Source organism: Magnolia sinica, chromosome 12, assembly GCF_029962835.1.
Source record: "Magnolia sinica isolate HGM2019 chromosome 12, MsV1, whole genome shotgun sequence".
In the NCBI taxonomy this organism is placed as follows: Eukaryota; Viridiplantae; Streptophyta; class Magnoliopsida; order Magnoliales; family Magnoliaceae; genus Magnolia; species Magnolia sinica.
In genome coordinates, this window is record NC_080584.1 from 65,803,353 (window position 1) to 65,947,531 (window position 144,179).

At 40.0% G+C, this 144,179-nt stretch overlaps 2 protein-coding genes and 1 pseudogene across 5 annotated transcripts; 1 reads left to right on the top strand and 2 right to left on the bottom strand.

Moving 5' to 3' along the window:
• Positions 1–334: 334 nt before the first annotated feature.
• On the bottom strand, positions 335–1,005 carry LOC131220180 (probable protein phosphatase 2C 27). The gene is made up of 2 exons (XM_058215144.1): positions 805–1,005; positions 335–634 (listed from the first exon to the last, which is right to left on the bottom strand). The coding sequence occupies exons 1-2, from the start codon at positions 1,003–1,005 to the stop codon at positions 335–337; spliced, it is 501 nt and encodes a 166-aa protein (XP_058071127.1).
• A 24,770-nt stretch (positions 1,006–25,775) lies between these two features.
• On the bottom strand, positions 25,776–26,664 carry LOC131220181 (GLABRA2 expression modulator-like; annotated as a pseudogene).
• A 30,447-nt stretch (positions 26,665–57,111) lies between these two features.
• On the top strand, positions 57,112–105,155 carry LOC131221548 (cysteine-rich receptor-like protein kinase 10). Of its 4 annotated transcripts, none has more exons than XM_058216828.1 (8): positions 57,112–57,995; positions 100,990–101,109; positions 102,644–102,774; positions 103,068–103,278; positions 103,413–103,650; positions 103,800–103,950; positions 104,393–104,800; positions 104,946–105,155. In XM_058216828.1, the coding sequence occupies exons 1-7, from the start codon at positions 57,149–57,151 to the stop codon at positions 104,774–104,776; spliced, it is 2,082 nt and encodes a 693-aa protein (XP_058072811.1). In that variant the 5' UTR covers positions 57,112–57,148; the 3' UTR covers positions 104,777–104,800; positions 104,946–105,155. The 4 variants fall into 4 exon arrangements, with proteins under 4 accessions (XP_058072811.1, XP_058072813.1, XP_058072810.1 ...); XM_058216830.1 differs by having other exon boundaries at positions 104,393–104,542; XM_058216827.1 differs by lacking the exon at positions 104,946–105,155 and having other exon boundaries at positions 104,393–104,843.
• The last annotated feature ends 39,024 nt before the right edge of the window (positions 105,156–144,179 follow it).

A 144,179-nucleotide genomic window follows, 5' to 3' on the forward strand; every position in this document is an offset into this window, starting at 1 on the left:
ACAGGCAGGAGGGTTATCACCATGTCTCTTTGTTTTAAACTAACCCAACTGATATGCAACATGTGGAACTATCGATAAAAGAACTTGAAACTTTCCCATCCTTAAATGTACTAAAACTCAAACAAAATCTCCAACATAATCTATCATTATAATCATCTTCATAATCAATGAACGGGTGCTAATCCACCAAATGGTTTGTTCCCCAATTATCTCTTAAATTTCAAATGATGGAAAATGAGAGGTTCCATGATCATGATTGAATGAAATTAGTAAAGAAACTAAAAATATAAAATAAATTACACCATTTATCTTCATTAGCCATAAAAGCAAGCATCTAGCCATACCATGATTTTATTGTACTAGATGAGGATGAATGGTATGGAAAATTAACAACCAATGACAAATCGGAAGATGCATCAGCAGTATTTATGTTACTCACCCCATTGAAAGCCCCTAGTGATGGGAAATTTGCAACTTCTCCAAGATGTTCAAGTAGATTATCTATACATAAGTGCTCATCTTCCATGTACTGTTTGGGTCCTTTATCTGAACAACTCCCAGAGCGAAAAATGGGTAAAAACATAGACTTCTCGTTTGCTGGTGATTTGGGGCCAATATTCTCAATATTCAACTCCTACATGTAGAGAGAGAGAGAGAGATTGGTAGCAATTACATTAGATTTAGCTCGATTCCCAAGGCAGCAAGATGTCCATGGTTATAATTTTTCAGGCATATCCGTAATTTTCAAACATAAAATGTCCAATTAAAAAAAATCCATAACAAAGGGGAAATTCAAAAACTCACCAATTCGTCTTCAGCCACCAGCTGAGCACTGCTGATGCAATGCCGAATGACCGAAAGGTGCCGAGGAGGTTTCCCGATATTCATCTGTTTCAAGCTCTCCAGGGCCTCGGAGTTCTCATCGCCAATGGGTGCCCTATTATCATTACAGAATCGACCATTTAATACAGTAAAAGGACACGATAAATCAGTCCCTGCAGCCATTACCCTTTCCACACATAAAACCCTCCAAAATAACCCAAAATTCAAATGACCCAAAATTTCGTTACACCAGTTACAAAGTTGAAACCCTTCAAAATTGGATCAGATACCCAACCATCCGTTATTTGCAAGAGATAAAAAACCAAAAAACTAAAACCTGATCCACCCCAATTCCGAATTCAGTGAATGCTCATCAGTTATAACTTGAAACTTTCCCATCCTTAAAATTATATACATCTAAGCCATTTGGTCTTTCATACAATGCTCAGCCATTTTTGTTTTTCAGTTTGTACAGATGGGGCTAGTCTGACAAATAGTCGCTGGAGAAAGAAAACTCAGCAATGGTTTACATTCAACCTGGAAAAGGCCAAATATTCTATAGCTGGGATCTTCCAATCTCAGGATCCTTCCATATGTGGTCCATCTATGAAAAGTTCGGATTACTGAACCATGGACCCGACTTGTATAAACTGACTCACCTGAACATACTGTACAAACTCAGCTTGAGCATTGTATAATGAGGCCTCAAACATTCAGGAACTTAGCTTGAGCATTCTATAATACCTCAAACATTCAGGAACCATTTGTTAATCAAATAAAAGAAGATACCGTGATCTCACTGCCTTACACCATCTTTGCACCTTACAATTCGAATCTCACAGCCCACCATTCAAAATGTCGCCTTCATCAACAAACAAACAAGCAGAGAGAGAAAAAAAAAACATTGATGATGTTGAAAACTCTCCTAGCTTGACTTTAAAAAGATTTTAAAAAAGCAGAATCTGATCTGAGCAAAACCAAGACTCCAAAACAAAATCAAAGCCTAATAGTAATAGCTTATGACAAGTTTAATAACCAACAACACCACCATAGCAGGGAGAGAGAGAGAGAGAGAGCGTGCCAAACAGACCAGATATAACAATCCCATAGACCTTTCACTAATCCACTAACGCAGCTAGCATTACCTTGAAATCCATGCAATTTACTCTAATACCATCCAATCCCATCCATTCTGCTCGGCCAAACAGGCCCTTATTGTACTGAGTAAACTCAGTAAGGCCCACCTTAAACCCTAAATCCCTAAATCCCCAAATCCCCAAATTCCTAAATCCCTAAATCCACAAATCCCTAAATCCCCAAATCCCTAAATCGATATTGAGATTGAGAGAGATTGAGAGAGAGAGAGAGAGATACCTCACTGTCATGAATGACCTTCAACCGAGCTTCAGAGAGAGAGAGGGCATGTGTGGGTAGGGCGTTCAACAACAGACCGCAAGAGACGGAGAGGGAGGGACGAATTGGGGAACAGAGAGAGAGAGAGAGAGAGAGAGAGAGAGAGAGAGATTGGGGAATGAATAGAGAGGGAGGAAGATGAGAGAGTTGGAGCAAGATCGGGAGAGAGGGTTAGGGAACGGCGAGAGAGAGAGAGAGAGAGAGAGAGAGAGAGAGAGAGAGAGAGAGAAATGGAGTCATTTTTGGGCGCGGCTCTGTTTTGAGCGCGCGCCCAAATTTGGGAAACGTACGGTGTGCTCTGTGGGACCCAACATGATGTATGTGTTGCATCCATGCCGTCCATCTCTTTTTACAGATCATTTTATGGTATGAGACCAAAAATGGGGTATATCCCAATCTCAAGTGGACCACATTATAGGAAACAATGTTGAATGAGCGTCGACCACTAAAAATATTTTAGGGGCCATAAAAGTTTTGGATCAAGCTGATTTTTGTTTTTTCCCATCATCTGGGCCTGTATGACCTAATCAACATGTTGGATGTCAAATAAACAGTACAGTGGGCCTTAGGAGGATTTTAATGGTGGATATCCAATCACTATTGTTTTCATATGGTGTGGTCCACCTTAGATTTATATCCCTCTCATTTTTAGGATCAAGCGATAAAATGATCTTTAAAAATGGATGAACAGAATGGATGAAACACATACATCATGGTGGGGCCCACAGAGCACCGACCACCAGCCACGGGGCTGGTGGTTGGGAGAGTAGCCAATCGGTGGATGGGGTAAGACGAACATGGATGTCCTGTCTAGAGTTTTGTGGGACCCACCATGATGTATTTTGTTTATCCATTCTATCCATTAATTTTAATAAATAATTTTAGTACATGATACCAAACATAAAGTAGATTGAAGGCCCATGAGGACCACACCATAGGAAGCACATGTGATTTAATCTCCATGTTTCCTACCGTGTGGTCCACTTTAGCCTTCAATATACCTGATTTTTAGTTTCATGACCTATAATAATATTTCAAAATAGATGGACGGCTTAGATATAAAACATATATTTTTGTAGGCCCTATAGAGCCCCTATAGAGCCCTATAATAACATTTCAAAATAGATGGACGGCTTCGATATAAAACATATATTTTTGTAGGCCCTATAGAGTAATATAACCTAATCTTTTTTCTCAGATCATTATAAGGTATCATGCAAAACATTAGGCAGGAACAAGGCTTGAGTGGACTACAAATTGGGCATTGCACTTCCACCATTAAAAACTTCTTGGGAGCTGGAGAAGTTTCGGATCAAGCTCATTATGTGTGTCCCACTTGGATGAGGGGTCAGACCCAGTTTCAGCTGCATTCAAAACTCATGTGGGCCCCACCAAGTGCTTTTATATTTTTTTTAGATGTCTTTACATAGTTTTAGATGGTATAGCCCACCTGAGTTTCGTATACGGATGATTTTTGAGATATCTCATAAGCTAAAGGGGACACATCAAAACTGTGTATGTCCCACCTTATTCCATGTCTGTATTAACTTATAAACAGGTTGGATCTCAAATAAACATCGCGGCGGGCCCTAAGAAGGTTTCAATAGTGGGTGTCACTATCCCACTCTTTTTTATGGTGGGTCCACTTGAACTTTGGATTTGCCCCGTCAGTTAGATGCACCATTCTATGGTGGGCCACAACCTTAAAAATATCATTTTTATTATAAAATATTTCAAAAAAAAAAATAAAACACAAATTTTGAATTTTTATTTTCAAAATCTCAAAAAATTTCTCATATTTTAATTTTTTCTCAAAAATTTCAAATTTTTGATTTTTTTCTTCAAAAGCATCATTTTGTTCTACAAATTTTTCTCAAACATAGTTAAAATTTCTAAACTTTTCAATATTCTTTTTCATATAATATTTTAAATCATTTAAATATTACCTTTTAATTATATATATATATATATATATATATATATATATATATATATAAATTTAGATATTTTAAATCATTTAAATATTACCTTTTAATTATATATAAAATATTACCTTTTTAATGCTAATTTTAGGGGTTGATCCCAAAATTGAAGTAGATCCAAAGCTCAATTGGACCATTACATAGGAAACAGTGTGGAATAGTGATTTCCACTGTTGAAACCTTCTTAGGGTCTAAAGTAATTTTTATTTGTCATCCAACCTGTTAATATGATCACAAAGACATGGATGAAGAGAAAACACAAACATCAGCTTGATCCAAAACTTCTTTGGCCTCCAAAAAATTTTCAATGATAGATGTTCAATTAAACTGTTTCCTGTGTTGTGGTCCACTTGAGATTTTAATTTTCTTCATTTTTTAGATCACGCCCTAAAATTATCCATTAACATAGATTAACGGAGTGGATAAAATAAATTAAATAACAGGTTCTCACGAGGTCAATAAGTTGGGTCACAATTTTGACCAGAATATTTGGTCCATTTTACATTTCTGGTCCATTCACTCTATTTTATTGATCATTACCCTCAAATTGACTAGTTACTCGCCCCGATCATGCTACATATGAGAGAGATATTAGGTAAACAAGATTGATTAACAATTTGAGTGAATTTTGATTTAAACATATGAAGTTATTTACTTTTCAATCTGGACTGATCAGATTGTCCAAAAACGGTTAAAGGTTGTTCATAATATCAAAAATATATGAATGAATAGAAAACACAAACATCAGCTTGATCCAAAACTTCTATGGCCTCCAAGAAATTTTAAATTGTAGAGGTTCAATCACACTAGCTATTTCCTGTGGTGTGGTCCACTTGAGCTTTGGATATGCTTCCTTTTTGTTCTTTAGACCTCAAATTATCTGTTAACATGGATGAATGGAGTGGATAAAATAAATAAATAATAGTGGACCCCACAGAGTTAACGTTGGTAAAAGTAACAAGTAACTACCTAAATGTAGTAGAGAAGGGTTTCCTTAAAACATTCATAATCATATATTGGGCCTGCCTAAATGTGATTCACATATCCAACCCACTCATTATGTGTGTCCCACTTGGATGAGGGATATCATACCAAGTTTCAACCACATTCATGTCTGTATTAACTTATAAACAGATTGGAGCTCTAATAAACATCGCGGCGGGCCCTAAGAAGGTTTCAATAGTGGTTGTCACTATCCCATTCTTTTCTATGGTGAGTCCACTTGAACTTTGGATCTACCCCGTCAATCAGATGCACCATTCCATGGTGGGCCACGAGCTTAAAAATAAAGTCAATCCATGACTTGGGTGGGCCACACCACATACTATAGTTGAAAGGGTTACCCTCCCATTAAAACATTCATAATCATTTATTGGGCCTACCTAGATGTGGTTCATAGATCCAACCCATTCATTATGTGTGTCTCACTTGGATGAGGAGTCAAACCAAGTTTCATACATATCCAAAACTCATGTGGGCCCCACCAAATGCTTTTATATGTTTTAGGGATGTCTTCACATAGTTTTAGATGCTATGGCCCACCTGAGTTTCGTATATGACTGATTTTTGGACTTAAAGGGGACACATTAAATGCATGGTGTTGATGTTCTACATACTTCATGGTGGGGCGCACATAGATTAACCTCATGGGAAGTTCCCATGAGGTGACTTTATAGTACCATTTCACTATTTTAAGTCTTTCATGGGTGTTACTCTAACCATGTAGGGCCCACCTTGATATATTTTATGTATATCAACACTGTCCATATATTTTTCCATCATATTTTAGGATGTGATTTTAAATCATAAGAACTAAATAATCTTAAGTGGGCCATACCAATCAAAATAATATGATGAATAACCATTAAAAACCTTTTGAAGGCCACAAAAGTTTTGGATCAATTTGATCTTTGTAGTTTACCTTCATCTAGATCTTCTTTACATTATCAACAAGTTGGATTGCAAATAAACATTACTAAAACCATACGATGGGCTCTTTATAATTTTTAATGGTGAGGTACTATATTATCATTCTTTTTAGTGGTGTGGTCCACTTAAGATTTAAATCTACACAATTTTTTATACTCGGCCAAAAAATGGGTTGGGGAAACATATGGGCGGCAAGGATATACAACACACATCAAAATCTCATTTTTGTTATATAACTTTTCAATTTTTCTTGTCAAAATACAAAATCTAGTTTTCTTTTTTTAAAAATATATTTTTTTACAATTTGACAATTTTTTCACAATTTTGTTTATTTTTTAAAATTTTATTTTTCAAAATATCATTTTTTTTTATCGAAATCTCACTTTTGTTATCCAACTTTTCAATTTTTCTTGTCAAAATATAAAATTTAGTTTTCTTTTTTAAAAAATATATATTTTTTTACAATTTGTCAATTTTTTCACAATTTTGTTTAATTTCTTAAATTTTCTTTTTTAAAATATCATTTTTTTAATCTCACTTTTGTTATATATAACTTTTCAATTTTTCCTGTCAAAATACAAAATCTAGTTTTCTTTTTTTAAAAATATAGTTTTTTTTCAATTTGTCAAAATTTTCACAATTTTGTTTAATTTTTAAAATTTTCTTTTTCAAAATATCATTTTTTTATCGAAATCTCTTTTTTTTTTTAAAATTATCAGTAGTTTTTTTTTTTTCAAAATTTAAATTTTTCTTAAGCATTGTTAATTATTTTTCTAAGTTTCTTAACTATTTTTGTTTTTTTGAAATTCATAATTTTTTCGAATAGCTTAATTAAGCATTAGAGATGGTCTTTGATAAGGCTATAAGACGGTTTAGGATCGTCTCTAATAGCGACGGTCTAGGGCTGTCTCTAGTCTTTAATAGAGATGGTTTTGAACAGGGTTGTGAGACGGCTAAGGACCGTCTCTAATAGAGACGGTCTTTGACAGTCTCAGATTGCAAGTAAAAGACGGCCAATGATTGTCTCAAATGCCCGCATATAAGACGATCAAGGACCGTCTCTAATGCGGACGGTCAATGACCGTCTCAGATAACCCATATAAGACGGTCAACGACCGTTTTAAATGATTTGTAGACGTTCAAATTTTTAAGACAATATTAAAGACAGTCAGGGGCCATCTAAAATTTTAGAGACGGTTTACGACCGTCTCTAAAGCGTCCTTAAACCAAGCATTTTTAGAGACGGTCCAGAACCGTCTCTAAATTCGTCCTTTTTTTCCATTTTTTCAGGTAGTGACAGCCCCTGCGTAGACCCATTCCGTCAAGGAGGGGGCAGGACGCAGTCCACTACCAGAAAAGTCCAAACTCTCGTCTCAGATGCCGCGTGCGTTGAAAGAGTGGCTACCTTTTAGAGAAAAGGCTTCAAGTCCAGCTCTGGACCAAGAAGTTTGGTCTTTCCAAATGGTAGCTTCCAACTTATTAGGTGTAAGTAAAATCCGACCCTTCCAATAGACTGGATCCACTGTGTTTATTATCCGTAGAAATATTCATCCCTACATACTCATCAGGTTAACCACATTGTGAAAAAAACAAGGTTTATACATTTATTAATATAAAAATACAAGTGGTGCTCCGCTCAGAGAGTATATGTAGCTGATTTTTTCATTATGTGACCAGGGATGACATATTGGACGGTTTGGATTTTGTACACACGTGAAATGTTCCAAGTTATCGGCCAAACAAACTCTACAAAAATAGCTGTGAGTACACGTACACATAGTTTTGTTTTTTCTCGTTGGTAATTGTTTCTGCCCATGCAGATGTGTAAGATTCGATCCGTAAGGTCCATTGCTTTCAGAGGTTGAAATATGCAATAACCATAAGGATCGGGCTGATTTGATTATCTGGTGGTACGTACTAAACCACGATGATGGATGACAAATCAGGTTTTATTATCATGTTAAAGCCACTTAGGCATATGTGATCCAATCTATACCGTTCATTGGATTGCCAAGGTGAAAGTATGTTGGGACCTCAAATATTAGGTTGATCTGACCATCATGTGTGGACCACATTGGTCCGATGCTAATTTTTAACAAATCATGTAATTGATAAACTATGTGGACCGCTGAAGATTTGAATCAAACTGTTTGTTTAGCCTTTCTTTTGTTGGACTTAGGCCAGTGGGGCCCATTGGTGAGCAATCACCAGTGGGTGGGTCCCATGAGTTTAGCCCTCTTCCGGCCTATAGTGGTTGGTACATAGTAATTTGTCCATTTAGCTTGTCCTTGGGATGATCTAAACCATAAATCGTGATCCGGTGCCATCTATACCATTGAATTAGAGGGGTGAATATACACATCTGCTTCAGTAGTAAATAGGCGGGCCGCTAGATCTGGAGCGTTTTCGGCTTCATGAAGGTTCCATATCGTATAAGCCGTCAGATCTTGAGGGCTCACACTTTTGCACAACCCTTCAATGGTATCAGAGCGTTCAATGGCGAATCTTATTCCTGCTCATGGCTTTTGAATGGTATCAGATAACTGTGAGTACAATGACTCTCGATGTGCACATATGCACCAAATTTAGGCCAATGTGGATGCATGTACATGTGTGAAATTTGGACTCTTGGATGTGCATGCCGTGGACAGTACCCACTAACACAGCCTGACAAATTGAATGATATGGATTCCAATCACTATTTATCATGCATCAAATAGAATTATTATTATTATTATTATTATTATTTTTGCATGCTTGGGCCAATAGTGGACTGTTTCACTCTTCATGTGTGCATACTTGAGGGAAATGGATTATTACTATAATAAAGGTCAATGGTTCATATTTGATGTGTGTGTGCAATCACTGGTAGATGGACGAGCCTAATTTTAGGTTTATTAAAGCTTAGAATTTGGAAAGTGCTAAAAAACCGCATATCCATAGAGAGTTGGTCATGTTTCAATTCATGGGATTGAGGTGTAGGATTAATTAATAAGATGCAAAGGCACCTTTTCCACATTGATTTCAGACTGTATTCAAGGTCAAGAGTATACAATTTATTAGGAGGCTGGCCAGAATTCACATTTAACGAATTATTGGTCCAGAATTCCTAAGATCTGGAAGATTGAGGCATCCCCATCAGATCAAAGTTTGGATCACTGAGCCATGAGCCCCATGTGCATGGGGAAACCATGCAGTTTTCTATTGTACTGGATTTGGTACATATGGGGCATATTTTTTAATTTTTAATAATCCAGACCATTTATCTGATGGGGATCCACATTGGACGAGCTAGGGCCAACGATGATCATGATCTCGAACCATTCATGAGGATGCATGCATAATGTATATGCCATACATGCTCCCATCCTCTCCGTTCACTACTTCTTTTTACCTCCGTCGCGATTCAGAATGTGGCGTGTATTGCCTAATGTTATGAAGTTTTAACCGTCCATTTGCTCGTTACTAACATAAATAAGTTAATTGGATGATGGAGGGCAGACTTTGCCTTGTGGAGTCGGACCCACAGGCTGCAGAGCTGGCCTGCCCGTTCCAAGTTGGGGCCACAGCTGAATCGTGTGGGCCAGCATGAGGCTGGTTTCACAGAGCAGCTAAAACTTCTCGTTTTCAACAGTGGGAAGAAAACGGACGGTTCTGATAATCCTAGCCTATGATTTTTTATTTTACATGAATGCAAGCAATTAAAATATTTCATTGTTCTAAATACATGGTGATGATCATCACCACTTTTCAGTATAAGTTTCTTATATAAGTCATTATATAATAGATTCCACTGTGCGGACAGTTCTAATCATTGAAATACTAGGAAAGTGGGTCCCACTAAGCGGAGATGCACGCTTTATCCTACGTCTCAATGGAGGCAAAACGATCTCTCGCTTCCCTGATCTCGAAAAAGACGAACTTGCCTTTTTGATCCTCATCCTATTTACAGCACATGTAAAGAATGACATAATGACATACATGTTTTTTTTGGATCCTAAGTGACGCAAGGGAGGACGTGAGGTCGAGCACCGTCTTCCTCAAGAGGATAACTATTCCGAATCCACGGAACTTCTCTGGACTCCTCACAGAGACTTCTCGAATTCACGAGGAAAGAAAGCATGAAATAGAAATAAATTCTAATAAACTCGAATTTGATTAATGACTGCATAAAAACGAGTTCACAACCCTTTAAGTAGGGGTACCAAGCAATGGGAAAGAAATCAGAATCAAACTACAACTAAAACTCCTAGAATTCACGACTTACTATAAATAGTAAACTTACTATTTATAGACGGTCGTGATGTCTACTAGTGCGCAAGGTTTTCGACCAAAAATACTAAGTGTCCTATTTGGCTACACCAAACTGTTCTCCTAATTATTCTAAGCTCTTTTCACGTTGGGCGCAACTCCTAAAGCCCAACGGATGAAGAGTTATAATCAAACTAAAACTTACTATTTATAGTAAAAACGAAATTAAAACAGGGACACGACTGTCGATCCAAGGGTTTTTCGCTATTCCGGGTTGTGCAACCCGACGTAGCGGGGTTGGTTGGCTAAAGTAGCTCGTTCTACCCCAAAATCATATATTTTGGGTCAGATAACTCATCTCGAATTGCGAGACATGCCCGATCTAAGGTCCGACGGCTCGGATCACTTCTGTCGTCGATTGGGCCTTTTCTGATCCATCTTAGCCATGAAACTATCTGCGACCCGCTCTACATCAGTCCCCTCCACTTCAAAAGAACTCTTACTCGAGTTCTCATCCTGCGCTAGTTCATGATACTCGGTCAGGTCCGCGACGTTGAAAGTCCGTGAGATCGCCATGTCATCTAGAAGATCAACAACACAAGTGTTATCATTGATCTTTTGGATGATTGGTACCGGTCCAATCTTTTTATTCTTCAACTTGTTGTACGTTCCGGTTGAAAATCATTCTTTGCGCAGATGAACCATTACTTGGTCGCCCACCTCGAACACTTTTTGTTGCCGATGTTTGTCCGCTTGTTCCTTGTACTTGTCGTTCGAGGTATGCAGCTTGGTTTGTACCTCCGCATGAATGCCCATGATCTTGTCAGCCATATGTTCTGCTGCAATGCTCATGCCTGGGAGCTTAGGCAGAGGGACCAAGTCTAGTGTGTGGTGAGGTACTCGTTCGTAAATAACCTGGAACGGGGATTTTCTTATCGAGCGGTTTACCATGTTATTGAATGCAAAATCAGCTTGAGACAAAGCCAAATCCCACTGCTTCGATTTTTCTCCTGAAATACATCGAAGGAGGTTTCCCAACCTGCGATTCACAACCTTAGTTTGACCGTCAGTCTTTGGGTGGTAGGCATTACTGAACTGAAGTCGTGTATCAAATCGAGTCCACAAAGTCCGCCAAAAGTGGCTCATGAACTTCGTGTCACGGTCAGAAGTAATAGTCTTGGGAACCCCGTGTAGCCGCACAATTTCTCTGAAAAATAGATTCGCTACGTGTGTTGCATCGAGAGTCTTCTTGCATGGAATAAAGTGCACCATCTTAGAGAAATGATCTACTACCACGAACACTAAATCCATGCCACGTTGTGTTCGTGGGAGACCAAGCACGAAGTCCATAGATAAATCCTCCCAAGGGCCGTCAGGCACCGGTAATGGGGTGTAGAGGCCCGTATTATGAGATTTCCCCTTGGAGGTCTGACAAATATAACAATATTGGACTGCCTTTCCCACATCACATACCAATTGCGGCCTGTAATACCGTTCTTCCACAAGAGCCCGTGTCTTGTCTCGCCCAAGGTGTCCACTGAGGCCACCTCCATGTAGCTCTTGGATTATCTATTCCCTTAGCGAACTGTTCGAGATGCACAATCGATTTTCTTTGAAAAAGAACCCGTCTTGCATATGTAAGTTACCGGGGTGGCCTTCTTGGCATCTAACCCATGCGTCCTTGAAGTCGTTGTCATCGGCATATATGTCTTTAAGGTGCTCGAACCCGACAACCTCATTACTCATAGTGACTAACAAAGTTGCATGGCGACTCAGTGCATCAGCTACTTTGTTCTGTTGCCTTGACTTTTGTTTTAGTACGAACGTGAATTCCTGCAAAAACAAGATCCATCTAGCATGCACACGGTTAATGTTAGTTTGACTATTAATGAATTTGAGAGCTTGATGGTCCATGTAAAATATGAATTCCCTTTGAATCAAATAATGTCGTCAGTGTCGCAGTGCCTAGACCATCGCGTATAACTCGATCTCATATGTAGACCACTTCTTGCGTGCAACGCTAAGTTTCTCATTATAGAAGGCTACCGGCCTGCCTTCTTGAGACAAAACTCCCCCAATTCCAACATATGAGGCATCACATTCAACTTCAAACAGTTTGTCGAAGTTGGGAAGTACAAGAACCGGGGTTGTGGATAATTTGGCATGATTTTGGCAAAGCTCCTGTCGGCTTCGTCAGTCCATTGAAATTGTCATGCAATCTGTGATTAGTGACACAATGGTACTGAAATTTTTCACGAACCGACAATAGAATGTCGTCAGTCCATGAAAACTTCGCACTTCGTGAATATTTGTGGGAACCGGCCATTCTCTGATTGCCTTTACCTTTTCCTCATCCACCCGAATGCCCGTGGATGTTACGACAAAACCCAAGAACAATAGGCTATCAGTTATGAAGCTGCACTTTTTAAATTGAGATACAGTTTATTTTTAGTGAGCACTTGAAGGACCTTCTTGAGGTGTTCCATATGGGTGGTTTTGTCTTGACTGTATATCAAAATATCATTGAAATAACTACAACGAACCGCCTAATGAAAGGTTTTAGAACTTGGTTCATCAATCTCATAAATGTGCTAGGCACATTCGAAAGACTGAAGGGCATGACCATCCATTCTTATAATCCTTCCTTAGTCTTAAAAGCTGTTTTCCACTCATCACCCAGCCGTATTCGAATCTGATGATAACCGCTCCTTAGGTCCAATTTAGAGAATATTTTTGTGCCCTCTAGTATCTCCAGCATATCGTCCAACCGTGGTACAGAAAACCTCTATTTTATGGTGATTTTGTTGATGGCTCAGCTGTCGACTCACATACGCCAACTTTCATCTTTCTTTGGAGTTAATAGAGCTGGTACAGCACATAGACTCATGCTTTCTCGAATAAGACCCTTATGGATCAACTCCTCTACTTATCCCTGCAGAATCTCGCACTCATTCGGACTCATTTGATAATGAAGACAATTAGGTAAACTTGACCCAGGGACAAAGTCGATATGATGTTGGATATTCCACATGGAGGGTAACCCATCAGGAAGGTCATCGAGCTAGATTTCTTTGAATTCATGTAGCAGGGGCCTTAGTCTTTCAGGGATGATGGTAGGCTCGGGTTCTTTCCCTTTTATAATTAATGCATAAGTCTGTCATGTTTCTTTGGATTCTTCCACGAAGTCTCGTATGGTTAAGAGAAAACGACCCTCCACTTTAGAAGTTTCAGGTGGTCCCTCTGGATTCATAGGGGCCAATATGGTCTTCCAGCCGTCCTTGACGAAGATATATATGTTATCTCGCCCTTTATGAGTGGCATCACGATCAGATTGGCAGGGCCAACCGAGTAGTATGTGACATGCTTCCATGTCAACCACATCGCATACTACTTCATCCTTATAATGTTTGTCAATTGAAAAGGATATGGTGCACCATTCAGTTACCTTTGTTTCGCTGACCTTCTTAATTCAACTGATTATATATGGGGAGGGATGACGCTCTATTTTTAATTGTAATTTTTCAACATGACCTTGGAGACGATGTTTTCGCTGCTTCCACTATCAATGATCACGTCACAAACCTTTCGATTCACCGTACACTTAGTGTGGAAGATGTTATGCCGCTGTGGATGTACTTTTTTTCTCGGCGCATATAATAGTCGCCTCACGACGGCGACTCGCAGTGATCTTGCTGAACCCAACCTGAATTATCTGCCTCGTCCTCGGTGGTATGCTCCTGTTCTTCAATATCTGGATCTTCATAAGCGTTATCAGCACTACCATCATTGATGGCGAGGTTTGTCACTTTTCACTGAGGACAAGTATTTGATAGGTGGCCCGGTTGGCCACAACGATAGCAGTTATCGGGCCTTGGCCGAGTATAGGGGTTCTGGATTCTACTTGCACCAGCAACAGTCGATACGCCCCTTTGAGGTCTAGCTTGCCCGCTTCCCTGATTTTGGTTCTCAAACGTAGGAGGTTGAGTGCGTGTTCCTACGGGCTCCTTTTCCTTGGGCTGTGCAGTTCCCTGGGGTGGACTTGCCACAGAGATCCTTGCAGTAGGATAAGTCTGTGTGTTAGGACGTTCAAGTTGCGTTTCTGTCCGAGTAGCCAACTTGATCACATCATTCATCGTCCAGACGGACTGCATTTGGACCCGATCCTGGATAGCCATACGCAATCCATCGTTGAATCGGGCGACTTGCTGCGATTCAGTCTCGACCAAATCGTTATGCGCCGCCAGGTGGTAAAATTCTTCTCCGTATTCTCTCACCGACCGACTATCCTGTCAACAATTTTGGTATTCTTGGAATAATACCTGACGTAATCGCTAGGGAGGATCGGGCACGTAGTAGTTGCTTCATCCGAGGCAGGTGCGGATTGGTGCTTTCCTCTGCTTGGTTCGCACGAGTTGCAGTTGCTTCCATCAAGCTGAAGCTCCTCCTTTCAACTTGTAAGCCACAAGCTTGACCTTCTTTGCTTTAGGATTGTCCATATAGTCGAAAAATCGCACAACTTTAGAAAACCAATCGAGGAAATCCTCAATGTGTAGTTGGCCATTGAAGCTAGGAATATCAACCCGCATCTTGAATTCTTGATCCGTTCGATCGACTTGATCGCCGCCATGTCTGGGGTGTTGGAAGATTCTATCGTTGATTTCCTCCTCACTGGAGCCCCCTTCCTTAGGAATGACCCTTGGATGCACTACCGGTACTATCCTGCGATCAGGGTGATTACAAGTTTCAGCAATTGGCAGTGGAGGATTACCACTAGGAACATGGAGTTGCCTTAGGTTTTCCGCCAAGAGGTCCGCTATGCAGTCGATGGAAGCCTGCAGCCCTTGCATGGCTTGTTGATTCCCTCGTTGCGCTACTTCGAAAGCTGCCGCCGTTAAAGGTAAATTCTCTGGAGCACCGCCAATGGGATTGTTGCCCTACCTGTCGTTAGAAGCCATCGATCTGAGGAAAAACCTCTCTCTGATACCAAACAGACGCAAGAGAGGACGTGAGGTCGAGCACCGTCTTCCTCAAGAGGATAACTATTCCGAATCTATGGAACTTCTCTGGACTCCTCACAGAGACTTCTCGAATCCACGAGGAAAGAAAGCAGGAAATAGAAATAAATTCTAACAAACTCTAATTTGATTAATGACTGCATAAAAACAAGTTCACAACCCTTTAAATAGGGGTACCAAGCAATGGGAAAGAAATCAGAATCAAACTACAACTAAAACTCCTAGAATTCGCGACTTACTATAAATAATAAACTTACTATTTATAGACGGTCGTGATGTCTACTAGTGCGAAAGGTTTTCGACCAAAAATAGTAAGTGTCCTATTTGGCTTCACTAAACTGTTCTCCTAATTATTCTAAGCTCTTTTCACGTTGGGCGCAACTCCTAAAGCCCAGCGGATGAAGAGTTATAATCAAACTAAAACTTACTATTTATAGTAAAAACGAAATTAAAATATGGAAACGACCGTCAATCCAAGGTTTTTTCGCAATTCCGGGCTGTGCAACCTGACGTAGCGGGTTGGTTGGCTAAAGTAGCTCGTTCTACCCCAAAATCATATATTTTGGGTCAGATAACTCATCCCGAATTACGAGATACGCCCGATCTAAGGTCCGACGGCTCGGATCACTTCTGTCGTCGACTGGGCCTTTTTTGATCCATCTTGGCCATGAAACTGTCTACGACCCACTCTACATCACTAAGCCCATGTGTGCCACGTGTATAATTTCTGAGTGGCTGCGTATTGATAATCATACTCCACCATGGCATCAAAGCATTCCTTTCTTTTCTTGTTTTAATGTTTCCACACTGTCTTAATCCACTGCCAGAGTGGTTCACACATGCAAGAGAATTGAAACTATAGGTTAAATTCAAGATTAGATGAATTGCCCAATGACTATAATTTCATACTCATGGCATCTAATATGTATAAATTCAGAACTGGCCAGTGTAAAATGAGTTGAGCCCAAGCCCAACCCATACATTGATTAGGCCATGCGTGGTCATTGGGTAGGGCAGGCAACCCAGCCCATTGCAACCAATAATGGGCCCATGTTGAAGACTAACTAGTTGGACGACAAATATATATCATGTTGGGCCCCTGGAAGGTTTCAACGGTGAATGCCCTTTTCCCACTATTTTCTATTATGTGGTCCACTCAAGCTTATAATATACTTCAATCTTGGGTTAATGCCTATAATGAGCTAGCAAAATGGATGGACGATGTAGATAAAATCTTCTTTGAGAACTGTTGATCTAGAGATCATTAATTATTGAAACGATCATCAATCATGATGATCAATGTTGATGAAAGGATCCATCATTAACAATGATCATTAACGGTAATGATCGGATCCATCACTAATGGTCATGATCAATGATGATGAGAGAACTGTCTTTATGCCTAAGCACTTCATTTTTTCTTTCTTTGATGATAATATTTATATGTGTGACATAATTAGGCTTCATATGACTAGATTTAAGCCTATTTTTCATTGAAAAATAGAAAACTTAGTGCTAGAATACTCCCTAAATATAAAGGTTTTGCATAACCTAAGTGAGAGTTTATTCTCATTACCCAAATGATGCATACAACTTATAATGAAATGTTGTACGTTATACAAATATATTCTTATAAAAGTACCAATTTCATCTTAAAAAAGAGAACTTGATTGTGCTACACTGCCCATTCGGGTATGTGGACTTTCAGATCTCATTAAGATGTGTTGACTACTTTTATACTTTAAAATTTTGAATAATATGTAGAAATGCTGATGATTTGTTTCAATACCTTAGATCATAGCTAAGTAGTGATACTTGATGCAATGTAGAGATGGCCACCAAAGCGTTAATCGTTGAACAGCTCAAAGGATAACAATTCGACGGTAATAACTACGAAGACTGATCCGGCATGGTGCAAAGCCTTTTATATAAGGACGACATATCACATACACTCGATGAGGTTCAAGAGGAGCTCATATTGGCTGAAAATGGAAATTTAGGAGAACATAGGGCTGTAATGACCTACTACAATAAGTGGCGTAAACAGAATTGTTCAACCTGTAATGTCCTTATTAGAACTATGTACAAAGAACTCATACTAACGTATGAAGTGCATGACATCGTTAAAGGTATCTGGGAAACACTAACAAATGCTTATGCATGGAAGTCATATGCGAAAGTTCGGGCAATGGAATTAGAATTCCAGGAGTATAGGATGTCAGTCATCTGCCCCATTAAAGATCATATCCATAACATGGAGCAGATGATTGGTACCCTTAAGAATGCTGGGTGTAAATTGGCTGAAAATTTAAAAATAATAGCAATACACCATTCCTTGCCTGAATTTTGAGCCCTAATAAAAAGAATTCTGAACCATACTGATTTTATCACTACGTTAAGAGACTTTTGTGGTCATTTGGTACGAGAGGTTGAAATGAATACAAATCAGTCAGGTTCAGCTAAGGCCTTTGCAACAGAGACTTATAAGTGAAAAGCTAATAAGAAATGCGTCAAAGTACGTAAGAAGGTGAAAAAGAATAACCAAGAATAAAAGTCCACAACACCTACTCCAAATCTCAAGAAGGGGAATGAAAAGAAGAAGCAGAAAAGACTAACATTATCTGCTTTGTTTGTAAAAATTCCGGCCATTATGCCCAATAGCATGCCCAGCGTTTGTTCTAAAATCCTTTCCATTGATACTATATCTAACGAGTGGTTTTTGATTCAAGCGCAATAAAGTACATGACACGAAATCATCGAGAACTCGAGGAATTTCGACCTGTAGCCAAAGGAATTTTACAAGGTATATATGGAAAATGATGTTGTCAAAGACATACTAGGGATTGACAGTTACCATCTCCGTAAGCATATAGGGCGAACAATAATCCTCGGTGATACTCTTTATGCACCGGGCATGCGTCGAAATTTAATTTCTGTTTTTAGGTTATTATTTGATGGTTTTGATATTCGTTTTTCTAATATACGAGTTTCTTTGAGACTAAATAACCTCATATTTGTATGGAAAAATTTAATTTTAGATTTATTTATTCTGGACATATATAGTGATAATGCACCTCTTGTTTTATCTGCTATATCGAATGAAACTGTAGTATTTGAATCTCAAAAATGGCACGCGAGGTTAGGTCACATCAGAAAAGACCGTATGACAAGACTAGTACATTCTGATCTGTTAGATTCCTTATCCAAACTTGATTTACCATTTTGTGAACATTTTGTGTTCGCGAAAACTTCAAAGAAACCATTTCTTAAAGTGGCTAGGTCCAAGGGCCTACTAGAGATAATCCATTCAGATATTTATGTACCTTTTAATGTACAATGCAAAAATGGATGTCGATACTTTGTCACTTTCATTGACGATTACTCGTGCTATGGGTATGTATATCTCATCTCACAAATCTAAGGCTTTTGATTATTTTATTAAATATAAAACTGGGGTGGAAAATCAAATTGAGAAAAAGATTAAAATCCTTCGATATGATAGAGGTGGCGAGTATATATTTGAAATGTTCAAATCATATTGTGAAAACGTTGGCATTGTTCGGCAGTACACAATGGCTTACACTCCACAACAAAATGGTGTTGCAGAGAGAAGGAATATGACATTATTGAACATAGTTAGATCGATGATGGTACAAGCCAATCTCTCTGCCATATTCTGGGGAGACGTACTGTTAACAACTGTTTACATCCTTAAAAGAGTCCTATCTAAATCCATTCCTAAGACCCCATATGAGATGTGGTTTGGGAGGATTCCTTCTCTAGCCAACCTATGCCCTTGTGGATCTTTGGGATATGTTTTACTACGTACTCCGTATAGAGGTAAACTTGATACTAAAACTATTGAATGCGTGTTCATAAGGTATCCTATGCATTCAAAGGGATACGTTCTAGTTTATGAGGACCATGGATGATGGATTGAGATAGAATCCCGGGACGTGACATTCAATGAAGATAGACACCCTAGCCGAATGAAGTAAAAGATTCCCATACAATTTTTTGAAATACCCGATGTATCTCAAGAGAGTGGGAGATCTACTTCTAAAAATCATGATGCTCCTATAGTTCATTAGGACAGTGGGACGGCATCTCAGCAGGCTTTTAAGTTACGCCGAAGCGAAAGAGGATGGATTCCCTAAAGATACTTCGATATTGAGGGGTAAATATTCTCTTGCATTGCGGTTGATGATGATGAACCTAATTCATATCAGGATGCATTATTATCTTCTAACTTGCCCGATTGGGTGACTGTTATGGATGAAAAGATTGCTTTCATGGAGAAGAATAAACTCTGAAAACTTGTTGATCTGTCTTTTAACCGCAAAATGATAGGTAATAAGTGGGTATTAAAGATCAAAAGAAAGACAGATGGTACAGTGGACAAGTATAAAATACGATTAGTTGCTAAAGGTTTTACACAAAAAGAAGGCATTGATTACGGGGAAACTTTTTCACCTGTTGTAAAGTTCTCCTCAATTCGCATGATTTTGTCCATTGTCGCAAGTTTGAACTTAGAGTTATAATAGATGGATGTAAAGATCGCATTCTTAAATGGTGACTTAGATGAAGAGATATACATGCAACAGCCCATGGGTTATGTGGACAAAAAGCATCCAAAGGAAGTCTGCAAATTGTTAAAATTTATCTATAGGCTGAAGCAATCTTCAAGACATTGGTACATGAGGTTCCACTTAGCTATCACTAATTTTGGATTCACAATGAGTGAAAAAGATCATTACGTATACATAAAATGATTTAGAAGATCTTTTCTGATACTATCTCTATATATAGACGATATCCTGATAGCTGGTAATGAAATGCAATTGCTGATATTGACTAAAGATTGACTATTCTTGAACTTTGAGATGAAAGACCTCAGTGAAACCAACTTTATTCTTTGGGTAAAAATCATCATGGATCGCCTAAAGAAAATTTTCAGCTTGTCTCAAGCCACCTATATATAAAAGATCTTAAAGTGGTTCAAGATGAAAAATTCAAAAGCTATTGAAACCCCTATGGATAAAACTACCAAGTTAGATATGAAATCGTGTCCCCATACTGAAGCCGAGAAATTGGATATGTCCTCAGTACCTTACGCAAGCGCAGTAGGGAGCTTAATGTATGCTATGCTTTGCACCAGACCGAATATTAGCTATGCAGTTGGCATAGTTAGCCGTTATCAGAGTAACTTAGGACTGTATCATTGGCAAGCCGTCAAACATATATTCCGCTATCTCAGAGGAATAAAAGACCTAATGTTGTGTTATGAAGGCACAAGCCTTAAGATCAAAGGATATTCTAATGCTACTTGGGGGTAATGACATTGACAAGAGAAAGTCTACTTCAAGATATGTATTCCTACTCGGAGGAGGAGCTATCTCATGGTCGAGTAAGAAACAGATATCTACTGCTCTTTCATTTATGGAGGCCAAGTACATTGCATGTTGTGTTGCATTTCAGGAGTGTATATGGGTTCGTAGATTTTTACTAGGTCTGGGTGTTGTACCGAGCGTTCATCAGCCCATATCCCTGAAGATAGACAATACTTCTTCCATTGACTTGGCGAAGGACCCTAAACACCACCACTAGTCTAAATACATTGAAATCAAGTATCATTACGTTTACGATCAAGTGAGAGATAAGAAGGTTGCCCTCAGTTACATTCCTACTAAAGAGATAATGGCTAATCCCATGACGAAACCTATAGTCAGAGATCTATTTCAGGTTCACGTCAGGTAGATGAGATTGAGGAAAGCTTGAGTCATATACTTGTTTTTAATACCTTTGATATTTCATTAATAAATAACACATACCATTTATTTAGTATTGAACACTAATATAAACTAGGTACGTAGATCATCAACATTTACCATGTAGGATTTCTATTTTTGTCGGCAGGCCGGTCACCCACTCGCATGGGTTAACCAACCTTAAATGTACAAGAGAAGTACATTTGGGTTCATGTTCATACACCGAGGCATAGACTTTTCTTTATTGTGAATAATAAAGGATAAGGATATGAGTGAGTCGTATTCGCCTACAATCTTTTAAGATTAAAGATGAGATTGATCAAGTTGAATAACATAATCGCACCATTCCTTTTTCATGCAATCAATGTTATGGCCTGAATTTAAAGCCAGGTTATGAGGTTATGAGATGAGTCGTACCTCATGTAGAATGACCTGCGTATTGTAAACCGACATACACCTAGTATTGTCATTTTACAGCGTGAATTGTAGCCATGTGCTGGGACCTTTTACCTATAGATTGCTTTGATTCGATCTAATCATTGTAACATGCGAGTAGCCAGTCCCATAGGTGACTCTTTGTGTCTTTAGCTACCCTCCTCTTGTGTATAGGAGGATGAGATTGAGTGTCGCTACTTTAGTATACTATGACGAAAGGTCCTTGATTGGCCAGACTCAGTTACACTAGGAAAGCAGCTTGATTGATTTCAAATTACACATCTACGTAGGGAAGATCCTGTGACAGATACACCAAGTTTCTAAAACTATAAATACGCACTTGAAGACTTATCCACTGGCAGTATCGAGTTGTTTTTATTAGACTTTTGCAAACAATATTTTTTTTCTTAAAAGCATATACATAAGTATTGCTTTAAATTGTTTTTAGTCGAAGTTTGTGAAGAATCAAGTTTTCAGAATAACTCGATAAGTTGGATAAGTACATATGTTGGCTGAGTACTCCAGATCGAGAGTTAACTCCATCCGATGTGGTTATGCTGAATAGGACATGCATTGCAAAGCTTGGGTTATTGAGTACTAGTTAGGTGATCACTTAGTACTTTAACACCTGTGAGAAGATTATAGTGATTCAGCTGATCCCACGCCTCTAATTCTTTTGATCGCGATATTTGATATTAATTATTATTAGGCGAGTTAGATGGACAAATTCTTTATGCCTATCCCAAATTGTGATTGAGTGGGACATGTTTGATAAAGGCCGGTGGGGCCCATTGGTGAGCAATCACTAGTGGATGGGTCCCATGAGTTTAGGCCTCTTCCGGCCTCTTTCGTTAAGAATTCAAATTTGAATGAGGATGGGAGATAGGGATAAGACCGGATAATTTGGTCTCATCCAAACTCCCATCATTTCCTATATAAAGGATGAGGCTCTCTCTCGTAAATACATTATAAGAAATACCGAGAGTACAAAGAGGAATAGTGGTTAGTACATAGTAATTTGTCCATTTAGCTTGTCTTTTGGATGATCTAAACCACAGATCGTGATCTAGGGCCATCTATACCGTTGAATCAGAGGGGTGAATAGACCCATCTGCTCTAGTAGTAAATAGGCGGGCCGCTGGATCTGGAGCGTTAATCTTCGGCTTCGTGAAGGTTCCATATCGTGTAGACTATCAGATCTTGAGAGCTCACACTTTTGCACAACCCTTCATCTTTAACTATCTGTTGATGGGCCAAAAATTAGTTTGGGATTGACCTATGTGCCTAAAATCAACCCTAAATTGGAATTAAGAAATATCCCTAAACTTTAGTTCAGATTGTTAAAACCGAAGTCAATTAGTCCAGTGTTCGTTGGTTTAACATGCAACATCCTTGATCTAACTGACATAACAACTTAATAAAGAATTTGACAAATCATACACTCTGTTGGTCCAACTGTCATATTGTCAGTTCGAGTTGGTCCAACCTACCAATTGTAGTCCGACCTACAACAACCTACAGGTTGTAGGTTCGACTTGTAAGTCCAACTTTTAGCAACCTATAGGTTGTAGGTTCGACTTGTAGGTCCAATTAAGAAAGGGTAATAACGAATAGTTTCATTCCAATTTTTATAATCTATTTATTAAATTATTAAATTTATGGGTTATAATTAATATTAATTAATGGACTATTTAAATATCAAGGTAATGGTGGAGATCACTTCAATCGATCGAGCAAGTTACACATGAGATTGAGACTTTTATAAAGCATGTATTAAGGGTTGGATTAGAAAGAATCCAATTGGATCATATTGTGGGCCAAATTTAGAAATTGATCCTAACTTTGATTAATCAAAGGTAGGACCTATTATATGAATTCATATAAACTGTAAAGATAATTGTTATTGGTACATTGTATTTAGGAAATTCTTAGAACCTATTGAATCTAGTTGAATTATTTTAATAGAATCCACCTCACTAGAATTCAGATGAGTGATTCCAACATATTTCCTCTCCGTTGGAGTTAAGATAGTATCATTATTGATGGTTATGTATAATTTAGGTTCTATTGTGATGGTTGTTTGGATTAAGTTAATTTAACACTATTTAAATGATATTTCATTTTAATACATGATTTGATTTGGCGACACTTAGAACTATGTATTTCTAATTATTAACTATTCACTCGTATGTAAACTTGATAAACTATGGTACCTTCTTTTAAAAATAAAAATAAAAACTATTCCATTAACATCATGAGGAGGCTGTACAGGAACATACATTGGGGTGACCTGAAGCACAGAAAGCTTCTTTTGGCCGCCTATCATAAAGTGCAAAAAAAAAAAAGAAAAAAAAAAAGAAAGAAGAGTAGAAAGCAAAGAGGGTGGACATCGGTCCTCTCTCAAATACCCAACGCCCACTCTATCCAGGAGGAGGTCCTAATGCACCTCTCTTAGGACATCGCCCTGACTAAGGAAGAGTCTCCTCATTTGAGAATCATTACCCAAATAGGCCAAGGCATCAACAACTTTATTAACCTCCCTCAGAATATGGGTTAAGAAAACCTCCACCCCGCTCTTAAGAACGTTAACCTGGGCCCACCAGTACCACATGATCTAGCTCGACGCTCTCTCTACTAAGAAAATCCACCACTATTTTGGTATCACTTTATGCGAAAATTTTGGTAAACCCATGAACAATGCATAGAGAGAGGCCCTCCACTAATGCTTTGACTTTCACTGTCACATCTTAGTCTAAGCCATACCCATTGGAAAAAGCAAAGAGGAACTTGCCAATCTCACTTCTACATACTCCCCCTCCTCCCAAAGGCCCAAAATTTCCTTTAGCTAACCCATCAACATGATACTTGTACATTAATTGACATATATAAATGCTATGAAAAATGTATACATTGTAAATTATTAATGGATAGTGAAACTTAATATATATATATATATATATATATATATATATGTATGTATGTATGTATGTATGTATGTATGTATGTATGTATATAAAAACGAAGTTGTTTCTATTAGATTGAGGGACCTGTACAGATGAACTACATTTGGGCTACCCTTTAACAACAAAAGGAAAAAAACGACAACCTATCTTTCCCTCAATACACTGTTTTACTAACCCTTATCGCTCCCTGACCTGACCAATCTAGCACTAAGTCCCCTCGGGAAGTATGAGGGAGGGATGCCAGATCAGAAAGAACCTTGTCCTGCTAAGAAGTGCTACCTAAATGGGCTAGACTATCCGCCACTCTGTTAGCCTCTCTTGGGATGTGCTTGATTGTGATTCTGGCCATGTCCATGATGATATCAAATCAGCTTTTCCAGTACATGATGTTCCATGAGACTTGAGCATCTTTCGAGAATAGTTCCACCACCAGTCGCTTTCCACTTCCACCCTGTTCAGGCCTTGCTCAATGGATAGGTTGAGGCTGTCCACCACTGCTTTGGCCTTTGCACGAAAGTTGGTTTCTATGCCATATCCTTTGGAGAAAGTGAAGATGATGTTCCCCTTTTCATCCCTATACACTCCTCCACTACCTTATTGGCCCGGGTTTCCCCGAGAGGACTCGTCAACTTTCAATTTCAGCCATCCCGCCTTCAACCTACTCCATTTTATGATGGAAATAAACATTTTTCTATCCAGAGTAGGAGGAAGACCTAAGTCCCTAACCACTTCCCTATTGTTGTGGTCTATATAGGAGGCGGAAGTTGGAAGGATGATGCAATAGGTGTGAGCTAGCTTTTGATCTTGTGTATTGATCGGTTGACACATACCCATGTTTCTTCAAATCTCTCGACATTTCTAGACAACTAGATTTCCCAATATATAAGCACTAGAGTTAGGCCGCAAAAGATCCCTATACTTAGGTCAGGATGGACGGTCTCCATCATCGGGAGCTGAATTGGTATCGGTTTATGCCATATCCTTACCCTGCACAATAGTGTGGGTGTGTCATGAACAAATGATCTAGATTTAGACCTTTGGTCACTCACATTGGTGAAGAAGCTATGTTTTCTCTAGACATTTCAAGGACAACAAAGTAATCATGCATGCTGATCTCATGTCAACCATGATGTGCATCTTGTGATATGGTGGAAACTGTAATCCCAAATCCAATAATGGTCAAATTGATTGTGCATTCTAGCCTTGCAAAGCTTCCCGTAGATGTTTGATAGCACTGTCATTGTTTACGAAATCCATGCATGAACCAAAATTCATGTCCATCAACAAAGATAATTTGGATGTATTTTTTAGAACGATTGCTTTTACTCGCTGAAGGATTAACTACTTTTAGTTGAAGCAACAGAATAACTACATGATGTGAACATCTAGTGGATGAATCTACTACACTCGCTGACATGGAGACACCTTATAATAGCTCCATTCGGTTTGGTCTCCAACTTTGTATGAAAGAGGATTATCGCTACATAATGCAAGTTTTACAGTGGACAGATATAAAATTCCCATCACAGGCCCCACAGATGTTGACAAATAGCAAGCATATGACTTCCTAAGTTTCTCTTCTGGAAGAGTTTCAAACGTTTGTCGAAATATCTTTCCATAATCACCTTCTCCTATAACTTTGGTTCCCTGAGCAATCCTCCCCATCACAGCATCAACAACATTAGGGCCTATTTTCAAATGTTTCTAGACATTTCCAGCAAGATCCTCAGCCTTCTTCCTCACTTCTCCAACCTTCTTCCCCCATTTTTCAAGCACGCCGCAAATTGTCTCCATCATATTCTTAGAAAAGGATTGGATGGGCGATGGAGACATGTAGGGATTTGACTCTTAAGGCATGTCGGTGGCTTGGGGGCTGGTTGGAGGTGGGGCCTCCGTCGTGAGTTCAGGGCTCCAGTGGATAGATTTCTATGATGTGGACGTTGAAGTAGCTGTGGGTGGGGGATCGGATGGTAGAGATCCTATCTCGGATGTGGGCTGACTAAGAGGGGGAGGAGCAATATTTTTGGGATTGACCCACTACAAGAAAATGTAGCATTACCGGTGCAGTTTCACATGTGGCCCACATCATAGTCACACATAAGGATCATCGGCGCATCTTATGGCTATTGGGAAGGGAAGTAAACAAGCGCCCTAAGAAGCGTATCCCCCATGCTACCATTTTCCAGCATTGACTAAGACCAGGCGTGGACAAAAGTGTCAAAAGTTAAGAAAACAAAACCCTAGCTAGTCCACTACCAAAAAAGCAAGTAAAGGCTACGGATTATTGGAGATTTTAGCTACAGATATAAACCGTAGCTAGTTTGCTACAGATTTAAACCGTAGCTAAATACTTCAACCCCACCACGCCAAACGTACAAATTGATGGTCCGTTAGAAGTTCTATGGGGCCCACCACAATTTTTGTGTTTAATCTAAGCCGCCTATCCATTTTTACAGCTCATTTTAATGCATTAGCTCCAAAAAGTAGGTAAATTGAAAGCTCAAGTGGACCACACCGTACGAAACAATGGAGATTAAGTGCCTTTTATTGATTTGTGGTGTGGTCCATGTGAGCCTTCTATTTGCCTCCTTTTTTAGGAGAAATCCCTAAAAAATTCGTTGAATTGAATGGACGGCATAGATAAATGACATACATAATGGTGGGCCACACGGAGCCCCTAACATGACCGTTTATCTCGATTGGGTGTTTGCGCACATTAAAAAAAGTGGGGTTTGTCTCGATTGGGAGTCCACGCCCATAAAAAAAGGGTCCCTCTTGCTTTTTTTCATTCTCGCGCCCACACACGGAAATACATCTCTCCTCTCTCTCCTTTCTCTCTATCTTCTCCCCACTTCTCTCTCTCTCTCTCTCTCCCTACCCATCCTCGGTGAGGGACTCTTTCAGACAGCTGACATTGGCCAAATGGTGGTCCAAGGCCCTCCCTACCCATGCACCACCTTCATTCCTCTCTCAATCACGACCTCCCTCTGTCTCTCTAAAGCTCGATTGAATCAGATTCACGAAGGCGACCTATTTCTCTCTCTCCTCTCTCTCTCTCTCTCTCTCTCTTGCCCCCTCAATCTCTCTCAATCTCAATGTTGATTTATGAATTTGGGGATTTAGTAATTTGTGGATTTCCAATTCGAATTTGGACCTTGGGATTTAGGGATTTTAGGGCTTACAGATTTGAATGTGGACCCTAAATTTGGTTTTTTATTTTATTTTACAAAGTGGGGATTTTAGGATTTTGGGAATTTGAGAATTTTTAGAATTAGGGATTTTACCTTTTAGATTCGAGAGAACAATTTTGGTCTCAAGTATAGTTGGAATTTGGCTGGAGGAGTGGCTGCTTTGTAGCATCTGTTTGCTCTCTGTTTGTAATTGTTGTTGATTGCACAGATTTGGAGACAGCCCCAATTACTGGAACCTTCGTCCGCAGCCACCGCCGCTGTAATCCACTGTTGCAACCTCTATACTCTACCAACGCTGCCACCTCCACCGATCGGCGCCAACATTTGCTCCATCAAGAGCTCTTTTTTTTTTTTTTTTACTATGAGTAATATCCCATTTTACTATGCATTTTTTTAAAAAATAAAATAAAATTGGGTTTTAATGTTTTGGTGTTAGATGATATTTTTTTTTTTTTTTGGGCATTTGGATTTGATTTAGGTGTCGCTTGGATGCTATAAAATCTGCAAGTCATAAATCAATTGCTGGTAAATGGATTACAGGGCCTATTTGGATGCTGAAATTTCCTGTAAATGCAGGTTGTAATTAATTTATAGCTTTTACCTACATTTGAAAATCTTCCATTGGTGGGCCCACATGCTGTGCTGGTCTAATGATCGAAACCATCTATGTTCTAGGTCCTATGTTATAAGTGAAATTGTGAGCATTTTACATTGAATGCATGATCCTTACCATCACTATGTGTGGATGAATTTAATAGATTGAAATTTCCTGTGGCTCATGCTTGACTCCAGAAATCAAAGGTCAGGAGCATTACTGAAATGTGATTATGGGACCATAACTTATTCATGGTACTTCAAAGAATATGGATAGTTAAAATGGTCAGAATACCTCAACATGTGGACTGTAAAGAGTTTGTTTTGGGTATGTTGTAACTCTGGATGGAGTTCTTCTTTTTTTTATTAGTTTTTTTCTTTATTTATTTATTCTCAAGTGGTATACGTTTATTTATTTTCATGAGGCATGTTGTCTGTTTTCTCAGTGCTACATCTTCCACCTTTAATGCATTTTGTTTTAGCATTATTCAGGGTTCTATAAATATTGTACGGGATGCCACCTACTAGCAGTGTGAACATGAGTGGCAGCAGGATATTGCTGTCATTCACTGCCAGAAAAAGGGGCAAAGGCTATGGATAAAATCTGTAGCCTTAGACCTAGGGCTACGATTTTAGTCCGTAGCACGACCGTAGTCGTAGGTGTCGTAACAATAAGTCTGGAACCTATAGCTATGAATTTAATCCGTAACTATAGGTTACAATAGCTACGAATATAATCCATAGCAATTATATCTATAGCGATAAGTATAAATAGCTACGGATATTATTTGTAGCTAAAAGTCTGTACCAATATGCCAAATTTAATAATGGTTACAGATTTGGATTACCAGTTACGATCAATATCCGTAGCTATTTCGTACATTAATATATATATATATATATATATATATGTGTGTGTGTGTGTGTGTGTGTGTGTGTGTGTGTGTGTGTGAGACCCGACCCGAGTTTGCAGGTGTGCATATGTGTGTGTGAGTATGCCTTCCGTCCATCTTGATCCCGCGATCCTATCGGTTGAATCCCGGCGACCTGTAACCCTTGGATAGTGTTTGCGGTCATCCGTGAGCCCAGTCGTGAAGACCCGACTCGGATCGAGTTGAGACCTATGCCATTGTGACCGCATCGTCGCCGCGGTTCCAATGATGCGTCTTGTGTGTCCATCTGATGTGTGGATCATAAGTTATGTGCATCTCATTTGTAGCCTTTGAGAATGATCATGTGGCCCACCTAGTGTGGAGGGCACATTTTTCAAGGTGGCCACCCTCTTTTGTGCAAATTCTAACACACTACCCATACACTACCTAAACCCCCAAATCCTACACCACCCACCACCCACACACTACCCATCCCTACTCTAGCCTAGCAACATAGTTTATATCATCATAGGCTATGATGATTTTTCTCTTATCTAGGAGAGAGAGTGGTGATTACTTTTCCTCTCTCTCTTTTCTAGCAATTTCCATACTCTCCCTCTCATTTTCTCTCTACTCTCTTCTCTCTTTCTTTCCCTCTTAGAAAAAAATCCAGCCCCATTTTCCCTCTTCTCCAGCCCCTTCTCCCTCAAATCCCCTCCCATCTAACCTTCAATAATCCATCTCACCCATTGAAACATGTCCCTTGGAGCATAAAGAGAAGATTGATGTAACTTTGGAGTGGGATCCATTAAGGTGGGTGATTATAATTTCTAATATTGTTTTCTACCCTTTGATCTTATTTTTCTTCCTAGATGAATCATGTGGGACCCACCAATCCATGGTGGGGATCCCATTTGATCCCATGGATGTGGCCCTTTGGCCCATCCTACATGCATGTCATGATCCTTGATGGGGCCATTCTCCATGGACCCCATCATGATGTATTTAATGATCCACTCTATCTTAAGGTCATCTAGACCGTAAGGATCATGTTGAGATGGCATCCCAATCATCCATAACAATTATATATTATGCATGTAGTGATTTTATGTTGCATGTACAATCAATGTATTTGTATGGGTATGATTCACTCTTGGGAGGGCCCACTAGTGGCGGGGCCCTACCCCCATGGCCGGATTACTCTCTTTTCTTCTTCTCTTTTCTCTGATGTATGGATGATAATGTGTGTGGCCCATTTAGTGAGCCTTGGATGTCCCAAAATAAATAAAAAATAAAAATCCAGCAAGGTGCGATGCCCTTACCACCCAACTCCATGATCATTTGACACCTTAATCAATGCATGCAAGTGTCCTAGTCCTAGTATGTGATCTGGACTTATGTGGGGCCCACTGAGGAAGGCCACACACACCCTTTTTATGACTGAGATTATTGAAATATAGGCTGATGTGTCCAGCCATGTATTGCTGTCCAAAAACCTGGACTGTTGCATGGATTGTCATGTTCAATCTTTGGCATGGATTTTTGGATCATGATTGTCATTATTTTCTTTATAAGTATGGGGTGTAATGAGAAGGTGTGGACCCCACCATGAGGTGTGATGGGTCATATCTCAGATGGTCCATGATATGGTACCCAAAAAGGAGGCCCATAGGGGTGGGCGGTCCACCTTGTTGGGCTGTCCAACCCACATGTATGGAGGGAAAACATGCACTTCAGCTTGGTTTCTCTGAAGGATGGGCCACTTTTATGGACCTCACCTTACTTTATTTTATGAAGAAAATACTAAACCTCCATTTTTCCCCTCTTGGATGAAGGTTGGGACCACCTTATTGGGTAAACAATGCATGAACAGCAACATCTCTTCCTGGACAGATTGAAATTCCTAATTTAATTAAAATATTTATGAGTATCCAAAAATCATAAAATTTTGTATAAGGGTGGGTGTTTCACTCATGTTAGGACCCACCTACAAAATTTGGGGGCCAATGGACACCTGTACACACCATGGTGGTGGCTGGACCGGCCCATTACAATATGGTGTCCAGATCAGTCTGATTTTCTGGACAGTCTGTTTCATTTAAATAAATTAAAATATTTTTAAGTGTTCAAAAATTATGAAATTTTGTGAGGATTTTACTCACCTATAGAAGTGTCACTCTACAAAATTTTAGGCCCAACGGACAATCGAGCTGACTGTGGTGCGGCCTGCAAATTCGGGTCAGTTTGGGCCAAATACCCAGGCCCATATGGGACGCCCCATGTGGGCTACCTGCTGGACTTTGGTCTAGTAGTGTGGCCCACCTACTCCCTTGTGTAGTATGATGTAACCCTATGTGGTGGGGCCCTCTGACTTGATAGCCGGACCACTTGGACTGATGTCCTAATCAAATGAAACAACTACTGGACTCCAATAAGCCCATAAACCTGTTGGGTTAAAAATTCAGTAACTTGTTATAATTATGATTAGCCTTTGGGCTGAAATTTTGAGGAGCGGGGCCCACCACATTGTGAAGATCTTAGAGAGAATAATTTATACCTTTGGTTCCTTAAATGTTGGGCTTGATAAATGCACTTTTGAGGCCCACCACAGTTGAATTTAATCGGGTCCATGGATGTAGCTGGTTGTTGAATTCTTTAGGCCCAATTGGGCTAGAACTTTCCAGATAGGCCCATTGAACTCTTGGGCCATTTTTACCATAGTATTGTGTTGGGTTAGTGGGCTGGATTACACAAGTAGATGGGCCCTTGCTTGCCCACCAAATCAACTTTAATACTTGGGCCGGGTTGTAGGCCCAACTTACTTGACTAAGAGCATGACATTTGCCCATGTGGTTTGAGCAATGGACTGCCCACTAGGCCACCACAATATATGGGATTAGTGGCCTTTATGTTGGGCTCTAACCTTTCCCCTATGGGCCCATAGCGATATATATGGGTTGGGCTATATGTGTTTCCTTTGGACCCATGTTGTAGATAGGCCTTGGGCCGCCTTTCTGAAGCCCAACATGAGTATTTGTGATATGATTATGGCTGCCTGTTTCTTATTTCTGATGTTGCGTGGGCCTTGGGCCTTGATCCATGATCAATTAGAGATGGGCTAACTCTTGGGGACCAATTGTGGTTGAATGTCCACATTGGTGACCCTAAGGTAGGCCCATGGGCTTCTATAGGTGGTTAAAGGCCCACCATAGACCCTTGCTAGGCCAGTTTCATCTATGTAGGCCTATACCATTAGTCTCGTGGTCCGTAGTCTAGGTCCTTAGTCTCGTGGGCTACCCCAGGTGTATGGGCCCCCACTAGAGGTTGTATTCCTTATGAGGAATTGGTTAAGTACCTAGACCCTTCATAGTTAGGTAGAGAGTTCATCTTCACCTCATCGGCACCCATATTCATCTTCATGGGCTACTCCCATACGCATCATATGCATGCTTGGTTGAGGTATGATTGGCCATGGCTGTGTCATTGTATAGGACATGTTGCTATCTCTCTAAGAGATGGATGCCTGGAATTAATGCATGGGTGATTGTGTGATTCATGCATCTGGCATTGCATATCTTGTAGATATCCGCCCTTACTTCATCAGGGCCTTGCCTCCACAGGGGTATTCGTGGATGGCCGTATGTGTGGACACCGAAAATATTAGTTGAGCATACCGGGTGCATAGGATGCCCATGGGTGAAATTTCCAAAACTTCCATGGTACCAAGGATCTGCTCCAACGCCGTGACCGGGTGGAATACATGAGCGCACGAGGGCCTTATACCGTTAGGCCGCGACTCCCACTGTCGTGTAGTCGGTTGGATAGGGGTGTGGCCTTACCTGCCTGGTATGAGGAGGCATTGCTAGGCTAAGTCTGACTAGCTCATAAATGGGTCCGCTACCTTCAAGCTTTGTTGGTGATTGGTTGTCCACAGGTGGGTAGTGAGGTTTCTTACGCTCGTTTGACTGTGCGGGGTCTGCAGAGCGGCAGTCATTCAGCAGTGTAATGGACCCCGGTGATTTCCTTATGATTGAAAATGTACTTGACATATGGTTTGGATATGAGCACTGACATTACTTGCATCGCATTAGCATTGGCTGTACAAGCCCCCCTTCATACATTGCCTTGGTATGACACCCATTACTTATTGCATCGCATTCATGTGAAGCCTTGGTAAGACTAGTGATATGTTCATTGATCATGCTTCTCTCCTTATACCTCCCACTATTCTTCTGTACACCATTGTCATACACTTGCACCACCCTCTAAGCTTCTATAAGCTTATGCACGATTGATGCATGCAGGAGACTCTAGGTAGGCGCCATAGCAGCAGAACGTGGAGTAGAGTCGAGCAGTGAGGACTCCAGTGTTGCTGATTTCTCTCTCTTTTCCTTTTATTCTCATGTATTCCTTTTGAACCTTTTGGATGATTGTAAAAGTTTAAATTTTTAGTGGATTTTGCGATGTGTGCCTTTGTTATTCTCAGATATACTTGTTGTGATCTTGGGTATGCTCGTATTGAAAATGATTATACTGTTATGAAAATCCTCCTTATAGAATCCCAGGATCGGAATCTGGCGTATGGATGCTAGGAGCCGAGAATGGGGTACTACGGAGGCTATCGGCACCGGATTCAGCGATCGAGGTTCCTGTGAATCCGATTTCTAGGTTTGGGGCGTGACAATATATATATATATATATATATATATATATATATATATATATATATATATATATATATAATTATTTGTTCATTCAATTATCACCTGGATAATCATTCATTCCATTCCATTACAATCAATTACAATCATTTATTCATTCAATTACAATTCTTCATTCAATCAATTACAATCCTTCAATCAATCAATTACAATTACAATTACAATAATGCTGAAAATACAAATCTTTGGCTTCATTAGAGAAATTTGTTCGACTTCACCCTGAAATTTCAATAATAAAGAATTGAAAGAGAAAATATATTTTGACGGTATGATATTTTTTTCACAAGTAAATAGGCCTTTTTCATCCATCACCCACCTGAAGAATTAAAAACCGATTGTTGTCCAAGTTCACTCCTTTTCCTTTCAATTTCTTAGTGACCTCTGTAAAATTACTTCCACGGTCATTTATGTAGTACTTTGAAGAGTTGTCTCGAAATGCAACTCTAGTAATGAGAAAGTCACTTCCTGCAATAGCTTCCATCATCCTACAAATAGTCATGGCATTCATAAATCAGAATAACCATTGGAGGAAAGAAAAACAAAGTGAAAGAAGTGCATCATGTATAACCATTTTTTTTCCTTAATGAATTAATAAAAACTCAAAGAGGAATGAAATTGACACAAAAGGAATGGTCTCACCAAATGGTTTGTAGGGCCAAAATAAACGTCTGGACGATTGTCGCAAGGAGGACCATCGGTAGCCACAAGTACCCACTTCCCAAGGAATGGTCTCACCATATGGTTTAGGTTATAAGTTTATGTTAATGTCGTAGGTTATAGGTTTAGGTTTAGGTTATAGGTTACGTTTTAGGTTTAGGTTTAGGTTTTACGTTTAGGTTAAGGTTACAGGTTTAGGTTTAGGTTATAAGTGTAGGTTATAGGTTTAGGTTTATGTTAGGTTATATGTTAAGGTTTAGGGAATTGAGTTTAGGTTATAGGTTATAGGTTAAGGTTTAGGTTATAGGTTAAGGTTTAGGTTTAGGTTATTTAGGTTATAGTTTTGGGATTTGAGAATAGGTTTAGGTTATAAGTATAGGTTTAGGTTAATGTTGTAGGTTATAGGTTTAGGTTATAAGTTTATGTTAATGTTGTAGGTTATAGGTTTAGGTTTAGGTTTAGGTTTATGGATTTGAGAATACATTTAGGTTTTAGGTTTAAGTTTAGGTTTTAGATTTATGTTAAGGTTATAGGTTTAGGTTATAGGTTTGGGTTTAGGTTATAGGTTTAGGTTATAGGTTATAGCTTTAGGGAATTGAGAAGAGGTTAGGGTTTAGGTTTAGGAAATCGGGTTCGGGTTCGGGATCGGGTTTAGGTTTGGGTTTTCAAGTTTAGGTTTAGGTTTAGGTTAGGGAGTTGAGATTAGGATTAGGTGTAGGTTTAGGTTTAGGGATTTGAGAATACATTTAGGTTTTAGGTTTAGGTTTAGGTTTTAAGTTTAGGTTTAGGTTTTAGGTTTATGTTATAGGTTTAGGTTTAAGTTTAGGTTAATGTTAGGTTATAAGTTATAAGTTTAGGTTATAGGTTATAGGTTATAGGTTAAGGTTTAGGTTATAGGTTTTTGTTTAGGTTAAGGTTATAGCTTTAGGTTTAGGTTAAGGTTTAGGTTTAGGTTATAGGTTTAGGTTAAGGTTTAGGTTTAGGTTATAGGTTATAGCTTTTGGGAATTGAAAATAGGTTAAGGTTTAGGTTTAGGAAATCGAGTTCGGGTTCGGGAGTGGGTTTAAGTTTGGGTTTTTAAGTTTAGGTTTAGGTTTCGGTTAGGGAGTTGAGATTAAGATTAGGTGTAGGTTAAGGTTTAGGGATTTGAGAATACATCTAGGTTTTAGGTTTAGGTTATAGGTTTAGGTTTAGGTTAAGGTTTAGTTATAGGTTATAAGTTTAAGTTATAGGTTGTATGTTGAGGTTTAGGTTATAGGTTTTGGTTTAGGTTAAGGTTATAGGTTTAGGTTCTAGGTTTAGGTTTAGGTTATAGGTTATATGTTATAGGTTATAGTTTTTGGGAATTGAGAATTGGTTAAGGTTTAGGTTTAGGAAATCGGGTTCAGGTTCGGGATCGGGTTTAGGTTTGAGTTTTCAAGTTTAGGTTTAGGTTTAGGTTAGGGAGTTGAGATTAGGATTACGTGTAGGTTTAGATTTAAGGATTTGATAATACATTTAGATTTAGGTTTTAGGTTTAGGTTAAGGTTATAGGTTTAGGTTTAGGTTATAGGTTATACGTATAGGTTCTCGGATTTGAGAATAGGTTTAGGTTTAGGTTTTAGGCTTAGGCATAGGCTTAGGTTATAGGTTATATGTTTAGGTTAAGGTTTAGGGATTCGGGTTCGGGTTCGGGTTCGGGTTTGGGTTTGGGTTTAGGTTATAGGTTTTGGTTTAGGTTATAGGTTATAGGTTTAGGTTAAGGTTTAGGTTAAGGTTATAGGTTTTGGGATTTGAGAATAGGTTTAGGTTATAAGTATAGGTTTAGGTTGGGTTATAGGTTAAGGTTTAGGTTTAGGTTTAGGTTATAGGTTATAAGTATAGGTTTATGTTTAGGTTAAGGTCTAGGTTTAGGTTATAGGTTATAAGTATAGGTTTATGTTTAGGTTAAGGTCTAGGTTTAGGTTATATGTATAGGTTTTGGGATTTGAGAATAGGTTTAGGTTAAGGTTATAAGTATAAGTTATAGGTTCGGGTTCGGGATCGGGTTTGGGTTTGGGTTTGGGTTTAGGTTATAGGTTTAGTTTATAGGTTAAGGTTTGGGTTGTAGGTTAAGGTTTAGGTTATAGGTTATAGGTTATAAGTATAGGTTTAGGTTTAGGTTAAGGTCTAGGTTTAGGTTATAAGTATAGGTTTTGGGATCTGAGAATAGATTTAGGTTAAGGTTATAAGTTTAGGTTAAGGTTATAAGTATAGGTTATAGGTTTAGGTGTAGGTTATATATAGGTTATAATTATAGGTTTATGTTTAGGTTAAGGTCTAGGTTTAGGTTATAGGTATAGGTTTTGGGATTGAGAATAGGTTTAGGTTAAGGTTTAGGTTTAGGAAATCGGGTTCAGGTTTGGGATCGGGTTTAGGTTTGGGATTAGGTTTTAGGTTATAGGTTATAGGTTTAGGTTTGGGTTATAGGTTAAGGTTTAGGTTAGGTTTTAGGTTATAGGTTAAGGTTTGGGTTATAGGTTAAGGTTTAGGTTATAGGTTATAAGTATAGGTTTAGGTTTAGGTTAAGGTCTAGGTATAGGTTATACGGTTCGGGTTTGGGATCGGGTTTACGTTTGGGTTTAGGTTTTGGGTTAGGTTTAGGTTATAGGTTATAGGTTATAGCTTTAGGGAATTGAGAATAGGTTTAGGTTATAGGTTTAGGGTGTAGTTTAGGTTAAGGGTGTGGTACATGCAAATACAGATATAAACACGGCCTATCCAAATGGCTAGGTCCCTCCAATGCTGTCCATAGAAAATAGACAGCTTCATCATTGTCATAACAGCGACCCACTCATCCGGATAGCTCTGACGCACATTCGGATCTACTCCATTAATTTTAAGCAAATACATAAACACGGCCTGTCCAAATGGACAGGCCCCTCCAATGCTATCCATAGAAAATGGACAGCTTTATCATGGTCATAATAGCGGTTCCCACCTTCCAAGGACTCCCGCTCATCTGGATAGCTCCGATGCACATTCAGGTCTACTTCATTAATTTTGAGTAAATACAAACATGGCCTGTCCAAATGGTCAGACCCCTCTAATGCTGTCCATAGAAAATGGACAGCTTCATCATGGTCATAACGGCGGTTCCCACCTTCCAAGGACCCCCACTCAACATCCGAATAGCTCCGACGCACATCCTGGTCTGCTCCATCAATTTTTACGGAATTATGCATGTCCTGCTCATGAGCATGTCTAATATTGCCAATGCATGGGATTCAGCACAAATACCTTATCATGATTCAAAGAAGGGAACTCGAGGGTTTTACTTACCTTCCATTGTATGCTTCAAAAGTGCAGATGGCCCATGAAATACATACACCCTGGGAATCGCTTCTCAAAACCGCAGACTGTTTTGTTTTGAAACTCGTTCATCTCACCTGAAAACCTGTCACATAATGAATAACTGTAACCACAATGATAACTATTGTGAATGCACTATAAAGATAACTATTGTGAATGCACTATAACTATTATAACCACTTAATTGATTTTTCTAATGATTTCAAAGAATAAAGTTTCACCTTTCAAAAAAAAGAAAAAACAAAGTTTTGCCTTTAATTACTTGTTCACATTATTGAGCACTGATATAAGATATAGCAACAAACCTTACATAATAGGATATCACTAGCAATGACCAAGTCCAAATATGGAGCAGTTATTGGAAAGGGGTTGCCCCATGAATATGGGGAAAAAAAATTGTCCATTCATTATCATTACATTAAAAAATAATAATCAAGTACCACATTTTCTTCTCAATTAATTGGTTGCCTATGAGTTTATGTAACCACTCCAAAAGGCCACTGCATAGAGCAGCCTCTGTTTTTAGCCACCTTACCAAGGGTAGTTGATTCCAACATACAGATTATGGGTAAGTAGAAACCTAGTTATCCTTCAGCTAATGACAACCACATTAGCTTTAGCTACATGCATGGTGTACCATAACAGCCTTTACATATTGGTAATAGTGGCATCAGTTGCATTTTACTGGGTTGCAAGTTGCAAACTATAAGTGAAAACTACCAAGAATTTCACACAGTTCTTTTGCAGTACAAGTTTCCTGTACTTGTCCAACCTGAATCTTCCTTTGTATGTTTATTAAATCTTCGAGGCTAGAGTATGTGTTTGAGTTTTCATAATTTTCCATTTCTAGCAGTAGCTAATCCTAACAGGTTCTACAAATCTATAACGGTTAAATAAAGGAAGATATATCAAATGGAGTATGGTTTTCATATGCATCAAGTACGGATAGATTTCTTTAGGTTGTTTGGCTCATGGAAATTTTAGGAGCAGAGAAAAATAAATTATGATTTTGGGATTTTTACAATTTTTTATGGTTTTCATATGCCCAAACCCTCAATTTTTAAATGTTAAGGGAAGTGATTACAATTTAGTCATTTCCATTTTCTTACATTAGTGGTGAAACAGAGCATGCAAGCTGTTGTAGTACCCATCTAGAATCAATAGCCCAACTTGTTCAAAATCCAAAATTTCAAAATTTCAAAAAAATAAAAATAAAAATAAAAATCAATACCCATCTTTCTGAATCACCATTGCAGCATTCTCCACATCTGTCTAGTGGTCATCGCAATATTTCCTAAATCAAAACTTGACCCTTTCCCATACTCCCCATGTCCAGAGCCAACAGCTCATCTCCCCGGGGTGCATCAAAATAAGCCTGCATGTTGAGAAGATCAGTGATTCTGATGCTGGAATAATCGCTATAGTTCCAAGCACATATTCAACACTCAATTTTCTTACCTTACACCATGTCAAGGGCCGCTGTTTTTGAATGGCTAATGATGCTTGCATCCATTCCACAGATGTAATGCCATTTGGAGAGTCAAGATTCATGGCTTCTCCTTTCAAACCAACCTGTACAAAACATGACACCACACACATTAACAGAAATAATAATAATAATAAAATTAAAAAAATCTACCCAGATGGAAAAACAAAAGGTGGAGCACCATATAAATTTCAGCCAGAATTCCTCATTTTTGCATGCCAATCCAAACGGATGAAAATTCAGTGGTTTTGGCTACAGAAATATTTGCTATGAATTGCATATTTTCCACATGCTTTCAAATTCCACTTTTCTTTTCCATTTCCACCTTTTGGATTCACCCTATCCAAACAGACCTTAAGGATTTCAAGTTTGATTTCAATTCTAATACATGTTTCCAACCAATTAATATTTTCTGGAGGGAATTTTGCATACTTGTTCTAGAGTTTTGGGGTAGAAGAAGAAGTAGCCCACCTAAGAATTACAATGATTGTTTCAAAACTAGTTTTGACGAGCAATACAGAAAAATCAATATATGGTGTCCCATGGTGATTTATATTAAAGATGCAACTACATGGATGGTTTAGTGCTGTCTATAGTTGAAATGTGAATGTTTTGTATTAAGATCCCACATGGAGCATTTATATGAAGTGATCTTACCCCTATCAATACAAGTGAGACTGATGGTTCTGCAATCCAAACCATTGACATGATGGTCTCAACAATGGGTTACACATGCACCAAAAACTCCCCATGTTGGAAGATACATGTATCCTGAATGTGGATCTTTGCTATATTTTCTTTACGAGCTATATATTGTATCAGTTCATAGTAGCATAAATTGGGAAAATGTACAAAATAAAGGTATGCATTAAATTAGTTAAAGAGCTTTAAAAAAAAAAAAAAAAAAGAAGATACAAAGAGCATAATAGTGACACAAGATAACAAGAAAAGATATAAAAATACATTTAGATCCTAGGAATAGTTCATTTTGATTAATGCACGAGGATTGAATTTTAGTCATGATAGAACTGATTAACTAAAGCATTTGGTGAGAATTTCATTAAAAATGATACAATACCCAAGCATTGGCACCTGCATTAGAACCATGTAATGTTCATGGTGGGACCTGATTGATGGATGGCTAACTAGGATCTTAAGAAGGTGCTCCTCAGCTAGCAAGTGTCAGCAGAAAACAAGTACTTAAAGGAATCATAACAAACAATCAGAGGAAAGGAAAAATAAAATAAAATACTACAAGAACCCCAAATAAAAAATATATTTATCAGTTTTTATAGTTACCCAGCCTAGTTGTCTTCATCAGCAGATACACACTGCAAGAAAGAAAAAATAAAAACAGGAATTCCAATTTTTCAACAGGAGAAATTTATTAAAGAAACCAAAACCACAAGCTAGCAAGGTCCCAAAGTTTCAAATAAATGATTCCTCCACATCTCTACAATTTGCATTAGCAAATAAGTCCATAAACAAATTAAATTGAACCATGATCCTAGTGGTGGTGGTAGTATAACCAGCTAATCTTTGGGTATCCTCGTCACCTTTTCTAATTGAAGTATCCTTGCCACGTTGAATGCCAACGAGAGACCTTCATGCACTTTTTCTTTTCTAATTGATGTTTTCACTTTCTTAGGCAATTTGATTGGAAAAAAAAAATGCAATCTAAGAAAAAAGCACATACTGGATTAGATAACCGAATCTGGATTGCTGTCACAGTTTCCAATGCTCACAGGTCTTAAAATTACCTCACAAAGCCAATCAAAGGTAAAATTCTTTAAAGCGAAAAATGATGGCCTGCTAGTTGTATATTGAATTCCGTGCAACCTCAAATGCTCAATAGAGATGAATTTAGATGTAAATAAATTCCCAGTGAGTAGAGTGCCCACTTGCCTCAATTACCATTGTTCCTGATCCTTTGAATAGAGAAACTAACTCACTCTGCCATTGCAAGCTGGTTCAATAGAGGAAGTCCATTCCACCCAATGCAGAATGTGATTGCTGCATTTTCCAAACGACACACCCTTGAATATTTGGGTGGAATTGATTGGCTGGGCTTGTTGGGTTGGGTGGGTCTACACGAGATATTGGTTTTGCATGGCCCAGGCCACCCTAACTACTTGAGATGTTGCCATGAGCAATGGATTTGATACCAAGAAATGCTTTCTTTAAGTATCAAATCAGGAAATAAAAGTTACTCCTTAACTATCATACTTTGAAGGATCACTAATAGTTCTGAATTCTGTAGTACATGCAATTGTAGAAATTATTAAAAACAAATTAAAATAAGTAAAAGAGGAGAACAAACCACAAGCATGAAGCATTAGAAAAGAACACTCCCACAACAATGTAAGAATGTCAATTAGGATGGCGGAAAGAGAACTACTCGTCAAAAAAAAAAAAAAAAAAACTACTAATCAGAATTTTCAACAAATTGATTAAATAGAGCTTCTTCAAGAGTGAGAAGGTCCTTTACATACCTTGTAGATCATTATGTAAACTGTGGCCTACTAAAATAGTCCCACGTGACAACAACTTCAAAGATTTTTACAAAATGCAAAGACCAGTCAGTAAAAGAAAATGCAGGAGCCAACAATTAACAGGTACAACTTACAATACCTGTATATCTACCAAAGAAGAGGTAACTATAAGTTTAACCCATGCCAGTTTTGAACCTATAGCATTTGCATTATTAGTATAATGATGATTTTGTTGTAATTCATGAGTTGCAGATTATAGTTTACTTGCAACTTAATTCTTTAGCAAGAAATAAAGATGTATTGAATTACCTGAATAACTGTCTTTGAGCCAACAAATGCCTCGATCAAAGCTGAAAATAATGAGAAGAATTACAATCATGTCAGGGTTAAATCCTATCATCTATGCCATAGTTATGACAAATTGGAAAATAATTAAGTGATGCAGTATGTGACAGAGACATGAACCAAAGACCAACCACAAACTTTCCCTTATTAAATTTCCATCTGTATACCTGAATCTTCATTACTTCACTAATGCTTTCATGGTAAAACAAAGAATACATGCAAACCTAATAAATTGACAGAAAAACAACCAACACCCAAAAATACCTTCACAGGTAGAACCTTGGGAGAACTCCCAACTCCCCATATAAAGAACTCAAATATAGAAGAGCAACCACCCATCAAATGTGATTAAACAAACGGACCTGATATAGGCTATATACCGTTTCGGCACTAACATTGAAAAGCATGAGAAAGACCTGTAAGAGCTAGTTTGAAAGAGTACTTCAGCCGACATGTGGTTCAAAGAGAATAAATAATAATGATCATCACTAATACATGAGAATAAACAATAACGATCATCACTAATACACGCCATCGAACCTTTTTTTCACATAAAAGTAAATCATTTTCAAAATAAATAAATAAAATTACACCCACCCTGTTAGGCATGGTTCTCCCTTATAATTCATAAATCAGTACAAGTTGCACTATCATATTATCCAAGTAGAATTTAAATAAACTATTTGTGAAATGAACTAAGTACAGCTAGACAAGCGTCTTGTGTGTGAAACTTTCATGAGATCCAACCGTCGATCAGTCCACTGCCACGTCTTTCAATATTCATGAGACCAATAATGAGGTATATCCCAATCTCAAGTGGACCACATTACAGGAAATATTTTTGAATGAACGTCTATCATTAAAAACTTTTTAGGGGGCATAAAAGTTTTAGATCAAGATGATCTTTGTTTTTTCCCTACATCTAGGTTCGTATGACTTAATTAACAGATTGGACGTCAAAATAGTACGGAGGGCCTTAAGAGGATTTTAATGGTGGATATCCAATCACTATTGTTTTCCTGTGGTGTGGTTCACCTGAGATTTAAATCCCTCTCATTTTTGGAATCAAGCCCTAAAATTATCTGTAAAAATAGATGAATGGAATGGGTGAAACACATACATCATGGTGGGGCTCACAGAGCACCAACCATCAGCCACCGAACTGGTGGCAGGGGGAGTAGCCAATCCGTTCATCTGCCTCCTGAAAATCAGAGTATTCCAAAACTTGTGTTGGCCATACCACAAGAAAGAACAACTCCTTTCAATATTCAAAATCCACTCCACAGATTTTAGAAACAGAGAGAGAAAGAGAGACTAACTGTTGTTTGGAGGAACTAGAGATCGTAGATGGTTCGCAAGATAGATGTCTGAGATGTCTGGATTTCCTCTCTTTCTTCTCCTTCTTCTTCTCCTCCTCCTTCTTTCGAGTGCTCTTCAAGTCTCTCTCACAGATCTAAGGTGGGTTTGCGGCGAAAGGGGGTTTTTAAAACCCTAGTGCACGTGCGCGCGCGCGCGTGAGAGAGAGAGAGAGAGAGAGAGAGAGAGAGAGAGAGAGAGAGGTTCGGAAACAGGGGCGGGCGCACGAGAGAGAGAGGGTTTGGGTTTTGGGAGAGGGGCGGGCGCACGAGAGAGATTGAGGGATTTGGGAGATGGGCACGCGCGGGATTATGTTTTGGGGGTGGGTGACGGACGACACTTGTAAGTGCTTAGTTTTAGGTCTTGTGGGGCCCACCATGATGTATATTATTTATCTACTCCGTCTATTCATTTTAAAAGATCATTTTAAGGGTTGATCTAAAAAAGGAGTCAAATCGAAGCTGTAAGCAAACCACAGAAAATATTAACGATAAAAATTTATTTTTTATTCTTTCTTATGGTGTGGTCCACTTAAATCTTCAATCTACTTAATTTTATGCTCATCTATAGAAATTATATATCAGAATTTATGGGTGGCTTAGATAAAGAACATATATTCCAATGGGCCCCATGGAGCCCCTTAAGCACCGTCAATCTCTAATAAGATCCTGGTGGAAGGTAAGTTTTAGCTACAGATTAAGTAGGTTTTAGCTACGGATTAAATCTGCAGCATTTGAGCTACAGTTTATATCCGTAGCTAAAAACTTCCAAAGTCCGTAGCCTTTGCTCGATTTTTTGGTAGTGATTACAAAGTGGTTGTCAGGAATGTCTCCGGTATGCTTCGATGGATTTTCTGCTTTGGCATTAGAACTTGCTAAATTCTAATTTGCATGCATCATCGATGTTTATATGACAATGCTAGGATGCACTGTAATGATTCTTTAGTTGTATGATTATACATTTAAACAATTGACCTACTGTACATATGAATTCATAAGGGATTCTTAATTGTTTAAGTCTTTTGATAGAAAAGTACTTCTCCCTTAAGAAAAAAAGAAAGTATCTTTTTGCCTCTTTAAAAAAGAGGAAGTACTTTCTGATTTTAATATTTTCATGATTTGTTATATTTAGAGTTAGTTGAAATGCATTAGTCTGATCTTCTCTTGCCATTCTAGGATTGTATGAAGCCTTGCATCTCACATCTTAGTTATCTGTTTTCAATTTGCTTCTTGAGCAACTTTAGTAGTCCCAGCTGTCCTACTTATCTATTTTTAGTCTATGTTTTGACTTCTACAAGTTAGATCTTGTATAAGTTGGCTAGGCTTGTGTCCAGCTCTACACTTAGCAGATTCTTTGAGAGGCCCCTCTCATCTACGGCATTTCATGTAATCGGGACTGCTTTTTTCTGACATTTTTAGCAAATATGAGGGTGGTTATGATTCTTGGCAGGTGTATTATAGTGAAGAAACACTTAGTGTGCTAATGGATATGATAGAAGGGAAGTGTGAAGTTAGAAAGAAGACCATAGCATGATCTTTCATCTCTGGATGGCCCTGTAATCTTTGAGCATATCTTATTCAGTGAATACATGTATGATCCTTCCAAAGGAGCCCTTAAGTAGGTAGAGTTTATCCTTTGCCACCTTATGCAAGATTAACTACGCCTAGAGACTCAAAGATTTGGTTCCAAATCTTTAGGATGAATTGTTCTTGAGTTTTGGGTAGATTCAGGGTTGAGTTTGTAGCTGTTGTATGGTGCAGTGTCATGACTATATTGGTTGGGTAGATGCAATGGCTGGGTGGACTGGTTGGGCTGGCAGTTGGAGCGTTTAAGACTGAACTGCTGACAGAAACAAGTTTAGATTGTGTTTGGATTTTAAAACATTGGTTATGATGCCAATATATGTATATTGGAAAATTAATGTAGGTATGGTTTTGAATTGTTTCGTACCATGTCTTATGTTATGACTAACCTTCTTTAATCCTATTTCTTTGCCAAAGTTTGGGGAACCATTTTAGTGGTTTATTTTCAAAGAGATTGATGATATTTTCAGTTTTGGAATAGTTTGAGCAAAACTCATGTTCATACTGAGGGCTGAAGCCGCTGCGATGTTCTTGTACCTTAGATTTTTGCTAAGTTCAGTGTCTGCTAATGTTTGTAGGGTTCATATTGTATTATCTGACCTTTTTAGAAAAGTAATTTTCATGGATATCAAGAAAGAAATCTTGGCTGTACACATTTATTTATTTATCTTACGATGCTCTTATTCTTCAGGGACCTTGGAAATTCGAAGTACTTATCAGGCCATCTGGTACCTGAACTTGGAAAACTTGAACATCTACAGTATTTGTAAGTGCCTTCTTTGGTTCGTTCATTTTCTTCCATAGATGCCTCTTTATTTATCATGCCATAGATTTTTGTGAGCTTTTATATCTGTTCAGTTGGTGTTGCAAGTTGCAATATGCTAGTGGTTACTTTCTTCATTTCTTTCTTTTTTGAAGGAATATGCTAGTGGGTACTTTTCATCTTAAAAATTAATACAAGTGTCGATCTAACAAGGAACTTGTAACTTGGTTATTTCAGTGACACTATTGTTTCACCATGGAAATGCAACGTGGCATTCCCCTTGGCTTTAACTAATGAATAGAAGAAGAAGAAGACGCAGTGTAGTATGGAGTCTTAAGTATCGGGATCCAAGCAAGATGGAATTGTCATACCTTCATGTTTAAGTACAATTCAGAAAAAAAAAATCATGTTTTAGTTGAGTTCGAGGTTTTCTTTCTGCTCATATGAGTATGCACGTGGGCTTGTAATGCAATCTTCAATTTCTTTTTTCCAGGTTTCAGGTAGATGTTGCCATGTGGATTTTCTTATCCTAGTGATTGATTCTGCTATTCATTTTCTTTGCATTATTCATACTTCTTACCAGATACGGTATTCTTTTGATGAGTCTTGTGTTAATGATATCCATGTAGTATATATGGCTTGTAAGATCATGCACTACAGATGCATATTTCTGTATGTTTGGCAGAAATTATCTTCTTCAGCGGTGCCTTAGGCCATAATTCTAAAACTCGCTAACTTCATTGGAAACTAAGCTGAGTCAACTTGATTCAAAACTTAGTCAACTCATTCAAATTCGGCTGAGTCAACCTGACTCAGCGAGATTTCGAGAATCCAGCAGTGGACCTGACTCAGCCTGGACTTGGAGAGTTGTCGAGGCAACTCGATGGCTTAGTTGACTCGACATGACTCGGCGTGGCTCGGACTGAGTCACTTTCCTAAGTGATGAGATTTTATATTAAAATAGTTATGTTGGGAGTGAGATTCAAGCCTCTCAACACCAACTAAAGGAGGCAACAACATTAACAATACCTTATTGTTAATGTTGTTGCTTTGAGTTATGTTTTCTATTAGTTATATGATATCTACATATTTTTTTAACATTCATTAACATTCCTAAATCCTAGTATTTTCAACCTTTATAGTTAAATATCAAGTTGAATCGGGTGGTTGAGTCTTTTGAGTAAACCAGATCCGGCTAAACATTGAGTGAAGTCAAGTTTTTGGATTTTTGAACTATGCCTCAAGCTATGCCTTGATTTTCAAGAAAAAAATGGCTAACCTGTTAGAAAGAAGTTTATTGTTTAATTGCTTTTAATTGCTTATTATTCAGGTGAACATTGTTTTCTTTTCCTTATATGCTGTTTAACTTGATTTACATACATAGCTGGTTATTTATAGAACTTGTTTTCCCGTCCAACTGCTGATGCAGAGAACTTTACAAGAACAATATTCAAGGGATGATACCAGCTGAGCTTGGTAATTTGAAGAGCCTGATCAGCTTGGACTTCTATAACAACAACATTTCAGGGACCATTCCCCCAACAATGGGGAAATTGAAGTCACTAGTGTTCTTGTGAGTCAGGACATCTTATTGTCACCTTTCATATGTATATGTTTGATGGTTAAAGTAGAATTGACTTTGATTTATTCTGCCGTTTTCTATGTCATGATCAAATCAAAACCCCTGACTGGGTGTCCCAGGTGCGACTCATCAGAATCATCTCACTTTCGATGTGACTGAGTCGGAGTCACATAGACAACCCTCGTGAGTTGATGAAAATATAAGAAATGTGTAATATTAGGCAAGTGACGAGTACCTTTCAAAAAAACAAAAAAGAAGTTCAATTGCTAGTTGCAATAGCGCCATCTCCTCGAGCAAGGAGTGTATAATTTGTTTATAGGCATATGAGCAATTGGCTTGTTGGTCCCATCAGTTTGAAACTTGCCACTCAGTCAGTTTTCATGTGCTGATTTGTTTTTGTTTTGGTAGGCGACTTAATGACAATTAGATAGCTGGGTGAATTCCTAGGGAACTTGTCAGCGTTTCAAGCCTCAAAGTTGTGTAAGTTCAGGGCCCTTATGCTTCCATTTGGTACTTTGGTCTAATTGATTGCAAAATTAAATCACGAATTCTAGTTGTGATGAACTTCATAGTTCCTGATCATCCACGGGAAGTTCATATGTAGGTAGCTTATTTTTTCCAGTAGCTTTGCCAGTCCAGGTGTTGATTGTTGCACATGATATCTTGGTTTTGTTCTCGTTGCACATCCTTTTGGATGTGAAATATGACTGCTAATGGTTGAAGCTTTGCCATTCACTCATGATTGTTTACATCTTGATCCTTGTAGTCACTTGTGGATGTGACAATGGTTGAAGCTGATGAAGGTGAGGAAATTGGAGCAAAGGACGACACCCTGCATGCAAATGGCAAAGTTCAAGTCCCATATGGGTGGGTCAGTCTGTATTGCTTTTGATGGCCACTAATGAAGCATCTTGGTGTCAGGTTTATGTTTCTCTCCTTTGCTTATATATGTTCAAAAAAGTAATATAGTGCATTACTCAGTGTATAATCTGGAAGCCTCCTTGTTGAAATCTCAATGGTCTATCTCATATCATTAGAGAGGGTGAAATAATGGCGGATAGACTATAAACTGTGAAATCGTGTATGTTTTTTATGCAGCTGATTACGGTACAAACACCATTTATGTGAAATGTCGGTGACTTACAACTTTCAGGTGGGAACTTGAAGCCATGGAAGGGCTTCCATATTACATGAAGGCTAGCTATCTCGCACTCGTGAACACCGTGGATGAAATAGAGAGCCATATGATGCCGGATGAAAAATTCTACCGTACAAACTACATAAAAAGAGAAGTATGATCACATCCAACTCTACTTCATGTTATTTCTTACATTCTTAATGTGTATTCCTTCTACCTAAGCCCTCCCATATGGATGATTGAAATTGCCAGAACGTGGGTACAACTACATGTTCCTTATGAATTTATGACAGTTATATGCATGGAAGTGTTATAGTGTCATTGAGATTCATGATTTTGAACTTTGGTTTGCAGGAATTTACTCACATTCAGCTGCAAGAAGGTGAGCTTTATTACCTTCAATCAGAAGTTAACCATGTAACTCTCCTCCCCTTACACATTCTGAAGAAAACTTACATTGAATATCTTTGAAGCTAGTTTGCATTTTGTTCTTCTAATGATAGCTGATCATTCTGGTAGTGGAATGATTGTAATTGTAATTGATTGAATGAAGGATTGTAATTGATTCATTATTGAATGAATGATTGTTATTGAATGAATGAATGATTATGCAGGTGGTAATTGAATGAATGAATGATTATAATTTTTATTTTAAATGTAAGTAATAGCTACGGATATTGACCGTAGCTGGTAATATGACAACCGTAGCTGTTATTAAATTTGGCATATTACTATGGATCCAGCACTATTTTTTGCTACCAGGCTACGGATTAAACCGTAGTCATAAGTTCAAGACTTATTGTTACAGCACCTACGACTACGGCCATGCTACAGACGAAAACCGTAGCCATAGGTCTATAGCTATGGATTAAATCCGTAGCCTTTGCCCAGTTTTTTGGTTGTAGTCATTTCTTATTCTCTTCTCTCTCTCTTCCTCAGCCCACGATTCCCCACTCTGCTCCTTAGAAATGTAGGAGTTGAAGCTCCTTCATCAGATTCTCAAAGGTTATTAGTTGTTGAAGATTTTATTTTAATTGTTAAAACTACTTTGATTACACTTGATGATAACCTAATGGTTCAGATCTGATGGTCTACTTTTGATTGGTATGAGAAATAATCATTAGTATATACACCATGGCAGTGGAGGGATTGAACCATGAGTATATGCATAGAAAAGGCAGATTGACTGGCTTCCTCCATAGTATATTCCATTAAAGTCAGTAGGGTGATAAAACACCATACTATGTGCATCCCTGAAAACCTAACTCTTCTTTATTTATATGATCCTTTCCTAGAAGAGAGGTAAAACTAGCCTTGGACGGACATCCTCACCCCATGGGATGTGTGACTATGACGAAAAAGACAAAGTATGAGAGAGAGCGGAGATCCACTCCATTCTCTTCAATTATTCTCACGTGTGGTCCACTTATGTGGATGGTATACGTCTTGCTCGGTAGACGTTCAACTATCTTGACTCTCCAATACTGGAATATATCATAGAAAAATTTCTTGATTTAGGAGATCGATATTGATAGATAAGCATCACAGACATCTCTTTCGTGCATATCACGTGTAGGTATGATCTTCACCATATATATATATATATATATATATATATATATATATATATATATATATATATATATATAGAAAATTGATGTAATTGCAAACAAAGATTCTTGAGATGAGCCTTATGATCCAAATATAGTATACCATGTTCCATTGCCATCGTATGCTAGGACCTACCAACAACTAATATATCTTAAATTTGAAAATCGCTTCAAACATCATATAACTGAAAAATGGTCAAGAATGAGATTTGTCATTAGCTACATAAAGAGGCAATTCCAATTATCCAACTCGTGGGTCGGAACAAGGCCAAAAATATCAGTAGAAAGGGTAATAAATTTTTTTTTTTTTCTCAAATTGCGTGACCAGTGTTATCCCACTAAACAGCTTTTGGTCCATGGTCCATCAATGTTATTGCTCACAAGAATACCGGTCTGGGTCTTCCACACCACCGCCATGGTTTTAAAACTTGGTTACAAGACTTGAACTCCGCGGAATAAACTCTGCCCGGCGAGATTTTTTTTTACCGGAATCATTGTGATGCTGAGGAGCGAGATACAGTTTTGCCTCGTTGAAGCAGCTCACCGACCTGGTCCAATCAATGCTACTTTTCATGACTCGAACCAAGTCACTCACTGAGTGATTATATTTTAATAAAAAGGCAAGATCAGCTAATGAGATTTCAACCTACAACCTCAAACAGGAATAGCAGTATCGTCTCCCAACATGCTATGTGCTAGTTTCCTATCAAATTTAGACAGTTCTTTTTTTAATTCTAATAATATTTGTAGTATCTTTTCATTCCTGCAAGACACCTATTAATTATTAATCATAGAGTGGAATCTAGCTAAGTCTTTGAGTCAACCCATCCGGGTTGGATATCGAGTCGAGCTTTTGGGTTTCTAGAACTATAATCTCTTCCTTCTAGACCTTACGGTATGTTCGTATGAAACAACGGTGAGCTGACCCGACGAGGTGCACCTCTGCCGCAGGTCCCGTGGCCCACCGGACCACCCGTCCCGATCATGTACACATCAGCCCCAGGTCCTGATTTTACGCAATGTGGAGCGAGTCTACAAAGGAGTGCCGGTAGCATTCTTCCTCTTGACCAACTTTATTCAAACGTTTGAAAATGTTACAAGTCTCCAACGGCCTCCTCAAAGGACCACTTCCTTCATGGGGACCGTAGACAAGTTTCACTCCTTTCGTTTTCATTTGGCCTGACAGGTAATTGCTGCAACCCCAGATCCGGATAGGTGGGTGTGTCCCAGATCATGGGGCCCACCTCGACGTATTCTTTGAATGTCCACACTTTCCATATATTTTTCTAGCTTATTTTATAGAGTGCGGATCCTCTGTTTCGTGGAAATAGTGAGAGGCTGAATCCAGCTTTATTATTGGTCCACGTCACTGTAAGTGCCACGTCACCAGATTTATTAAATATATTAAAAAATTTACATTTCACGGAAAGTCTAACGGAAACGGTAGACGGTTTCCATTTTGGAAATCGGATTGTGCAGTGTACACACTACGCTTTTATCGTACTGAGTAAACTCAGTTGGGCCCACCTTGTATATATGTGGTCTATCCACGGCGTCCATCCGTTTTTCCATCTAATTTAAGGGGTTGAGCCCAAATTGAAGTATATCCAAATATCAAGTGGATCATACCACCGTTGAAACCTTGCTAGGCCCCACAGTATACGGACATGGATGAAGGGAAAACAAAAATATAAGATTGATCGAAAACTTTTGTAGTCCCCTGGAAAGTTTCAACTGTAAACGTCCAATTCAACTGTTTCCTATGCTGTGGTCCATTTGAACATTGTATATGCATCATTTTTTGTCTCAAGCCCTAAAATAATCTGGTAAAACTGATGGACAGAGTGGATAAAATACATAAATCATGGTAGACCCCACAGAGTTTACCCAATACTCTCAGCGTAGTGAGTTACTCACTAGGCAATCCGCTTCCTTCATTTGGGGATTCTGCACATGGGTTGAGTAGCGAGACTTGCTATTAAAGTGATGTCACCTGGTTATATGGGTCCGACTATGATGTATGTTCTGTATCCACATTGTTCATCCATTTGGAGAGATCATTTTAGGGCATGAGCCAAAGAATGAATCAAATCCAAAACTCGAGTGGACCCCACAACAAAAAACAGTGAAGAGGGCACGCTCACCATTAAAAACTTCTAAGGGCTATAAAAGTTTTCGATCAAGCTAATATTTATGTTTCTGCTTCTTTAATGTCTGTGTTAACTTATGATAAGGTTGGATCTTAAATAAAAATCATGGTGGACCTTAGGAAGGCTTCGACGATGGATGTCACTCTCCTCACTATTTTCTATGGTGGGGTCCATTCCAGCTTTGGACCTGCCTCATTCTTTGGATCATGCCCCAAAATGATCTCTCCAAATGGATGGACAATGTTGATACAACACATACATCATGGTAGGCCCCACAGAACTTGGTGGCGTCACTTCAGTAGTGAGTCTAGCTACTCAACCTGTCTGTAGCTAATCTGCTTCAAATTTCTTTCTTCTAAAATTTAATCAGGCCATGTCATCTCACACAATTTTATGAGATAAAAAATAAATATATTTACAAAATTTGCTTGATTAACATGGAATATTAGTTGCGACCTAGGATGAGTGATGTCCGTAGGATCCTCACTGTGGGCCCACCTTGATCTATGCGTTGTACATCTACTCCATCCATCCATTTTCTTATATTATTTTAAGACTCGACCCGAATCGATACTTGTGATCGGGTCAGACTCAATCCAGATTAGTCTAGGTCAGACTTGGATTTTGATCCGGTTAGACATGCTGGACTTGGTACTGAGTCAAGTTAAGTTCGGGTCAAGCCTATTTCAAAACCAAATCAAGAGCCCCAACTCGATTTGAATCGACTCTCGATCGATGCTTACCTCTAACCATGATAGTTATTTTTTTATCCACACTGTTTATCCATTTTGCTCACTTACATTAGGGCACAAGTTTAAAAATAAATAGATCAATATCTCAAGTGGACCACACCATAGAAAAAGTGGTGATTGAACATATATCATTATAAACTTTGTAGAGCCCAATGTAATGTTTATTTTCCATCCAACCAACTGATAACGTCACAAATACATGGAAGGTCAAATCTCAAGTGGACCCACGCCTTCCGTCTATATCACATTCTCTACATTAAATACGACGTAATTTCTTGTTCACTCAAAAACTATAAAATTACGGAACCAAGAATAATGACAATTCGGTCTAAAAAGCTTCTCAAGACCTGATAAAAGGCTACCCTTGGAATATTTGGAAGGTCGAATCTCTTTCGAGAATTTAATCATACAACAATACCAGTATGGTCAAAATCCTAATAATTTTTCAAGGTAATTTTATTTTGCTAAACATATGATCAAAACTAACCTCAATTTTCCTAAAAAAATATTGTTCATAAACAAACACGAGAAGTGATATTTCCTTTTCCACACTTTTTTAAAACAAGGTTTTCTATATAATTTACAATTGTTTTTCTCACCCTTTAAACAAATCTAAAAAAGCACTTTAGACAAATTTCCGCTCCTTCCTTTTCATTGGGGTGGAGATCGTCTGCAACACGAAGTTTTACGTGCAGCATAATACACCCAATCTACATGGCCATGCTGTATGTCTAAATCTACTCTACGTATTAGGTGAGAGCCCTTATTTTAACGGTACATAGAAAATATCCAAATAGAGGACTGTGACGACAACGCCATTGGAACTATGTAAAATTACTAATATATAGCACCTCTAAGTTCACGGGGTGCGGTGTGGCGCGCATGAATTTTGAATCAGGCGATATCTTGTTTTTTTCCCTGTGAGTTATTCCTGCTTAATGGATTTCACCAAATATTAGCACCATGTGGCCCCACGTAGAAACGTATGGTTTGCCTCACATCTGCATTACTCCTGTGCCGTGGCTTACTTGAGTTGCTTACCTACTTAAATATTTTCCACGTGATTAAATTCTAAGAAAGAAGTTGATGTACATGTTGTAGAGGATTATGATCTTTTTATTTTGTAGAGGATCATAATCCTCTGCAAGATAAAACACAGTGGGCGTATAGAGCTTGGTTGTTTTACACGTGTTGTATAGGATTATAATCCTTTTATTTTGCTAGGGTTACACGGGAAACGGATTGGCTACTCCCCTGCAAACAGCCAATAGCTGGTGGTCGGTGCTCTGTGAGCATGATGTATGTATTTCATTCATGCTTTCTATCTATTCTCCTAGATCACTTTATGTTATGAGACTCATTTTTCATCCATGCTGTCCGTCTATTTTTCTAGATCATTTCACGGTATGAGACCAATAATGGGGTATATCCCAATCTAACACATGATAGGGAAAAGTGTTGAATGAATGTGGACCATTAAAACCTTTTTAGGGGCCATAAGAGTATTGCGCCAAGCTGATCTTTGTTTTTTTGTTTTTTTCCATCATCTGTATCTGTATGACCTAATCAACAGATTGAATGTCAAATAAACAGTACAGTGAGACTGTGGAGGATTTTAATGGTGGATATCCAATCACTATTGCTTTCCTGTGGTGTGGTCTACCTGCCTCTCATTTTTGGGATCAAGCCCTAAAATAATCAGTAAAAATGGATGAACGGAATGGATGAAACACATACATCATGGTAGGGCCCACGGAGCACCGGCCACAGCCACAGGGCTGGTGGCAGGCGGAGTAGCCGATCCGTTTCCCGTTACGCGTGGTATATGAGATAATCGTGGAGGATTCTGGTTCTTTCATTTTGCTGGCGTTAGGTGGCGGTGGATGTGAGATATTGACACCTGTGACACACTGGCTGGTGTACCAAACATCAGCTAGATAGCTGGTGTATTGACGTCAGCAAGTTCTTTGGGTCCCATCATGAGGTATGTGTTATATCCAAACCGTCCATTCATTTGGCGAGCTCGTCTTAAAGCTTAAGCCAAAAAATAAGACAGATCTAAAAATCAATTGGATCACACTAAAAAAAAACATTGGAGGATTGAACGTCAACCATTGAAACCCTTTTGGGGTTACAGAAGTTTCGGATCAATATGAAATTTGTTTTTCCTCTTCATCCATGTATTTTTGACCTTATTAACAGATTGAATGGAAAATAAACGTTATGGTGGGCCCTGTGAATATTTTAACGGTGAAAATCATTATCCTCGCTGCAATTTTTGGTGTGGTCCATTTGAGCTTTGGATATGATTCATCTTTTGTGTATAATACTCTAAAATGACCTCAAAAAATATATGAACGGTATGGATATAATAAATACATCATTATGGGCCAATGTAACTTTGATCTCATTTGAACCGTTCGTACAACTCAGACCTCGAGGAGCGTCGGCGCTCGTCTTCCCACGACACGTATCTACACCAGCTATACAACTGTGCGTGGTCCACCAGCCAATCCGCTTCTGACACGCCCTAGATTTCATTCCACCCTTTCCCTGCATAGAATGCTGAAAGCCACCCGTGTGGAGGGACCATAATTGCATCGATCGAGGTCATTCATCATGTGGGGCCCATCTGATTATGCTCTGGTTAAAAATATATATTGGTTTTTTTACCAACTTTGCTACAAATATTTGAGAAAAAATCTATATACTTGGTAAAAATAATACAGTGTTTACGGGTGGCTTAATAAGCGGCCAGCATCAACTTTAACATATCACATATTTGCGTTGTTTCTTACCTAATGAATGGTTCTGATCTCACATAGGGGTTGCCTTGTTGGCATATGTGCCGCAGATCTCCCTTTCAGTCTTTCTTATCGTGAATCGCCTTAGGATTCTTATTGAAAGGGGAGGCAAAGAAAAATAATTTCTGACCCGGAACTTATTCAAAAGTATGAATCAACGGTCAAATATTAATTAGTGCATATACATACAACCGACAATGAGTACAGACCATTCTTACAGTTTTCTTAACCGTCCATATTTTCATAGGTATATGTTCGTCACCTCCAGTGTTAGTCCCTCCAAATTTTTTGTTGGGTCATCTTAACACTGCTCTAAACCTGATGAGTGGCCTCGATCTCACACATGGTTTCCTGTTTTGGCACGTTAGCAATCTCTCATGGCGAGACAGTCAACGAAGGCATGGTCTTGTATCTTCTCCAAAATGCATCACCCTTTCTGAGAAAGCAGCATGAGTGGAAAGCTACGCATCTGGACTTTTATCCTCAAACGAAGGGCCCTTGTATCGTACTCCGGCAGACTAGTGAATGTCATACACATCTACCCTCTTCTATGGAAGTACGTCGATCTAAACTATACAAATCATTGGTCCCTCTCTGTAATTGTATAATTCGAAAATTTCATCCATTTAATAACTCCAGCGATCAGAATAAAGGAGTATTTTCATCCCGAATTTCATCCGTTGATTATTTTCAATTTAGCAATCTCATTTGGTGGTCTCCCAATAAGCAATTAAACTCCGTATGGATGGATCGGCAATTTTAACGGTTGGATTCAATTCCACGCTTACCACCTGTCTAGGATATTGGTGGAGGACTTAATTATGCCGAATATATATTCTTTGCCAGAGTGTGGATATTATCGTGAAAACATAGAGAAAAAAAGATTTATAAACCAAGAAATAAATTTAATTATAATTTAAATATAGATTTATAAAAGAAATTACTTGAGGATATACTGCTTAATTTCGAGTAAATATCGCGAAAATTTTAACATAATATCGCGAAAATTTGAAATTCTCGATAATATCTGGTGTTTCGTCGCGATATTTTCAAAATCTGGGCTATATCTGTGAGGCACACAGTCCTCGAACACTATTATCGTCTCTCTCTCTCTCTCTCTCTCTCTCTCTCTCTCTCTCTCAGAATGCATCTTCTTCGATCAACAACTATCCATCTGTTCCTATACAATTGCTTGTTCTTGCTCTTTCAAAGCTCCATAAGAGCCCAACAAAATCCCATCTTGAACTTCTGTGACTCTGCAGGCAATTACACTAATGGTAGCCCATACGAAACCAATCTCAACTCCCTCCTCTCATCTCTAACCACCAATGCCCCATCATCCAACCGCTACTACAACACCTCCTCTGGCAGAGATCCCGACCGGGTCTATGGCCTCGCCCAATGCCGAGGCGATGTTTCATCTGATTCCTGCCGAGAATGCTTAAATACTTCAATGATTGAGATTGTCCAACGCTGTCCAAACAAGAAGCAAGCAGTCATAAGATTCGACTACTGCCTCCTACGTTACTCCGACCAACGCTTCTTCTCCCAACTTCAAAATGGTGTCATTGTTTATGTATGGAATCAAGTAAACGCATCGGACCCAGTTCTTTTTAATGAACAGTTGGGAGTGTTGATGAAAAATCTCTCCTCTACAGCTGCAAACGAGCCGTCTGCATCGATGTTTGCGGCAGATTCCATTGGTTTTTCCGACTTCTCAAACATATATGGATTGGTTCAGTGCGTTAGAGATCTATCCAACAGAGATTGCTACTCGTGTTTACAATCGATGATCGGCTGGATTCCAACATGTTGTAATGGGAAAATAGGAGGGCAGGTTTTGTCAGTGAGTTGTAATATAAGGTATGAGACAACTCCCTTCTTTCAATCGTCGCCACGGCCCCCTCCACCACCAGTTGCAGCTCCTCCCGTTCTTGCTCCACCTCCGTCCGATGAGGATTCAAATTCCACTAATGCAACCAATACAGATGGTAATATTAGTTTCTTCCATTCCATCCAATCAGTTAGAACATGCTCTTTTTTTTTTTTTTTTTTCTTTCTTTCTTTTCTTTTTCTTTTTCTTTTTCTTTTTATTTTTTTTATTTTTTTTATTTTTTAGAGACAACCACCCACACCACATGAGCACTAGATCCGATGATCTCGGTGTTGAAACAGAGTCTATCTACCACTGGAGCCAGGGAGATGATCCCAACCAGTTAGATCATACTTATCTCTGTTCAACCCGAAGTAATTTCCATCCTGTCATGGGTGCAACGTCCAACCCATTCACCATGAGGATCACCTTATGCAAAAATTAGTTTCATCCACTCATAAAATGAGCTACGCCTGCATTTCAATTATATTAGTAGCTATCTGTTTTTTTTTCCTTCTTTTTGTATGTCATCAAGCTCGGCTTTATTTATTTATTTATTTATTATTATTATTATTATTATTATTATTTTTAGAAAAACACCTTTGTATCATTGATAGACGGAACATTGGATGTACAAGGAAACCACAAATTCAGTAGGGCTCCACCAAAAATCTCGGGCCTCTCCTATTGTATCTCCTAACTATCAAAAAAAAAAAAAAAAAACCCATGGCCGCAGCTCCTATAGCCCGCCACCAAAGGTGAGAAAAGAGCAACAAAACGCCGCGGAACACAGGGACATAAACTTTTTACATGGCTGGTTCGAAAAACCCCTAACCCAGCCCTGTCAAGGACAAGCGGCCCGCACCTGCCGCGGGAGGGAGCTCGGCCTTACCTGTTGAACTGATTGGATGTCACCTAAACCTGAAACGTGACGGTTTCAAATTTATTCACCTATTCATCAACCCGGTTGGATGTAAGCACTTCTCATTTTTATTTCTATCGCACAATATTAATGGCCCAGCCGCACGGATACGAATTCTCTACGGCACCAATTGCATACAGCGGGTAAAACTCCCTAGTTCTGCAGGGCCACCGTGTTGTGTGTGTGGGGTCTTCTCTGATAGGTTATATCCTGGGGTTAAAAATCAGCTTAATCCAAGACTCAGGTGGGCTACAACCCCAGTAGAACAAGGACAAAACCCCAATTAGGGGTTTGTACTTACACTAGAATGGTGTGTATATTCCCTCCAACCCGTTTATCATGGGAAAATCAGATGGACATACACCCCTCATCTCCATCCAGTAGTCATACCGGCAACAGCATGTGAGCTTTACAGGGTTTTATGCCTCGTTTTACGTTCCTCCGGCCGTAGGCCTACCGTGATGTATGTGTTGCATATCCATGTGGTTTATCAGTTTTTTAAGCTCATTTTAGAACATGGTCACTGTTGTAGAGCGGGTTGCAGACACTTTCATGGCCAAGATGGTTTATAGAAGGCCCATCGGAGGCCGAGGTGATCAAGACTGCCAAAACCTTAAAATAGTTGTATCTTGCAAACTGGAATGAGTTTTTCAACATATCATATATAATTTTGGTCACGAGATGCTCGTTTGGCCAACCAACCCATGCCGGATTTTCCAGATTCCATTAGATCGATGTTCGAAAGTCCATTTTATTTTCATTTTTACTATAAATAATAAGTTTTAATTTGATCGCAACTTTTGATCCCTTGAGTTTTAGGAGTCGTGCCCAACATGAAAAGGGCTTAGAAAAATTAGGAGAATAACATTGATAGGCCAAATTGGAAGCTTATTATTTTTGGCTGAAAACCATGAAGTCCGTAGGAATTATGAATGTCTATAAATTTTTTTAAAAAAATAATAATTTTAAAAAAAAGTTTGAAACTCCTTCCTAGGTTTGAGTTCACTATTTACAAGATTGTAATTTCATTTTTTTAAAAAAATAATCAATTGCTTTTGTTTTCGAATTATTAAAAATTATTTTTATTTTCATCTACCGTGGATTTGAGGAAACTCTGAGAAGAGTCCAGGAAAGCTCTATGAATTCGAAGTAGTTATTTCTTAGGAAGATGGTAATTGACCTTATCAAGTCCTTCCCGTGTCAGTCACCACTAAAAACTTCGTAGGGTCCACCCTAAGGTTTATTTGCCATTCAATCTATTCATAACTTTCCGGCGGCGCATAAGGAGGGACTCTCGAGATGAGCAACACCCACCCCTCTTCTTGAGATGAGGTAGGGTGGGAACCGGTTCGCTCGAGAAGGCCTCTTCCTAGTGAATCCTCTTCATTGTTCCCCGGAATTATCTCTTTCGACACAAAATCTGATGATCTCGCCGAAATATTTGGGAAATATGGCAAAATTACAGACATTTATATACCCTAGAATTGTTCCATCTAGAGACCATGAGGCTACGCCTTCATCTGTTTCCTCTACGAAGACGACATGCATGCGTCCATGGGGGTGCTCAATGGTAAGAGGGTCAATAGTAGAATCTTATTCATTTTTAGAGCTAAGCCAAATGCTTCGGCCTGCCCATCAACCTAAAAGGAAAATCCCAAAGTAGCCCCTCCAAATCCCAAGCCGCATCATCTAGCAAATCAGTCCTTCTTGGAAGCAACAAGGGGGGATGGTCATGGGTGCAATTTTTCCCCTAACCATGCAGTCTCAGTTGGAGAGCTTCTCACTCCCAGATCTCTGGTGGAAGAGACATACACGATCAAGGTGGAGAACATAGGAGTTACATCTAAACAGAAGAATTTGTCACTAGCTCTGGTGGGCCATGCATCGGCGATGGATGTACCTCTAATCAGACTCATTCAAGGCATGAACGACTCCAGGTACACATCTCCAGCTATTGATATAGTATGCATCATAGTAGATCGGTTCCTCCTTGCTTTCAAGACAAGGATGGAATTGATCTCCTTCTTCTCAGATTCTTCTCTCCACTGTAGGATGGGAATCTCCAAGGTAGAAGCTTGGTCTCCGGGATACACCCTCATGAATGAAGGGATCTGGATTCGCTTGTATGGTATCCCAGCTCTTTCCTGGATGGAGTTTGTCTTTGTCGCGTTTGGAAATACTTTCAGCAAAGTCATAGAGTTCGATAGGTGCTCGACGTTTAGGCTAGCCCAGCTTGCAGGTCGAGTTAGGGTACTGCTCAAACTAGGAATGGATACCAACAGAGTTAGGGGGCTGAAAGTATTAGGGAGGACATTCCCGGTGTGGCCTTTCCTTGAGCTACCAGATTCCCTTGATAACCCAATTGATCTTCGCACTAGCCTCGCTAAGGGAGGAAAGGAAACCACTAGACAATGGGTAGAAAAAGCCTTCTACCACCCAAATGTCCCCCCACGCAATTCAGGGGCCTTCCTGAGTCAGCCCTCTCCATCACGCCCATTCGCACATATATGTGCTTGTAGAAATGCCTCACACCTCGGAAAGCTAGCTACTCCCATCTCACTAGAAGATGGTGCAAATGTCAACTCGACAAATAGACCTTCTCCCCCAGGTCAAAAGGCGCAACCTCATCCAGCAATAGAGACAAGTCCCTTATATCATGCCAGCCCAGAGCCTTTAATGGGAGCTCTCGCCAAGACTCGGTCCCCAACCGTGGAACCAAAATTGCCTTATCAAGGAAGAAATTCTCATTCCCCTAGCTAGGGGGGATCCACAGCTTATGCAGCCATCAAACCCCTTTCTCGATCCACAAATACCCCTACGTTATCCTGATGAAGAACACAACTGCTTCACTCTCAGCGTATCCCCAATCTCATCGCGCAAAGCTCTCTTAGAGGGACACAGTCCTTTGATAATAGGGGGATGCTTTGAAGTGGAATCGGAGGATGTTTAGGTGGATGCCTAGAACTCCTTTCCATTAGTGCTCATGCATAGAAGGGACGTTTTTCGGGTGGGCAGCAGGTTATTGATCTCTCCCCCTACTTCCATCCCGTTTCGCCCACTCAAAATCTCTTGCCATGTATGGAGAACTCATCCAAGCTCATTTTCCATTCCAACTTGGAGACTACTCAAGAGTACTCCTCAGCAATCCCCCAAAAATCTTCTCCTACCATCAACCAACATTGCAGCCAACATAGGATATATCAGGCAGCCAGCGAGCTCCCTGTAGCGGAGTCCCAACCAAAGTCTTAGTCTACTACGTCAGTTTCAGCTACTCCCCTTCTCTAGCCTGATGACGCTACCTATAATCCACCATGTCTTATCCCAAGTCAGAGAGAGAACACTCATCCTCTAGAAAATTTCAATATAGGCCTTGTGGTAAGCATCGTCAACGGAACCAAGCAACACACCTACTTCAGAAGGAAATGGCATAAAACCACCTTGCCAAATCAAGGTCATAACCATCAAGACATGGACCTCATGTTCAAGGAAATGGACAATATTTGGAATGGGAGACTAAGAAATTAAAGCGTCAAGGTGAGAGGGCCGCCCAGTTGATCCATGGATACCATTCTTATTTGGAACATGCGCGGGGTGGGAAACGCTCCCATGATCAGAACTCTCAAAAGACTCAATAAGCAAACAAGACCCCTTATTATTGACATTATGAAGCCTATGTTGCGTGATGAGAAAAGGCTTTCAGTGGGGCTCAAATTGGGTTTCCACTTCTCTCTCTCAAGCGTGGCCCAGGGAGGGAAGATTTGGGTTTTTTACTCCTAAGCGATCTCGGTCGACTTGGTTTCAACTTCCAGTCAAATGTTATCAATCTCGGCGGGGCCCCAAGTAGGCACAGACATGGTGATGCTCTCATTTGTTTATGCCAAGTGCTCACGTGCTCTGAGAAGACGGCCGTGGGAGGATTTGACTCAATTGGGAGCAGTTTGCACGTATGTAACGCCCTGACTTTTTAGGACCCGAGTAGACGACCCGTGTCCTAAAAACCCGAGTGTTAACCTTAAAGGATGGTAAGATATAATATTTTTTTTTCTTTTATCTGAGTAAGCAGATGAGTGTAGAATGGATAAATCAACATAAGGAAAAATTTTCAATTACATTTAGAGCATACAAGAGAGTGCCCATAATGACTTATAAAAACCAATGTCTCTATTCTTAAAAAAACAAAATGAAATAACATTACATGTGAAACAAGGTAAATTGCAACAATCTTGAACTGTGAAATCCTGTAGCAAGCCTTATCAAATAGAATCATGCACCCTTGTCAACTATAGCCCGCTCCTCACCAACATGAATGTGAATATCATCAGGGCCACCTGTGCTACCTGTACGGTTATATATTTAATGGATGAGTAGCCAACTCAGTATGAACTCCTCTCAAGATTACACACCACTGCATTAGGTAAGAAATAGTATAAAACATCCAGACAGCCAAAACAGAGTAAATGTAATCTTATTAAGTGCATGGATATATGAAATGCAATCTTCGCCCCGAAGATGCTCATCTGTGCGGACAATGGGCTCGTCATTGAACCCAAGACACATCATCTAGTCAGAACAATACGTACATTACCCATGCAATCATTGAACCCGGGACACATCATCCAGTCGGAACAATACGTACATCACCCATGCAATCATTGAACCTGGGACATATCATCCAGTCGGAACAATACGTACATCACGTACGATAGCAATAGATGCTGGTCTGTGCGATGTATGCATGATTAGTCAGTCCATTATTAATCTAATTACACTCAACCATTTTTAAATAAGCTCACGATCACTACAGGGAGCGCATGGCCCAGCGTAGGCCGGCGGCTCGGGCATAGTGTCCCATGACCACCATCTCTGACCCATAAGACTATCATCTTAGGATGTTTAATGGAAACCCGTCGATCGAGTTACATCTCAAGTATGGGTGTACATTTATAGGTGGGAGTTTCCACTAATGTACCAGTTTAAATTCTAAAAGTAGTCCACAAGTAATCCAATAGCATGAATTAAATATACAGGATAAACATTAAGCATGTAATACAACAATTCAATTTCCACCAGCTAACACGTGATTATAAAAGGGAGATATCAATTATGAATTTAAATAAAAACTATAACTTAAACTTATGAGAAGATAAAAAGCTCAAGGAGAAGAATCATCACCTTATACTTTGAATCACCTATCAGTGTTGCTAGAGAGTGCGTGTTTTCATAGGATCAAACCCTATCATGAATTATAAAGTTATACAGTTAGGTCCAAGCTTACACACTGTTTAGGGTTAGGGTTTTGACCTAGGGTTTGAGTTATCTATCTTAGGGTTTTAATGTAGAATTAAGGTTTTCATCCTAGAGTTTAGTTTAAATGCTTAGATTCTAAGATTTGAATGTTAATTGAAGTATAATCACAACATCACCCTTATCCTTAATGATGTGATTAAGATTAGTTATGCGATGTTTAATAATCTTCGCGATGTAGTAAGTAGTATGATCTACTATCAATGATTGTACGTAAGATTGATAAATAAGGTACTAGTATTTAGTAATAGTGATTTTTATTTGTACTAGCAACTACTAGCATGGACAACCTACTAACGGTTAGGATCATAGCTTACATTTTAGATTACTCAGGTCTAGGCTAGATTTAGGGTTCAAACTCTAATTTGCATGGCAATTAATGATATTGTTAATGGGAATCATTGATAAATAAAATTTATAAAATGAATTAGTTATTAATTTTAGGAATATTACAATGGCTAATATTATATCAATTTATCTAACGACGCCCATGATAAATAATGATACTTATAATTTCCAAATAGTTATTAGCATTAACAATGTACTTAATATTAGTTAACGTGGCCCTGATAATCATTGTGATGGATAGAAATAGTGTGCTCTAATGTCAATAATAAGGTCTTAAGGATGACAAATAAAATACTAATATTTTAATAATAATAATTTATATATCTGTACGTATATCAATTAATATAAGTATGGACAATTACTAATGGTTAATCATATTTAACTTAAAAATCCTAAATGATATTAACAATGATAATTAAAGAAATCTAAATCTGGAGAGAAAATATAGACTCACCCTGTCAACTCGGTGAGTTGACTCGGTTTGAAACCGAGTTGACTCCATCTCCTCTCTCCTTCTTCCTTCTCTTCTTTCTCTCATTTTCTTGTTCCCTTAGAGACGAGCCAGAGTGAGTCTGAACTCAGTCCGACCGTGCTCAGCTCAACCCAGGGCTTGGCCCACTTGGTGCAACACGTCAACTCGCTGAGTCAACTCAGGAGTGACTAAACAGCCACAATGCACACACCCCTCCACCTTCTAAGCTTCTTCCTTGCTAGCACAGCTAGGCCAGAGGGGTTTTTGGGCGAGACCAGACCTAACCCGACCCAGCTAGACTCGGCTCGGTTCGAGCCTGACTCGGCCGGTTTTGCCAGCCACCTCCTCCCTCTCGTTTCTCCTTCTCCCATCTCTCATCTCTTTCTTCTCCTCACTTCTTTTCCGCTTCCTTGTGTGTGTGTGAGTGCTGGAACTTCAGCAGCACTCGAACCAGCAGGGCCATGCAGCTAGACCGAGCTCGGTTCGGATCGGGCTGTTGCACTCTCTCCCTATTCTTCCCCTCCTATTTTCCCTCCTCTTTTCTCTCTCCTACACTCTTTCCCTGGCCTTTTAAAATGTCCGGACGCAAGCCACAACAGTATGAATCGGACTGATCACGGACCCGACTCGGACGACGTGGTGCAGCTCCAACGAGGAAGAAGAAGCTCCGTAATGGCAGCTTGCAAACAGGGGTTTATTTCTTCGAAGTGATTGTTGTAGGTGGTGTGTATGAGCTCAGAGGAGCTCGGAGAATGGTTGGAGTGAAGTTCCAGGGAGGTTTTCATGGTGGGTTCAAGGTTTGAATGTGACGGTCCGTTTTCCTCTTGAGCTGCTGCAAGAATGGAGGGCGAGCTCCTGTTGCTCGATCCATCCCATCTTATTTACAATCCCAAACGTCCCAGCACCTTCGGATCAGTAACAGATGGCCTGGATTGAAAACCGGATGGCAGCAGCCTCCAACGTCTAGCAAAACCAAAACTGACGGCGGTTTTAGCTTCCTGTGGGCAGAAACTCTCCCACGCGGAAAGCCATCGGACGGCTGGGATTTTACCTCAATGAACGACCCAGATCTACTGAAGACCCCTCACATGGATCGCCCTGTTGGCAGCAGCAGGTTTCCGCTTTTGGAATGCTGTGTTTGTAGGGCCGGTTTGCGCTGGAGATTGTTTTCACCCACATACATTCCAACCTGCAAGATAGGTAGGTTTTGGTAGGGCTCAAGCCCTGCACACGATGGACGGTTTGGATCAACCCAAAGGATGATGATGATGGGCCACAGATCACCACAAACGGACTTCCGTCCGTCCGCTGCAAACAGCAAGGCGAGAGAGAAATCTCTCCATTTCTGGAAAGACGCGGGTCAGAGGCTCTGACCGAGCATCTCCCACTCTGTACACAGCGAGTGCATATCTCTGCTGTGCACGCGCAATGCTAGGTGGGGCCCATCGTGATGCATGTGAGAAGTCTACTCCGTTCACTTTTCTAGGGAGCTCTACTAAGGGATTTTGGGCCTATGATCAGGCTGATCTAAGGTCTAGGTGAGGTCCATCGACTCCTTACCAAATCTGCTCATCCATTCTATTTTGTGGGTCCATTTGGGTCACCTGGCCGGATCATGTAGTCCCATGTGTTCAGATATGGAGAGGATCTGAGCTTTTAGTGGGACACAATATCTTTGAACAGCAGATGTTGCCCAACGTCTAATTGCTTCTTGAACCACAGTAACGAGATATCGTGATTGGCTGTGGTATCATGTGGGATCCCTTGTGATGTAGCTTAGGCAAATCCTCTCCCTTCATTTGCTTTGTATGATAATGTTAGGCCATGGGCCAAAATATGGGGTGGATCCGAGTTTTGGACGAGCCACACCACTAGTCACGTGTGGCGATAATTCCGTCACTTCCATTTTTGCGTCCACTGTTACAACATGCAACAACTTTCTTTTCTATCTTGTTGTTCAAAATAGATGGGGGTCCACCTGTGATGATCTTCCAGAAGATCCACTCCATTCACCGTCTTTGGCACGCTGTGCTAACCTATGGTCCCAAATTTGAAGTAGGTACGATCTCCAGGTGGGTTGCACGATCGGCAAATGCATGAAATAGTATTCACCGTTGAAACAATCCCACTCATACTTATGTGCCATGCATCCTTAATTACAAATTTGCCATCAATTCTTCAACCACCTTCCACTGTAAGTTATATTTGATCGCATCGTCCAAATGTCCTGAACTTTGGCGGATGTTTCTCATTTTTTGTTCTCTTTCCATCAGTCAAGTTTGGGCCCTGATCTCCCGAGGATGTCTAAGATACTCTTTTAAATGGCATTGTCCATTTATATACCCGGAGGTGGTTAACGGCCACAACGGATAGTTAGGGCCACCGGATGCACAAAAACCGGCCTAGAAAATAAAGTCAATAGTCTCCTGTGGAAGGAACATGAAAACTGTTGTGGGAGGCAAAGGGCCGCTGACGTTCAGGACGTTATGAACCTACACTTCCATTAGGCCGGGCGGGATTGGGGCCTCTACCAAATTCAGAAGAGGGCCTAAACTTGTCCAATTCACTGAACAGAAATTGCAATCTCCCTTACCAATGCACCATTGCATGTGGGACTCTAGGACAAGCATTTGAGCAAGGATGCGCCTCCACAGAGGGGAGGGAAGACAGTGAGGGCGAGTTGCTGTCGCTGGAGACAGATCCCTACTATATTTGGTAGACATAAAAGAGCTCCACAAGCTGCACTCTCTTTTAACTTTGATGGCCCAGGCCATTTTCAGCCTAAAGGCCTTCATAACATTAGAAAATTTTCTGATCCCAATGCCACCTTCATCCTTAGGGGAAGCGATCAGATTCCAGCTCTTCCAGTGCAGTTTTCACCTCCCTTCGGACCAACCCCAGAAGAAGTTGGCGAGAAGACCCTCCATAGAAGCCAGAGTCTTAGAAGGCAGGTGGATGGTAGCCAAGGAATGAACTAGGATGCTCCCAAAAACGTGCTTCACTAAGACAGTTCTCCCCACCTAAGAGAGAATTCTAGCCTGCCACCCTTGGATATGACCCACTATTCTGTCAATCAGAGGCTGAAGATCGATTGCCTTCAATCTACCCACAACCATAGGGATGCCGAGATAAGAAAAGGATGCAGAAGTGTTGGCCGAATAGAAAAAAGAGCTTTTATGGAGATTTATCTTCTGGCTCGAGGAGTTTTGGTAGGAATCCAAAAACTATTTGATCACTTGAAGAGATGATTTACATCCGTTAACAAAGAGGAGGGTGTCATCGGCGTAGAAGAGGTGTGAAATGGTTTCACAGCCCCTCCAAAGCATAAAAGGACGACATAAATTCTGACTAACCAAATGTTTCAGGCCTCTTGAAAGCACCCCTGCTGAGAGAATGAAAAGGCTGGGGGAGATAGGGTCGCCCTGTCGCAGACCCCTAGCCGATTTGAAGAAACTCGAAATCTCCCAATTGATAAGAACCGAGAACCAGTTGTTTGCTCAGCATTTCTCAACCATATTCACCCCAAGGGGGCTGAAACCAAAACGCTCCAGGACCTACTTCAGGAAAAACCAATTCACCCTATCGTAAGCCTTCTCTATATCAAGCTTAAGAACCATATTTCCACCCCGTACTTTCCTATTGAGATCCCTGAATAATTCCTGGGAAAGGGCGATGTTTTCAGAGATGGAGTGTCCTTAGACAAAAGCACCCTGCTCCAATGATATCAATGAAGGGAGAACCTGACTCAACCTTGTAGCTATGACTTTGGAGAAGATCTTGCAGAAGCAGTTGCAAAGGCTGATCGGGAGGAAGTCTGCAAACTTTTTAGGGGAGACCGACTTTGGAATTAAGCAAATCAGTGAGGAGGTAACTGCCCTGGGGAGATCTCCACCCTAGAAGAAGAAAGAAATGGCCATATGGATGTCCCCGCCCACTACATCCTAGCATGAGGAAAAGAAGCTCCCAGAGAATCCGTCAGGCCCTGGAGCGCCATTAATAGGCATGGATTGGATTGCTTGGTGGACCTCCGTAAGGGTTGGGAGGCGAAGCAGCATGTCGTTTTGGCCCTGGGAGACTAGACGTGGAATAACATCCATCAGTTTCAGATCGGGCGAGGTGGACAAGCCGCTGAACTGTAATTTGAAGTGATCTACTGCTGCCACCTTTATGCCTGCTTGATCCTCAATAATCTGCCCATTCTCCAGTTCCACACTGCGGATCTGTGCTTTTTGTGTTTTTCCGTGGCAATCGCATGGAAAAAAACGAGTATTCTTATCACCCTCTGCCATCCAGCTAACTCTTGATTTCTATTTCCAGTAGATTTCCTATAAGATTTCTAGATTATGGAGCTTGTCAGAAACGAGTTGAATTGGAGTTGCAAATTCTCATCCAGTCCTGCTTGAAGGGGAGGCCCTTGCATCTTTAGATCCAACTCCTGAAGACTCTTTTCAGTCTCCCTCACCTACTCGAAAATATTACTGAAGATCTTTTTGTTCCATCGCTTGAGATCCTGTTTAACTTGCTTTAGCTTACCCAGCACATTGTAGATGGGATGAGAGCATCCCGACTTGTCCTAAGCCAACTTGACCACTTGGATAAAAGACTCATGTCGGGACTACATGCGTTGGAATCTGAACGGCTTCGGCCTAGAAACTGCCTAGTTGGGGAAAAGCAGGAGCAGCGAGGAATGATCGGAGCTGATTTAGGGGAGATGGGTGACTTGGAAAAGGGGAAAGAGGGCGGACCAAGTCGCATTAATCAGCACCCTATCTAGCCGTGCCCAAACTCTAGAAGCCCTCGCTTGATTGTTGCACCAAGTAAATCGGTTGCCGGTGAAACCCGGATCTAGCAGCCCCACATTATTGATCGCATTTGAAAATTCTGACGTGCTAGCAGCATCAGAAACCCTACGACTTCGCCGCTCTGAAGCATCAATGGTGGCATTGAAATCCCCACAAACTGCCCAAGGTCCTTGGAATGAGGAGGAGAAGGTGACTAGCTCATCCCAGAGCTCTCTTCTCAAGTACCTTGAACATTTAGCATAGATAAAAGAAATATAAAAAGGGGAGGGGGTGTTCTGCATATTTACAACAATAGACAAAGCTTGGTTAGACGAGCATAAAACAGTAAGGGAAAGAAGGTTTCGGAAGAAAACCCATATTTTTCCTCCATCCACGCTATTCGAATAGGACGAGTGAAAGCCCAAGGATAGGCCAACTCCCACTCTTTTCTCATCCCTGAGCATTGGTTCAAGAATGGCCACAATGCAGGGGTTGTGGTTGCTAAGGAGCCGCCTTGTCGACCTGATAGTTCGCTGATTACCAATGCCTCGGACATTTCAAACAATAATTTTATCCATCAGTCACACATCCAGTGTTCACAGCCCTTCGCCTTAGCCTCCTGAGACATGATCCCCAATCACCCTTAGAGTAAAGAATACGATGTCTCCTCAACCCTTTCAACTGAATAGCAGCACCTTGGAATATTTCCCGACCTTGCTCTGCTGATTTGGATCCTTCCTGGATTTAGGATTCCGTTAGCTCACAAGCATCGCAATCATCCTCCAGCTCCTCCAAAGCTAAGGGGTCCCCCACCCCCTCCTTGGAAGCCTGAGCAATAAAAAGATCTGTGCAGGGCCTGTCCTCATTAGACTGCATTGTTCGTGGCCTGATGGCAGTGAAGAAATAAGGCGGAGGTCAACCTCCAGGTTAGCCCTACTACCCAGAGGTAGCTTTTCCGCCCTCACCCGCTGATGATTTGATTCCACCACACTGAGAGCTATTTTAGATTCCTTCTTATTGTTGGAGAAGATCAAACTGTTAGGATGCTCATGGTCTGACCGAGAAGGGATATTCTCTTTACCTGGAGGAGGTGTCGAGACGGTCTCTTGGTGAACTGCAGGACGCTGGTTAAGTTCCCAGATGTCCTGGTTCAGTTGAGAATTGCCTGTTGAGATAGAACGATGTATTTGCATGGGCTGAGTATTATGGGAAGGATATGGAGAGAAATATTGAGGGGGTTGGAAATGGAGGTCGGATGACTCTTGAGAAGCCAGGGAGTAAGGTTACAAACTTCGCACCATATCGGGTTCACCCATAGAGAGATTGGCTTTGTTTCTAGCCATCACCTGGGGGGGGCTCAAACCTCGCACCTGGATTTATCTATAACCCCCAAGTTTTGATTGACCGGGCATTGGATTGTGTGTAGAAATGGTGGCGGATCCGGCGATCAAAGTTGGATGTCCTCAACGGCCTGATCATCACAAACAGTTTCTAGGCATTCCAGGTAGTGTTCTATTCCATCAGCATTACATTTGTCATTTCATCGAACAGGTGGCAGGGTTTGCTAGAGTCTTGGTTGTTATTATGAAATTTTCTGAGCACCCATTCTTTCATGCCTTCAGGGCCCTTCCTGCTTCTGTTGGACCGGGAGTGCGACGAAACATCGGAACGAAATAGAGGTTCCAATTCAGCAAAAATTGGATATAACCTGTCTACAACCTTCAGCCGCAGGACCTATTGTAGATTTGCTCCGGGTTTAAGGATCACCTTAATCCTGGCATACCCTTGGAAATTGCCATATCTGCTACTGGGGTCAATATTGGAGACCTTACCAAAATAGGAAACCAGATCTAGAATAACCAATTCTATCCAGGCATGGGCAGGAATGCCAAAAGGCCTAAGCCAGCCCCCCCACCCCCACCCCCACCCCCCCAAATACCTCATTAGGGGACCATTTGGCAATCGAAGCTAATCCCATTAGCTTGTGTAGTTTAGTATCATTGAGGAAGGTTGACAAATCTACCTTCGTTTGGAAGAGAAAAAACTAGTGGAAGTGATCCTGGTGATTTCAATACCTACTTCTTTGAAGGTCAATAACTTGATGGAGTTCTATAGCCACACGATTGAGACTCCCTGATCGATAGCTCTACCCACCAGACTGAGACTCAGAATCTGGAGCCGATTCTCCACAGCGAGCAGGTCCGCCATTGAGGAGATGTCCAAAGAGCTCACCTTGATCTGGGTCTGTTTAGCAGAGGATAACACCTCAACATAAGAACGGCTCGAGGGAGGATTAGTGCTTTGGGCGGGCTGGCGGCTCGAATTAGCATCCTGGATTTAGGGTTTAGCAGATCTGGCCCATCTAATGGATACAACTCTACCATCGATCCACCTTTCATTCAAGATATCTTTGGCCACTATCGCATCTTGTTCATATCGAAATTGAACAAATGCGTAGCCCCTGGGTTTCTCTGTACCTTAAAATTTGGGGATGTAAACATCTAGCAATCTACCATACCGCCCAAAAATACCCCATAGATCTTCTGTATACAATCGAAAGATAGGTTTCCAACAAATAAACAGAAATTTGAATCCGAGGAAGAGGTGTGGTTACCTGTTGAGAGCTGCGAGGAAGACGAAACAGGAGGGATTCGCCGACCGTGTTCCATTCACAAGGCAAGGTTAACATGGGATCACTTTGGGAGGCTTTTTAACATGTCCCAACCAGCCCCTTCAACAACCGTTGGAATAGCCAACCTCTATTGGTCCTCTTCCATATGTGCAGGCAAGGCCTACCCGCCCCTTATGGGACTAATTCCAATCGTCACTTTATGAGAGGTGTGGAAAGCTAGAAATGCAGCTCGCTACAATGATGCTAACACTCAAGTTTTTGGGCTGATTGCAAAAATCTACAGATGGCTTAGTTTGATCGCCCCGCTCCTGCCTTCGCCTAAGCCCTTCAAGACGTCCTTGGAGCGCACTTCTAAAGCATTTGGGGATCCCTCTCCCAGCCCCTAAGCAGACAAAAGTTCAGATAGTCAAATGGGCCAGACCCCAACCAGGCTGGATCAAAATCAACATTGATGGATTGGCTAGGGGAAACCCGGGTAAATCGGGAGGCAGGGGAGTCGGAAGGGATAGCTTGGGGAACTTCTTGTTTACGTTTACAGCAGGATATGGGTTTGGGACCAATATGCGGGACAAGATTAGAGCAATCCTAGATGGCCTCACTCAGTCCAAAAGGCTGGGCTTCTCCAAAGTAGAGGTGGCAAGCGATTCTTTTTCAGTGGTGTCAGCCCTTACAAATCCAGCTTGGCCCTCGTGGCCCTTGTGGTATTGGAGGGCTAGAATCGAGGCCCTCAAAAGCTCCTTGGAGGTGCGCGTGGCCCACACCCCCAAGAGAGGCGAACATGGTTGCATATGGCCTCGCTTCAATGGGTAGCGACGCTTGGGTGGAACGTCTGTACTGAACAAGGCACAACCTCCCCCAAATCATTCGCGGGTTCCTGTTCCCGGACAAAATGGGAATGGGAAACCTGACGGAGGTGTGATTTTGTTGGCTTAGTGTTTTTCCTCTGTAGCACTCCATAGCATTTTATAGCTTTCTACGATAGGTGGGCCTAAATTCTGTTCGGACATAACCGAAATCTCAGTCCTTACACCTGCTATAAGCTCCTTTTGCAATGAATATAAACTCTCTAAAAAAACAGGTCACACGGACTTAGATGAAGGGAAAACCCGACATTCTGGCTAAGTAAACAGGTTAGATATGAGTAGATCTTATGCCATTTGGACATCTCATTAGGCATCTCAATATGACAGAGAATATGATATTATCCAAAGAAATTAAATATTGGTAAAAGACAGTCGTAGCACCAAAAAGTTGGATATACAACTAATATCTAATTAAAAATATAACTTAAATACCTAATAAAATGTTTAAAAATACCAAAAATAGAAGAAAAGAAAAAACAATTTTTAAGAGGTAATTAGTTGTTATCGTATTTCAAGTCCTTGGGCGTTCAAACAAAACTTACTGATTTGACAAAAGATGAAGTCCTAGTCACCGTGCCAATCTTATCATCAATATCAACTATCAGTCAACATCATACAATATAATTTATTCTATATGAATATTTAACACAAGAGGAGGGAATAAGGGAGAGAACAGGGGCGGCTGCTGTCGCGGCTGCCCCTCGACCCGTTGACGAGTGGTGACCTGGGACACCTCAGGCTGGATCGGACCAGGGTCTGGTCCAGTAACCGTTGATCGGTGCAAGGGAAAGGAGGAAAAGAAAGGAAGAAAACGGAAGAAAGAAAAAAGAGGAGAAAGGAAGAGTGGGAGCTGAGCGTCAGTTCAGCAGCGAGGCAAACAGGTAATTGTCGACAAGGGATATGATGGGGCGAAGGCTGATATATGGTCGTGCGGGGTTGTTCTTTTCGTTCTAATGGCAGGCTATTTGCCTTTCAACGAGCCTAATATCATGAACCTATATAAGAAATACAGGGCAGACTTCACATGTCCTGATTGGTTTTCATCGGCTGGTCGTAGATTGATAATTAAGATACTAGAGCCAAATCCCAAAAATGATTGCACAATATCAGACCAAAAGGAAGAAAAGGACGGGAGGCCGTCATTTTTGAACGCATTGGATATCATTTCACTATCTGAAGGGCTGAATCTTTCTGGACTCTTTGAAAAAGAACAGGAGAGATTGACTCATACCCGACTGTCCCGACATGCAATGCCCATGCAAGTTTCCTCCCCCTACATTCACCGCATCATGATTAGATTGACCAGTTGACTGAGTAGATGATTCTCGGTCTAGAAGTTGACTCAACTGTTTCGTGCTGTGACAATGTTGTGTTGGAGAGTCCAAATTCAGGTTCAAGCTCTTGGAAAATGAAGATTGTGGAATCTGCGACCCAGCTGCATTCTACCATGATGGGCAATTGGCCGTGTATGCAATCCCTGAATGGACAGAACTTTGATCTGGCTCTTTCTTGCCTGTGTTATGCATTCTTTACAACCTTGTACCAATTTCTCCAAGTTTCCTCTCAACAACAATGCAAAGAACTTGCAGATGCTCAGGAAATACATATATATATGCCCAACTTAGGGTCCGGTAACAGGATATTCAACTAAACCCCTAAAAATCTCAGATCTATGCCCGACTTTCTCGGGTTCATTATCTCCCATAATCGGATAAATGGATATCTATTACTAGCCCTAGCTCTAGCACATATGCGAAAGATACATGCATTCATCATACTGTCCCCGACTGTGTAGATGCCTTGTATAATAAAATCAGGCATACACGATCATCAAGCATGCCATGCCAATAGAAAAGGGATGGACAACAGAAAGAGACCCATGGTCTACAATCAATGCACACACGTGCCCCAGCTGATGATCAGATGCGCCTTATTTATGTATTCTTAATGATGGAGACATCTATTGAGTGGCTTCAATCTCTTACACACGCTAAGATTCCACGTGTGAGAGCCGAGCACCTAAAAAATGAACTGAGCATTCCTCTTTATTCTTTAATAATTTGTTTCGATAAGTAGTTAATTTTATTGGGTTATTACAAAATGTTTTTTTTTTTTCCTGTCAGGAAATGATAACAGAACGAGAATAGTTCTGGCCATTGTCATCCCAGTGGTTTTAGCATTGGTTGTAGTCACTGTCATCTGCACTTGCTTACGGAGGAGGAAGGCATTCAAGAGGAGAATTGGTATGTAACTCGAGATCAATGGAAGTTAACTGATTTATTTATTTCTCTTTTTCCTAAAAAGATGAAACTGCTTTAACTTTAAGCAATATGGAGTAGAATGCTTTATTTTATAATGAATAATCCGATACTTTGGTCAAAGTGAATCTTGAGAGCTTGGAGAAATCAGAAGTAGGCCCTGCTTTATGGACTATCCATATTAATGATCCGTGCTTTCCCAACATATTGAATATTGATCCAGTTTGTTGCCATTGAACGGACAGTTAGGATTGTTCAATGAGAATGATTCTTTCGAGTCATTATCAATCAAAGGTGAACCCACATGATGGATGGCCCAGGTGGATGTCTAGCATTAAATCTTAGGAACTGTGTTCCTAGCCAATTGGATGGTTAGATCGTCAGTGCAAAGTGATTCTTAAGATACATCGTGAATCATAGGGTTCACTTGTTGTGTTGTCCAAGGAAATGATCCGCACTTTCCGATGAGTCCCTTTGTAATATAGAATCACATTTATTTATTTGTTTATTTAAGAAAGCAGGTGGAATCTCCCACCTAAATTATATTGACAAGAGAAAATTACAACCTAGTATTTCGGGTGGGCCCCATAAAAGGAAAAACAGGCCCCACCTATCATATGGGCATTATCAGCAATTTTTAACCGACACGACCTACAGACATCCCCACATCACCCTTGCTATTTTTGTTTTACAGCCACACTAGCCTTCCACCTTCTTCTTTCTTTTTCTTTTTTACTTTTTTCATTTTTTTTAACACGCACACACACCCCACACACTAGCCTTCCACCTTGCCACACAAGACACAACCACAAATTGACTCGTAATCCTTCCACATAGAACACTAGGCACCAACCACACAGCAGCCACCAGACACAGAGGCCACTAGTGTCCTTCGAATTGTCAGCTGTAATATAGAATCACATGTAACCTACTAGTGTCCTTCGAATTGTCTGCTGTTAACGTCTAGATGGAAAATCTTCTGCCAAGAATTATCCGTTAGATCTCAGTTCTTAACAGTGGGCCATCTTAAGAATTACCCACAAAAAAATGGTATTTGTGACATCCAAAGCCAATCATTTGCACTTGTCCTTGGAGCGCCCAAATCATGCTGATCCAAAACTCAGGTGGGCCACACCACAGGAAACAGTTGGAATAGGGATGTCCACCGTTAAAAACCTTCAAGACTGTATGTGCGGCCAATTGTGTTTTTTTGTACTCAATCTAATCCATTCGGAAGTTGCATCTAGAAAGGGGAGAATTGACAGCCAAAAAATCAAACCGTTCCAAAGCCTAGGTGGCCCACGCGATTTTAGAGATTTTAGGCAGGATTTTACGTTGTATGTCCCAACAGACTTTTAGATTGATGTTAGTTTTGGAAGCCAATTAGAACAGGAGGCGTCGCACATGATGGATGGGCTAGATGTCATTAAATCAACACAATGGGCACTGGATGTTGATTTGAATGTTAAGCAGCTTGACTTATGAAATATGTATCGGACCCGGCCTCAATTTAAATTTTTTGTTAGAAATGTTATTCGTAATCTTGTCTGTGATCTGTGCTCTTTTGCAGATAGCGAAGATGACAATGAGATACCAAGCACGAATTCTCCGTTCTTTAATTTCGGTACCCTCAGGGCTGCCACAAATAACTTTTCTGATGACAATAAGCTTGGGGAAGGCGGGTTTGGTCCTGTTTACAAGGTAATACATAATCTCTCAAGGCAGGCCACGTTCTTGCTTGGATAATGTTGTTATTGATAGAACTTGGAACTACATGGTGGAAAGTTATATTTCTACTAATAACAATCTAGTATAAATACAAAGAGAGAAACTTAAGAAATAACCAATATCTTAACAGCTTACTAATTCATACTGCCTAAATCTAGATAATTGTACATGTACACCACTAACATTTACAATTCCTCTTAATATTCGAATCACTTGTTCGCCTTTATATTATAAAGCCTACGCATTCAGATGGTTTTTAAGTTCGTCTATAAATTTCTGTAGGGAAAGCTAACTGACGGCCAAGAAATAGCAGTGAAAAGGCTTTCAAGAAGATCCTCTCAAGGAGTAAAAGAGCTAAAAAATGAGGTAGGATTGGTGGCAAAACTTCAGCACAGGAACCTCGTAAGACTGTTTGGTTGCTGCTTAGAAGGGGAAGAGATGATGCTTGTCTATGAATATTTACCTAATACAAGCCTTGATACCTTTCTATTTGGTTTGTTCTCTTCCCTTCTCTATCTTTAAATTCATTGAAAGAGCTATACAGACTGACATTAGGATTTTATACCACTTAATCATGCTTATAATATTATCTATATTGATTATTCATTTTATTCAATCGAAGGACAGATCCAATCAAACGTGTACAACTTGACTGGGAAACACGGTACAAAATCATCACAGGGATTGCTCGAGGACTTCTCTATCTACATGAAGATTCTAGACTCAGGATTATTCATAGAGATATGAAAGCCAGCAATATTTTATTAGATTCTGATATGAATGCTAAAATTTCAGACTTCGGTCTGGCGAAGCTTTTTGGAGGGGACCAAACTCAGGGAAACACCAGTCGCATTGCTGGAACTTAGTAAGTTGAAGATTTTCAATTCCTCTCTCATTTTAATCCTGGACTATAACCATAGGAGTGGAATTTAAAATCCATTGGTAGAATGGATTGTTTTATGTTCTTAGCATGAATTTAAAAATAACGGCAGTTTGATTGTGGATTGGATGCAGTGGATATATGGCACCAGAATATATCATGCATGGGCAGTTTTCAACTAAATCAGATGTTTTTAGCTTCGGCGTTTTAGTTCTTGAGATTGTAGCAGGGCGAAGAAATGCAGGCTTTCCTGAGTCTGGACCTTCTGTGGACCTTCTAAGCTATGTAAGTGTGATTTTACAATGTAATTTTCTTTAGTGTGATTAGAGGTTTGCTAATCCCATTAGTATACAAACCGCCTCGACTTGCACACAAATCTAAATATGCAGATGTGTCAATCTACTGTACCTGAACCATGTAGATTTTCTTGCCTAAACAAATGAAGGTCCAACATTTATGTAACAAATGGATGGTGAAATCAAGAAGGTTTTAGCTACACCTTTTCCGTAGTGTTGCTCATTGGATGAGTGGACTAGCCTGTTTGTTGGGCCAAGGCCTCTACATGTAAGGTCCACTTGAAGCACTATTCTTATATTCCACCTATGCTCTATGTTGGGACATGTGGAAGCATGTAAGAAAGGCCATGCACATGATAGATTAGCCAGCCTCATCTCATTATATGCATTTAGCTGAAGATTTATTATATTAATGGGTTTTCAACAGACATGGCAACATTGGACCAGAGGAACTGCATTAGAGTTGGTGGATCCGGCGCTTAGCAACCACTACCCCACACGTGATGTCTTACGATGCATTCATATGGGATTGCTCTGCGTGCAGAATGAACCGGCTGAAAGGCTCCCCATGTCAACAGTAGTTCTCATGCTCAATAGCTACTCTATAACCCTCCCAGTTCCTTCCCCACCAGCGTTCTTTTTTGAGAGTAGGACTGGGACAGATGTTCTTGCAAGTGATTCTAGCTTTCCATCAAGTGAATGCGAACAACCCACGAATCACTTGCTAGCAAATGAATCCGAACAGTCTACAAATAATTCAGTACAATCCATAAATGAGGTGACGATTACTGAATTTGACCCTCGATAGGGATTAATGCACTCAACAACATGGGTGGGTTTGTAAACTAGGCAATGAGTTTTTTTTTTTTTTAAAAAGAAATAAACAATTTGCTCTATTTTTACTTTCCTTAGGTGAATGCTTGAAACTTATTGTATTTTGCATTGAGCAGGATATATAGCCGTTGTCCCGAATGGTCATTCTTCTAGGTGTGGAAAGGAGCAGCTTACTTGCCATTTACCTGCTTAAATCCGCACTTCACATACCAGAACGGGTGAAGGTTATTTTTTTGTCCTTCACGATGGTCATTTGAAAAGGCATTACCAGATTCCTTAATAGGAGCCAAGGGAGCCAAGGGTGACCTGTTTTTTTTTTTCCTAAAGAAACTTGATTTTTATATTCATAAAAGAGAAAAAAGAGTTGCACATCTGACTACCTATTGGATACCCGGCATGGACTACCTATTGGATACGTGAAAAGAAGACACTATCGGTATTCATATAACTGAGCCCCACCCGGTTGAGGAAGAGGTACCCTCCAATAGAGGGAGGAAGCTCAGATACAGACTAGAGGAGGCGCTTTGCTTGGGAAACGCTACCCTACTTAGCGAGGCCATCCGAAGCTCCATTCCCTTCTCTCGGCATATGGGAAATAGAGATATCTAACCTGCGTCTAAAGACGTTGATGCAGACCCACCAATAACAAAGGCTCCACCTAGGGGGAGCATTGTTATTAAGCAAATCTAACACCCTTTAGAGTCACTGGCAACCTCAACCTTAGCCAAACCCCTATCCATGCAGAGATATAGGCCCTCAAACATCGCCTTGATTTCAGCCCGAGTGTTTTAGACCCACCCCATATCCACTGGAGAATGCAAATTGGAGCTCCGCCCCTTAGCCTCTTCACACACCTTTATGCCCAAACTGGCCCGGTTTACCCTCAGACTGCCCCAGATTGGCATGAGCTGACCCATCGACATTTAATTATACCCATCCCACTTCCAGTCTTTCCCATTTAACCACTAATACATTGTACATAATGTGGGTTTGAAACTTGACATTCATCACCTTGAAAGACAACTCCAAAGATAGCTTTGGATTAATGGGAGGAGGGAGAGAGGGGATCTTCTGGATCCACAATTGTATCCTAGAAATGACCTATCCTGTCTAAAATAGACCCCACATACATGTTCACTCCCCAAGTATAGGGTTGTGATGTAGTAATAAACTCGGTGAGACCGATGTCGAATTCCAAGGGACTGATACCTGTACGTTATCTGAAACTAAATAGAACTAGAACTAAACTAAGACGAAATCTAAATCAAATAAATTTAAGGAGTAATGGTGAAATATTTATCTAAAATTTAGAGAGATCAGAGGTAGGAAACTAGGGATTTAGAAGATTCACTTGTAGAGATTAGGGAGATCTTATGCTTACTTCAAGAACTCAACTAGACTTAGAGTCCCATCTTCATCCAGTTGAAGGGTGTAACCATGAAAATCAAACTGAACTTCCTTTGATATAGTTTTCAAGAGATGAAAGGTATATGAATTAGAATGGATTCCATCACCAAAACATGCTCAGGAAACAAAGTAAACAACATGATTAAACTAATTATCAACCAATCAACAATGTATGAAGGTCAAGAAGGGTACCGTCATCTGACCATGCCCAGGAGACAATGGTGAACAATAGGGCTTCCTTACGTCATAAACATAAAAAGAAAAAAAACATACTCAAAGCCATCGCAGACCCATTGCAATTTGAGTCACAACAGACCATTAAAAACTGAAAACATTCCCTTAATTAAACCAAAATCAATATCAGTTTAGTCTAAACAAAAGGCACAAGCAAAAAGTCTCTCATCACGCTACAAACTTCACCTCTTAGCTCTAGCTAAGAGGTTTAGTCCAGAATTGTAACACCCCGAACTTTTCAATACCCGAGTATTGAAAGTCCTCGAGTGTTACCATGAAGTTTAACTTGATACGTACATGTGTACGACACTAACTAGCTATCCTAACCCTACATCCATTCCCCAACAAAAATTGAACCATTGGAAATGATCTTCTTTTATAGATCAAGCCATCTGACTGTAGACTTCAAGGTAAGACTCTCTGTCATGAGATCTAACGTATGTGTCTTCCCTTAAAGGAATTGACAAATAACTCCCTATCCATAACAATTTAGATATACGTTCTTTTGTAAGAATTGCTTAGTAACGTACTTAGAACTATGTGGAGCCATTAGACTTCACAAAATTCTTAGATTAACAATAATTATGAAAATGCCATCAACCTATATCCTGAATTCCAACTCACAAGGTTCTCATGATCCGTTTCGTGTGAAACTTTATACCAGGCCTAATTATTATAAATTAACCGTACACATCAAATTTCAGCGCTTAGATCACATTAATTTAGCTACTTGATCCCTACATCCGTCCGTGCACTTATCAGACCAAGATTCTGATCCGTCCATCTTATTCACACCATATGAATATGCTTAACCCACCATTAGAATCAGAATCTGAGAAACTTTCACGTGTAAGAAAGTCACTCGAATCTAACGTAATATAAGCCCTACCCCTAATCACTCTAGAAACCTATTTTATGTCTATCCGTTTACGAAACTAACCGTACATCAACCCACATACATACCTGGAGTGCATACTATCAAGTTTCCATATTTTTAACAAGTCATTTGACCACCCATCCTGATTGGATCCGCCAAATGGGTCATCCGAATATGAGGATAAATTGATCATCATGACGATCTCAGGGTTTAGGTCCCAACTACTTGGTAACTTGTCAATCGGAGGTATATAAATGTTATTTTGAATTATGGAGTGTGTAGGCCACTAAAGAAGCATCTTGGACATCCTAGGGAGATCGGGGCCCAAACTGGACCAAGAGAAAGAGCACGAAAAATGAACAATGTCCGCCAAAATTCAAGAAATTCGGGTGGCACACTTCGACGTAATAGACGTTGGAAGCTGATTGAGAAATGAATGGCAAGATCGTAAATATTCATGAATGTCATTACATACTACCGTTGAAGCTAAAACATACCGTACGGCCCACCCGATCAACAGATCTGCCCCAGTTTTGGACCCTAATCTTAGCAGGGTATGTTAAACACAATGAACAGAGTGGATCGTATAACTACAAGTAGTAAAGTAGATTTCTCACAAAATATCTCAATTCATTCAAATTTCTACGTGATGAGATTTGACGGTAGCATTAACAAATCCTGCGGCTCACCTGAAGTTTGGATCTATTTCAAAGTTTGGACCATGGGTTAGCACGGTGTGCCAAAGACGGTGAATGGAGTTGATCTTTCGAAAGATCATCACAAGTGGACCCCATCTATTTTGAACAACAAGAAAGGAAAGAAATTGCTGCATGTCGTAAAAGCGGACGAAAAAGGAAAGTGACGGAATTATCACCACATGTTGATTAGTGGTGTAACTCATCCAAAACTCGGATCTACCCCATATTTTGGCCCATGGCCTAACATTATCATACAAAGCAAATGAAGGGAGAGGATTTGCCTAAGCGACATCAAGAGGGACCCTACACGATGCCATAGCCAATCATGAGAGTGGTTCCAGAGGCAATTAGACGTTGGGCAACATCTGCTGTTCAAATATGTTGTGTCCCACTAAAATGCTTAGATCCTTTCCACATCTGAACCCATAAGACTACATGATCTGGCCAAGACGATGAACGGCGTGGATTAGTCACAAACCCCCCGGTGAGCCCTATATTTCTGTGCACGTACACCATGGTGTAGTGCACTTGGTGTGCATCGGACGTGCTAGCCAAGCCGACCAGTGCTGGCACGAAAACTTCTCAACACAGTCCCTCTATTTCTGTTTTTCAACAACCGACGGACAAACGTCCGTGTTTATGATCATGGTCCATGAGGGTGGACCCGATTTCATGATCCAATCCGTTCATCTTGTAGAGGGTGAGATTTTGACCACAACCCTGTTGGTCACTCACCTTGAAGCTCCCATACAGGGTTGCAATTTCCAGCGCAAGAGAGTCATTTGTGTTTCTTTCTTTCCCAAAAAAATGGAAAGCCCGGTTTTCTTCCACGCTGGCGATCCATGTGAGGGCCTCTCCTCCAATCACATGCCCTTGTTTCGGACGTACCCAAACCATTCACGCACTAATCACGTGCTAGGTTTTCTATGCAAAACCAACGCCTATCCCTCCCATGGTTTTAAGAAAACCGAACGGTTGTATTCAATCCGGGCCATCCAGTTCTCATCCAATGGCCCTAGAGAGCTAGGATTTTTCCATAAATGAAGAGGATCGAGTAGCCGCAGCTACTCTCCACCTCTTACTGTAACTCGAGCGAAAAATGACCGTTTCCCTTCCACCAGTGAACCCACAACCCAAATCATCCTAAAGCTTCAAATGAGCTTATCCATAAGCTCCCTAGGGTTCATATGAACCATCCCATGCTGTCAGATCGGAGGAAGAAGCCTCCATTAGAGATCCGCCATTAATGACATCATCTTCTTCCTCACCGATCCACCGCACCCGGCAACCCAAACCGAGTCGAATCTGGCCGGATTGGCGTCCTCAATGGGACATTTCTAACTGGAAAAGAAAGAGAGAAGATGGAAGAAAGGAGAAAGAGGAAGATGGAGTGGTGCGGCTGTTGCACCGCACCATCTCAACTCGACCCGTTGCTCAAGCCCTGTCCGCAGTTAGCACTGCTGGACGGCCAGCAGATAAGAAGGAAAGAAAAGAGGGAGAGTGAGAGAGAAGAAACAGAGAGAAGTAGGAGGAGAGAGGAAGAAGATACAGGTAGAGGAAGAGAGAGAGAGCCACTGCTGAGTCGACTCGGCTGAACTCCCTGAGTCCAACGGTGCGAGTCGGGTTGGGGCTGGCTGGTTGCAACAGAAGAAGAAAATGGGAAGAAGAAAGAAAGAGAGAAGGAGAGTAGATGGGCGGTTGTGTCGAGCCGAGTCAACTCAACTCGAACTGAGTTGACTAGGTGAGCCCACATCTTTTTGTCCAGATTTAATTTATTATCATCGCTATTGTTATTACCATTTTTTTTTTAGGTTATTAAAATTAGATATGACTTACCATTAGAAGATTATTCATATGGGTGTTAGTTGATTCATATAAAAATCTTCATTATTAAAATGTTAAAATTTTACCTTGTTATTCTTAAAATATTATTATTAACTCTAGAACACGCTATTTATTTTCATCAAAATGACTATTAGTGCCACATTGGGTAAATGTTAAGGATATTGTTAATATTACTAAATAGTTTTGGAATTATTAGCAATGTGATCCATCGTGGCTGTTGTTAGGTAATTTAATATAATAGTAGCCATGGTTAATATTTCTAAATTAATAACCAATTTATTTGACTAATCTTATTCATTCATTATTTCCTTTAATAATATCATTCATGGCCACACAAAATGGGGTTCAAATTCCGTAATCAAAACTTAGAATATAAACCTAGAATTAAACCCTAATTCTACATCAAAACCCTAAAGATAAATAACTAAAACCCTAGGCCATGATCTTAAACCTAGGTAGTGCATAACACTTGGACCTAATTATACGGGTTCATGATTTGTGGTAGGGAATAAATTCTAAGGGCGCAAGCACTTAGCAACACTGGTAGGCAATTCAAAGTATAAGGTGATGATTCTTCCCCTTGAGCTTTCCATCTTCTCATTAGCTTAAGTTATAGTTTTTATTTAAATTTATATTTGATATCTCTCCCTTATAATCACATGTGTTAGCTGGTGAAAATTGAATTGTTATATTGCCTGCTTAATATTCATATATCTGTTCATGGATTATTTGTGGATTGCTTATGGAACTTGAATTGGTACACCAGTGGGAAACCCCCACCCATATGTATACACCCATACTTGGGATGTAACCCAACTGGTTGTGATAGTAATGGACCTTCGGCTTTGTGGTTATTGAATGGTGGTTTAAATTAACCAATGATGTGGGCCTACCATCCCGGGTTGTTGTGTCCAATGGTTTTCAAGGATGGTCTTTTATCGCATGATTTTGATACTCGCCCTATGTGGCTTATTTTGATATTTGTCTTATGTGTCTAGCTTTGATATCGCCGTATGTATCCTTGTCCTGGTATTTTCCCTATATGGGCTCGATGTTTTTATATTGTGCAACCATGCGATGGCAAGCCCCATATGTTGTAATATGATTAACTACTAGTCGACGGTTTTCCATTAAACATCCTAATGTGGTAGCCTCATGAGTCGGGGATGGTGGTAATGGGACACTATACCTGAGCTGTCGGCCTATGCTGGGCTCTGAGCTCCCCGTAGTGACCTTGAGCTTACCTAAATTGGCTGATTGTAACTGGACTAATAACGGTTTGGCTAATCATGCATCCATAGTATGTTGGCGATGACGGGTAGCTAATCTGGATGCTGTAGCACGTGCCCTTAGGATCTTCGAGGTATTGTTTCGCTAGCTCCCAGACCACCGACTATCGACCCTTGTCCGACTGGATGATTTTCCCAGGTCGATGATTTGCATGGGTGACGAGCCCAAGTCCTGCTGGATGTGCATCCCCAGGCCTATGTGCATTCATGCATCCATGCATTTAAAAAGATTGCATCATGTATTGTTTTGATTGCCTTGTTGTTTTATAACTATGCTTACCTAATGCGGCGGTGTGTAATCTTAAGGGGAATTCACACTGAGCTGGCCACTCATCCATCAAATATACAACCGTACAGGTAGTGCAGGTGACCCCGTATATTGGTGAGGAGTAGGCTATGGTTGACAAGGGTGCATGATTCTATTTGCTAAGGGTTGCTAAAGGATTTTACAGTTCAAGATTGTTGTAGTTTATCTTATTTCACATGTAATATTATTTCATTTTGTATTCGTGAGGATGGGGACATTGGTTTGTATAAGTCATTATGGGTAACCACTTGTATATTCTAAATGAAAATTTAAACTTCCCTTTTAACTTATTTGTCCATTCTACGCTCATCTGCTTACTCTGATAAAGAAAAGAAAAAAAAACATGTGAATTTGACCATCCTTTAAGATTAACACTCGGGTTTTTTGGGAAACGAGTCTTATACTCGGGTCCCGAAAACACGGGGCGTTACAAGAATAAACATGATTAGGCTAAACATAAAAAGAAACAGCAGAAATAAACAAATAAAAATAAATAAATATTACACTCTCTACTCCACGTCCAGCCCAAAATTAGATGAATCTCTCCCTTCTCTTTTCTTTCTTTTATAGAGGTAGGAAGGTCGGTCAGATGGCCTGAGTGGTGAGAAGGAGTTACGCACTCCTCTTTATGCAGCTCTTTACGCAGAACTGGAAACCGACTTGCGTGCGAGAAACAACTCAATAGTTTGTGTTTGTTACGCGATTTTGAGATGCGAAACGTCTCAACCACTATTTTTCTTTCTTGGATGGGATCTGCTCTGATTGGGATTGTAAGACCCGTGTCCTAATCCGTACTGCTCCGTTAGCTTCCGCGGTCCTTCCGGTCAAATTTCGGCAACCTTCGCATCGTATTCGGTGTTTGCGCACGATCCTAAGCCAGGTCCCGCGCACCGACGTCGGCTTGGTCCAAAAGTTATATCGTAGCGACCGCGTCGTCGCCGCGGTTCCAACGCCGTGACTTGCGCACCGAACCGATACCCAGGCTAGAAGATGCCGATCAGCGTTTATTTCGAAGAAACACCGCGCGTTGCGGATTTCGAGGGAATCTCTACAATTAGTCCCATCAATCAACCATTAAAGCATCCCATACCTTAAGTACAACAACCCATCTCCACCTTTTTCAAAAGTCTACCCTCTTTCCACCTCACCACTCCTCTTTTTCCCATTTTCAACATCAACCATACCCCCTTTACAATTTTTCAACCCAAACCATCCCCCATCACTCCATCACCCATCTCTCTCTCCCTCTCTCTCTCTCTCCCTTACAAGTCTCTCTCTCATTCAAACTCTCCCATAGCAAGTCCCATACGTATGAGTCCCCCATGGTGAGAAAATTTCATTTGTGAGGCCCACTTTTCCCACCCCTTCATCTCTCATCTCAACCATCCATTTCTCATCTTCCTCCATCAAAGAGGAGCTCAAGGAACTAAGGAAGCCAAGGGAGCAAGAAGATCAAGCGGTGGGTGTTTGGATAGGATAGTTTTTGATGTTTTTAAGATGGGCCAAGTGAGGCCAACCGATCAATGGTTCGGATCTCACTTTGGACCCTATGATGTGGCCAAAGGCCCACTTGGATCATCATGATCATTCCATGATGGGGCCATTCTCCATGGACCCCATCATGATGTTTACCTTCTTGCATATTTAGGGTCATCTAGACCGTCTGATTTAGTGGAGAAGGGATCTCTACCGTTGAATTTTAATTTAATGGGCCCACATGTAATGGGACCCACTCGATGTATGATTTAGTACAAGGGAGGGCCCATAGTGCCGGGGTCCCTCCATCACGCGGATCTCACCCTTTATCTCTTTCTATCCCTCTCTCTTTTTATTTTATTTTATTTTTTAGTCTTTTTTGTGATGATTATAAGGTTAGGTGGCCCACTTGAATGGACCCCACCATGTAGTATGTATTGTATTTGAATGGGGCCCACCTTATAAGTATAGTACCCTCATCATTCATCAGTGGTGGCCCACCTGAGCAGGCCACTTGTATGGCAGACCGTCCAGCGTCTCTGGACGCTGGACGTTGCAATGGGAAAACACAAATAATAGCTTGGTTGAACTTTGGGTGGCCCCTTTATGTAGGCCTCACCTTGATGTATGTATTAAATCCACACCATCCATTCCTTTCCCAAGCCATACTTAGGCGTTGAGTCCAAAGATGGGACCGATCAGATTTTCAGGCGGGCCATAACATGGCAAACAGTGAGTTTACCATTGAAATGTCCCATATTGCTTCTATACACCGAAACAGGCCCAATATTGGGCTTGTTTTGCTTGTCTAGAGCCATGGAGGGCCATTGGACGGAGTGGATTATCGGACGTGGGCCCCACCTGTGAAAAACCATAGGAAATCTCAAAAAAAAAAAAAAAAAAGAGCTTGGGCAGCAGCAACGCTGCTGCCGTTGTCAGAGAGCAGGCCGCGCCTGCCGCTACCTGCGTCAGCGTCCAGCTGACGGTCGGTTGGGCAGCCTCTCACGGCTGTAGCCGTGGGCCCCACTTTGATGTTTATATACTATCTAAACCGTTCATAGGGTGGGCCACCCCCTGGCATGGGCCCACCCCAAAAATCAGCCTGATCCAAGACTCAGGTGGCCCACACCGTGTGAAATAGTGGGATTGAACATTTACCTTTGAAACCCTTTTTGGGTCCACAGAAGTTTTGGATCAGGGTGAAAAATTTTGTCGCCCTTCATCTAGGTCTGCTTGACCTTATCAATGGTTTGGATGGAATGTAAACATTATGGTGGGCCCCACATGGAGTCCACAATGATGTATGTGTTTCACCGTCCGCTGGACAGTGGACGTGGAGCCCACTGTGATATGTGGAGCCCACTGTGTGGTCAAAATGAGCTCTACGGTGTGTGTGTGTGTGTATGTGTATATATATATATATATATATATATATATATGTATATATATATATATATATATATATATATATAGATATATATAATATTATAGTTCATGTAATATTATATGTATTATGTATATGTATATTATATACTATATTATATATATATATATATGTATATAAATATTTTACTTACTTATGTTGAGGCCCATGATTGAGGCCCACTTTGACATATAGGTAAGGCCCACCTCAGTTGCTTGTGGCCCATGAATGAGGCCCACTTTGATGTATAGGTAAGGTCCATGGGTCGAGGCCCATTTAACGTATTAGGAGCCCATGGGTTGAGGCCCATTTGATGCACGTATGGGGCCCAACTGGCGAGGCCCATTTGATACATATAAGGCCCATAAGATTAGGCCCATTTGATGCACTCTAAGGCCCACGGGTTATAGCCATTGCAATGTACATAAGGCCCATTGGTACGGCCCATTGATATGGCCCACTTAATGAATATAAGGCCCATGTGATTTGGCCCATTTGACGTATTTAAGGCCCAATGGGATGTACCTAAGGTCCATTGCAATGTGTGATCCCAACATGATTTATGTAATGATGTTTACGACGGGTAGTACCTTGGGAGCAATGGCGGTTTGACGTCCCCATTGCAAGTATAGTATTGGTTAAATGTCCGCATTATGACTTTCCCTTGGGCCCATACGTGTAATGTGTAGGCCGTTTAGGCCCATCTTCATTATAAATATCATCTATCCTATATAACATGTTTAATTCCATGATTCATGATCATATGCATCATACGTATGCTTGATATGAGAAATGACTGATCATAGCATATGCCTTTGGGCAGATTGTTTAGGGGCTCCCATACAGGGGGTGTTGCCCTACATGAGCACACGATACGCGCAGGATTGCTTTGCATGATGGATAGTGTGATTCATGCATTTGCATTGTGTGATATTATTCGTACGCCCTAGCGACATCAGGGCCATAGCCTCCACAGACGCATCGTTGTTGGCAGGATTGGATACCGGAAATACTGTTCTACATGGGGTGCGATAGATATCCCTGGGTGAAAGTCCCTAAACCCTTATGGTACCAGGAGGTTGCTCCAACGTCTAGACCGAGTGGATGCATGAGCGCTGAGTGCCGATTACCAGACGGTTGCGCTTTCCAGTGTGTCGTGGTCAGTTGGAAGGGGGTGCGGCCTTACCCGCCCGAGAGTAGGGGGCAATACTAGGCTGAGTCTGACCAGCTCGAGGAATGGGTCCGCTATTGACGAGCCGAGCCCGATATTGGCAGGCGGATAGTGAGGTCTTTTTCGCTCACCTTATTACGCGCGATGGGGCGGCAATCTGGTTTGGAGTGTACTAGACCCCGGTGATATCCCAGATTTGAGTAGTATTGACATGTGGACTTAGATGAGGATTTGTATGCTTGACTTGCATTTTGCATTGCATGGCCTTGGTATGGCCGACATCATTCTTTGCACTGCATGGCCTTGGTACGGCTAATGAGATTCTTAGCATTCATCAGCATGTTCCGCATTACTTTGATACTGCATAACTACATTATCACCTTGAGTATACACTTTCACCACCCTCTAAGCTTTCTATAAGCTTATGCACGACCGTTGCGTGCAGGTGACGTTGGATCGCAGCAGCGCTGAGGCTTGGACGCGTGGCTGATCTTTTGGAGTTTTTTTTTGTCTATCATCATTGTATTTCCCTTATGCTCATTGTACTTGTAAAGTTTTTGATTATAGTGGAAATGTGATGGAGTTTTTGGTTGTTGTTTGTGGGTTATGCCTTTGGTTATGCTTATTACTAATTGAACTGATGTTGAAAATCCTCCTTGTAGCATCCCAGGATCGGAACCTGGCGAATGGGCGCTGGGAGCCGAGAATGGGGTTTTACGGAGGCTGTCAGCGCCAGATTCGGCGATCGGGAATTTTGTGAGCCCGGTTTCCGAGTTTGGGGCGTGACAGGGATTCCATCTGGACAGTTTGGATTTGCCCACTGAACAAAGGTGGTGGCCCACAAGATTCCGGAACATCTGGAACTCGCGGACGTGCGAAAACAGGGGCTTGCGTAATTGTTACGCTGTGACGATGGTGGGGCGCATGATTGCTGATGTACAAGAAATCCACTCCATCTACTCGTTGCAGCTCGAAAAAACGCTTTAAGATGGTCAGTTTTGGAGTGCTGCTGAGGTGGCTCACTTGCTTTTTCCATTTTGTCGTCCAACTTGTGTTTGAACAGTTGAAATCTGCTACATGCTGCTTCTTGGAAATTTTCCACCTAGGTCTTAATTTTTCGCTCATTCCACTTCGAATTGACGATCCAGATCATCCACGTGGACCCTGATGTTGGGCCACAGTGAATCCCAACTGTCGTCCATGCGGACGCTGTTGAGAAGAAAATGGTCTCCCTTTTTGTGAAGAAGACTCAGTCAAAACGAGTTTGACCGGCTCAAGCGGTCCGGTGCACATCCAGTATACATGTGCTCTGTGTTCTTTCAGCTGCCAGTGAGGCCTATTGTGTAAGTGAGAAATCTGTACTGTCCATACGTTTTATCGCCTCATTTAAGGCGTTTATTCCAAAATTAAAGTGTATCCAGAGATCAAGTGGGCCCCACTTAAGGATTTAAGGGGCTGATATGTCTGTTGGACCACTTATACAGGGATCTGATGGCTCAAATTTGACGTGTACAGTTCATTTATGGTCCTCAAGCTGCGTATGGAGTTTTGAGCTGAAAAAATGGTGCGAACCCTGTGATCTTACATTCTAGACGTCTTTCGGGCTACTTAAGCTTTAGTTTCTCGATTTTTTTGGATCTCTGGTGTGCAAATCTGTCGATCTTAGTCTCCTAGGGTCCGTCGCATGCTTTGATGAATTCTAAGCATCAATTTCATACTTTGAGCACTTTATTTCAGTCCAAGCTCGCAAATGTACCTTGCATCAAAAACACGATTAAATCGGACAATACCATGTTCATAAATCCAGACAATAACTGGGGTCTGATATGCAATATTTGAGCCCCAACAATACATGTGTACATAGAAGACGAAAAACTACACCAAGTAGAAGAATATGGGATACGGAATCTCTCTCTCTCTCTGTCTCTCTCTCTCTCTCGTCTCTTAGGTCTCTGTCAAGGAGAAAGCTAGGGTTTTTAGAGTGCACACTATATAATGTACTGCCATCCTAAAGACTTTTATGTATACTACCATGAATCAAAGTTGTTAACCTTTTATCCATACATGTACATATGATCAAATCCTTTCACTATCACTGTTTTCCACCAAATATTTATATCCTATAATGATTACATAGTAAATCATCATATCTAAGCTATCAGATCATCATAAATTGCAACAAAAAAATAATTAATGATTAAAACAAAACTTCAATAGGAGAAGACCTTTACACAGTCATTTAAAATCTTTTAAGTGCTAGGAGAAATGGTAAATAATTGGATGAGCCTTTGATCTTGTAGATCCAGTCTTAAACATGTTGTTAACTAAACCTAGTGAATTTCCTAGTGGCTCGTGAAAGAATCACTGGACCTTAATGAGTGTACCTAGCTACACCAATTTTTTGTGGCCATGTTGTAGCCTCATAAAGAGAGTTATATCCACCCAATCGGGTTCGTGACCCCTACACATTCTCAAGTTAAAGAGTTAATCAACTTTCTATGCAACATCATGTCTGATCATAATCTAGAATAATAGACTCCCAAGTTGGTGACTTGATCTTCATTCACTAATATAAGTGTCCATAGCTCCAACAAGAACCTTTTCCCATGGCACACCCACACTCCTATTTGGGGTTAAGGAAAAAGTGTAACAATATTGAGTTAGTCCCAACAATGGAGGCTATTCATCTTAATCCAAGTTAGTCCCCTTACACATGATGGCCATTTGTATCATGATACGATGACTAGAGGTTTTGTCATAGGATCTGTAATTTTCATGGTATAATAGGATGCCGAGATCCCATGGACCACAGCGCTCCTCGATTGATAATCATTGTTTCCAATCTAAAGTCCCCAAGAACATCTTAGAGGAGTCACTCATCACATAACCCACATTAATATATGTTCAAGGTGATACATTGGCTAAGGCATACTATTCCGTCCACCATGGACACTTAGCCATCATAATCTATTGTTGAGATCACCATTGTCACTTCCACATAGCTAGTAGATTAAGGCTTATATTAGTTTTCTAGGGAATAACTCTAACATCTGCAGTCAACCACAAATCTAATATAACATTTACACTAGGCACAAATGGTCCTAGAGTGCTAATCTCTTCTTACTCTCAGATATGTAAGACCCATGGTAGTTAGACCAACTAGCTTCTGTAAGTTGTGGCTATCACTAGACTCTCAAACTGGATCAATGATCCTAATACTTTGAAGATGAAAGACCATATATTAGGGTTAATAGACCTAGCTTATGTAAGTTATGATTATCACTAGTCTTTCCAACTAGATAGATGATCTTAATACTTTGAAGATGAAAGACCTAGCTTGTGTAAGTTGTGGCTATCACTACTCTACTTTTACCTATTAATTAAGGGTTTCCTAGGGATGAACTTAAGGGCCCATGCCAAACATTAGTTTAGTATGTATCTTGTTCACAAATTAATAAAATCCACTCAACGTGTCATTTTTCTAGCTATTGGAAAACCCGGAGTGCTTTCCATTTGTGTGCACCAAGTATGGTATAATGTTTTACGATGACCTTGGCCATTGGTGTGAATTGAGCTTCTAAATAAAGGACGAGTTATATTAATTGTAGATGATGAGTGTGATCTGACGAAATGAGTCCCACGTTACCCTCAAGGGTTTGTATGGAGTGGGCATTATTATAAGTTTGCTCAATGATATTGTTGACACTCATCCTAAATAAGATCAAAACTACTCTTTGACTTTAATCTAGCATCGATCAAAAATAGTTTTCAGACCCAACACCCATCATTCGATTGTAAAAGTTATTTAGGGTATGGTTCAGGCAAGTTTTGGAAACATCTAATGGGCCAAATTAACAAATTTATTGGCCTGCTAAATAGATTCTATCCAAAATTATGATGCTCTTTAGAACGTTCAAATATACATTATTCTAATAAGGTGATCCCTGGATACCCTAGAAACACCTAAAAATGCCTGAAGGAGTGACTTGAGAATGCCCTCATCATAACATAGAAACTATTAATGAAATAGATTGAGAAGCCCACGACTGGTTGTCCTTAATCTTTGCCACTCGCCTAAAGGTATTTATATATTGCAAGTCAATTAAGACGTATTTTCGCAACACCAACAGTACCATAAGCTCATGATAATGTAACCAAAAGGATCTCCAACACGTTATTGAGATAAATCATCAGATCTGATCAGCTAGTACCGAAATAGACAGACAAGAGGATCAAGATGATCACATAACTTTGAAAGGACCAAGAAACAGCAAATACATCAGCTGATGAAATAGAAAAGAGCACTCCAAAATAAGGCTCTTATAGGGCCTCTTGCAGAAAAGGGAAAGAAAATCAATTTCTCTCGTGGCAAATTTTTCCTCAACATTAGCATTCTATTTTTTCACCTAGACTTTTTAGAAAGTAAGTTTCCTTTACCACATTTTTCTTTAACCAGGTAGTTTACTGTAACTTTTTTTTTATATAAAAAGGTTGCATTGATCAACGGGAGCAAGGTTATACAAAGCTAGAACTAATTCGGGCCGGGCCAGCGATAAAAAGGGATGGCCCACCTATCCTGTCAACAAAATGAAAGAAAAAAAGGATTACACCCTGAGAGGACTAGACCTCCCTTAGGTAGCCCAAAACTACTCTTTTCAGGAACATGTTGCCCTTGATGTTTGTTAGAATCCAATCTGTCCAAGTAGTTTACTGTAACTTCCTAGGACATGAAGCTAGGTGGAGCCTACCATGATGTTTGTTAGAATCCAATTTGTCCATCTTTTATGCCCATTCATGTTAGGACATGGGCCCAAAAATGAGGTAGATCCAAAACTCAAATGGGCCCCATGACAAGAAAAAAGTGGTTAGGGAAATGCCTATTGTTAAAACCTCCCTAAGTCCACCACAATGTTTATATGCCATCCATACCATTCATAAGGTTATTCCTACTGTGATTAGTTGATAATACAAAAATATTAGCCTGATCCAAAACTTATGCTGCCCATAAACGTTTCAATGGTGCATGTTCAATCCTCATTGTTTCCTATGGTGCAACCCACTTGAGTTTTGGTCTTTCTCATTTTTGGGCCCATGTACTAACATGATCTAGAAAAATGAATGGATGAGGTAGAATTCTCACAAACATCATGGAGGGCGCACTTCTCCATTCACAAGTTCCTTCAACCCCTATAGTACAAACGTGGTTACAAGTCGGTGTTGGAAAAGGTCTATAGGGCCATCATGATGTACATGGTATATCTACATTGTTCATCCATTTTAACAGCTCATTTTAGGGCATGATCCAAAAAAGAGGTAGATCCAAATCTCAGGTGGACCACAACATAAGAAACAATGGTGATTGAATGCCCACAATTAAAAACTTATAGGGGGCCACAAAAGTTGTTGATAAAGCCCAAATTTGTCTTCTAAATTTATATTGGTTTGTGTGACCTAATCAATAAGTTCGATCGCAACTACTTAAACATTACGGTAGCCCTAAAATGTTTTTAATGGTCAGCATTCAATCACCATTGTTTCTCGTGGTGTTATAATGTCCCGAATTTTGTAGCTCGAGGTTTTGAACTCTAGGAACAAAATCTTGAGTATTAGATTACAGAAAGTAATGTAGTTATACTTAATTTATTTTAATACAACTCAAAATTTACATTTACATGATAGGCATCAAACAAAAGCAAGATAAACCACTATTTGTAATAAAATTGCAATAAACACATCAATCAAATCCAAGTGTCCTATCCGCTTGGGACTTATCATAAACCAAATGGTCCATTAAAGTTAAGCGTCCTACAAAAGTGTAAAACAGTCCAACTACTAATTCAACTTGAAACGTTATGCCGCACTCATGTATGGCTCCTTCGTGGGGTCCTCGTTTGCTTTCTTAGTTCTTCATCTCACTGCTCTACGCTTGCACCATCTGTTGGTGTATATACACTTAAAAAAGGTGAGAGAGTATCTTAGTTAAAACTCCTCCTCCCTCCCAAGATTGTACATCCATCTTAGTAATGTAGTATCGTTTATAAAAATAAACAAAGCAAATACAATAATTACTTTTACAATACAAATTTTAATTAATATATGGATGCATGGATACAGATCAGCTTAAACATGTGTGTAAAACAAATGATGTAAGTAAACTTAGCACAATGACTTGAAATCAACAAGTGAACTCTAGCATCACCCAGAAATCATAAACGAACTTCGCATGATGACTCGAAAATCTACAAATGAATTCCGGTATCACTAGAAATCACAAATGCCATGAGTGCATGATTAACCAATATTTTATTAATCCGGTTTACAAAACTACCAATTATAAGAAACATTTTAACTTAGTAGCCTTTTAAATCAACATGTCATGATGAATTTAATAACCATTGTAACAACAGATCTTATCATGGATACGAAACAAAGGACTTGTCACCCATACCACTTAAGGCACAAAAACAAGTCACAAGCGGACACAAAATAATGGCTCCTTACCCACACAACTTAAGAAATTGAATAAGTCACAAAGTGACATCCAAAGTCATAATCATAATGGTATAAAGCCCAATCACATAGGCCAACTAAGTTTCCAATTATAGTCTAAAAAGGTATGTTCACGACAACACAACACATAATCTTTCCATGAAGCGATCTACACACGTCATCTACATAGTTCGTATCTTAAATTGAGCCATCGGCGAGTGAAATCATGTCACATGTCTCAAAGGATGAAAATCGGATTATGAATATCTTCAACTCCTTCCATATAATAAATTATTTCAAACTACTTGTCACAAAGCAAACTATACACATAATTAATAGAAATATATATCTAATTCAAGTTAAGGTAATTCTAAATTATGAATGAACTCAACATGTAAGGATTTATAATCACATGTAGAAAATACAAATCAAAGCATCTAATTATGTTATGTATGAATTTCTTCGAAGAATTAATGTTCTACTTGCAAACTATAGCTTTCCTATGATATATGGTGGAAAGCTTGAAGGTAATCCCTCACCTCTTAAATTGTGTTGTGATCTGGTGTCATTAGGATATCAATTGGGCTTTAGGATTGAATCCTAACATATAATTATAAGAATGATACGGTATCGGATCAAAATTAGGGCTTTTGATTGCATCAATATATGGGTTTGATTTACAATCTAATCTGGATCTACCAATATTTGAATGAAGATTAATGAATCAATGAAATAACTAAGTAAGAGTGGATATAAGGCAACCTACCAGATGAACTCGAATACATATTACTTGGCAAATACCTCATTAGGGGACCATTTGGCAACCGAAGATAATCCCATTAGCTTGTGTAGTTTAGTATCATTGAGGAAGATTGACAAATCTACCTTCGTTTGGAAGAGAATCAAAAAACTAGTGGAAGTGATCCTGGTGATTTCAGTACCTACTTCTTTGAAGGTCAACAACTTGATGGAGTTCTGTAGCCACACGATTGAGACTCCCTGATCGATAGCTCTACCCACCAGACCGAGACTCAGAATTTGGAGCCGATTCTCCACAGCGAGCAGGTCCGCCATTGAGGAGATGTCCAAAGAGCCCACCTTGATCTGGGTCTGTTTAGCAGAGGATAACACCTCAACATAAGAACGGCTCGAGGGAGGATTAGTGCGTTGGGCTGGCTGGCGGCTCAAATTAGCATCCTGGATTTAGGGTTTAGCAGATCTGGCCCATCTAATGGATACAACTCTACCATCGATCCACCTTTCATTCAAGATATCTTTGGCCACTATCGCATCTTGTTCATATCGAAATCGAGCAAATGCGTAGCCCCTGGGTTTCTCTATACCTTAAAATTTGGGGATGTAAACATCTAGCAATTACCATACCGCCCAAAAATACCCCATAGATCTTCCGTATACAATCGAAAGATAGGTTTCCAACAAATAAACAGAAATTTGAATCCGAGGAAGAGGTGTGGTTACCTGTTGAGAGCTGCGAGGAAGACAAAACGGGAGGGATTCGCCGACCGTGTTCCATTCACAAGGCAAGGTTAACATTGGATCACTTTGGGAGGCTTTTTAACATGTCCCAACCAGCCCCTTCAACAACCGTTGGAATAGCCAACCTCTATTGGTCCTCTTCCATATGTGTAGGCAAGGCCTACCCGCCCCTTATGGGACTAATTCCCATCGTCACTTTATGAGAGGTGTGGAAAGCTAGAAATGCAGCTCGCTACGATGATGCTGACACTCAAGTTTTTGGGCTGATTGCAAATATCTACAGATGGCTTAGTTTGATCGCCCCGCTCCTGCCTTCGCCTAAGCCCTTCAAGACGTCCTTGGAGCGCACTTCTAAAGCATTGGGGATCCCTCTCCCAGCCCCTAAGCAGATAAAAGTTCAGATAGTCCAATGGGCCAGACCCCAGCCAGGCTGGATCAAAATCAACATTGATGGATTGGCTAGGGGAAACCCGGGTAAATCGGGGGGCGGGGGAGTCGGAAGGGATAGCTTGGCGAACTTCCTGTTTACGTTTAAGCAGGATACGTGTTTGGGACCAATATGCGGGCCAAGATTAGAGCAATCTTAGATGGGCTCACTCAATCTAAAAGGCTGAGCTTCTCAAAAGTAGAGGAGACAAGTAATTCTCCTTTAGTGGTGTCGGCCCTTACAAATCTAGCCTGACCCTTGTGGCCTATGTGGTATTGGAGGGCTAGAATCGAGCCCCTCAAAAGCTCCTTAGAGGTGCGCGTGGCCCACACCCCCAGAGAGGCTAACGTGGTTACAGATGGCCTCGCTCGAATGAGCGGTGACACCCAGGTGGATCGTTTTTACAGAGCTAGGGACGACCTCCCCCAAATCATTCGTGGGTTCTTGTTCCTGGACAAAATGGGATTGGGAAACCTAACAGAGGTGTGATTTTGACGGCTTAGTGTTTTCCTTTCTAGCTCCCCATAACATTCTATAGCTTTTTACGATAGGTGGGCCCAACTCTGTTCGGACCCATCCAAAATCTCAGTCCTTACCCCTGTTGTAAGCTCCTTTTGCAATGAATATAAACTCTCTAAATAAAAAAAAAAAACAGGTCACACGGACTTAGATGAAGGGAAAACCCGACATTCTGACTAAGTAAACAGGTTAGATATGAGTAGATCTTATGCCATTTGGACATCTCATTAGGCATCTCAATATGACAGAGAATATGATATTATCCAAAGAAATTAAATATTGGTAAAAGACAGTCTTAGCACCAAAAAGTTGGATATACAACTAATATCTAATTAAAAATATAACTTAAATACCTAATAAATTGTTTAAAAATACCAAAAATAGAAGAAAAGAGAACAATTTTTAAGAGGTAATTAGTTGTTATCGTATTTCAAGTCCTTGGGCGTTCAAACAAAACTTACTGATTTGACAAAAGATGAAGTCCTAGTCACCGTGCCAACCTTATCATCAATATCAACTATCAGTCAACATCATACAATATAATTTATTCCATATGAATATTTAACACAAGAGGAGGGAATAAGGGAGAGAAAACAGGGGCGGCTGCTGTCGCGGCTGCCACTCGACCCGTTGACGAGTGGTGACCTGGGACACCGCAGGCTGGATCGGACCAGGGTCTGGTCCAGTAACCGTTGATTGGTGCAAGGGAAAGGAGGAAAAGAAAGGAAGAAAACGGAAGAAAGAAAAAAGAAGAGAAAGGAAGAGTGGGAGCTGAGCGTCAGTTCAGCAGCGAGGCAAACAGGTAATTGTCGACAAGGGATATGATGGGGCGAAGGCTGATATATGGTCGTGCGGGGTTGTTCTTTTCGTTCTAATGGCAGGCTATTTGCCTTTCAACGAGCCTAATATCATGAACCTATATAAGAAGATGTACAGGGCAGACTTCACATGTCCTGATTGGTTTTCATCGGCTGCTCGTAGATTGATAATTAAGATACTAGAGCCAAATCCCAAAAATGATTGCACAATATCAGACCAAAAGGAAGAAAAGGACGGGAGGCCGTCATTTTTGAACGCATTGGATATCATTTCACTATCTGAAGGGCTGAATCTTTCTGGACTCTTTGAAAAAGAACAGAAGAGAGATTGACTCATACCCGACTGTCCCGACATGCAATGCCCATGCAAGTTTCCTCCCCCTACATTCACCGCATCATGATGAGATTGACCAGTTGACTGAGTAGATGATGATTCTTGGTCTTGAAGTTGACTCAACTGTTTCGTGCTGTGACAATGTTGTGTTGGAGAGTCCAAATTCAGGTTCAAGCTCTTGGAAAATGAAGATTGTGGAATCTGCGACCCAGCTCCATTCTACCATGATGGGCAACTGGCCGTGTATGCAATCCCTGAATGGACAGAACTTTGATCTGGCTCTTTCTTGCCTGTGTTATGCATTCTTTACAACCTTGTACCAATTTCTCCAAGTTGCCTATATATATATATATATATATGTGTGTGTGTGTGTGAGTATCTAATAATATTCTGGTTAAAAATATTATTAATTAAGTAAATTATAAAAATTCCCTTCCCGAATCGGTAAGCAGATATCAATATCGAAATATTAGTATTCGAACAGCTTAGAAGTCCGGTAACAGGATATTCAACTAAACCCCTAAAAATCTCAGATCTATGCCCGACTTTCTCGGGTTCATTATCTCCCATAATCGGATAAATGGATATCTATTACTAGCCCTAGCTCCAGCACAGATGCGAAAGATACATGCACTCATCATACTGTCCCCGACTGTGTAGATGCCTAAAATCAGGCATACATGATCATCAAGCATGCCATGCCAATAGAAAAGGGATGGACAACAGAAAGAGACCCATGGTCTACAATCAATGCACACACGTGCCCCAGCTGATGATCAGATGCGCCTGATTTATGTATTCTTAATGATGGAGACATCTAATGAGTGGCTTCAATCTCTTACACACGCTAAGATTCCACGTGTGAGAGGCGAGCACCTAAAAAATGAACTGAGCATTCCTCTTTATTCTTTAATAATTTGTTTCGATTAGTAGTTAATTTTATTGGGTTATTACAAAATGTTTTTTTTTTTTTTTCCTGTCAGGAAATGATAACAGAACGAGAACAGTTCTTGCCATTGTCATCCCAGTGGTTTTAGCATTGGTTGTAGTCACTGTCATCTGCACTTGCTTGCGGAGGAGGAAGGCATTCCAGAGGAGAATTGGTATGTAACTCGAGATCAATGGAAGTTAACTGATTTATTTATTTTTCTTTTTCCCAAAAAGATGAAACTGCTTTAACTTTAAGCAATATGGAGTAGAATGCTTTATTTTATAATGAATAATCCGATACTTAGATCAAAGTGAATATTGAGGGTTTGGAGAAATCAGAAGTGGGCCCTGCGCTATGGACCATCCATATTAATTATCTGTGCTTTCCCAATATAATGAATATTGGTCCATTTTGTTGCCATTGAACGGACAGTTAGGATTGTTCAATGAGAATGATTCTTTCGAGTCATTATCAATCAACGGTGAACCCACATGATGGATGGCCCAGGTGGATGTCTAGCATTAAATCTTAGGAACTGTGTTCCTAGCCAATTGGATGGTTAGATCGTCAGTGCAAAGTGATTCTGAAGATTCATCGTAAATCATACGGTTCACTTGTGTTGTCCAAGGAAATGATCCGCACTTTCCGATGAGTCCCTTTGTAATATAGAATCACATTTATTTATTTAAGAAAGCAGGTGGAATCTCCCACCTAAATTATATTGACAAGAGAAAATTACAACCTGGTATTTCGGGTGGGCCCCATAAAAGGAAAAACAGGCCCCACCTATCATATGGGCATTATCAGCAATTTTTAACCGACACGACCTACAGACATCCCCACATCACCCTTGCTATTTTTGTTTTACAGCCACACTAGCCTTCCACCTTCTTCTTTCTTTTTCTTTTTTTACTTTTTTCATTTTTTAAACACGCACACACACCCCCACACACTAGCCTTCCACCTTGCCACACAAGACACAACCACAAATTGACTCGTAATCCTTCCACATAGAACACTAGGCACCAACCACACAGCAGCCACCAGACACAGATGCCACTAGTGTCCTTCGAATTGTCAGCTGTTAACGTCTAGATGGAAAATCTTCTGGCAAGAATTATCCGTTAGATCTCAGTTCTTAACAGTGGGCCATCTTAAGAATTACCCACAAAAAATGGTATTTGTGACATCCAAAGCCAATCATTTGCACCTCTATTCTTCTCCTTGGAGCGCCCAAATCATGCGGATCCAAAACTCAGGTGGGCCACACCACAGGAAACAGTTGGAATAGGGATGTCCACCGTTAAAAACCTTCAAGACTGTATGTGCGGCCCATTGTGTTTTTTTGTACTCAATCTAATCCATTCGGAAGTTGCATCTAGAAAGGGGTGAATTGACAGCCAAAAAATCAAACCGTTCCAAAGCCTAGGTGGCCCATGCGATTTTAGAGATTTTAGGCAGGATTTTACGTTGTATGTCCCAACAGACTTTTAGATCGATGTTAGTTTTGGAAGCCAATTAGAACAGGAGGCGTCGCACATGATGGATGGGCTAGATGTCATTAAATCAACACAACGGGCACCGGATGTTGATTTGCATGTTAAGCAGCTTGACTTGTGAAATTATGTATTGGACCCGGCCTCAATTTGAATTTTTTGTTAGAAAAGTTATTCGTAATCTTGTCTGTGATCTGTGCTCTTTTGCAGATAGCGAAGATGACGATGAGATACCAAGCACGAATTCTCCGTTCTTTAATTTCGGTACCCTCAGGGCTGCCACAAATAACTTTTCTGATGACAATAAGCTTGGGGAAGGCGGGTTTGGTCCTGTTTACAAGGTAATACATAATCTCTCAAGGCAGGCCACTTTCTTGCTTGGATAATGTTGTTATTGATAGAACTTGGAACTACATGATGGAAAGTTATATTTCTACTAATAACAATCTAGTATAAATACAAAGAGAGAAACTTAAGAAATAACCAATATCTTAACAGCCCTAAATCTAGATAATTGCACATGTACACCACTAACATTTACAATTCCTCTTAATATTCGAATCACTTGTTCGCCTTTATATTATAGAGCCTATGCATTCAGATGGTTTTTAAGTTCGTCTATAAATTTCTGTAGGGAAAGCTACCTGACGGCCAAGAAATAGCAGTGAAAAGGCTTTCAAGAAGATCCTCTCAAGGATTAAAAGAGCTAAAAAATGAGGTGGGATTGGTGGCAAAACTTCAGCACAGGAACCTTGTAAGACTGTTTGGTTGCTGCTTAGAAGGGAAAGAAATGATGCTTGTCTATGAATATTTACCTAATACAAGCCTTGATACCTTTCTATTTGGTTTGTTCTCTTCCCTTCTTAATCTTTAAATTCATTGAAAGAGCTATTCAGACTCACATTAGGATTTTATACCACTTAATCATGCTTATATTATTATCTATATTGATTATTCATTTTATTCAATCCAAGGACAGATCCAATCAAACGTGTACAACTTGACTGGGAAACACGGTACAAAATCATCACAGGGATTGCTCGAGGACTTCTCTATCTACATGAAGATTCTAGACTCAGGATTATTCATAGAGATATGAAAGCCAGCAATATTTTATTAGATTCTGATATGAATGCTAAAATTTCAGACTTCGGTCTGGCGAAACTTTTTGGAGGGGACCAAACTCAGGGAAACACCAGTCGCATTGCTGGAACCTAGTAAGTTGATGATTTTCAATTCCTTTCTCATTTTAATCCTGGACTATAACCATAGGAGTGGAATTTAAAATCCATTGGTAGAATGGATTGTTTTATGTTCTTAGTATGAATTTAAAAATAACAGCAGTTTGATTGTAGATTGGATGCAGTGGATATATGGCACCAGAATATATCATGCATGGGCAGTTTTCAACTAAATCAGATGTTTTTAGCTTCGGCGTTTTAGTTCTTGAGATTGTAGCTGGGCGAAGAAATGCAGGCTTTCCTGAGTCTGGACCTTCTGTGGACCTTCTAAGCTATGTAAGTGTGATTTTACAATGTAATTTTCTTTAGTGTGGTTAGAGGTTTGCTAATCCCATTAGTATACAAACCGCCTCGACTTGCACACAAATCCAAATAGGCAGATGTGTCAATCTACTGTACCTGAACCTTGAAGATTTTCTTGCCTAAACAAATGAAGGTCCAACATTTATGTAACAAATGGACGGTGAAATCAAGAAGGTTTTAGCTACACCTTTTCTGTAGTGTTGCTCATTGGATGAGTGGACTAGCCTGTTTGTTGGGCCTAGGCCTCTACATGTAAGGTCCACTTGAAGCACTATTCTTATATTCCACATATGCTCTATGTTGGGACATGTGGAAGCATGTATGAAAGGCCATGCATGCACATGGTAGATTAGCCAGCCTCATCACATTATATGCATTTAGCTGAAGATTTATCAAATTAATGGGTTTTCAACAGACATGGCAACATTGGACCAGAGGAACTGCATTAGAGTTGGCGGATCCGGCGCTTAGCAACCACTACCCCACACGTGATGTCTTACGATGCATTCATATGGGATTGCTCTGCGTGCAGAATGAACCGGCTGAAAGGCTCCCCATGTCAACAGTAGTTCTCATGCTCAATAGCTACTCTATAATCCTCCCAGTTCCTTCCCCACCAGCGTTCTTTTTAGAGAGTAGGACTCGGACAGATGTTCTTGCAAGTGATTCTAGCTTTCCATCAAGTGAATGCGAACAACCCACGAATCACTTGCTAGCAAATGAATCCGAACAGTCTACAAATAATTCAGTACAATATTCCATAAATGAGGTGACGATTACTGAATTTGACCCTCGATAGGGATTAATGCACTCAATAACATGGGTGGGTTTGTAAACTAGGCAATGAGTTTTTTTTTTTTTTTTTTTTCTTTCTTTCTTTTTTTTTTTTTTTTTCTTTTTCTTTTTTTTTTTTTTTTTTATAAATAATTAAGAAATAAACAATTTGCTTCTATTTTTACTTTCCTTAGGTGAATGCTTGAAACTTATTGTATTTGCATTGAGCAGGATATATAGCCGTTTCCCGAATGGTCATTCTTCTAGGTGTGGAAAGGAGGTTACTTGCCATTTACCTGCTTAAATCCGCACTTCACATACCAGAACGGGTGAAGGTTATTTTTTTGTCCTTGACTACGGTCATTTGAAAAGGCATTACCAGATTCCTTACTAGGAGCCAAGGGTGACCTGTTTTTTTTTTTTTCCTAAAGAAACTTGATTTTTATATTCATAAAAGAGGAAAAAGATAGAGTTGCACATCTGACTTACTTTTGAGTAGATCCAAGACACGTAAAACCCGTCATGGACTACCTATTGGATACGTGAAAAGAAGACACTATCGGTATTCATAGAGCTGAGCCCCACCCGGTTGAGGAAGAGGCACCCTCTAATAGAGGGAGGAAGCTCAGATACAGACTAGAGGAGGCGCTTTGCTTGGGACACGCTACCCCACTTAGCGAGGCCATCCGAAACTCCATTCCCTTCTCTTGGCATATGGGAAATAGAGATATCTAACCTGCGTCTAAAGACGTTGATGCAGACCCACCAATAACAAAGGCCTCCACCTAGGGGGAGCATTGTTATTAAGCAAATCTAACACCACTTTAGAGTCACTTGCCTTGATTTCAGCCCGAGTGTTTTAGACCCACCCCATTGTTGAGATGTGGACTCACATCTGGACTGGGCCGCTCAACCAGTCGAGTGGGCTGCTGGACCGGTCGAGTGGCTTACTCGACCGGTCGAGGGTTTGCTCGACTCAAAGTCCAGAAAGCTGCAGTTTTTTGGGTCCGAGCTGCTCGACCGGTCGAGGCCCTTGCTCGACCAATCGAGGGTCCACTCGACCAGTCGAGGTTACATAGATTCGTTTGCGGATTTAATGCGGACTGCGTAAATTTGAGGCGGTTTCGCAGAGGTGCGAAAGGGAAGTTGCCTAAACTATAAATAGGGGTCCCTACGACTATTCTAGTGTCATGGGAGATATTTTAAGGTGTATGCAAAGAGTTTTTTCTATACATCCAAGGGGAAGATGTTAGTATATTGCTTGTAATCTCGTTTTCTTCATAGCGGAAGTTTTGCACCGTAGTTTTTTTTACCCTTGTTGGGGTTTTTCTACATATATTCTGTTTTGTGGTTTGTTTGGTATGCTTTGATTCTATCTCTACATTATATTTCTTCTTGTTTAATTATTGTCTGTTGGTGAGACCGGAGATTGGATCTTGGTTCAATAGCGCTGTTGGCGTGCTGCGCAACAACTGGTATCAGAGTTATTGGTTTAGTTCAAGTGGGAGCGATGATGGAAGAAGAGAATACTAGAATTAAGAAGTTTGATGGTTCAAACTTTGCCTTCTGGAAGATGCAGATAGAGGAGTATTTGTATCAGAAGGACCTCTGTATTCCTCTGGGTGGAAAAGAAAAGAAACTAGAGAAGATGATAAATGATTAATGGTCTTTATTGGATTGGAAGGCTTTAGGAACAATCTGACTCTCTTTTTCTAAGAGCGTCGCCTTCAATATATCCAAGGTGAAGACCACGAAAGAACCTAGTTACGATGTATGAGAAACCCTCAGCGCCTAAAAAGGTTCTTCTTATGAAATAGCTATTCAACATGAAAATGTCAAATAGTGGGAGCGTGGTTGAACATTTAAATGAGTTCAATACAGTCACGAGCCAATTGGAATCCGTTGGCATTGTTTTTGAAGACGAGGTCAAGGCGTTATTGATCTTATTCAGTTTGTCAAACAGTTGGGATGGTTTGGTGATTGCTGTGAGCAATTCTTAAGGGTCGACAAAGCTAAAATTCGATGATGTGGCCGGTCGAATTCTCAGCGAAGAATCTAGAAGAAAGGCATCAGGAGTTTCAGAAGATTCAAGAATGCTCTAAACGTTGAAGGAAGAGGAAAATCGCTAAATAAATGAGGCAATAAACACGAACGTTCTAAGTCAAGGAAGAAGTTTAAGGGATCAAAAGACAAAGACAGGTGTTGGTATTGCAGGAAGAAGGGGCACATGAAACGCGATTGCAGGTGTCACGCCCCAAACTCGGAAACCGGGCTCACAAAATTTTCGATTGCTGAATCCGGTGTTGACAGCCTCTGTAGCACCCCATTCTCGGCTCCCAGCGCCTATACGTCAGTTTTCGATCCATGGATCCTACAAGGAGGATTTTCAATATGAATTTATCTCATAAGAAGCATAACCACAAGTATACCAAAATCACAAGAACAACATCATCACCACATATCTACTAATATAATCATTTGAGTACAATGCTGAAAGGGAAAAATACATGCATATAATAAAAATCTTCACAAGGTTCGGCTGAACACTCCTGCTCCTACTCAGGTACGACTATGTCCTAACGTCACCTGCACGCATCTATCGTGTATAAGCTTATAGAAAACTTGGGGGGTGGTGTAAGTATGTGAGTAATATATACGTGCTCAGAATGTAATATCAGAGTAAACTTAAATACTGGTAAGCCCACAAACTATACAATATCAGAATAAACAGAAGTACTGACAAGTCCTATAAAAATATCATCAACCTAATCCAGGATATGCGATGAAAAGACATAACAAGCCAATGTCATATACTGAGAAAGTAATGTAGGTCAGTTATGCAATGCGGAGACATAATGAGTTAAATATCAGATACCGATGATACAATACCTTATACAATTCTGAAGAGCTACAAATACCATCAGCCTCATTTAAGTCATATGAATGCAAAAACATAGCAACCCAAAATGCCATATGCCGAGGATGTAATACAATATGCAATATATGGTGTGAATGAAATGACCAAGCTACAGTGTGAAGTCGGGATGATAGTACGTGATATCGCAAGTTATGGGGCCTATCACAAAGGACTTCTATCCAAACCAGTCCCATACATAAATTTGGATAGATAGACTCAATGTGGTAAGCTCCTGATCTCAAGTTAGTCGTGCGCCCCAAACGAAATCCTGGCCATTGCGAAAGTACACGGAACAATTAGTTGCACACCACCAACTCAAGTGGATAGTGAATGAATGAATGAGTATAATGCTGGGTATACAACTCCTGCTCAAACAGTCTACAAATCAGTATTATACATCTATGGGATCGTCACCGGGGTCTAGTACACTTTACATGCAATCGCCGCCCACTGACGCGCGACCATGCAAGTGGAAGAGACCTCACCATCCGTCTGACCAGTAGTCAGGCAATATCTACCCGGCAGGTCGATGCCGGACCCAATCACGAGCTGGTCAAACTTAGCCTAGTTATGCCCACTACCCTCGGGCGAGTAAGGCCACACCCCCTCCAAACCGACCATGACACAGTGGGAGACGCAGCCTACTGGTATTCGGCACTCAGGCGCTCATGTATCCACTCGGTCTCGACGTTGGGGTGTCTCTTGGCCACGAATGTTTAGGGACTTTCACCTAAGGACATCCAAAGTGCCCAGATGCTCGAACCAAATATTTTTGGTGTCCCATCTAGCCATCCACGACATGCCTGTAGAGGCTACGACCCTAATGTCGCTAGGGCGTACGGTAATCACAACACATAATGCAAGATGCATGAGTCATACAATCTAGTCATGCATCAATTCTGCGCATATCTGTTCACTCCCCAAGTATAGGGTTGTGATGTAGTAATAAACTTGGTGAGACCGAGGTCGAATCCCAAGGGACTGATACCTATACATTATCTGAAACTAAGTAGAACTAGAATTAGACTAAGATGTAATCTAAATCAAATATAAATTGATGAATAATGGTGAAATACTAATCTAAAACTTAAGGAATTCAGAAGAAGGAAACTAGGGATTCAGAGGATCTACTTGTAGAGATCAAGGAGATCTTATGCCTGCATCAAGAATCATGGAAATCAAACTGAACTTACTTGATCTAGTCTTCACGAGATGAAAGGTATATGAATTAGAATAGATTTCATTATCAAACCATGCCCAGGAGACAAAGCAAACAACAGAATTAAACTAATTACCAACTAATCAACAATGCATGAAAGTTAGGAAGGATACCGTCATCCAACCATGCCCATGAGACGATGGTGAACAACAGGGCTTCCTGACGTCATAAACATCAAAAGGAGGAAGAAATACTCAAAACCATAGCAGATCTATTGTAATTTCAGTCACAACAAACCATTGAAAAAAAACTGAAAGTATTCCTTTTAATTGAATTAAAATCAACATCAGTCAGTCTAAACAAGAGGCACAAGCAAAGTCTCTCCCATCAGACTACAAGCTTCACCTCTTAGCCCTAGCATGGTCATGCTAAAATCAAGGAAAAATATAAAAAATTGATAAATAAAAACAAACATCGCTGTCTTTCTCTTCTACGTGCAAGCCAGCTTCTCAGCGTGGAATCCTCCCTCCAATTCCCAAGCTCTCCTTTCCTTAAGCTCTGCCGTCCTCTTTTTTTTTGGTCTAGCTCTCGTAGGACGTTTTTTATAACTGCTAGGGGTGGTGGAGAGGCTGTTGCAGCAGCTACACACGCGCAGCGAAAGCTTTTTCGCAGCAAACTTCGGTGCCTTCAAACTTAACACTTTGCTCGCTCAATCTCTAAAGAAACACCGTCTCTTAGGACGTTTTTGAGTGATCTACATGATGGATGGTTCAGATCTGCCATATGATCAAATATGGTGGGTCACAACCGCCCGGAACTCCGGATTTTGCGGATGTGTGTAAGCCTACACATGTCCTTCGCTGACGTGATCGGTGGGCTCCACAGAGGTGTTTTCGAAGAAATCCACCCCGTCCATTAGATTGCCCTCGAAATTTTGGTCAGAAACGGATGGTTTTTAATGTCCATTGACTCAGAACAGAGAAGAAATCATTCAAAAATCAATTTGAACGTTGCAGGGCAGTCCACTTATGGCCTCTGTATCGCGCACGTGTGCTTGCATGGGTACAAAAAGTCAGCATAGGTTTGAAGTATTCATGGCCCTCTACACAATGGACGGCTTGGATCATACGTAAGCTTACTCTGTGGGGCCCACTAGCATCCGCAAAACGGACGTCGTCCGTCCGTTACACAGCGCCAAAACGGCAACTGCCGTTTTGAGAAGAAGACGCGGGTCAGCGCCTGCTGACCCGCCATACTCGGTTTGGTGCACGGCGGCACGTGTGTACATTATGTACACACGCTGTACATACGGGGCCCACTGTAATATTTTTGTAAAATCCAATCCATTCATTCAATGAATCTCCCTATTTAAGGCGTTGAGACCAGAGTTGAGGCAGTTCCAGATATCAGGTGGGCCCAGAATTAACGGTTTATGGGCTGATCTGTCAGTTGGGGCACTTTCACAGTGATCCGAGGGTTGAAATTTGATATGTACGGTTAATTTATGGCCCTCAGGCCATGTATGAAGTTTTGAGCCAATCAGATGGCGGAAACTATGTAATCTTGCATTCTTCACCAATTTCGGGCCTCTTTAACATGAATGGCTTGATTTCCTCGGATCCCTGGCATGTAAATTCTTCAGTCTTGGTTCTCTGGAGTGCGTCCCTTGCTCTGGTAACTTTAGAGTGTCAAATCCACACTTTTAGTGCTATTTTTCAGTCCACGCTCCTGATTACATCCTGCAATAAAAACACAATTAAAATATGACATTAAGCATTATCATATCCATAAAATCAGGCAATAACTAGGGTCTAATATGTAATATTTGACCCTCAACAAGAGATAACTTCAGTCTATTAGGGAGTCTCATAACAACCTGCCCAATGACATATGCAATGGTCAACCACATCTCATAACAAACATGTAGATGATGAGTATGGGCATGTATCATGATGCTATGCTATCATATACTCATAATCATCATCGATAATCAGTCTCGATATCACATACTCATAATTGGTATCGGTAACTAGCATCGACAATCGGCCTTGACAATCAGAATCGGCCTCGACAATCGGAATCGACAATCGGACTTGGCCTCGACAATTGGAATCGGCCTCGACTATCGGAATCGACCTCGACAATTGGAATCAACCTCAACAATTGAAATCGGCCTTGACAATCATCCTTTACAATCGGAATCAGCCTCGACGATCGGAATCAACATCGATAATCGGAATCGGCCTCGACAATCGGAATCGGTAATCGGCTTAACAAAGGGCCTAAGGGAAGGTCACAATGTGGACATTTAACCATCATTGCTCCCAAGGAGTGGCCCACATAGAGCCAAACGTATCGTGGGCCCCTGACTTCACACAAGGGCCTAATACACATCACAATGGGCCTCACTTAAGGGCCGCATATACATCACATCGGGCCTCACTCATGAGCCGTGTATACATCACAATAGGCATCGGTACATGGGCCATAACATACATCAAGGTGGGCTTCATAGATGGGTTACAAAATACATCAAGGTGGGCCTCACAGATGAGCCACAAGTATATCAAAGTGGCCCTCTCAAATGGGCCACAAAATACATCAAAGTGGGGCTGATGGATGGGCCGCAAAATATATCAAGGTGGATCGCATCCACGGGCCGCACCAATGGGCCTCATATATATCGAGTCGGCAATATCACATGGGCCGCACCAGTGGGCTCATATATATCAAGTGGACCGCATCCACGAGCTGCATCAATGGGCCTCATATACACAACAGGTGGGCCCTACTCATGGGCCTCAAATACATAACATGTGGGCCCTACACATGGGTTTCATATGCATCAAATGAGCCACATATTTGGGGCCTCGTATACATCAAAAGGGTCATGCGTCATGGGCCTAATACATATCACAATGGGCCTTGCCTATAGGTCACGAATACATCACAATGGGCCTTGCCCATAAGCCTCGAATACATCACAATGGGTCTTAGCCATGGGCCTCAGATTCAAGCAGGTGGGCCCCATCATATGGGCCTCAAATATACATCATGATGGGCCTTATCATATGGGCTTCAAATACAAACAGATGGGCCCATCATATAGGCCAAAAATACAAATAGGTGGGCCCTACACATGGACCAAAATACATCATGATGGGCCTCATGGATGGGCCGCACCAATGGACCTCAAATGGGCCTAGACGACACCAAAAATCATTTTAATAGTTGTAGGTGTAACGCTGTACACTATCATTCCAGGGAGCACATGACCCACTAATGATGATCAGCACTATCCAAACATTAGACATAATAATCAGCACGACCCAAACATCATCCAGCAACATCCAGACCCCCTGGACGATGTGGATGAAACATACGTTATGGTCGGTCTTGGCAAAACAGATGGACAATGTGGAGAACACATATATCACGACTGGCCCCACCATCCATGTGGACGGTGGGAATATGCAACATATCATCATAGTAGGGTCCCACCAGCACCGTCCAGACATTCTGGACGGCTGGGATATAGAATACATACAGTAAGGTGGGCCCCACCCACTGCCAAAATAGGTGGACGGCATTGATAAAATACATACATCGTGTGGGGCCTCGTCTAAGTGGACGGACAGTGTGGATGTATCCTCACATACATCACGGACCCACGGTCCTTGCAGTATTTCAGCATTTATATAGCTGCTGGAAGTATTCCAGCTAATTGCTTCCAAAGCAGGTGGGTCCCACATGGGCCCCACCACATACATATATGTATATATATATATATATATATATATATATAAGATATAATAATAATAATAATAATAATAATATTATTATTATTATTATTATTATTATTATTAGATAAGATCCAGTCCAGCGTCCAGCGTCTAGACACTGGACATTTGGATGGACAGTTTGATATAGCAAATGCATTGTGGTGGGGTCCACACACATGGCCACTTCACTTAGTATCGCATGAATCATGGTGGGGTCCGTATAAATGGACGGTAGAGATATAATGCATACCACATGATAGGGCCCACCATCCATAATGACGTCAATACAACAGCTATTTAGCTGTTATAGGTACACCGGCCCCATCTACAAAATAGGCCCCACATGTAGGGTGTGTCCCACTAGATGGATGGACAGATGAAACACGTGCATCAATGATAATCGAGGCCCATGACCACGTCTAGGAGGTTGGACAGTCAGGATAAAACCCATACATCTTGGTGTCCCTCACAGCACCGTCCAACAATGGATGGTGTGGATGCAAAATACACATCAGGTGGACTCCACCATACCAGCTGGACAACATAACAAGAAGGAGAGAGAAGAGAGAGAGAGAGAGATAGAGAGAGAGGGACGTCAGATGGTGGAGAGAGAAGGAAAGAGAGAGAGAGAGGGACATCAGATGGTGGAGAGAGAGGGACGTCGGATGGTGGAGAGAGAGAGGGACGTCGGATGGTGGAGAGAGAAGGAGAGAGAAGGAAAGAGAGAGAGAGAGAGAGATCGGATGGTGGAAGGACCCTGCCACTATGGGCCCCTCCAAACAATGCGTAGTGGGTCCTCAAATCATCAAATCCAATCAAAAACATATAAATCTAACCCTACGAAAGCACCCACCATTTGTAAATCTTCTAGCCTCCTTGATCTCCTGAGCTCCGAGGGATGCGATTTGACGGTCGAGATCGGTTTTGAAGGATTGGATTGGGTGGTAGGAAGGTGGGGCACACCTAGCTCTTTCTCATGGAGAGCTTGGACGTCCACCTCCCATGGTTGCTTAGGAGAATGAGAGAGAGATGAGAAAGAGATGTGATGCAAAGAGGGAGAGAGAGAGGGATGGTGAGTGAGTGATGGGTGATGGGGATGGTTGACTTTAGGGTACTTGTGTAAGAGAGAGGTAAGGATTGCTTGTACTTGAGGATGAGATATGGTACTTGACATTGATTGATGGATTGATGTGATGTGTTGTAGAGATTCCCTCAGTATTCATAACGCATGACGCTTTCCTCGAACTGAACGCGGGCCTACATCTCCTGACCTGGGTATCGCCTCAGCGCGTAATACGCGGCGTCGGAACCGCAGCGACGGCTTAGTCGCTAGGGTATAAGTTTCGGGTCGAGCCAACTCTAGAAGATAGGATACAACTCAAAATCGTGCGTAACTGCTGTTTACGCGTCGCGGGTCGCCGAAATTCGACCGGGAGGACCACAGAAGCCTACAGAACAGTACAGGATAGGATACGGGCCTCACAACAGGGTGCTTAAGAAATAAGAAGGAAACTCTCAAGGCGGGAACGATTCAGTGAATCTATCTGAGGAGAGTGACACAGAGGCATTGATCTTGTCTCTTGATGCGATGAATGAGTCTTGGGTCATAGAATTGGGTGCTTCGTTTCATGCCACTTCGTGTAAGGAAGTTCTGTGTGATTATGTGTCAGGTGACTTCGAGAGAGTCTACCTGGGTGATGATGAGCTGTGCAGTATTCTTGGAAAGGGAGACATTCATATAAGTCAGAAAGACGGAACAACTTTGAAATTGAAGGATGTCAAACATGTACCGAGTTTGAAATAAAACTTAATATCAGTAGGGCAGTTGGCCGATAATGGATATGTGACGACATTCACTAGTGATTCCTGGAAGATCACAAAAGGTGCCTTTGTGATAACTCGAGGCAAGAAGGACGATACTTTGTATGTGACTTTAGGATCATATTGTTCACTCGCAGTCGCAACTAGAGTAAATGAGCAGTTATAGCATTAGAGGTTGAGACATCTGAGTGAGAAAAAAATGAAAGTGCTATTATCAAAAGGGAAGCTACCAGGGATAAAGTCTATCGACTTGGAATTCTGTGAGGACTGCGTGTATGTCAAACAGAAGAGGGTAAGTTTCAAGAAACAGGATGCACTCCAAAGATGCATCTGTTGGAGCTTGTACACACTGACGTGTGGGGATCGGCACATGTATCATCTCTTGGTGGCTCACGTTATTTTGTTTCTTTTATTGATGATGCTAGTAAAAAAGTGTGAGTTTATTTCTTAAAGCACAAATCTGATATATTTGATATATTTAAGAAGTAGAAAGTAATGGTAGAAAACGAGACGAGTAAAATAGTAAAATGTCTTAGATCAGATAATGAGGGAGAATATTGTGATAAGAGGTTTGAGGAGTATTGTGTAGTAAATGGAATCAAACATCAGAAAATGATTCCAGGGACACCGCAGAAGAACGGTGTGGCTGAGCACATTAACAGGACTATCCTTGAGCTCACCAGGAGCATGAGATTACATGCAAGGTTGCTTAAGATGTTTTAAGCAGATGTTGTGAATACTGCCACATATCTCATCAATAAAAGTCCCTTAGCACCATTGGATGGTGGGCTACCAGAAGAAACATGGACTGGGAAAAAAGTGAATCTTGCACATCTCAGAGTATTCAATTGCACTTTATATGTTCACATTGATGCAGAGCACAGAAACAAGCTAGATACAAAGTCTAAGAAGTGCACGTTTATATGATACGGACAGCATGATTTTGGCTACAGGTTTTGGGATACAGAGAATAGGAAAATTATCAGAAGCAAAGATGTAGTCTTCAATGAAAAAGTGATGCATAAGGAAAGTGTGCAGTAAAATAAGGCCGATGAGAAAGAATTTGTAAAGTCGAAAGAGTTATCGGATACGGGTGTTACAGTGCCATAGGATGAACATGCTCAGGAGTATAGTGAGGCAGAGTTGCAAACACCGGTTGTGAGAAGGTCTAATCGGGAGAGGAGACCCACGGTCCGATACTCACCCTCCTTACATTATCTACTGCTGGCAGATAATGGTGAACTAGAGTGTCTTGAAGAGACATTACAATTAGATACACAAGTTAAGTATGAGCAGGCCATAGATGATGAGATGAACTCTCTTGAATCTAATCGTACGTGGGAGAGTCACTCTACCTAAAGGTAAGAAAGTTCTTCATAACAAGTTGGTTTACAGACTGAAGGAGGAGCATGATGGTTCGAAATGGTACAAGGCTAGATTGGTTGTGAAAGGGTTCCAACAAAAGGCATGTATCGACTTCACTGAAACATTTTTCACAGTGGAGAAAATGTCTACGATTCGCATGGTCTTGAGTATAGTGGCTACAAAGGACTTACATTTATAGCAACTAGATATTAAGACAACCTTTCTTCATGGGGACCTTGAAGAAGAGATATATGCATCAGCCAATAGGATACATGGCACTAGGAAAGGAGAACAAGGTGTGTAGACTGAAGAAGAGTCTATATAGCCTGAAGCAGGCCTTGAGGCAGTGGTACAAGAAGTTCGATAGTTTCATGTCAGGAAATGGTTTTAAGAGATGTCATGCAGACCACTATTACTATTTGAAGAAACTTGATACATCGTACATCATCCTTCTTCTATACGTAGATGATATGCTTATGGCCAGATCAAACATGAAAGACATCTTAGATCTCAAAAGACAAGCTGCCTATAGAATATGCCATGAAGGATTTAGGAGCTGCAAAACAAATCTTGGGCATGAGGATAAAGCGTGATAGGGAAAACAAGAAACTAGTTCTGTCATAGACAGAGTTCATAGGCAAGGTACTTGATCGATTCAGTATGGGAGCTACTAAGCTGGTTAGCACTCCATTAGCCAACCACTTCAAGCTCTCTAAGAAGCAAGGTGCGAAGATGCAGGAGGAATGGGATTACATGGCTAAAGTCCTATATGCGTCAGCTATTGGGAGTCTCATGTATGCTATGGTGATCACGAGACCAGATATTGCTCAATGAATGGGAGTTGTTAGCAGGTTGATGAACAACCCTGGGAAAAAAGATTCGGAAGTTGTGAAGTGGATCCTTAGATACTTGGTAGATACTAAGGATGTATGGTTGTATTATGGAGGATTGAAAATCAAGCTATAAAGCTATGTAGATTTAGATTTGACAGGAGATATTGACAGCAGAAGAAGCACTACAGGATATGTCTTTACTTTGGGTGGTGCTGCACTCAGTTGGGTCTCTCAATTACAGAAGATAATATCCATCAGCACAACGGAAACAGAATATGTTGCAGTTACAGAAGCGTGCAATGAGATGGTATAAATGCAAGGTTTCATGGAAGAGTTGAAAAAGAAGCAAGCAGATTGTAAGCTGTACAGTGACAGTTAGAGTGCAATACGCTTGGCTAAAAATTCAGCCTTTCATTCAACGACCAAGCATATTGACATTAGATATCACTTCATACGTCCGTTACTGGAAGATGGATCGATTGCTCTGGAGAAGATTCATACAAGTGAGAATCCTATGGATATGCTGACCAAGGTGGTCACACGAGAGAAGCTGAAGCTCTGTTCAACTTTGATTCATCTTTAGGCTTGAAGACGGGGAGGTGGTACACTCTATATATAGAAGACGAAGGTTTATGGTGATATGTCTCCAAGTGAGAGATTGTTGAGATGTAGAGCCACATCTGGACTGGGTCGCTCGACCGGTCGAGTGGCCTACTCGACCAGTCGAGGGTTCGTTCGACTCAAAGTCGAGTAAGCTACAGTTTTTTGGGTCCGAGGTGCTCAACCGGTCAAAGCCTTACTCGACAAGTCGGGGAGCCTGCTATACCAGTCGAGGTAACGCAGATTCGTTTGCAGATTTGATGTAGATTGTGTAAATTTGATGCAGTTTCACAGAGGTGCAAAAGGGAAGTTGTCTAAACTATAAATAGGGGTCCCTATGGCTATTCTAGTGTCATGGGAGGTATTCTAAAGTGTATGCAAAGGGTTTTTTCTATACATCTAAGGGGAAGAGGTTAGTATATTGCTTGTAATCTCATTTTCTTCATAGTGGAAGTTTTGCACCATGGTTTTTTTACCCTTATTGGGGTTTTTCCACGTATATTCTGTCTTATGGTTTGTTTGGTATGCTTTGATTCTATCTCTAGATTATATTTCTTCTTCTTTATCGTTTGTGGGTGAGACCGGAGATTGGATCTCGGTTCACTAGAGTTGTTGGCATGCTGCGCAACACCCATATCCACCGGAGAATGCAAATAGGAGCTCCCCCTCTTGGCCTCTTCACACATCTTTACCCCCAAACTGGCCCGGTTTACCCTCAGACTGCCCCAGATTGGCATGAGTTGACCCATCGACGTTTAATTATACCCATCCCGCATTTAATCTTTCCCATTTAACCACTAATACATTGTACATAATGTGGGTTTGAAACTTGACATTCATCACCATGAAAGACAACTCCAAAGATATATAGCTTTGGATTAATGGGAGGAGGGAGAGAGGGGTTGATCTTTTGGATCCACAATTGTATCCTAGAAATGACCTATCCTGTCTAAAATAGACCCCACATACACATGTACGTAGAAGAAGAAAAACTACACCAAGTAGAAGAATGTGGGATACGGAATCTCTCTCTCTCTCTCTCTCTCTCTCTCTCTCTCTCTCTCTCGTCTCTTAGGTCTCGGTCAAGGAGAAATCTAGGGTTTTAGAGTGCACACTATATAGCGTACTACCATCCTAAAGACTTTTATGTATACTACCATGAATAAAAGTTGTTACCTTTTATCCATACATGTACATATGATCAAATGCTTTCACTGTCACTGTTTTCCACCAAATATTTATATCCTACGATGATTACACAATAAATTATCATATCTAAGCTATCAAATCATCATAAATTGCAACAAAAAAAATTTAATGATTAAAACAAAACTTCAATATCAGAAGACCTTTACGCAGCCATTTAATCTTTTAAGTTCTAGGAGAAATGGTAAAATAACTGGATGAGTCATTGATCTTATAGATCCAGTCTTAAACATGTCACTAACTAAACCTAGTGACTTTCCTAGTGGCTCATAAAAGAATCACTGGACCTTAATGAGTGTACCTAGCCACTCCAACTTTTTGTGGCCATGTTGTAGCCTCATAAAGAGAGCTATATCCACCCAATCAGGATCGTGACCCCTACACATTCTCAAGTTAAAGAGTTAATCAACTTTCTATGCAACATCATGTCTGATCATAATCTAGAATAATAGACTCCCAAGCTGGTGACTTGATCTTCATTCACTAATGTAAGTGTCCACGGCTCAAACAAGAACCTTTTCCCATGGCACACCCACACTCCCATGTGGGGTTAAGGAAAAGGTGCAACAATATTGAGTTAGTCCCAACAATGGAGGCTATTCATCTTAATCCAAGTTAGTCCACTTACACATGATGGCCATTCATATCATGATACGATGAATAGAGGTTTTGTCATAGGATCTGTAATTTTCATGGTATAATAGGATACCGAGATCCCATGGACCACAACGCTCCTTGGTTGATAATCATTGTTTCCAATCTAAAGTCCCCAAGAATCTTAGAGGAGTCACTCATCACATAACCCACATTAATATATGTTCAAGGTGATACATTGGCTAAGGCATACTATTCCATCCACCATGGACACTTAGCCATCATGATCTATTGTTGAGATCACCATTGTCACATCCACATAGCTAGTAGATTAAGGCTTATATTAGTTTTCTAGGGAATAACTCTAATGCTTGCACTCAACCACAAATCTAATATAACATTTGCACTAGGCGCAAATGGTCCTAGAGTGCTCATCTCTTCTTACTCTCGGACATGTGAGACCCATGGTAGTTAGACCAACTAGCTTGTGTAAGTCATGGCTATCACTAGACTCTCAAACTGGATCAATGATCCTAATACTTTGAAGATGAAAGACCGTATATTAGGGTTAATAGACCTAGCTTATGTAAGTTACGATTATCACTAGTCTTTCCAACTGGATAGATGATCTTAATACTTTGAAGATGAAAGACCTTTTATTAAGGTTAATAATGTTATTTTACACCACGTAATGAGGTAGTTTACTCTACTTTTACCTATTAGTTAAGGGTTTCCAAGGGATGAAATTAAGGGCCCATGCCAAACATTAGCTTAGTATGTATCTTGTTCACAAATTAATAAAATCCACTCCACATGTCATTTTTCTAGCTATTGGAAAACCCTGAGTGCTTTCCATTTGTGTGCGCCAAGTATGGTACAATGTTTTGCAATGACCTTTGGCCATTGGTGTGAATTGAGCTCCTAAATAAAGGACGAGTTATACTAATTGTAGATGATGAGTGTGATCTCACGAAATGAGTCCCACGTTACCCTCGAGGGTTTGCAAGGAGTGGGCATTATTATAAGATTGCTCAATGATATTGCTGACACCCATCCTAAATAAGATCAAAACTACTCTTCGACTTTAATCTAGCATCGATCAAAAGTAGTTTTAAGGCCGAACACCCATCATTCGATTGTAAAAGTTATTTAGGGTATGGCTCAGGCAAGTTTTGGAAACATCCAATGTGCCAAATTAAAAAATTGACGGGCTCGCTAAATAGATTCTATCCAAAATTATGATGCTCTTTAGAACGTTCAAATATACATTATTCTAATAAGGTGATCCATGGATACCCTAGAAACACCTAACAAGCCTTGAAGGAGTGGCTTGAGAATGCCCTCATCATAACTCAGAAACTATTAATGGAATAGATTGAGAAGCCCACGACTGGTTGTCCTTAATCTTTGCCACTCGCCTAAAGGTATTCGTATGTCGCAAGTCAATTAAGACATATTTTCTCAACTCCTACAGTACCATAAGCTCATGATAATGTAAATAAAAGGATCACCAACACCTTCTTGAGATAAATCATCAGATCTAATTAGCTAGTACCGAAATAGGCAGACAAGAGGATCAAGATGGGCACATAACTTTGAAAGGACCAAGAAACAACAAATACATTAGCTGATGAAATAGAAAAGAGCACTCCAAAATAAGGCTCTTAAAGGGCCTCTTGCGGAAAAGGGAAAGAAAATCAATTTCTCTTGTAGCAAATTTTTCCTCAACATTGGCATTCTGTTTTCTCACCTAGACTTTTCAGAAAGTAAGTTTCCCTTACCACATTTTTCTTTAACCAGGTAGTTTACTATAACTTTTTTTTAAAGGTTCACTGCACCAAAAGCAGGCTTAGATGACGATGTGCGTGGCTAGTTTACCGGTGCTAATTAAAATGGGGCGTCGATCAGTGATTGGGTATAAATACCATACGTACCAAAAGCCCTAACCCTTTTTTCTCCTCTCTCTCTCTCTCTCTCACTCTCTCTCTCTCTCTCTCTCTCTCTCTCTCTCTCTCTCTCTCTCTCTCTCTCCCTCCCTCCCTCCCTCCCTTTAGATGCAGCGGCAGCCATCGCCATTTCCACCTCTACTATCCCTTTCTCAATCGACCCTCTCTCTCTATTTCCCTTTTTCCCTTTCTCAATCGCCCATCTCTCTTCATTTCCCCTTTCTCAATCCACCTCTACTCCTCTAGGGTTTCTCTCTCTCTCTCTCTCTCTCTTAGGAGTTTTTAATCTCTATCTCTCTTTTAACATGTCTAAGGATGAGATACGAGGATCTCTGTAATCCAATGTATGATATGGACATCAAGGAAAGCCTTTGCCACTTGCATCTCAAGCATTCAATGGATCTCTCCATAAAGCACGAATATCTCCCCGAAGATCAACAGGTCGTCTCTCTGTATATATCTGTCATCCATTTGTTAGATCGATTTTTTTTACAGATTTTGTCTATGACTGTAGGTTATAAAACGAGGTGCAAATGATTGAATCTGTGAAGTTTTCATCAATCTTTTTTTAAAATTTGGTTATGTTATGTTTTGGCACCTTACATGCTTGATTAAATGCCAAACAACCCAAACTTGCTGTATTGTCAAGAACTCTGCTGTATTCGTGCAATTGATTTGAGTTTCTTGTGTCCTATATGTCTCTACCATACACACAATTAAAAAGTTTTGGAATGTAATACTCTGTTGTATTCGCTATCTATTATAGTTTCTTTCTAAATGATATTAATTACATTATCCTCATGTCCATAGCTAATTCAATGAAAGAATTTAATCTTATGTTTCAGCTGGTCCACAACATACGATGATTTACTAACAACCAATCAGCCTTTTCCACAATTTCATATTTGTTTCCCATTTCAGATTGTTACACATTGGTACAGAGCTCCTGAGGTGTTGTTAGGATCTACCTATTACTCAACTAGAGTGGACATGGGTTAATCTATTCTTCTTTCTTCATCTTCCATTACATTATATGAAGTTGAAGAAGAATAGCCTTAAAATGCTAATTTGTTTGTTTGAATTAGCTCAGTTGTATGTGTGGTGTCATGATTTTTGGTAATAAAAAATTATTGTTGCCTCCATGAATTATTTAATATTCATGATAATTGCGTAATAGCCATCATATCCAAGAAATGAGTGGAGTTGTAGTCTTTGGTGTCATAGTTTCATGAATTACCATAATATTGATGTTCTTGTTTCATTGAATTGGTCTCTTATGCGTAGAAATCTGCCAGACAGGGTGAGAAAGGGTTTCTTAGAGGAAGTATCCTTCCTAATTGCCCCTAAGCTCGCTAAGCCGATTATTGAGTTCTCATGAGAGGCGAAACACGGGGGCGAGGCGATAGCGCGGGTGATCCCCTGTTCGTAGGAACAGGGAGGCAGATCCAAGAACCTCCTCTTACTGCCGCACAGATAGGGTTTCCTCTCCATAGACGAAAGTTGCATAGGGAACAAACTCATCCCCAACTGTTCGCGCTAGTCATACCCCAAAATCCGATTTCACTTTATTTGTTGGGAATATCTCTTTTGACACATCCTACAAAGACCTCTGGGGTATCTTCAATAGGTATGGCCGGCTGCTAGATGTCTACGTTCTCATTCGTCTTGGCACAAGAAAGCCATGGGGATATGGGTTCGTTCGGTTTGCTTATGAGCAAGACGCTCTAAATGCTATTGTCATTCTTCACGCGCGTCGAGTGGATGGAAGAATCATCAATGTGTCCTAGGCAAAACATAGGAAAAAAGTAGAGTCAAATCTAAATGATGGCATAGTCGGCGATGGAGGAGCGCTAAACTAAGAGCGCACACAGCAGGTCCCTGATGCTAGGAACGTGAAAATCTCTTATGCGGCAGCAGTTACCCAAGCGAAACGTAGGAACGACAATATCAGCGAATGTTCGGATTGTTTCTTGTCAAATGTAGACGCAAGGGCAGTAAACCAGAAACTACAGGAGCTCCAGCTGGGACTGGTATGTAGGGTATGTTTGCCCTCCATTTCCATTTTGAAATTAACTGATGCTATCCGGTCCTCCTCATATACAGCAGCTGCTATAGACATTTCCAGGTTATCTTCATACACATTTTTATTGCTATTCAAAATCAAACATGAATTTACTCAGTTCCAATCAGACGAAACTCTCCACTCTCAAATGGGCATAACCTTGATACATAGTTTTCTCCCTGCAGCATTTAACCCTTCTTCAAATCCTTCAAATCTCGCCATCTATTCATTCATCCTCTAACCAATATTTATCCATAGTTTTCTCCCTGCAGCATTTAACCCTTCTTATCTCCATGACTTTTGTTTATGCGAGCTGTGACAGACTTTGTCATAAAGCACTCTTGTCTGATTTGGTTGTCGTGCTCTCCTCAACAATTCACAACCCCTAGGCGGTTTGTGGTCACTTCAATGCCACATGTGCAGCTAGTGAATGGCATAGCAAGAGTTTGGCAGATAGTGCGAGCTTGCTTGAATTCGCGGCAGCTATTGACAGTGCAGGATTGCAGGACAGGTTTCTTGGGTAATCAGTTCGCTTGGAGCAACAATCGTGGCAGATCAGCTAGGGTCTAGGCAAGGTTGGATAGAGTGCTTCTCAATGCGGCCTGGTCTAACACTTTCCCCACCTTCCATGTCACTCATCTTCCTCAGATTAATTCGGACCATGCTCCTCTTTTGTTAGAGACTCCCCACCTTTCAGCCCAATCTGTGAAGCCGTTCAGATTTTTAAATATGTGGATTAGGTATGATTCATTCCATTAGGTGGTCTTGTTTACTTGGGAGTCTACCAGCTCCACACATCCGATATACAATGTTCTAGCCAAGATGAAATGCGTTGAACAAGCCCTCAAGGTGTGGAATAGGGAGGTTTTTGGGAATATCTTTTCTCAGCTGTCGCTAGCTGAACTTGAATTGGTGGATTGTGAGCATCTCATGCAGGGACAGCAGCCTGCAAGATAGATTTATTGCTACCTCCACGAACCTAGCACATCTTCAAGAGCTAGAGGAGTCCTTCTGGAAACAAAAATTGAGGGTTACCTGGCTTGAGGCTGGTGACAAAAATTCAAAGTTCTTCCATGCCACGGCCAAGGAGAAACAAAGGAGATCGGTCATTCATGAGATTACTTTGGTGTCGGGGTAAAAGTTGGGAAACATTGCTGATATCAAACGCGCGGAAGTGAACCATTTTGAAGGGATATTCCAGGCAGAACCCATAGTCCTACATGGGGCCCTCCTCGACGTCATCCCGTCTTTAGTTTCGTCAGAGCACAATGAGTTGTTATTGGCCCCTCCGACTATCCTAGAAAACCACCATGTTGTTCGCTCTATTCCAGCTAATTCTGCCCCTGGTCCTGATGGCTTTTCAGCTGTTTTTTTCCCAGCTTGCTGGAGTATTGTAAGTCAAGACCTGCTAGCTGCTGTCAAGTTTCTTTTTCAAGGTGGCCCTCTTCTGAGAGCTGTATCCGCGTGCCTGATATGTTTGATCCCGAAATTGATAACGTCCAAGAAGTTCGCTGACTTTAGGCCAATAAGCCTTTATAATTGTCTATATAAGATTTTATCTAAAGTGGTGGTAGCCAGGTTGAACCAGATTCTGCCCCTTCTAATCTCCGTTGAACAAGGGGCGTTTGTGAAAGGTAGATTGATAGCGGATAACATTGCGCTGGCCTAGGAGTTGTTTAAAGACCTTAACCGAAAGGTTCAGGGAGGCAACATTGTGTTAAAGTTAGACATGAAAAAATCCTTCGACAGGCTAGATTGGAATTTTCTTAAGCAGGTGCTTTGCAAATTTGGCTTCTGTTCTCAATGGATCGATTTGGTGGAGAAATGCTGGGCAAACTCCTGGTTCTCGGTTCTTGTGAATGGGGAAGTGTCAGGTTTTTTCAAGTCCTCAAAAGGGCTTCGGCAAAGGGACCCGATATCACCGAGTCTTTTTATTATTGCGACAGAGGTGCTTAGTAAAGGCTTGAAAGCTCTTTGCACACAGGCTTGTTATCAGCCGTTCAAGCTTAGGTCTGGTTGCCCAATTATCTCTCATCTTCTATATGCAGATGACACCATTTTATTCTTAAACGGAAGAATCGCATCCCTGAGGGTTTTAAAGAAGTTTCTAGATGATTATCAGACAAGTTCAGGTCAAAAAGTGAACTTGAGCAAGAGCTCCTTTATCCACTCATCTAACTTGGCTGAATCCAGGGTGAGAATCATCGAGTCTACTCTTGGGATTGTAAGGACGTCGGGGGCCTTCACGTACCTGGGAATTCCTTTGGTGAAAGGCAGGTTGACGACAGCTCTCTTTAGGCCACTTCTTGAGAGGGTGGAAGGTCGGATTAGAGGATGGCAATCTAGATGCCTCTCACAAGCTGGGCGGGCAGTTTCGATTCGTCATGTGTTGAGTAGCATTCTGATACATACTTTGGCAACAACTCACATCCCGGCCAAAGTTTTGAAGGGCCTTGAGAAAAACTTTGCGGCCTTTTTTCTAGGGCTGGAATAAAGGGAAATTAAAGTGCCACTAGAGAAATTGCAAGTCCATTGTGGCTCCAAAGGATGAGGGGGGTCTTGGGATTAGGAGGCTTAAAGATATTACGTCGGCTTTTCGGTTAAAGATGGCCTGGGATATCAGAATTTCTCAAAAGAAGAGCCTATAGAGCTCGTTCATGATTGCTAAATACAGTTGCGACCTATCTCCTTCCGCCCTCTTAGGTCCTGCGAGCTTCGGGTCCCCATTATGAAAGTGAATTCGTGGATTCATCTTAGTCGTGGAGTCTTACGTTCAGTGGTACCTAGGTGATAGTAAATGCAGATTTTGATTAGACAACTGGTCCGGGCTTGGTCCCCTACATCGTTTAGCCTCAGCCCAGTCCCTCCCAACCTTCTTCAGCTTTACACTTGTCAGGTGCTGGGTTCTAACGGCCCCCTCCTGCTGTCAGAGGTGTTCAATTTCCTGCCTCAACAGGTCATTAATTTTATTTTTCAGCAGGGTTTCTACCTATCGGAAGCGACCGACTCCCCACTCTGGCCGTTCACGGCTTCCAGGGTGTTCTCTATTACTACGACATGGGAGAAATGCCGATTGCCTTTGACTGCCAGAAGCTGGGCGCGGGGGATGTGGCATGGCAAGCTCCCGCCGAGAATCTCTCTGTTCACCTAGTGGGTATTAACGAATGCGATTGCAGTGGATGAGGTGGTCCAATGCTGTGGCATCAGTATGGCATCTAAATGGGTATGCTATGTTACCAATCCTGAAGAGAGTCATGAGACAGAGTCCATTTCTCATTAATTCCTGTCTAATAGTATTGCAGTGGCTATTTGGTCGTTCTTCAGTCGATTGTTTGGTGTACATATTCTGGAATCGGTGTCGGTGGAGGCTAGGATCGGGCAGTGGTGGTTTGCGGCTGCGTCAAGTTCGTCCCGTTCTGTTATTCATGCAGTCACCCCAAGTGTTATTTTATAGTGCATTTGGAAATGCAGGAATGCTGCAGTCTTTGATGGCATCCCAATGTCGATTGCCACGATTATAACTAGAGTGAAATGGTGGCTGAGCACAATTAATGGCGGTAATGACGAGTCAAATTCTGCGACCTCCTACAGTGTCCCGAGTCAGGCTGCTAGTTCTGCGGCTGCTGCGACTGGCAGCCATAGGAGGAGATCGCCTTCTTTCTTAGTGGTCAAATGTCTGAGACCGCAGGATGGTTGGGTGAAAATCAATATCGACGGATCGTCACTTGGCAATCCAGGGAACTCGGGTGGGGTGGTGTTTGCAGAGATGAGAAGGGGGTTTTTCTGTTCGCATTTTCTGCAGGCTATGGTCTAGGCTCGAATGTGAATGCGGAGCTGAGAGCGGTTCTAGATGGCATAGGAATGTGAATAAGCAGGGGCTTCCAAAATGTGATTATCGAATCAGACTCATATCTGGTGATCAGTTTCCTCACTCTTTCCGCAACCCCCGGGTGGAAATGGGAATATTGGATCTAGAGGATCAATTGCATTAGAAGAATCAGTAATTTTTGCTTCACTCACATATACAGGGAAGGGAACGCTGTGGCAGACCAGATGGCACGATTAGGCAGTACAGAGCAAGGTAGCAGGCTGTTTCTTCGGCATTCAACCCTCCCGGTCAAGGTTAGAGGTCTGTTATTCTTAGACAAAGTGGGTCTCGTAGATATTCGGGAAAAAACTTGATCCAAGAGGAACCGTGGCTAAGTTTTTCTACTGGGATCTCTTTTTCGTCTGTATAGTGCTCTCTTCTTTCGCTTGGGTTCTTTATGATAGGCGTCCTCCTAGTTCTTTTTTTCCAGGGGACGCCCGAATGTAATTGGCCATTCTGTTTAATGACATTCCCCCTTTTAAAAAAAGAAAAAAAGAATTGGTCTCTTGTAGGAGAGACATTGAAATCTCTAAAAAAAAAAAAAGAAAAAAAGTCAGCCTTTTCCACAACCAATCACATTACCTGTAAGCTTTCTAAGATCTTTTCCCCAAATATCTCCTCCCAATGGCATGCTTTGGTACCTATTCTAAATTCCAAGTTAATTTAATCTATATGTTAATGAAGATTGATAAGGTCATCACCAAGGACATGTATGTTACCCTCAGATTTTCAGCTTTTATAAGTGAGACCTATGGTTCAGAGGTCCAGACCATTGTACGAATTAGTTTAAGATAAACATTCCTTTTAAGGTTGTTATTGATAGACCTTGTTTCCTGAGGAAAAGATTTTAGCATTGAAATTCGCTCCTATGTGATCCATTCACTGAAGATGGGGTTAAATGATCTATTTGTTAAATCTTAGTGTCCACTTCCCATTTCAACTTTCTTAAAGAGATTTGTATGGTTTTCTTACACTACGTGAAAAATGGAAAAAAAGGACAGATTTAGAGACGGTCCTGGACCGTCTCTAAAATTGCTTGGTTTAAAGACGCTTTAGAGACGGCCATAAACCGTCTCTAAAATTTTAGACGGCCCCTGACCGTCCTTAATATTGTCTTCAAAATTTGAACGTCCTCAAATCATTTAAGACGGTCATTGACCGTCTTATATGGGTCATCTGAGACGGTCATTGGCCGTCCGCATTAGAGACGGTCTTTGACCGTCTTATATGCGGTCATCTGAGACGGTCATTGGCCGTCTCTATTAGAGACGGTCATAGGCCGTCTTTTACTTGTAATATGAGACTGTCAAAGACCGTCTCTATTAGAGACGGTTCTTAGCCGTCTTATAGCCCTGTCAAAGACCGTCTTTATTAGAGACTGTCAAAGACTGTCTCTATGGGAGACTGTCAAAGACCGTCTCTATTAGAGACGGTCCTAAACCGTCATATAGCACTGTCAAAGACCGTCTCTAATGCTGAGGTCAAAAATTAAGAAGCTTAAAAAAATTATGAATTTCGAAAAAAAAAAGTTAAGAAGCTTAGAAAAATAATTAACAATGTTTAAGAAAATTTTAAATTTTGAAAAAAAAACTGTAATTTTATAAAAATTTAGATTTTGAAAAAAAAAATTAAGAACTTTGAATAATGTTGATAATTTTGAAAAAAAAAAATTCGATAAAAAAATGATATTTTGAAAAAGAAAATTTAAAAAATTAAACAAAATTGTGAAAAAATTGACAAATTGTAAAAATATATATATTTTAAAAAAGAAAACTAAATTTTGTAAAAAAAAAATGTTAAATTTATTTATAATAAAAATGATATTTAATTAAAAGAGTAAAAAATATATATATATATATATATATATATATATATACACTTTGAAAAAAAAGAAGTTAAATTTATATGTGAAAAATAAAATTACTAAATTATTAGGCACATCCACTAATTGAACCTTTAATCGTTTTTAGACAATCTAATCAGTTCAAATTGAAGAGTAAATAACTTCAGATGTTTAAATCAAATTTCACTGAAATTGTTGATCAATCTTGCATGCCCATTATCTTTCTCATATGTAGCTTGATTGAGGCAAGTAACTAGTTAAATTGAGAGTATTGATAGTAAAATAGAGTGAATGGACTATACATGTAAAATGGGCCAAATATTCTGGTTAAAATTGTGACCCAACTTACAGACCTCGTGAGAACCTAAGAATTGATGTTAGTAAGTTTTGTGGGCCCCATCATGATGTGTGTCGAACATCAACACCGTGGATTTGATGTGTCCCCTTTAGGTTATGAGATATGTCAAAAATTATCAGTAAACGAAAATCAAGTGAGCCATACCATTTAAAACTATGTGAAGACATCCTAAAAAATATAAAAGCACTTGGTAGGGCCCACATGAGTTTTGGATGCGGTTGAAACTTGATCTGACCCCTCATCCAAGTGGGACACACATAATGAGTGGGTTGGATATGTGAATCACATTTAGGCAGACCCAATATATGATTATGAATGTTTAAGGAATCATTTCTCTACTACATATAAGTGAGTTACTCGTTACCTTTACCAGAGTAAACTGTGGGGTTCACCGTTATTTATTTATTTTATCCACTCCATTCATCCATGTTAACAGATAATTTGAGGTCTAAAGAACAAAAAGGAAGCATATCCAAAGCTTAAGTGGACCGCACCACAGGAAATAGTGTGATTGAACCTCTACCATTTAAAATTTCTTAGAGGCCATAGAAGTTTTAGATCAAGCTGATGTTTGCATTTTCTATTTATTTATATATTTTTGATATTATGAACAACCTTTAACTGTTTTTGGACAATCTGATTAGTCCGAACATGAAGAGTAAATAACTTCATATGTTTAAATCAAAATTCACTCAAATTGTTGATCAATCTTGTTTGCCCAATATCTTTCTCATATGTAGTATGATCGAGGCGAGTAACTAGTCAAATTAAGGGTAATGATCAGTAAAATAGAGTGAATGGACAGAGTCGATATATATAAAATATATCAAGGTGGGCCCTACACGGTTAGAGTAACACCCACGAAGGAGTTACCTAAATAATGAAATGGTATTATAAAAGGTCACCTCATGGGAACTTCCCATGAAGTTAATCTGTGCGCCCAACCATGATGTGTGTAGAACATCAACACCATGCATTTGATGTGTTCCCTTTAAGTCCAAAAATCAGTTGTATACAAAACTCAGGTGGGCCATAGCATGTAAAATTATGCGAAGACATCCCTAAAACATATAATAGCATTTGGTGGGACACACATAATGAGTGGGTTGGATATGTGAATCACATTTAGTCAAGCCCAATATATGATTATGAATGTTTTAAGGAAACCCCTCCCCACTCCATTTAGGTGAGTTACAAATTACCCTTAGCATACTGAGTAAATTCTGTGCGGTCCACCATTATTTATTTATTTTATCCACTCCGTTCATCCATGTTAACAGATAATTTGAAGTCTAAAGAACAAAAACAAAGCATATCCAAAGCTCAAGTGGACCACACCACAAGAAATAGTGTGATTGAACCTCTACCATTGAAAATTTTTGGAGGCCATAGAAGTTTTGGATCAAGCTGATGTTTGTGTTTTCTCTTCATTCATATCTTTTGATATTATGAACAGGTTGGATGACAAATAAACATTATTGTGGGCCCAAGGAAGGTAATAACGGTGGAAATCATTATTTCACATTGTTTCGTGTGGCATGGTTCACTTAAGTTTTGGATTTACCAAAAATTTGGGATCAACCCACATCGTTCATCCATTTTTCGAGATCATTTTAGAGAATTATCCAAAAATGAATCATATCCAAAGATTAAATGGACCGCACCACAAATAAGGGGAACGGATTGGCTACTCCTTCGGACACCGGCCAATGGTTGGTGGTTGGTGCTCTATGGGCCCCACCATGATGTATGTGTTTAATCCATGTCATCCATCTATTTTTAAAAATCATCTTACGGCATGAGACCAAAAATGAGGTATATCCCAATCTGAAATGGACCACATTACAGGAAACAATGTCGAATGAGCGTGAACCATTAAAAATATTCTGGAGGCCATAAAAGTTTTGGATTGAGATGATTTTCGTTTTTCCCTTCATCTAGGCTTGTATGACCTAATAAACAAATTGGATGTCAAATAAACAGTACAGTGGGCCTTAGGAGGATTTTAGTGATGGATATCCAATCACTATTATTTTCATGGGGTGTGGTCCACCTGAGATTTATATCAAGCTCATTTTTAGGGATCAACCCTAAAATGACGTTAAGAAATGGATGGATGGCGGGGATAAAACATATACATCATGGTGGGACCCATAGAGCCTACCTGATTCAAAGCTCAACGCTACCGGATCCAAAGCTCAACCGGTTGGTTTTTTATTGTACAGTGACAATGTGTGAGTTTTGTATTTGATGTAAAATGGTGGTGACTCATTCAGAACAATGGTGGCAATGAGATGGTGTTATCCAGACCATCTAAATGATGGGTCTAGTTGTAAATGGCTAATATTTATACTTTTTTCCTATAGAAGACTATCTTAATCATCTGTAAATGGTCCATTATATGTACGGCTTTTAATATAGTTTATTTTATAAATGATGAAAAACTCACAACTGTTGGATTTGAAAGTTACATTCATTTTAGAAGAGGATTCCGAATCCATCTTCCAAATCCATCTTCCAAGTAGAGGAGGCCGCGCCTCCCTTCAAACAAAATTCGCTGGAATTCCTGTTTAGACATTCATTTACGTTGCCAGGAATTTGCGATCCGGAGATTTTCAGGTACCTCGTTTCGATTTCCTCCTCTTTTTCTTTCTATGATTTATCATAATAGAAGAAAATCTCTGCATTTTGGTGTAAATTTTCCAGAGCAGCGATTTTTGGGGTTTCATAAACGCCATTTGATTTTTCCACGGTTTTTGCATTTTCTTTCTTCCAAATTTTTTGGTTTTCTTGAGTTTTTTTCCGTTTGAATGTCTCAAGGTCAAGACCCTAGCAGGTTTGGCTATGATTGATGAGGGGGAGCTTGATTGGAAAATAGTTGCAATATCGTTGGACGATCCGAGAGCTTCGCTCGTGAACGATGTTGTCGATGTTGAGAAACATTTTCCGGTATGAAATATTATCATTATTTTCTCCTTTGATAGTAGGTATTTTACAGATGTTGGATTAGTTATAATGTTGTGTCCTTTCTGGATTTTGGAGACAATATTGGATTTGTAATCATTTCCAGATATCTGTGAGCATAGCCCACATGGGATGTATGCCAAATGTGGACGGGAGCTTGTTTACCGGCAGATGAGAAATGATTGAGATTGGACCCAGCACTTTATCATTGCATTCTTATGGAGCAGATTTTGAGGATTGGGGTGTTTAGCCCATCTTATCATGTCAATTTTGTGGAATACATGGGCTCTGCTTCTGCGAAATGCAGATGTCCTCATTGGATGATAGCAGTGAGACCACTCTGGGTCTCCTGGTGGATGGTCAGATGGTCCTGCATCATTAATGCTTTTTAATTTTTGAGGATGGAGATTGAAGTGGCATAATCCATATATCGTATTTGCAAATGTTTGATCATTGTGCGCTAATGCATAAGACTCCTTCACTTTGATTATATGGATAGATATTTTATTTCAATGAATGTTGACTTCATTTTCTTCTCATATGATTTTTTCAGCTTTCCTGCTATGTAGAAATTGTACTGATGCCACCATCATATGATAAAATGAAGATTCAACATTGTATTGTCATTTGTCATCTCTAGTGATGCACTAAATCAGTACTCACATGGAATGTATCATCTAATACACGCTGACATGTCTCATTTTGGAGTTTGCTGATACATGTCTGGAGACTGCTGCTTATTTCTTATGATGTGGTTTGAACCATGAAAAACTTTGTTCAAAGTAGGTGAGATACATTCAATGGTCATTTTCATTCACAACTTGGAATTATCCTCTGGCCCTTGATTTCATCTATTAGTTTGCTTTGATGCAGGGAACTCTCACTGCAATTCGGGATCGGTTTAGAGATTACAAGATTCCAGATGGAAAGCCTGCTAATAAATTTGGTCTTGGCAATAAGGTGGCCAGCAAGGTATATCTACTTTTGGTTCTGTTGTAGCTTTCGAGCTTTTCAATATTTGGGAAGTCAACTTACCATGTCAGCAGAACAATTACATTCACAAAATGTTGATTACTTGGTTTGAACTTTAGGCCAATCCATGTCGGCGGGACAATTACATTTAGTCATGTGATTAGCTAGATTTCCATTAGCTGGCCATTAATTTTGACTTATGGCCTGCCCAATGAGTAGATTGGCCCAATTTCTATAACAAGTTTCATGGTATGTGACTCACCTTTTGCATGTATTGAATATTTTGCAAATGCAACTCTGGTGGGAAAAAATGCAGAATGTGAAAGTTCATATATAGTTGCTGTATGTGATGATTTTGTGAACGCAACTCTGCCCTCCAATCATGTGCAAGGTATGTGCTACCCTCCAAACATCTAGATGGTCTTGACTGACATACATGAATGCTAAATGCACCATTTAAGAAACAGTGGATAGCATATATACAACTATGCTATTTTGAAGGATTGCAAAAGTCACATCCTTTTTTTTTTTTTTTTTTGAATGCAATAGTTGTGATTTTTTACATTCACTAGATTGAATCTGAAATGGTTTTTTATGTTTTAATTTTATTGTGATTTTCATTTGTTCTTGCATTAATGAATGGAATGTTGCTTTTCAGATTCTTTTCATTGAATCCGGATTATTTTTTTTAAAAATTTTAATTTGTTGAATTTATTTATTTTGGGTTAAATGAGAGAATAGCAACATTCTTCTTTTTCTTTTTCTTTTTGATGAGTAGACCAACCTATAAGGTAAGAGTCCAACATCATGGCCCCAACACCCATCCACCCCTTCCAACAGGTGCACCCGGCCCCATCAATTCTTTTAGATGTACAAAATATCAATTTCTCTCAAATCATCAGGTGGGCCACAGACATGTCTCATTTTGTTTGGGTGGCATATAATTGGATCTTTACAATGGATTGCCGATCTAATGATCCCATCAGCCTCAATTTTGAGCCATGAAATCTACCAAGTGGGGTTTAACTGATGAGTGATTCTAATCTCAAATAAGTATTCTTAGCTTACGAGTGTAAGCTTAGGGCACTTTTAAATTATATTCCTGGGAGTCATTCTCATTCTATAGTTTGAAAAGAAGAAAGACAGTTGGGTCCGCATTAGCATTCCCCAGTGCAACAGCAATCACTTTCTTTTTCTCTAATTTATTCCAATCTACTATGATGTAAAACCCAGTCTACCTAGGTATGAAACATCATAGGGTAATAAAAATATCTTAAATGTATATTTGTATGATGGATAACATGTGTTGGCTTGATTGATTTAAATTAAACATATATAGGAAATAAATATATTTTTGCCTCTTTTTTATTTTATATATATATATATATATATATATATATATATATATATATATATGGAGGTAGCAAGAAACCAAGAACTGCGACAATTAGGAGTGGGTCAGTTCAAGTTGAAGGCTCTAAGGGAGAGGCCCCAAAGGATATGGGTGGAGGTAGTAAGTTTTTTAAAAGAGGAAAGTTTTTTAAAGGATGACTGGGTCCACAGGTAAATACACCTGGGTTTTATATATGTTATGGACCTTTATCCCCAATTTTTCAGCCATTTATCTTTGTTTCATGCCTTCTTTATTTGCCCCTTACCCTTTAGTTTTTCCTTAGTATAAGGCATAATATGTAATTTTTCATTTTCTTCTAATATTATAAATAAGAGTGAGCTGGACATTCCAGCCCCATATGCTCTTTTTCTCACAAATTCTCTCCTGCTTCTTAACATGTTATTAGAGCCTAAGGGCTCATAGGATTTCTTAATCTTACTTTTTTGTTGGTATGTTCCTTTGTACTTGCAACCTTATTAGAATCTGTGACCTATCTAGCAATGTTACAAAAACTCCTATATTCTGTTTCAACCAAATATGCTTGCTTGTCACACATGCCAACACACTTATTTGGATAAGATCTATCTTTTTTTTTCGTTATTTTTTGTTTATCGTTTAATTACCATTGCCTTAGCTCCTCTTATAGTTAACAGTTTACTATTAGTGCAGTTTTAATTCACATGTACCACACTAAAAAACTTTCTTAATAATTTGCACTTGAATGATCTAATACTTACAAATGGGTTTGCTAGAGCCGCAAAAACTTTCTCCACAAGCTTCATCCTTTTCTAAGTTATTTTCAGTGTGCACATTGTGACCTGATTCCATAATGTTCTTTCTTCAAATCTAGCTTCTAATCATAGGGTAGATTTGAAATACCTCAGGAATCTAGAGCTGGCAGAAAGATTTTACATGAAATTGTGATTCAGTAATCTACTTTCCATTATTTTGTACATTCCAAATTGTACCAGTTAAAATTTGATTGTGATGCAACTGTTAAGGACACTCAAAGAGATGGAGGAGAGTATATCATCACTCCTTGCCTTGAGAGTACAAACCTGTGAAATCCACATACAAACCCTCATGCATGAAATCCACCACTGCATATGGTCAGTAACTATTTCTTTCTTTTTATGAAAGACAATTTAAGAAGTTAATATATATAGTGACAAAGGCATGACTGTTTGTAGCTGATTAGCATGCCAGATTCCCAGGATTAACTGATTCTTTCATTTCTGATGATGAAACCAATATATTTTAGTGTTAGATGCAAATTATATATGACATGGCAGGTTGAAATGCTGCATGCATAAGATAGGTGGCATGAGGATCTGAACGAGCTTACCAGATGAAAAAGGACCGAATCACCTGCAACAAGCCTCTTTGCACTTACACACTCCATCCAGTTGCAAGAAGATGTTGCTTGGGCTGACTTGCATTATAAATGGAATCAGGTAAGTACTGTTGTGGCTTAGATGATAATGATGATGATGATATATTATGCCAGCAGGTCTTAGACATGTTTGCCCTAGCAATTAGTTTTGCTAATGGAGAACCATGGTCAGATCGTTCAAACCATTTAATGAGGATTTTTCTGGTTGAATGCGGGCTATAGCTTATTTCTATCCATGGGTGTTCATTTGTTAACTGTTCTAACTAATCATGTGACTTTTAAAATGTGTAGCAACATGAAAAGGCCCACCTGATTCACTACTTGGATCTCATTCTGAATTGTAAAGTGTGACTTTTAAAATGTGTAGCAACATTCTTGTTGGAGTTACCAAAAGAATTAGGGAATTTCAAGAATTTGGTTGAGTTGATGTTGCTACGAAACAATCTGACTGGTCTGATTCCTCATGCTTCGAGTAATTTGAGAAACCTTGCATTGTTACCTTACATTGTTGTTGGTTCGATTCCTCCTGCAGCTAAGCTTGCAACAGTAATTTGTTTATAACTGCAGGTATATGTGTGGCCTTTTGGATTATTAATAAAATTCCATCATTTAAAAAAATGACACAACTGTGTAAATATCTAGGATGATTACATAGCTGAAATGAGAATGTTCAGATAGATTATCAGATATTTCTCATATTATTTATGTGAAGTATATCATTTCATGATTTAGATAATGCTGCTTGTTTATTTAGTGTCCAATTTGACAGAGTTGTTTTGCCTTCTATTTTCAAGGTTTGCAAAGTGAAAATCTGGCCCTTTTGAACCTTCCCTAATTGCACAAGTGGCTGAACCGTCTCTGTAAGTTACACATAATTTGTCATCCACTAGTTTCTGTAAATGAAAATAAGAGGATTGATTTTAACAATATGGTCGTCATGCACATGGACAGAAAATGCTTGCAATGAATGTTTATGAGTACTTGGTAATTTTGGAGTCCTTGGTTAGGGTTTGGGCTGAAAGTACGAGTGCTGGAGCTGACGCTTTCGAAGTCCGAACTCATTCTTTTGAAAAATAGAAAAATGGAAATATTAGTAAATATGGATTTTCTTGTTAAGAAAAAAATGGAAGGTAAAGAAGAGACATAATTGAAACTTTGCCCTGTGAAAAGTAATATTAACCATGTTACTTTCCCCGTTGAATTTGACGTTCAGGAAATGGACCTTTTCCAGAAAACCATGGATTTAAAACCATTAAATCCTTCTTAGAAATCTGAGTTTATTGAACCAAATTGAATTATTACAATTCAATTTTGTTGAATATCCAAACGCAAGGTTTCCATGAATTAGGTAAATGAATTCATTCTAACCCATTTTGTTGAATAACCAAACGCAAGGATTTTTATTTATTTATTTATTTATTTATTTATTTATTATTGTTATTATTATTTTTTGTGATATGCAATAGCTTTTCAGAATTCATATGTAGGTGCATACTTGTGCTCAATCACATGTACTTTGACTATCTTTCTTAAATTTCTTTGGTTTTTCTAATTTTTGTATCTAATTTTGACTTTCTAGGCCCTAAAACAAGATTCGAGGTGCCGTCAACAATGCTAACAGAATCCTCCAGGTCAGATTATTGATTGGACTGATTTTATTTAAATGATCTTGATAATCCATTTTATTTAAATAAGCAGGATCTGCGTCGAGCTATCCGGATGTTGAGCGGGGGTCCGTGAAAGGTGAGAATTGCTGTTATGACATGATGATGTGTCCATTTCCTATGGACAACATTGGAGTGGCTTGGCCATTTGGACAGCCATATTTATGTATTTACTCGAAATTGATGGAGTAGACCGGATGTGCGTCGGAGCTATTCGGATGTTGAGCGGGGTCCCTCAAAGATGGGAATCGTTATGACCATGATGAAGTCTGTCCATTTCCTATGGACGGCATTGGAGGGGCCTGGCTATTTGGACAGCCGTGTTTATGTATTTGATCGAAATTAATGGAGCAGACCGGATGTGCGTCGGAGCTATTCGGAAGAGCGGGTTCCCCGGAAAGAGGGAACCGCTATTATGACCATGATGAAGCTGTCCATTTTTATGGACAAGATTGGAGGGGCCTGGCATTTGTGTCGGATGGCCGTCTTTATATCTGATATTTGCTTTGCAGGACCATACCCTTAACCTAAACCAAAACCTATGACCTAAAACCTTAACCTATAACCTAAACCTCAACCTTACCTAAACCTAAACCTTAACTTAAAACCTAAACCTAAACCTACACTTAATCCTAATCTTAACTCCCTAACCTAAACCTATACCTAAACTTGAAAACCCAAACATAAACCCAATCTCGAACCCGAACCTAAACCTTAACCTTAACCTATTCTCAATTCCCTAAACCTATATCTTATAACCTAAACCTAAACCTAAACCTTAACCTATGCCTATAACCTTAACCTAAACCTAAACCTAAACCTATAACCTTAACCTAAAACCTAAACCTATAACCTAAACCTAAATCAAAACATATAACAAAAACCAAAACCAAAACCTATATCCTAAACCCAAATGCATTCTCAAATCCTATAACCCATAATCTAAACCTAAACCTAAACCTATAACCTATAACCAAAACCAAAACCTGTAACCTAAACCAAAGCCAAAACCTATAGCCTAAACCCGAACCCATTCTCAAATCCAAAAACCTATAACCTAAACCGTTAACCTATAACCTAAATCAAAACCTAAAACCTAAAACCTAAAACAAACTTAAACCTTAAACCAAAACCTAAAACCTAAACCTATAATCTATAACTTAAATCAAAACATATAATCAAAACCAAATCCCAAAACCCAAACCTAAACCTATAACCTAAACTCAAATCCCTAAAACTAAAACTAAACCTAATCCTATAACCTAAACTCAAATCCCTAAACCTTAACTTATAACCCAACCTCTTATAACCTAAAACTATTCTCAAATCCCAAAACCTATAACCTAAACCGAACCTTTCCCTAAACATATAACCTAAACTCAATTCCCTAAACCTAAACCTAGACCTAAACCTAACCTATTCTTAATTCCCTAAACCTATATCTTATAACCTAAACCTAAACCTAAACCTAAACCTAAACCTATAACCTATAACTTTAACCTAAACCTAAACTTAAACCTGTAACCTATAACCTAAACCTAAACCGAAAACCTAAATGTATTCTCAAATCCCTAAACCTAAACCTACACCTAATCCTAATCTCAACTCGCTAACCTAAACCTAAACCTAAACTTGAAAATCCAAACCTAAATCCGATTTCGAACCCGAACCCGATTTCCTAAACCTAAACCTTAACCTATTCTCAATTCCCTAAACCTATAGCTTATAACCTAAACCGAAACCTAAACCTAAACCTAAACCTAAACCTATAACCTATAACCTAAACATAAACCTAAAACCTAAATATATTCTCACATCCCTAAACCTAAACCTACACTTAATCCTAATCTCAACTCCCTAATCTAAACCTAAACCTAAACTTGAAAACCCAAACCTAAATTTGATCCTCAACCCGAACCCGATTTCCTAAACCTAAACCTCAACCTATTGTCAATTCCCTAAACCTTAACCCATAACCTAACCTAAACCTAAATCTATAACCTAAACCTAAACCTAAACCTATAACCTAAGTGTATTCTCAAATCCTTAAACCTAAACCTACATCTAATCCTAATCTCAACTCCTTAACCTAAACCTAAACCCGATCCCGATTTCCTAAACCTAAACATTAACCTATTATCAATTCCCTAAACCTAAACCTAAACCATAACCTAAACCTAAACCTATAACCTATAACCTTAACCTAAACCTAAACTTAAACCCGTAACCTATAACCTAAACCTAAACCCAAAACCTAAATGTATTCTCAAATCCCTAAACCTAAACCTACACCTAATCCTAATATCAACTCCCTAACCTAAACCTAAACCTAAACTTGAAAACCCAAACCTAAACTCGATCCTCGAACCCGATCCCGATTTCCTAAACCTAAACCTCAACCTATTCTCAATTCCCTAAACCTTAACCTATAACCTAACCTAAACCTAAATCTATAACCTAAACCTACACCTAATCCTAATCTCAACTTCCTAACCTAAACCTAAACCCGATCTCGAACCCGAACTCGATTTTCTAAACCTAAACATTAACCTATTCTCAATTCTCTAAACCTATATCTTATAACCTAAACCTAAACCTAAACCTAAACCTTAACCTAAACCTAAACCTAAACCTATAACCTATAACCTTAACCTAAACCTAAACCTAAACCGGTAACCTATAACCTAAACCTAAACCTAAAACCTAAATGTATTCTCAAATGTTTAAACCTAAACCTACACCTAATCCTAATCTCAACTCTCTAACCTAAACCTAAACTTAAACTTGAAAGCCCAAACTTAAACTCAATCCCGAACCCGAACCCGATTTCCTAAACTTAAACCTTAACCTTTTCTCAATTCCCTAACCTATATCTTATAACCTAAACCTAAGCCTAAACCTAAACCTTAACCTAAACCTAAACCTAAACCTGTAACCTATAACCTAAACCTAAACCTAAAACCTAAATGTATTCTGAAATCCCTAAATCTAAACCTACACCTAATCCTAATCTTAACTCCCTAACCTAAACCTAAACCTAAACTTGAAAACCAAAACCTAAACCCGATCCCGAACCCTAACCCGATTTCTTAAACCTAAACCTTAACCTATTCTCAATTCCCTAAACCTATAGCTTATAACCTAAACCTAAACCTAAACCTAAACCTGTAACCTACACCTAAAACCTAAATGTATTCTTAAATCCCTAAACCTAAACCTACACCTAATCCTAATCTCAACTGCCTACCCTAAACCTAAACCCGATCCTAAACCTGAACCCGATTTCCTAAACCTAAACCTTAACTTATTCTCAATTCCCTAAACCTATTGCTTATAACCTAAACTGAAACCTAAACCTATACCTAAACCTAAACCTAAACCTATAACATATAACTTAAACATAAACTTAAAACTTAAATGTATTCTCAAATCCCTAAACCTAAACCTACACATAATCCTAATCTCAACTCCCTAACCTAAACCTAAACCCAAACTTGAAAACCCAAACTTAAACCTGATCCCGAACCCGAACCCGATTTCTTAAACCTAAACCTAAATGTATTCTCAAATCCCTAAATCTAAACCAACACCTAATCCTAATCTCAACTCCCTAACCTAAACCTAAACTTAAACTTGAAAACCCAAACCAAAACCCGATCCCGAATCCGAACCCGATTTCCTAATCCTAAACCTTAACCTATTCTCAATTTCCTAAACCTAAACATATAACCTATAACCTTAACCTAAACCTAAACCTAAACCTGTAACCTATAACCTAAACCTAAACCTAACACCTAAATGTATTCTCAAATCCCTAAACCCAAACCTACACCTAATCCTAATCTCAACTCCCTAGCCTAAACCTAAACCAAAACCTAAACCTGATCCCGAACCCGAACACGATTTCCTAAACCTAAACCTTAACCTATTCTCAATTCTCTAAACCTATAGCTTATAACCTATACCTAAACCTAAACCTAAACCTAAACCTATAACATATAACCCAAACCTAAACCTAAAACCTAATATATTCTCAAATCCCTAAACCTAAACCTACACCTAATCCTAATCTCAACTGCCTAACCTAAACCTAAACCTAAACTTGAAAATCCAAACCTAAACCCGATCCTAAACCCGAACTCGATTTCTGAAACTTAAACCTTAACCTATTCTCAATTCCCTAAACCTATAGCTTATAACCTAAACCTAAACCTAAACCTAAACCTAAACCTAAACTTAAACTTTAACCTAAACCAATAACCTATAACGTAAACCTAAACCTAAAACCTAAATGTATTCTTAAATCCCTAATCCTAAACTTACACCTAATCCTAATCTCAACTTCTTAACCTAAACCTAAACCTCAACTTGAAAATCCAAACCTAAACCCGATCCTGAACCCGTACCCAATTTCCTAAACCTAAACATTAACATATTCTCAATTCCTTAAACCTATAGCTTATGACCTAAACCTAAAGCTTAACCTAAAGCTTAACCTAAACCTAAACCTATAACCTAGAACCTAAGCCTAAACCTAAAACCTAAATGTATTCTCAAATCCCTAAACCTAAACCTAAACCTACACCTAATCCTAATCTCAACTCCCTAACCTAAACTTGAAAACCCAAACCCAAACCCGATCCCAAACCCGATTTCCTAAACCTAAACCTTAACCTATAACCTAACCTAAACCTAAACCTATAACCTAAACATAAGCCTAAAACCTAAACCTAAACTTAAAATCGAAATGTATTCTCAAATCCCTAAACCTAAACCTACACCTAATCCTAATCTCAACTCCCTAACCCAAACCTAAACCTAAACCTAAACTTGAAAACCCAAACCTTAAACGGATCCCGAACCCGAACCCGATTTCCTAAATCCAAACCTTAACCTATAACCTAACATAAACCTAAACCTATTACTGCACTTATAACCTAAACCTATAATCTAAACATAAGCCTAAAACCTAAACCTAAACTTGATAACCCAAACCTAAACCCCGATCCCGAACTCGGACCCGATTTCCTAAACCTAAACCTTAACCTTAACCTATTCTCAATTCCCTAAAGGTATAACCTATATACTATAACCTATAACTAAAACCTAAACCTTAACTTAAACCTATAACCTAAGCCTAAACCTAAACCTAAACCAAAACCTATAACCTTAATGTTAACCTATAACCTAAAACCTAAACCTAAAACTTAAAACCTAAACCTAAACCTGTTTTAATGATCAGTTTTATTTTTAAAAAGTGCCCACTTTTTTGGAAGAAGTTTATGCAATTTTTCATGATTCTGAATTATAATGTTTTGTTGATTTAATATTTTTTTTTCAGGTGAAAGACACAAAAAGAAAATTGTTGCTGATTTTTTTTCTTTTTTTATTTATGATGTTAAACTTATATGTATTTATGTGTGGATGAATGTAATGTGGATAAGATTGCTTGTGTTTAGATGGATGTAGTTTATGTTTGGATGAATGTAGTTTATATTGGATTTATGTGGTTTGGGTTGTTTAGATGGATGTGAATGTGAATATGATGAAATATATTATATAACAGGTGTATATTAGGAAGAATATGATGTGTAACAGGTGTATATTGACCCTCATAAAAAGGACGGTTCATGACAGTCCTTGTAAAGGACGGTCTATGGCCGTCCTTTGAAGGCTCATAAGAGACGGTCCATAACAGTCCTTTTTAAGGACGGTCCATGACCGTCCTTTTAAAAGACGGTCTATGGCCGTCCTTTGAAGGCTTATCAGAGACGGTCTACGACAGTCCTTTTTAAGGACGGTCCATGACCGTCCTTTTAAAGGACGGTCTATAGCCGTCCTTTGAAGACTCATCAGAGACGGTCAACGACAGTCTTTTTTAAGGACGGTCGATGGCCGTCCTTTAAAATCTTATAGGGGACGGTCCAAGACCGTCCTTTTTAAGGACGGTTCAGGACCGTCCTTTTTTGGGACGGTCCATGACCGTCTTTTTTTTCGTCAATAAAAATGACGGTTTTCGACCGTCCTTTAAGTAATACGACACGTCAAAATTTGACGGCCCTTGCGACGGTCCATGACCGTCCTTTTTGGCCATTTGAGACGGTTTTGGACCGTCCTTTTTTCGCAGTTTTGGCGTAGTGTTACCTGAATGTGTATGGCAAGTTGGTGGATAGTAACATTCTTACGCTGATATAATTGAATCTTGTTTGGCTTCCATTCATCAAGTAAGCTTATGATTGTTATATATATATATATATATATATATATATATATATATATATATATATATATATATTGTTCATAGTTTATTATACTTTTCTTCCACTCATATTTTCTTTAATTTGTCAAGGAAATATTTTCTTGATGCAATGGTAGATTTGGATCAAGTAATGTTGGGAATCAGTGCTGGTCCTCTCTTCCTTAGTGGCTTTTATTGCACCACATTCCTCCTACATACGACAGCTGGGTGCAAGGTGTAAATTTCTGGATCTTGCCCATAGCCCTTGGTCATTGGCAAGAGCTCTACATATATAAGGAACAATAGCTTATTCTAGTGCTTTATCGTCCTTTGGTAAGTCCTCCAATGCTTTTTTCCCCTTAGGCTTTTTTATGCAACATGGAACCATGTATCACTTTTTTTATTATTATATAATTATGTGCATAATGTGCTTATATATGTCTAAGTGTT

What these genes read in the sequence shown, in the direction of transcription:
- LOC131221548 (XM_058216828.1), top strand. Translation starts at nt 57,149, where the DNA reads ATGCATCTTCTTCGATCAACAACTATCCATCTGTTCCTATACAATTGC. An exon ending in GGCATTCCAGAGGAGAATTG is followed by an intron (nt 101,110 to 102,643) that starts GTATGTAACTCG and finishes GCTCTTTTGCAG; the next exon opens with ATAGCGAAGATGACGATGAG. An exon ending in GGTTTGGTCCTGTTTACAAG is followed by an intron (nt 102,775 to 103,067) that starts GTAATACATAAT and finishes AAATTTCTGTAG; the next exon opens with GGAAAGCTACCTGACGGCCA.
- LOC131220180 (XM_058215144.1), bottom strand. Translation starts at nt 1,005, where the DNA reads ATGGCTGCAGGGACTGATTTATCGTGTCCTTTTACTGTATTAAATGGT. An exon ending in TGGTGGCTGAAGACGAATTG is followed by an intron (nt 635 to 804) that starts GTGAGTTTTTGA and finishes CTCTACATGTAG; the next exon opens with GAGTTGAATATTGAGAATAT.